The 144,179-nt window shown below is 40.5% G+C and overlaps 2 protein-coding genes across 13 annotated transcripts; one reads left to right on the top strand and one right to left on the bottom strand.

Moving 5' to 3' along the window:
• Nucleotides 1–46,312: 46,312 nt before the first annotated feature.
• ets1 (ETS proto-oncogene 1, transcription factor) lies at nucleotides 46,313–90,385 on the bottom strand. Of its 3 annotated transcripts, XM_011482903.4 has the most exons (11): nucleotides 90,323–90,385; nucleotides 83,293–83,376; nucleotides 82,138–82,214; nucleotides 75,999–76,146; nucleotides 57,478–57,597; nucleotides 56,759–56,959; nucleotides 56,395–56,472; nucleotides 55,889–56,134; nucleotides 53,015–53,275; nucleotides 49,543–49,661; nucleotides 46,313–49,335 (listed from the first exon to the last, which is right to left on the bottom strand). In XM_011482903.4, exons 3-11 carry the CDS (start codon nucleotides 82,204–82,206, stop codon nucleotides 49,120–49,122), a joined length of 1,458 nt encoding a protein of 485 aa, XP_011481205.1. In that variant the 5' UTR covers nucleotides 82,207–82,214; nucleotides 83,293–83,376; nucleotides 90,323–90,385; the 3' UTR covers nucleotides 46,313–49,119. The 3 variants fall into 3 exon arrangements, with proteins under 3 accessions (XP_011481205.1, XP_004075911.2, XP_078785871.1); XM_004075863.5 differs by lacking the exons at nucleotides 75,999–76,146; nucleotides 82,138–82,214; nucleotides 83,293–83,376; nucleotides 90,323–90,385 and adding an exon at nucleotides 67,484–67,914; XM_078929745.1 differs by lacking the exons at nucleotides 75,999–76,146; nucleotides 82,138–82,214; nucleotides 83,293–83,376; nucleotides 90,323–90,385 and adding an exon at nucleotides 67,484–67,914 and having other exon boundaries at nucleotides 55,889–56,086.
• A 10,778-nt stretch (nucleotides 90,386–101,163) lies between these two features.
• fli1 (Fli-1 proto-oncogene, ETS transcription factor) lies at nucleotides 101,164–135,974 on the top strand. 10 transcript variants are annotated; one of them, XM_011482907.4, is made up of 10 exons: nucleotides 101,164–102,293; nucleotides 103,789–103,858; nucleotides 112,123–112,334; nucleotides 112,570–112,724; nucleotides 113,832–114,035; nucleotides 123,789–123,857; nucleotides 130,121–130,180; nucleotides 130,514–130,573; nucleotides 132,287–132,334; nucleotides 132,446–135,974. In XM_011482907.4, exons 2-10 carry the CDS (start codon nucleotides 103,820–103,822, stop codon nucleotides 132,973–132,975), a joined length of 1,377 nt encoding a protein of 458 aa, XP_011481209.1. In that variant the 5' UTR covers nucleotides 101,164–102,293; nucleotides 103,789–103,819; the 3' UTR covers nucleotides 132,976–135,974. The 10 variants fall into 10 exon arrangements, with proteins under 10 accessions (XP_011481209.1, XP_020564115.1, XP_004075912.1 ...); XM_020708456.3 differs by having other exon boundaries at nucleotides 102,104–102,293; nucleotides 112,573–112,724; XM_078929739.1 differs by lacking the exons at nucleotides 101,164–102,293; nucleotides 103,789–103,858 and adding exons at nucleotides 108,069–108,239; nucleotides 108,357–108,412 and having other exon boundaries at nucleotides 112,573–112,724.
• The last annotated feature ends 8,205 nt before the right edge of the window (nucleotides 135,975–144,179 follow it).

Here is a 144,179-nt window from a genome sequence, read left to right as displayed (position 1 = left end):
AGGATCAGATCTTGTCAGATTTGACAGTTTGCTTCATTTAATTTATTGATAAGAAAAAATTAATCCATTACCAATGGAATTGCAAACTAAGTGGAATGTTTTATGGCAAACAAAGTTCCTTATGAAGATGGATTTTGTTCTGTCTATTGAGTAAGACAAAGGGAGGGTAGGACATTAAAATATTTAGAGTTGACTTTATGCATCCCCCCAGCCCCTTTGGACCTGTGCTCACTTATCTGCATAAACAGAGGTTACTTTGGCACAAATGGAGAGGAGAGGGGGGGCGGGGGGTGGGTTCCTGTGAGGGTTCATGCACTTGAGCTTGGCATTTTTTCTATTTACTTGCTTTATAGCTCACAAGATGTGTTTATGATATTTACCCTGCAACTGCTTGTTTGTAGTTCTTTGTTCCAATTTGAGGCTGTCTTCCCCTCATCTCCTCCCCTCTTAGCGTTTCATCTTTCCTCTGCCAGTGTCAGAGGGATGTGTACGTTTTATACATTACAAAACTACATTTCACTTCTCCAAACATCATGATGACCAGTAAGGCAGATTATCCATTTGTTTGAACAGCTATTCAATCATTCAACAAGTCCTATTTTAGCAGTTTTGATGACATGATGTGGGACAAAAAACAAACTGTTTGCAGTTTGTGTCAAGAAACCAAAAGTTTAAAAAAGCAAAATAAAGAATTGTGAGGTAAAACTATTATTTGCGCTTAGTTTACGTTTAACTGTTTCAGGATGTCTGTCCCACACCTGGTTGTGGAGCGTGGCACTGAACAGAGCGTGCTCTGTTCAGTGCCCACAAAAATCTGCAGACACACACGGAAAATAAATCAACTCCATATTCATTAAACAAAAAAGCTGTGGGCAGATTTATTTCATTATTGAGACTCTTTCATTTTCTCCCCCATCCCCCCTTTTCTTCAAATGATGCACAACAATTAATCTCTGTTGCCAAATCGCTTTTTTAAGACTTTATCACTTTGGAAATTGGTCCACTTCTTAAAAGGAAGCCATTACTTATTTTGTTATTTTGTTTCTCCACTTCTCTGCCATCCCTCAGATGAAATTCTGGGCTTTTTTTAGAACCTAGAAGATTTAAAATCCCAGAAACAGACCTGCAGAAATGTGTTGACCTGTTTATAAAGTCTTCATGGAAATAAGCTGTTTGCCATGTTCAGAGATTTTCAAGGATGCTCTCTATTTCTCTTTTTACTCTTGATGTTTTTTCTCCCTTCAGTTGTGTCTCTTTTTGTTTCTCTCTCTCCTGCTGAAGCACATGAAGATAAAAGTGTTGATTTGTTATCGTTCTGTCGTTGCAATGTCGGTGCACGCTGAGGCCACAGAGCCGGGAAACTGTGAAACCACAGCGCCAAAATCTGACATCTTTGCAAAAATAAACATCAATGTTTTGTTAGTTTCACTTAAGGTAAAAAGAGGTGAAGTTGTTTTTGATTTTTTGATTTCAGTTTATGGCAAAATTAAAATAACAATGAAAAAAACTGTCACATTTCACTCAACAAGCATCTTTGCTGTTTGTTTTAGTGTTCTTGTAGGACACTTTACTACTTTAGCTGTGCTTCACCTTTTCTAGATCCTCGGTAAAAGGAAGTTGTCAGATTGCGTTCTCATCCTAAAAGCCTTGTGCCATCATCTCCCGCTGGTTATTTTTTGACTGAAGGCAGATACCATTACAACTGCAAGAAATGCCTTTACTTTGAAACTCATCCGGCAAACCACCGACAGACTCATGAATGTTGGCCCTTAGCCCAGACAAACGAATGCTGATAGTGCTACAAGACCAAGTGATATCAATAGAACTGTGTATATTTTAAACACTCGTTCGCATATAAATGAGTAATAATGACAGAAATTTCAAAAATAAAATTCATCCTTCTTCCCCTTGATCCCTTTCAAGGTCACGATGCTGCTGGAGCCTATCCTGGCTATTGCTGTAAAAGATGGAGTACACCCTGGACAGGGTGCAATTCACAGGTAAACTATGCAAACCTTTTAAATGTGTAAAATGAATTAATTCGATGAGAAAATGAGACCAACTTGGAGGAGCACCCAGCATGTGAAAGCCTTTAGAGCAGCCTAAAAAGCAGAATTTAATGTGGTTACCGTGTGTTTGTCTGTTGTTCAGAAAACAGATTTTATTTAAAAGCGAATAGTTAAGGTGAGGACCAAAACTTCTGGTGAGGTCTTCGCTTCTGGAACAGCCTGCCGCATACTCTAAGAGCCGCAGAGGCCGTAGAGGTTTGTAACCCTTGTGCTATCTTAAGTAACCCCACCCTTACATTGACGTGTTCTCCCTACAATGACAAAGGTGGATAAAGGTGGAAAGATTTCATGTAATCCATGGACACCAGTGAAGATCACAAATCATTAAAGAAAAAAGGTCCAGAGCACTGTCTAGTGGGTCTAGATGACCCAACTCCCAATGTTAAAGTGCCTAGGATAGCACAAGGGTTAAAAGAGGCTCAAGACCCACCTTTTTAATTTCACTTTTAGATAATCTTATTTGCCTGTTTATCCATTTTTATTAGTTAAAATATTTATTATTTTCTGTATTTAATTTTAGTGTCACCCTGGTGATATCTTAGGCAACTTGAATAGATCCCAAGTATACTGTCACCTTAAAGCAGAGCCAAGCCTTCCATATCTAAGTGACTTTTGTAACTATTCATGCCCCTATCTGCTCTTCCTTAATTTCATGCAAATCAGTAGTTACTACATGTTGCAGTTCCTTTTTTTTATCACTGATGGCAATTGGAGCAATTTCTTACTAATTTTGTCTCTAAAAAGGTTTGATTTTACTAGAAAATGATCAAAATATACATGGTTTTGTTTAAATCATCCTTTTAATATAGTTTTTTTTTTCTACATTATTTAGAATTTTGGGAGTGAAGTGTTTATTTTTGTTTTGTATTTTTTAAGGCATAGTCTTTGTTAATGGGTGGCACTTCTCAATTATCTCTGTGCAGGTCTAAATAAATGTGGAAATCAGACTTAAATATTACAAATGAAGACAAATTTTGGTCAGTTGTCTATTACAAATTATTGCTTTTAATTCATCAGCTTTATTAAATGCCAAAAAAAATCTATGTCCTATTTGTCTGATCCTTTCTGATGGCTAATTCTTGTTTTTTTTTGTCTACACGGTACCTGGTCATGTATGAAGGTGGGAGATTTTTTGTTTAAACATTTAGGAAGCAGTTTTTAAGAAAAAGGAAAGTTGTCTATCCTTTATTTGAGGAAGTAGTTATGAGATTCTTCGTGGACTGGTAGACAGTTCTACAGTCGAGGAGCAAAATGGCAGAAAAGTTTGATTCTGGGGAGTGAAAGGAGATTGATTGTGGTGAACGAGATGGATTCAAATATAGTTTGCAGGCTGATCCTTTAGTTAAATGGGATCATTTTCATAAATGCAATGGGCAAAGATGGAGACTCTAATTTAATTCTTAGAGAGCAGGATGGATATGATGGGCTAGAACCTAGGAACTGGCAATGCTGTTCAGGCTGTTTTGTAGTTCCTGCGGATTCCCATGACAAGATGATTTCAGTTGTCCATTCTGGAGAACTCAAAAGTCTAATTCAGCTTTTCTGCATCAGGTAAGCTGAACGAGAGTTAGAGCTTGGAGATATTTTTGAGATGTAGGAATGTGACTTTGTAGAGATGTTTGATATGTGCTACAAAAGTGATCCATGGATCAAATTTTGCAACAAGATTGTTGAAAACGGAGGAGAATGGGATGTTGTGGCCGAAAATAAGAGCAATTGTGGTTATGGAAGATCATCTGATTGTATAAATAGGTTGTATTGACCCTTGTGCTATCTTAGGCACTTTAATGTTGGGAGTTGGGTCATCTAGACCCACTAGACAGTGCTCTGAACCTTTTTTCTTCAATGATTTGTGATCTTCACTGGTGTCCATGGATTACATGAAATCTTTCCACCTTTATCCACCTTTGTCATGGTAGGGAGAACACGTCAATGTAAGGGTGGGGTCCTCTAAGATAGCACAAGGGTTAAATCTGTAATTTCTCAAGTCCTTTAAGCTGAGGGTGTTTCTGTGTGTGTGGGTGTGTGTGCAGTGGTCTAAGGTTGTAAGTACAGTGTGGATTAGGAACAATACCTGATTGCAGAGGGGTTTGTTATAAGAATGATCAAAGAGCTGATGACATAAACATTCTATATAAGAAGGGCTTTTAGGGAATGGTTCTGAAGGGCAGGGGTACATACATATTTCTGATTCCAAGCCCTTGATTCCTGTCCACAGAGACGAGCGGTGATGGAGAAGGCGAGGTGAATTGGATTGTCTTAATCTGTTAAAACAGGTCATGAACTGGTTGTGGTTGTTTCTGGAGGCTTTGGGTTTGATGGTTGCGGTGAGGAGGAACACTGGAAAACAGTTGCCTTGAGTGTTTTAAATGATGTTGCAGTGAATTTTTGGTCCTGGAGGGACTTGGTCTTCTGGTGGTCACATTATACAAACTAGTTAGCAGTGAGGCCTGAAGTTCAGTGATGCCTTTTAAGGACACATCCAGCGGTCACCATTTTCCAGAAGTCTTGCAGAACCAGTGAGATAAGAGACACAGGTTATAATTCAAGTTGTAGCGGTAGGGTGGTCGACCTCTGATTGGAAGATTGCAGGCTCGGTTCCTGCCTTCCTCGCCCATGTGTCGAAGTGCCCTTGGGTAGGACTCTGAACATTGCTAAATCGATGTCAGACACTGTAATTTCCCCAGCCGAACTTTGTGGAACTTAGTAATAAAACGGCATTGACTTGGTTGACAATTGGAGCACTTTTGGGGGAAGCCCGGTCTCATGCGGAGAGATGGCATCTATCCCACTTTGGACGGAGCCGCTCTTCCTTCCAGGAATGACAAGCTCAGAGCAACAGTTTTACAACTCTCCTCTTTAGCATTGGTGCAAAACCCATGCAGGGAAGGGTAGGCTACATGTTTCAACAGCTCCCTTTTATTTCAGGCTGTTTATAGAAATTATCAAGCATTGACAAAAAATGAAATATTTTGTCATTTTTACAGACCTACTTATTTTATACATTCACCAGACTTCTTGTTCCACATTTGCTGCCATAAATGTCAATTGGTGTTTATTGGATATAGAGCTTTTTTCTACCCGTTTTAAGCCTCACCGTGCTTTACAGTCACAACCTCATTCACGCACACAGCAGCTCTGCTGTTATACATGACACCAATCTGTAACCACCAGGACCAATGTGGGGTTAATGTCTTGCCCAAGAACACTGACAGACAGTATGGTACGGTGGGAAGCGAGTCTGCAATCTTCAGAACAGAACACTACAGCTGGCCCATAATATGAGCCTCTCTATCTCTCCACTAAGGCTAGTGAGGCGACACATGTACTCCATGGCCTCTCTCTGTTTGAGTGAGGTATCCCACCCTCAGTTAAACACATCCTGCAGGAAACCCCCTGAAATCTTTACTGTATTTTAAAAATAGCACACTGTGTCAGAGATGTGATTAGTTAGGAACAATTTAGATGCAAGCACCGTCATTATTTCAGTTTTTTATGTCAATTTGAAACTTTAGACGTAGATTTTTCTTTGTGAGAGCGGTTGTGTGCCAATGCCTGGTTTACTGGTGTTCACATAAGAATGACCTTTGGGGTGGAAAAGGCTGTTTCTTCACCGTTACTTCATCAGCTCAGGTTACACAGCACCCATCCACCATCACAAGGACCAAAATGGAGGTGACCACTGTGTGAAACAGTCCTGCCCTCTCACCTTCAAACTGAGGGTTTGGGGAAAACAGCCACAACACTTCACAACATTTGGCATCCATTATGGGTCGTGATTTATGGACAAATGAAAGTATGCATGGAACCCAAAAGTACCTATTACTATTCTTCACATACACAAGTAAAAATAGATATCAGAAATTCATCTTTGTCATTACACATTAAGCCCCTACTTTAGCATGGAAAAGTGAGCAAAAGCACAGAACAACTGAATGTAACAAATTCTATTCTGTGTGTCCTTGTAAGTATTTCTGTACATGAGGATGTGACCTTTTTAAAGTGTCATTAATCTTATGTTTGAACAATTCAACCTTCTTTCTGACACATTGGACTTAATCCTCAAAACGCAGCGGCAAAAAGTGCTTGGTGCAAAAAACACAACAAATGGATTTCAGGTGAATTCACATGATTTAAGAACAGTACATTCCTACGATGGAAGGGACAGAGAGTAAAAAGGAGAGAACTGTTTTCCTCGTCTCCCCCCCACCCATCATTTCCCCACTCCCTCCACTGCTGCTGCCCCAAAACCCACCTTCATTAAAACTCACTGGAGGGTTATGAATGGGCCTGTCTGGCCCATTGCACGGCCTTGAAAACCCAGCTGGTTCCTATTACAGGCTCTTGCAATGACTGTGGGTGAGTTTGTGTGCTTGTGGGGGTGTGTGATGGTGAGACACAGAGCAGTCATCTGACACTGAGGGGTAACAGGTTTTGGTTAATCCCTGGCAGGTAGCTCTGACGAGAGCCAGCATCCAGGTGCTGCCAGAGCGGAACGTGGTTTAAAAGAATGGGAGGGGAAAGTCTTCGTGTTAATATAAGCGGTTATGGTGGGTGGGGGGTGGGGGGGCGTGTATTAGGGTTTCATGTAAATCCCAAAGACCTTCATTTTTCTCGCCCATTCATCACATCCTCGTTTTCCACTTCTGTCTCTGCTCAGATCTTGTTTCTGCTTTCACTCTCCGTGTTCACATCAGCTGTTTCACCACTGCTTTGCTCTTTTCTTTCATTTGCTTGACCTTTGTGATTTATGCTGCTTTCCTCTTTTTACAGGTTCCTCTCTTTTTTCTGTCTTTTTCACATTGTATACTCGAGACGCTGTGAATTGCTTTTGGGCAGCATGCCAGCTGTTCTAGACCCTTTTTTTTTTATTACGCAAGTGGAAAAATCTCAGTGAGCCACATGTAAGCTCAGCCCCATGGTCTTCTGTTCTACTATTGTTCTCTGTAGTTTGGCGTTGAGTAATGTGGGGGTGTTAAAGACAAAAAAAGAAAAACATCTTTAGTGCAAAGTGCACTTGATTCAGTTGTCTTCCAGACAATTTGCAGTTCAAACAAGCGTAAAGTGAAAAATGGGAAGTTCACCACAAGTCCATTAGTAACCTTAGTTATTGCATAAATATTGTTACATAATTTGAATTATTCTTCAACAACTATATTAATGCTGCTAAGAAAAGTGAAAGAAAGCGATAATATGACAGCGTGAGTGATGTAAGGCTGCAAGGGGAACAACTATTCATCTGTGTGCAGTCATGTTTCAGACTGTTCTGAGTGACAGTTCAATGCAAAATTGAGTTTTTGTGGTTAAAAAAGGAATATAAAGACAAGCAATAAAAACTTGTAACTTTAGTAATAACACTTCTGCGGACAATATGGTTTAAATTGAGCAAACTCTCACACACACCCACCTTAACCCCCACAATGAATTCTCATGCTAGAGCAACTCACCCCACTTACTCTGAGGTTTACATTCTCATGCCCTTGCAACCGCCAGACCCTCCAGCCCCCTCAAACACTTTTTTCCTGCCTGCTTTCTTTCTTTTTCCTCATTAGAAACACCCTCATTCACAAAAAAAAAAAAAAAAAGACACTCCTTTAAAGGTTCCGGTTTGCAACACAGAGTATAACATGTTCTTTCGGTCAGGTTTTGTTTTAATCAACATATTATACCACTCTCCCCTAACACATTTTGTGCACATGTGTGCACACTGCTGCTTCACCACAGTGCAGAGTTAAGCAGTCTGATGACTAACCCCAACCCTACTGTTTTTTGCTTTGTTTTTTGTGAGTTCCTTTAGCATTTAGGACATGTTAAAAGTGTCTAGCACAAGTAAGAACACTTCATTAGCAAAACCTTGCACAAAACTAACAAAGGCAATTCATGCTGGCCTTTTTAAACTTAATTCTTTTTATATATGTGCTTCATCTTGGGAAAAATGTAACAAGAACATGTTAAAAACACCAAAAACATGTTTTTTGTTAGAGTGTGTCTTTAAAAACAAAAACACTCCTCTTAAGGTGCATTTTGCACCAAGTTCCTAATTTAGTAAGATCTTGACCTCTCTCCTCTGCAAGCATGCCCGGATCATAGAAAGACTTGCCTGTAGCAATTACAAATGTGTCTCCAAACACAGGCTAATGTTACTAAAATACCAGTAAAGACGTTAGAGACCAATGAGTGCTGAGAAGTTTAGGCCTTTACCACTAGAGGAGTCCCTTTGACACAATAACACTGCAGCCCACTCATCACCATTCAAACCAGCTGCTCCTACATATATAAATGCTCTCAAATGGGAAACAAAAACAACCTTTAAACCACTTATCAACTTTAGTGAACATATTTCTTTTACATCAAAATAAATTATAGTCATAGTTTCCAATTATGCATTGTTCAACACCAACTTTAATGGAAATATTTATAAAATCCTTGTTTGCTTTAGCTTCATTGTTTCAGCAAGGCTGTTTTTGAGGGCACCGTAACTGCTTGGGATTGAAATTAGCGTTGCTAAGGAAATGTTCTAATTTGGCTTCATTGTGGTTCAAGCAACAGGTGCCTGTTATATTTTTGGCTGATCAGTTGCAAGGCTCTGTGTGTTTAAGTGCCTTCATGTGTGTGTGTGGGTGTGTTTCTGTGAAGCGGGTATGCACAAATTTGTGTGTGTGTGTGCTGATGTGTAGCATGCTACCTTTACATCTTAAAAAGACACAGAAATACACAGCCGCAAGCCGAGACAAGCAGGAGCAAATAAGGCTCTGCGGTTCGCCGAGCCCCACACCCATGGGATGCTCAGCATTTGTTTACCAACCCTCGTGAAGGTGTTACATTTGGAGAAAAAAAAAGCACAAAAAATACAAAGAAGTTGTTCAAACCTTTCACTTTTTCACACAAGAAAATCAGGTATGAGAAGAAAAAAAGATCTGGTTAGTAAGGTTTTGAGTGCACTGAATCAACCGCACTGCAACTTGACCTTTCAGATTTTCCATTCTACTGCTGAAACCAGAAGGTGAGGCATGAGACTTTCATAGGACTTTCAAGCAACATGGTTAATTACAGCCAAACAGTAAACTGAAAGCGGGCCATGCTATTGCTTTGCATGTCCAGTGCCCTAGCAAAACCAAGTTTGACATTCATATTTTGCAGATAATATCAGATATAGGTTTCGAAGTACCGCTGGTTTTGTTTTAATTTTATGGTTAAGCCTGTGCACATTTTTCACTCATTTGATCTCTGACACATTGCACAAGACCTAGAAAAGACTCATCTGACCTCAAGACACAAGTGTGTGTAGTTTTGACAAGTTACTCTTTGTAAATTAATGCATTCACAAAAGGTGAAAAGATAGAAGTTTTTTTTTTATTTGTATTCTTAACTTGATCAAAAATCAAAAAATGTGAGGTAGGGAAGTTTAAAGAAACCAAGCTATTTGCATGCAGCATGCAATTCTTGTTTTGCTTTGAGAGTCTGCACTGCGAGTACTTCTTGAAAGCCCTTTAGGATCATCTGTAAAGTTAAACCTATTCAATATGATGCATTTTTACAATTGTAAAAATACATTTCCCCCAATCTCTCACAACACCTCTTCCCAGTTAAGCCAGATGTTGAATTCTGAATGAAGCTTGTACACACAAACCATCCTCAACTCCTAACTATTCAGCATGGTCAGTGCATTTGGTGATTAATGTCCTAAGGTGGGGATGGTGGGTGGTGGGGTTGGTGGGGTTTTCTGACCTCAGCCACTGTGTCCACCATAGGCCCTTGGGAGCCCACCTCCCTCTGACCTCTCTTTTGGCTGATCTATGTTTTAGAAAGAAACGAGGAGTGAAAAGAATAGAGTGAGCAAGACAGAAAATAGAGGATTAAAAAAGATCTGTTCCCCTGTGACCTTTCTACAGGCCCAGAGCAGGGAGTGGTGAGCTGAGCCCACAATACTGCATGAGGCTCCACAGCATGGCCCTTTCCCCAACTGTTATTTCAAGTCTCTTGTTACAGTCCAAAACCCAAGGGGGTCTTTAATTGGGGTCATGGGATCACAGGCCTCACTGTTAACGGCTCTAAGGTGAAAGGCCTTGGACATTGCCCCTAAACTCTCCATGTTGCAAACCCCCTTAGTTCAGCCAAGTCCTTGGAGACATCAGCTCTGTCCTGGGTTGCCTTGTTGGCATGGAAAAAGTCAGCTTTGAGATTTCAGTTAGCATGGAGTTTTATGAGTGTTTGTGCACATTGTAAAACAACGCTGGAGAAGGATGTGTTTGGATCCAAAAATACCTCCACCAAGGCTCACCTTTCACCTGTATACCTGAAAGAGCCCATGTCATTACTGACATTGCCTCCTAGCTAAGTCAATCAAACATCACCAGCAGCATTTCCTTCAACAAAATGATGGATTACCATGGCAAAATTGGTTCTCTTATAATTCAAATGTATGCATGTTTGTCGGCTAAATACTTCGCTTTAGCCTAAACTCTCCTCTTGACCTGACAATTTATCTTTCTGACAGCATTCAGCTCAGTCAAATTTCCATTATCTCTCAACCCATTATCTGCTTATGTACCAGAGTTAGTCTTGTCAAAATCAATCCAAATGTGCTAATTGATGCGTGATCCATTGCAGGCGTGAAGACCCTGTGCTCTTTTAGCCAAAATTACACTTGTCATATCCTATTGGTTGACTTGCCTCTCAGAGTAACAGTTGTTCATCTCCTACAGGTGGGATTTGTCTTCCTTGTCAGTTTTATTCTAACCCTTGCCAACCTCAGTGAGATAATTACATTTGTTCTAAAGATCTGTTTTAGATACAATGTACAGGACAGGGAAAATGTTGGCGCAGTGTGACTGAGGTTTGTTGCGTTTAAAATTTCTGATGCGTGTAATATTTTGTAATTTGTTTATTTGAAAGTATCCTAGTTCATACTTTCACATCAAATTTTTTTTTGTACATTTCGGACCTAGTCTTAATTGGTCCATAGTTAATACTATGTCCAATCAGATTTTAAATTATATATAAATAAAACTTTATTGCAATGTTTTAACTTTATTTTGGCTTTATTGTGACACTCAAGACCAAATAAGTAAATCAGTGTGCTTCCATTGTCTCCTTAGCTGACCAAATCTTTGGTAAGCAAAGGTACATCTGCTTTTACGGGTACAGTACAGACATTTTTGTTTCTTTTTTAACTCCATCACTCACTTTTTCCTAAATCCTGACTCACTCTGTGCAAAAAGCCCGAGCAGATGGTATGCTGTGATAATAATTACGTTGTTGTGTCTGGCTGGCAAAGGATTTCCTCTGGGAAGTGTCTGGCTGCAGCTTTGATGACAGAAATTGGGTGGAGGTCCACTGCTTAACAGCTTTACAAGCTGTTTCTGTGAGGGGCAGGATGACCCTTTTTTGCTTTAAAACACATATATGCAGCACTCATACACTCACACATAAAGTGAATACCCCACTGTCTGAGTGGAATGTTTTTTTTTTGGTTGTTTTTTTACTTTTATTTGAATGCAAGATAAAATTGGCATGATGTAATATGTCCTGCACTAATTTATGTCTTTATGAAAACTCTAATGAATCATCATATTGTTTTATTTGTAGACTGGTGTCATCTTATGCTGATAAGCCTTCTTCTAGCCATTGACTAATTGTTCCAGCGATTGGGATTCTTGAATTATCAAATGTTTTGGTCATGTTTTGTCTATGCTTGCTTGCGTCTCCCATGACCCTTGACATGACCACTATCTCATTCAGGCCAGACACATCAAAGCTACACTGGTCACCCAACGTCCTTGTTCACCTATTGTCTTTTATCCCTCTTGTCATGACCCCAAACACTGTGCTGCAGGGGTTTATTCCTATTTATAAAAATGGGGGGTGGGAGGACTTCCTCCACTTGTATTGTTGCTGCTTGCAAGCACTTCCTCCTTTCATTGACTGACCTCTTCTCCACTTCCTGTGTGTGAAGTATATCAGCAGCCATTCTTAGGCCAGCTGGATAAATGCTCTTGTTACTTTGGTAAGAATGATTTGTTGGGTAAACAGTGTGGATTAAAAAATCCGAACATTACCTTGTAAATAATCAAAGTTTGACACGGATTAAGGGACAAAGTTAGAAAGCAGCCAGTATTACAAATACACAAAAACAGCTATCAATTCACCTACAGCTGCTGCTATTGGAATGCAACCCAGACATCTCTGAAGAACTCTGGTGGCACTTCAAACGTACTTGTGTGACAAAAATTATAAATTGTTAATCAAGCATATTGTGTTGACGTTAATACTATTTAATTGCATGATATCCCTAGTAAGAATCCCATAACATGACCAAAAAATAGATAGAGTTTAAAAATGAACAAAGTCTGAAGCTAATTATGATACAAAATATTTCAACTTTAGTAAGATATTCTGTAGTGTTTTCTCATCTGTTACATTAGTTCATGTTGGATATTGCATGACTCTTTGCTCAGTGTTTCTAGGGCAGATGTTGTTCTAGGTAATTTAGAAAAGGTTAAACCTAAACCTGTCCTAAAACCTTGACAATATTAATGTACCTAGCTGCTTCTATTGCAAACTGGCCAAAGTTAAATGTAAAAATTATCTCCCCTTTGTTTCTATGTAAATTTAGTACATTTCTGCAATAAAGCATTTGCAAAATGTGCACAGTGTAACTAAAGTGCAGAGGAACAATAACATAAATAAAACATTCTTACATTTATTTTATTGATACATTTTTATTCAAATGTACTTGTTCAATTATGTAAAATCAGCTTGTGCAGAACAATTTACTTCTTTTAGGGTAAGGACTTATGAGTAAATGAAAACCTGACCAATAATTGTTAATTTATTAAAAAATATTGAAGGAAGTCCCACAGCAACTAATTTACAAATGAAATGTTATTGCTGTCTTCTCTTTCTCCTTCTGAACTGTAGTCTGTAGACTTAGCAGGTAAATTAGTGACATGCTCATGAGGACATACAAATTAGCCGACTTTAGAAATCATGTAAACATACCAGTCCTAAGCTTAATTGCATACATTAGTTTACTTTTAACCCTTGTGCTATCTTAGATGACCCCACCCTTACATTGACGTGTTCTCCCTACCATGACAAAAGTGGATAAAGGTGGAAAGATTTCATGTAATCCATGGACACCAGTGAAGATCACAAATCATTGAAGAAAAAAGGTTCAGCGCACTGTCTAGTGGGTCTAGATGACCCAACTCCCAATGTTTAACAAGGGTTAAACCAATAGTTTTCTTAAGCCTTTCCGAGTAAATTACATCCATTTATATATAATAATATATTAGCATTGGCAAAATGAAGATTTTTTTTTTGGATAAAATATAAGTTATTTTCGCTACTCAAAATCAAGTAAGGCGACTCGATCTCTGAGGCACCGACTTTGGCTCCTTGTGTGTGCCGCCCATTTCATGACGTCAACCTAGAGTCAGTCTAGGCAGTGTGTCTGTGTTTCCTCCACAAAAACAAACATCAAAACGTTTGCAAAGATAGATGTGCAGATTGTGCATATAAAATGAAAGTGGGTGTGTGTGTTAGCCTGGGGGCGGTGCTGGCAGCACAGACTCTTCCTGGAAGGGGCGGTTCTCACTTTGTGACGTCACAATCTCGTTTTTGTGGGTTGGGAGGGGCTGGTGCTCAGAGCGCAGGATCTTAGAGGAATACTCAAAAAGCCGCTTTGGGGTCACTCTTTGTGAAGAATTAGCACCTAAAAGCTCAAAAAGTTGATTTTGCATGATATTTGCTCTTTAAACTTTCTTCTTAAAATTCCCTTTCAGAGTAACTTTGTATAACTTTTCCACACCAACAAGGACTCAATATTTATCTCTTTATAAAGATATAGGCTGATGGCGCGCAGTTGCCTCTGATTGCAGAACAATCTGTGAGTTCCACTTCAGATCTCAGGTCCCAAGAGGAACCTTTTTATAGTTAAACAGGAACCAGCAGCCCTCCCTTGTGACTTCTACTCATCTGTGCGAATGGCATAGTTTTCTTCATTATTTATGTCTGCCTTTTTTTGTGTGCTTTTTTTTTGTGTTCTTTGTACAAAGTAATAAGCAGCTACAAGAAAGTAGAAAATGTGATATACTGTCCACTTATACCAAAAGAATGTAAACTGGAACACTTTGAATGACTCCATCCTTTTTGACATTTATTCCATACAAAGGTGTGTCAACATTTTGGTTTTACAACCGGTGCCCCTTGAAAAGAGTCTAAAAAATACATTGCTGTAAATGTGAAACAACATTTGTGGACATTACACACTGGATAACCATTCATGAACTCACTTTGTTACTCAGGCGATGGTAAAACTATGGCAGGAAATGATGCAAATGGTGACCTGGAGAGGCAAAAACATTGTATAAAGGGGGGGTCTCATGAGAGTCTGGCTGACAATGGATCAAAATGAGACAGGGAACAATGGGAAACCAGTTATTGACAACATTCAAAGTCTCCAGATGCTAGTGTGTGAAGTAAAAAAAAGAAAAAGAAAACTTGCAGCTTGATTATTTGGACCTTTGAGCTCTTAGAGCTATGGTTACAGCCCACCTGGATTTTACAGAGTCTCATCATACAGAGATGGGGGGGTGAACTCTAATTCATTGGCTGTTATCTCATTCCGACATCTGTTTGCTCTGGGTCTTCCAGATGTTTCCTGCTTGGCTTCTGCTGATTCTTTGCAGGACTATGGTCTTGCACACTAGCTTTTGCTCCCAGTGTAGTGCTGGTGCTAGACCTTTGGGTCCAATCTAATGTGTTTACCTAAAGCCCCATGCTGATAGTAACTCGGCGACAAGGCTAAATCATTCTCCAAATGTCATCATCTGCTTGTGGGAGAGGCAAGATATTTTTGATACGAGGCAAGTGCTTTGGCCTTCAGAAAGTGCAAATGGGGGGGATTTTCTGAGAACTCCCTTATCCAATAGACATTATGTCTTTGTACTTTATTTATTCTCCCTGTTGCACAAAGGAACAGCTAAAATAGTTAATCAAATGTGATAATCAGCTCACTCCACTTGAGTTATTCATGTCTACGTGACTGCACTCATCTATTGGCTCAGTGTTTTTATTGTGTCCTTTTATTGTATTTAAATGCTAAGGTGGGAACCCAAATCACAATTCCCGAAACCACAGATTAGATCACAAATATTGCATCGTTAGAAACATATTTTTGAAAAAAAAGCTGTAACTTATGTGCATTTTTTCTCTTACGTAGCTGCATCATATGCAGAATCTCGTTTAGGATGACAGAAACTTGTGAAGTCTCTAGTATAGAATCATTGTTGCCTGTGTTGCCATCAGCAAAGGAAAAAAACGTCTTTGCCATTTCTGTCTTTTACGATATTTGAGAATTTTACCAAATTTAATACTTCTTTTCTCATACTTACTTACATGTTCAAATATCTATTCACCTCCCAGGAAAAAAGAGTCTTATTGGAGCTGTTCCAAAGTATGTGTTGTGTTATGTGTGGATGTTTGTTTCTCGGTATAACACATGCATTGCAAAATAAAGTGCTACATAAACATGCAAAACAGTGTGAATGAAGTGTTTTTTTTTATTACTCTTGAGTAAAATGTTTAAAGTCCTACTCTGATCATATTCTGATCTCTTGTAAAAGTGTTTCCAGTGGGTCTTTTTTTCAGGTGTCAGGGTCGCCCTCGCACACCTTGCCTGAGATTCGGGTCACACCCACCTGTTTTGTATCCAATCAGACAACCTTTGTTAGTCTATATCGTCCTCCAGCCACTGTCGGTTCGTCTGCTTCTCTATGAAATAAGTCACTGATCGCTGCTGAAGCCAAGCTAAGCTAAGCTAAGCCAAGCCACGCCACATTAAGCCAAGCCTCGCCAAGCCAAGCCACAGTGAGCTAAACAAAGCCAAGCCACTTTACGCCAAGTCACTTCTACCCAAGCCAAATCAACTCTAGTGTCATCAAGTCAAGCCAAGCCACATAATATACTTCTGGATTTATCCCCTCTAAGCCATCTACGAACTTCTCTGGTCCAACCACCCATCTGCCATTTGCCTCTTCACCGGATCAGCCATCCTCATTTCTACGCTCAATAAACTGCACAACATCTCAAACTCAAACTTTATTTATTTATATAGCGCCTTTGATTTCAGTTAAAAACACAAAGCACTTAGCATAAAAGCACATACAACAGTTATAAAAAAATGAAAATTGTTAAATCTAACCTATCCCCTGTCTGCTTTTGGCTCCCATTTATTCAAAACCTGACACTGTACATTAAAATTATTGGACAGTTTTAAGCCAGATGCCTGCTCGGACGTGAAAAAGAAAAGAAGTAGGATCTATTCATATGCAAGCAGTGGCATTGCAACGGAGCAGAGCAAGGAGCTTATGGCCTGCCAATTTAGGTTTGTGGATAACAACTGCAAGCTTTTTTTAATTGCATTTTTTGCCTGCTCCTGATTCACCATAACTTGAATAAAGAAAAACTCAGAAATGCAATTTAATATTTATATGTCCTCCATCATGGGAAAAATGCTGCTAGAACATGGTAAAAATACAATTTTCATTGGAGTGGGCCTTTAATACCTATGGCATTGTCTATTCATGTCCACTGACAATAGGATTTTCATTCTTAAATGGTAAATGGTAAATGGCGTATACTTATATAGCGCTTTCTACCTTCTTACGAAAGCCCAAAGCGCTTTACAGTCCCAGTCCCATTCACCCATGCACACACACATTCACACACATTCACACACTGATGGCGGCTCCGCTGCCGAACACTGGCGCCAACCTCCCACCAGAGGCAAGGTGGGGTTCAGTGTCTTGCCCAAGAACACTTCGACACATGGGCGTGCAAGGCGGGGATCGAACCTGCAATCTTATGATCATGGGTCGACCGCCCAGGTTGGAAGTCTTCCATATTATGTGTTAAATTTAAGTTTCACAGTATAACAGATACATACAATAGCAAGGTAAACTTGCAAATTACCAGCGACTATAAAAGAAGGTGTTTTCAATGAAAATTCAATGAATAGTATTATGTTTTTCAAATATGAAAAACCTTTTGTAAAGCTCTAAAAAAACTGCAGGAAATACAAAAGTTACATAAAAGAGAAGAAAAAAATCTTGTAGTTGAGTCAAACAGTATGCTGTAAATAATGTATTTGCCCATGTTGAATGTGCAACTAAATCTCAACAAAAAGTTACATAATGTCTTTTTTCTTATTGTTTCAACCTGTTTAATCTAGGAGGAAAAATAACCAGGTGTTTCAATTTGTTTGAATAAATCTTTTGTGCAGGTGGTTATGAACCCATCTCTGCTTCAGCTTCACTTTCATTTCTGAAGCATCTGTTGAGGAGGATTTACTTGAAAGTGTGAGTCTATTCACCTTGGATTAGATTTGCTAGCATAAAGAAAAAAGGTGGGGGCGGGTGCTTCCGGGACGTGGGGGATAAATAGCTTATTGAAGGCAGAGACAAAACTTCCAAACATTAAAATACTCTGTCTTTCCAGACAGGCGAGGATACTGCTTGCCTATCTTTTGTCTCACCCTCTTCCTCCTGATACATTTTTCTTCACCCCTCTCCATTAGGCAAACCTAAATCCTTAATCCTCCTCCTAATCGCTTTCCCTTAGGATTTTATTACTTCTGTTATGCCCCGTCTTTTTTTCGTTTTCTTTCCCAACTTCCTGCTACTTGCAGTTGTCTATGATCAGATGATGCATGATAACTAATTCAAAATATCCACACTGTTGCATCATTGCAGTTTCACGACAAGTTATCTAATCGTGCCACCCTCTGCATGCTGCACAGAGCCGTGCACAGCATGGTGTTTCTCCCACACGCAGACTGGGGCACGGCAATGTAGGACAAGGTCTGTAGATACGATGCACACACTACACAATGAGATTGGTGTTTGAAGTCTGCAAACAGGTTGCAGAGAGGCTGATGGTTTTGTGTAAGTGCAAGTGCCCCTTCTCTCTACCCACCCACGCAGGCATAAACTAACCCAGAATGAACAGGGATAGTGATTTGTGTTTTCCCTCCTCATTGTGGGTTATGAATATTTCAAGGTAAAAATTTCTTCTTTTTTTTTTTTATTGATGTAAGGTTGAATAAAATCTGGACTCGAAGGGAGTTTCACATGTTGCACAGAAGTGATGCAGCGCCGCTTGAAATCTTGCTAGTTCCATGTAAACGATTTCAGTGACGCCACAATTAAAAGGCTTTTGATGACTGCTGAGCTTTGCGGTTTTTCTTACGTGCATAGCTGTTATGTGTGGTGTTATGTCGGTTCTTCCACCGAGTTATAGCAACTTCAAAAGAAAAAAAATTGAAACAAGAGAAATTCCCTACATGTAGCTAAAAGGTTTTTCTGTGAATTTTCCCAAAGTCTAAATTTCTCAAGAACAACCAGTGAAACCATTCCAGTTTTAGTAAAACGTAAAGGGTATCTTACTTTTACTTTTATTTCTCCTTTGCACCACTTCTTGATTTGGGAACATCCATCATCTGCTCGAGCTACATTGACTTAAAGGGATAATCCTTAAAGTCCATCTAGTTATTCTTTAGTACCATGGATCAGAGTTTATTTAAATGATGAACTGTCAAGATGTGAGATTCTTTCCAGATCATTTGCCAAAGGACTGTGCAGCATGCAGATGGTTCTTTTATTTACCATAGTTGGCTTTTTTTTAAAGTATTTTCTTTCTTTAAAAGGATGGCTCAGTCTTTTTTGTGGAAAGAAAGAGGAAATTCATCTGATCTGCAGTGGTGCGCCGTACCTCTGGGCTCATAAATTGTGCATTCCTCAAAGCAACAGGAAGTAGAGGCCTAATAGGGTGTATCCTCCAGGTTTCCTGTTAGGTTAACCCACAGGGTCTAGGGTATTCTACCCTGTCACCAGATCATCAGACATGACCCCTGTTGCTTTTACGTTTACAATGGTTGAGCCAGTGATTAAATAGAGCCGCGGATCCACCATGACTGCTACTGATTTCTAATGAGTCGCATCATTTTTTAGAAATTGTTCTACAATGTGATTCGTCAAATCCCAAATTTCCAAAAGATTTTTAGAAAAGGACCCCTTCATACTATTGGGGCTGCAAAGAAACCGAAGATTACCATGATTTTATTAACTTCATTTCCAATCAAAGTCTTGTGAATTTTTCGTCGCCTGACTAGAATTTCCAAAGGATGTCGTTAGACAGAGAAGTCAGACTGAGTGCAAAGAAAAAGGGGGTGGTCAGGTGCTCCATCTGGATCCAATCCCACCTGGGCCCAGACAAAAATAGATACAAAGTGATGGGCTGTGGGCTGAGCACTCCTCCTTCTTCGAAAGGGGAGGGATGACATGTGCATCTATGTATGGCCTTGATACAGATTCACATCCTTGTTTTATTGCAATACATCTCATCTCATTATTGGATGGGTTGCAGGTGTTGTTAGACCAGGTTTTAGGTTGACCACATTCTCATTTCAATGCATCTGTTTCTCCTTTTTGAGTCACCAAGGAGCTGGCCACTGGTTAGACCTTGGCCATTGAACTACTTGTGTCTCTTTAACAGATAACATGCACAGATAGGACATGTTAAAAGGTTCCATTTCCAATATCTCTGTCGTCCCCCTCTCTCCATCACTTTTTTCCCCTCCTTCTGTCCACCTCTCTGTCTCATTCACTTTATCCGTTGAATTGTTAATTCTTCAGATAAAAGAAAAGAGGTGAAAGTGAGGAACACAAGGGGCACATTTGTAAATCATCCCATTTATTTGTGCACATTTAAATAAATAAAAACGTGACTGTATGCAGAAAGACATAATCTCCTCCAAACTTATATCTGAACTGCATTAACATATCCTTGGCCTCTGTGTAACAACAATTGATTGACTTCTTCTACATGCCCTCCCCAGAGATGACACCTACCTCGGTCATAACTGCATGTGGACTTTTCTGTCTGGCTGTTTTCCCTGTGTAACTGTTCAGTTATATGTTTTTCTTTTAAATAATCTTCGTAACTGGTCCAACAACTTGGCCCGTGTCTGGATCCCCCTGTGCTGGTCTTGAGCCTGGATAAAATAGGCTGTGTCAGGAAAGGGATCTGATGTAAAAATCTGATTTTCTATGGTGACCCGTTGAGGGATACATATATAAATCTTTGGACTTTGAAAATATTTATCGAAATAAATAGAAAACATAAATGTGTAATCTATTTTTTTCATGTTAGAATCTCACTTTTTAATCAATCTATTTGAAAATGTACGACAGAGTTTTAGGGCCAGTTTGTTTTTATTACAACTTTTAAATCGCAAATTTATGAGAAAGAAGGTCTCATACATTCATGTATTTTCCAAACTAGCTTTTTCCTGGTTGGGGTCCCAGGAATTTACCCAGCTGTGATTGGTGAAACGAGGGTACACCCTGGACCCTTGGCCAGTCCATCACAGGGCCACACTCACACCAAAGGGGCAATCAACCTGTTAACATGTTTCTTTTGTGTTGGAGCTAGCTGGAGTACATGGAGAAATACTCGTGCATGGAGAGAACAGGGAAACACCACAGAAAGAATCCACAGAGGGACTAGAACCTCTTGCTGAGGTGCTAACCACCACACATCTGTGCCCCCCCCCCCCCGCACGGTGCTGTAAATAACTGGACTAGTTGTGACCGCAATAACTGCATGTGTTGAACCCTTTTTGTTATTTATGTATTTTCTAGAAACAGCAAATCATGAAAAAAGCATATATCTGCAACTTTTTTTTTGTCATGGTCCCTGTCAGACTCCTCCCCCTCCAGCTCTGCCTGCTGCTCCTCCTGATTACCACCAGCTGACTCCACTCTCATCATCTACTCTGCTGCTTAATAGGAGACCCATCGCCACATTTCAACGCCAGTTCGTTGCCCCTTATGGTGACTAGCTGTGGTCCAAGTTATGCTCAGTAACCTCATGCTTTGCTTCGTTCGCGCTCTAACCTTATGTTCCTTGTCCCATGATCATCAACCTACCATGAGTGAAGTCAGCGTGGATCATCCACTCAGCCACCCAGGAACCTGGAAGACACCACGGCAAACGCTAACCGCATTAAGCCCTCCAGCCACACCTCAGTCACGTCCACGTCCGGATCGCTTCCTGCCTTGATCAACCTCATATCTGGAGAAACAAACTCTTACCTCAAAACTCACCTGTCCTCGTTCTGGGTTACAGCATCTGGGTTCCACCCACCTGCAGTATCATGACAGTTTTATTTTATTGCTTTGCTGTTAAAAGAAATTCAAAAGGCTTTTTGATTTAACAATGTTTAAATGTTCACTGACATGCAAGACATTCCAACTAGTTTCTGCCTGAAAACATTTTTTTTAAGCAAAACCAATGTTAGTAGTTATCAGTACACCTGAACCAATTCAGCTTCTGTACATGCTAAAAACCTTTCAGAATAAATGTTCTGTCAGACATTTTCACTTGTTTATAGTTCACTTTTTATAGTTCAGTCGCTAAAAATTTAGCTTTGCACAAAGTTTATGCTACAACCTGACTTGTACTTTTTTGGTATGCAAATCTTAGAGACCAAACTGGGTCACTAAAGCCTTTGTCAAAACTGCCCTTACAGGTGGATTTGAGGTGTCTGCGGGCACAAATGGGCAAACCCTTTGCGGGGTATGCATGTGGCCCGCAGAAAGTGGCAAGGTCATGACCCAATCAGTGAGCCCCATAGATCAAAAATGTTCCTGCAGAATTTTTTCTTTTTGTGGGCGTGGTGCAGGCGACATGTTGTCGTGAACACGTAGGAGTGAAGATAAAGTAGCTGAGACGCTGGAACATTGTACAGATATCTTGTTTTTCAACCCCCCCAATCCTGCACTCATTAGTGCTATTCAACTGAAAGTGCTTCTCATGCACTCCTTAGAGACAGACAACCTGGCTGCTCGACATTAGGAAATGAAACACTCACAGAGTAGCTCAGTTTGTGTGGACATACGAGCATTGTTACCTTCATACCACATGCATGCAACATTTTACATTGCCAGTAAGGAGCCACTACTTGCACCTTACTAATGACTAAAAGTGTCGGGTAAGGACAGCATACAACAGCATCACCTGTACATCATAAGTGTGAAACTTTGCAGTATCCATTTACCACATGCACAACAATGGCATGTATCATGAGGTGGCCACAATAGCCTGAAGGGCACAGCAGGACACAGATACACTCCCCGTACGATGCGGCTGCCGCTGTCTGTGCCCCTCCCACTGCATCCGCACGGGTGAACCCCACATATGGCTGCATATGACTAAGGCTTTGAGCAGTGATTGATGTTAGACTTCTGCTAAAGTTATATTTGCTGATACAACATGCTGAAACCCTGCGACAGACTGGCGACCTGTCCAGGATGTCCCCCGCCTTCGCCCAGAAGTGGCCGGGATAGTCTCCGTTACCCCAAAAGGGACAAAACGGGTTTAGAAGATGAATGATTGGACCTGCTATAACTGAAATTAATGTAAATAAGGCAAATACATAAAAAATAGTACTAACAAGAGATCTTTGCACTGTCTGCAAGTGTTAGGTTTTTATTTCCACCTCTGTCATTGAAGGGAGCTGCAGAGTTAAAAGTAAGAAGATATTATTTTGGACAGATGGCAGTTATTGTTTAAGAGTAGAACACAACTAAGAACATCCTGTTGCTTAGTTAATGTCATTTTTTTTTTCTACAAGGCATATGGCAGTTACAAGATTATATTTGTTCACATAAAAAATTCAACCAAAAAAAGAGTTGTTTACTTCAACAGTGTGTTGCTGGTGTGTCGCGGTCCCATCTCATTATGAGATATTTAAAGGAATTAAACGTTGTTGGTGTGCCACAAAAAGCTTTACACGGGTGGAGTTTTAGATAAGACTGGTTTCCTGTGCGTGCTTTTTTGATGTGTCGTTATTTGTGTAAATGTGATTGAGAGACGTAATGAAGACAGCAGCCACAGGTAAACAGATAGTGGAGATAAATGTCAACTCGGCAGAATATCGTGTATCTCCTTGATCCTGTCTGTGTGTGCACATGTGTTTATGTGTCTGTCTGTGCGTGCTGATATATGTCTCAGCATGCACGTGTTCCACTCCACTTGTAATGCACTGTGTTTACAAGTGTGCAGCAGGTTGCTAATAGTTACCTGGTCAATGACCCTCTAAACAAACCACTTCCCTCCATCTTCTCCTGCTCACCCAGCTAGCTTTGTTGCTGCTGCCACCCACTCATTCTCATTTACTACCAGGGTGGGACAATGTGACGACGAAGGCTGCATACATTTAAAGTGAGACAGCCTGGACACTTTTTTTCTGTGTGTAAAAACTGAACATTTAGTTTTGAATCATCTGTACCCACGCAGTGGTGTTGTCTTTGTTCACTATTGTCTTGACTTCCTTTTTGCATTATATATTTTTATATATCAATAAAAGTATGCGCTTAATTATCCAAACTTTAATCAGAATCCGATGTAATTTAGATTTGCCTCAGCCACAGGATGTAAACATTTAATTTTCATAAATGGCAAGTGTTTTTTCTGGAAACAGCATAAGCACCCATATTCAGTAATACATATCCATATGCAGGCTGCATGGTGGTGCAGTGGTTAGCACTCTTACCTCACAGCAAGAAGGCCCCTGGTTCAAGTCCTGGCTGGGGGACCTGAAAACAGTAGATTGTAAGTCCATATTTTACTCAAATAAAACATGTACTGTAAATAATAAAATAAATGTACGATGCATTTAAAACAGGGGACTGCAACCTTTAAGAGAAAATGTTTCTTATGGATTAAATCAAGAGCCACAAAATCTTAATTCACCCTTTTGGAAAATTTAATATCACTTTGACTTTGTTACACTGTTTATATTTTATTTTATTTTTTTCAAAAATGTGTGTATTAAATGTCTATTTTGGCATGAATAAAAACTGAAATACAAAGTAAAGTTAGTATTATCATAAAATATCAAGTTGTTTTTATTATTTATTTTTAATGAAAGCTCGTATGACTTCCTTTCAAAATATAATATTTCCAGTGCCAAACAGGATCATCCCAGTTTATATCGTGTTCTACAACAAAAGGTTTTTAACAACTTAGGACAAAAATTATAGGTTAGGTCGACTTAGATCATCATCCTTTTTCCTACTCATTATTACTGTAAACATGATTTTATGGGTTTGTGATCCAGTAATTATTGTCATGACGTCGTAGACGTGGCAGACCCAGTTGCTGAAACCCGGAAGTAAACTCTCGACCAGAAATAGTTTGCGAAGAGGTTTTAATTCTCCAGAAGGTTTACAGAGTCTCCAAGAGAGCGTGGCTTGAATAATCTTCGGATGAAGATCTGACGTCCCAGGAGCCCGGCGGACCGTGGAACCTGATGAGCGTAGCGTGGGGGGAGCCGAGGACGGCGGAACCAACTTGAGGTTGAGCAGGACGCCGAGAACGGCGGAGCGACTTGAGGCGAAGCGTGGGCGCCGAGGACGGCGGGACCAGCGTGGAACGTGGAGAGGAGCTCTGCCCCGGGAAACAGCGTGACCAGTGGGAGATGAACCTGAAGGTGAGCACAAGCGAGGTAAGTAACGTGACTTGACTTGGTTTAGAGGATACTAAAAGGCCAGACATAAGCACAAGTGGCAAGGATAGGCTCCGGCAACCCCGTGACCCCCGAAAGAGACAAAACGGAATAGAAGATGAATGAATGAGTCCTCTTTAGTGTATTGGATATGAAAGTGAATGGTTTTGTATCAGACTGGAATTCGCCTTTTTTCTCATTTTTTTATTTTTATTTTAAAAACATACATAAATACAATGGTGAGAGCAATGCTATTTTGTTATTAAAACCATTGCTGTCCAGGTATTATGCTATATAAACAAACATATGCAGTGCTCTAGAGTCCAACCAATAGTGCACCTAAAAAAACACCAACCTGAGCAGAGGTGTCAGGTCCCCTGGAAAAAAGAAATGGGATAAGTGGGTGGTATGGGACATCAATGATTAAATGATGACGTTTGTCCATCATTTTGAAAGTTATTAGACACATACATGTAACCTAAGTGGATGCAGAGCATCTGATAACTGGCAGTGCGTAGCTGTTTATTGCCCGGGTCTTATTTTTGCCATTGAGCTGGCTTCTCAGGACTTGCCTTATTCGTTGGAGGTATTTAGCTGTTGCAGCTTTCCTTGTTGCCTGCTCCAGGCTGCCATTTGCCTGCGGAATTCCAAGGTACTTGCAACTGTCCTTAATGTCTGCTATTGTTCCTTCTGGGAGTGAGACCCCTCCTGTGTGGACTATCTGGCCTCTTGTCACCATCCGGCTGCATTTCTCGAGCCCAAATGACATCCCAATGTCAGTACTGTAGATCCTGGTGGTGTGGATCAGGGAGTCAATGTCACACTCTTAGAATACAGTATGGCTTGATGTCTTCTATGTAGAGGAGTTGACTGACAGTGGGCCCATTTCTGAGTGGGTATCCACTTTTTTTTAATTATTGTAAATAAAAAAAAGCTCAGCTCTATTCTGATGCATCCACTTGCAAATAAGGTTCATGTGGGTCTTGGTTTTCCTCATTTGAGCAGGTATGTGGCTCAAAACAGTACGGCTGGATAGTTCCAACATTGCTTGCCAAGGAGCTGTAGGAGCTGTAAGCTAGCGGCAACGGTCCTGAACTCTGAGGTGAATTTCTGTTTTCTGCTCTGCAGAAACTATGTCCTAGATAATGACTCTTTTTTTGTCCTAAAATGACATAATCATAATTAAAGGCCCCCTAGTATTGCTTTTAAAATAGATCAAAATATGTTTGAAGTGGGACTTAAAGCACCTGTGATAGAAAATCATAAAAATTTAGACATCTGATTTCCTCACAGACGGAGGCATGCGATTGGCTGGTATGCTTATACATTTGCGGCATCTAATGATATTTTAAGCGCAGTATTTTTATTTTATTTTCATTTGCCAATGTTTCAGGATGAGACATGATAAATTAAGATCAGTTTTATGAGAAATCTGGATTAAAAATGTACAAATATTTATTTAAATAAAGAAATTTCAGATTTGAAGCAAAAAGTTTCACCTCATAAATTTTTAGAAACGTTTGACTGCAGATTCTGAAAGAAGGAACAGTTGAAATGTGAGAAATTAAGGTAAGAGTTGTGACATCATATATATTCCCACACATACGCCTGTATAAAAACTATATTTTCTAAAGGCAGACAAGTGACTAACAGCGGGAAAAAAACAAGCAAAAAAGCAGTGGACTCAGTGGTTCCCCAAATGAACAAAAGCGACTGGCTTGGTGAGTGATAAGCACACACAAGTGCTGATGGAGCTTTTTTAAAGAAATGTTGACATGCACAGACTCCATGTTGAGTGGAAACCCTAAAAAACACTGTGCAGCTATCAGCTGACAATGCACATAGCAGAATTCGACTAATTTTCCACTGACAGCATTTATGTAAAAAAAAAAAAAAAAGATAATTATGGTCAAAGTTAATCTCTGTTCTTGTCATGCATTTTTTTTTCTTTATCGCTTTCGTGTGCGACTGTTAGGCAACACTTGTGCTTAAAAGCACGTCTGTGTTGCGTATCAGGATGAGAAGCTATGGAATTATCTGATGAGTCAGAAAAGGATGACCTCAGTTTACATTTGAATTCCGAAATACATACACACAGCTTCTTCCATATATATATTTAACAATAATCATATTTAGCAGCTATCTCTCCGAGCTTACAATAAACATTCACCCCAACGTCATGAGCAGTGACTCTAGTCATTCTCCCCCCTATATCCATCCCTCGACAGCATCTGTGACAACAGGGGGAGATGGTGAGAACAGTGGGTTGCAGCCTTTCCCAGCCACAGCCCAGAAGATTGGATCAAAGAGTCCACCTCTTGACTCTGCTCGCTGTCCCCCCCTCCAGGCCCCAGAGATGTGGGAAAGCCTGGGAGGGTGTCCCCACTGAGCGCGCTCAGGCAGTCGTCCCAGCCTCCAAAACTATCGCCATGGCTCCGTCGGCCACCGCATCAGCCAGGCCAGTGTGGTGATAGCGGTGTGGTGTTTGTGTGCGTTTCCTGTAATGTTGTTTCACCTTTCCACAGAGCAAAACAGAAAGTGCCACAGAAGTTGGAGTGGGAGCCAGTGAGGCTGAAAAAGCACCAGTGTGACAGAAATTCTTACAATTTCAATAGTGTTGTGTGTTCACCATCTGTTTGGCTTGTGTGTCACAACTCACGGGAGAGCTGTGAACTGGCATGTTTTTGTCAGTTGTTTTCCATGCTGCATTGTGCCGTTTCTGTGACTCATCATGGTTTGTTCTTTTGTACAAAGCACACGACTCGTCTTACTTACTTGAAGCATTGTGACTCTTTTCTAGCTGGATCCTTACTCGTCAAAATGTGACAGTATTCACAGGAACCAAGAGGGACTAGTGGTATAGAAAAAAAAAAAACGTCTACTATTTCTGTTGGGTTTTTGATGAAAGCCAGTATAGGGTCTGTGTAGCATCAGATCCGACAGCAATTGTGCTCACGCTCTCAGATAATACAACTATCCATCACCACAGAAGTCTGTAAGAATGAGAGAAATATGAAAGGAAGACAGATTAGTGACCCCTTATCAAGTTGTAAATGTCTCCAAAACGGGTTCTCAAGATGTTGTTTCATAGCTCACACCTCCTCTATCATACTATGCTTGTGTGACAGCTAGAGATTAAGTACTGCAAGCTATATTTAAACAAATGCACACACACACACACGCACACAAGTTCTGACTGCAATACATTTACATAGACTTGGATGTCACTTTTCCAGCCAATCTATTGCTCTAATTCAGCTTCCATATGTGAGGGGCAGACCTTTCTATGGGAAACTCTGTGACCTTAGGAGTGTTGGTCTCCTGCTGCGTGTGAACAGCCACCATCCTCTCTCTGTTTCCCCACGCTCCCGTTTCTACAGCTTCTCCTGCTCCATTCTCAACTGGACATTACATTTTTGTCTCATGATTATCGTATTTCTGCGTCTCCGTTGACGAGTGACCAGCTGGCAATGAAAGACCCCATGATGCTTTGCTTAAGTGCATGACTGCGAGTGTAGGGACATTGTTTCTCTTATATGGGCAAAGGTGTTACAAGAACTCTGACACATAACTTTGGCCTGTCTTGCACAGTAAAAAAAATGAAAGGCAAAAGAAAAAGAAAAAAAAAACTGTACCATTACAGAGAGCAAGAAATACATTGTGTCCAAGACATGCACTGAACAAGAATTTAAAATGCATGAGAAAGAACTAAATCCAGCTGACATTCATTAAACTTTTCTAAGCAAATATTGCTTGTTTTTAATAAAAGTTCAAATCAATAATTGCATTTAATTTCCAAAACACAGCTGATGAGAAGATTAACAACCAAAAACTGAAATTTCTCTGAGCTCAAACCACCATTTGTACAGAATTGTCATCATCGCGGTAAATTTACTCTGAACTAATTGGTTGATTACTATGATTGTTCCAGATTGTTCAGCAGAATTCAGTGTACTTTAACATTATCAGCTTGGGAAAGTTTCTTTTCATGGTTGAGAATTAAAGCAAACGACCAAAAGTCTCACAGTGATTACTCCTCTATTCCATTCGGGCCCACACACAAAAACATTAAACAATATTTAGCAAAAAGCGTGAAGAGTGAATGCTCCTATGACTGTTTTGCAAAGCAGCACTCTGAGATAACCCCTGACATTAGCATGCAACATGCTCACTCACTCTGGCTTTTACCACATTTGATTGCACAATACTTTGGCAGTGACTGTGATGTTCTGCTCGTCAATGCTCTAATCAACAGTTCCCATCTGTACAAGTGTTATATTTTAATACCAAAGTTGTAACTTTTATGTCTGGCATTTAACGCACTGTCTATTAAACACAAAAACTATTACTGAGCGAATTTGCAAGTTCTTTCTGATGTGATGCAACCAGTTTTGGTCAGAATGTTTCACCAAAGGTGTAGAATTTGAAAGAACACCGAATGAAGTTATTTTTGAACAGTCAGTCTGTTCCTGATATTCTGGATGTAAATTTTGCATTTTGACTTGAAACAGTTAAAACTATACATTTAGCTGAGAATGTATTCAAAGATATATTTTAGACACTGCAACATGGACCAATTATCTAAGCTTAATGACTAATCAGTTGACAGACAGCTATTTTGTTCTGCTGAGAACAACCTTTACAATTTTTTAACAACAAATCGGTCTGACTGTATCTATTTTGTTGTCCATTTCAAAAATCTTATCATGTAATATAACCAAGTATTTTATATCATAAGGATGTAGACATTAATCAAAGGTTTTGTTTTGTTTTTATAGGAACAAACTTTACCAAAATAACTGCCTCACAGTGTTAATGCAAAATTAGGAAAATCAACTATCTGATTATTTCTGTTTGTTGGCTTATTTGTATATTTGTATAATATATGGCCTATTAGGTTTTGCCTATTTATGGTGAGGATAGGCTGCATCATTCAGTGTATTGATCTAGAGTCCAGGGAACAGTTGTGATCCAGATCTGTGCAAGGTGGCCAGGTTTTTATAATATAATATATAATATATAATATAACCAATTTGCTAAAGTTTTGTTTTAAAGCGTGTGCAGTGAAAAAGCCCTTAATATGTACAAATGTTATTGAAAAGCTGAGGTAAAATAGTTAACACAAAACACCAACATGTGCAGTTACTACCCAAAAGAAACTGTTTTCTTTATTATGTTTGTGTTGTTTACACAAACTCTGTCTTGATTTTTGCTTTATTTTCTTCAGTTGTTGTGTTTTTGTGTGTATTTTGTGTTGAAAAACGTGGGTATTTACCTAATTGGCAGCTCAGTCAGCTATTGTTTTCATTTTTATATAAGTTGCTGTATTTTTGGCTCGACTGGCTTTAGATCCATTTTGATAGAAAATGTTTTTCATCAGCCTCTCAGCTGCCTTGTTGTAGGTATCAAGGGAGCTACTTTTTTTTTTTCCTTCTTACCGCCTACTCTTCTCCCACCTAAGAGGCTGTAAGAGGGCAAAGACAGTAACATTATTTCTATATCAAAAGTTCATTTGTGCTTTTACATAAATACAGTTAAATGTTTTGTTCCATAAAACTATGACAGCCAAAGGTCAAACCATTACCCTATTGCCTTTGCAACATAAACAGGCATGAACTTCTTTTAAAAACTATATATAAAAATGCCCCTCTCACACTCCGCGGGTGGTTTCTCCTCCAAGCTTGGGTCCTCTACCAGAGGCCTGGGAGCTTGAGGGTCCTGCAGTATCTTAGCTGTTCCTAGCACTGCGCTCTTCTGGACTGAGAGGTCTGAGGTCTTTCCAGGTATCTGTTGTAGCCACTCCTCCAGCTTGGGGGTTACTGCCCCAAGTGCCCCAATTACCACAGGCACCACTGTCACCTTCACTTTCCAGGCTTTCTCCAGTTCTTCTCTGAGTCCCTGGTATTTCTCCAGTTTCTCATGTTCCTTCTTCCTGATGTTCCCATCAATTGGCACTGCCATATTCACCACAACGGCTTTCCTCTGTTCTTTATCCACCACTACAATGTCTGGTTGGTTTGCCATTACCATCCTTTCAGTCTGGATCTGGAAGTCCCACAGGATCTTTGCCCTCTCATTCTCTACCACCTTCAGAGGTGTTTCCCATTTTGACCTTGGGGTTTCCAGTTCATATTCTGCACACATGTTCCTGTATATTATTCCAGCCACTTGATTGTGGCGCTCCATGTATGCTTTCCCTGCCAGCATCTTACACCCTGCAGTTATGTGCTGGATTGTTTCAGGGGCCCTCCTTGCACAGCCTACACCTTGGGTCTTGTCTGGTGTGGTAGATCTGAGCCTCTATCGCTCTGGTGCTCAGGGCTTGTTCCTGAGCTGCCAGGATGAGCGCTTCAATGCTGTCCTGTAGGCCAGCCCTTTCTAGCCATTGGCAGGAATTTTTGTTATTAGCCACTTCAGTTATGGTCCAGTGGAACATCCCATGCAGGGGTTTGTCCTTCCATGAGGATCTGTCCTCCAGCACTGTATCCTCTGTTCTCCATTGCCTGAGACATTCACTGAGCACACTGTCATTTGGGGCCTTGAGCTTGATGTACTCATGCATCTTGGATGTTTCATCCTGGATAGTGGCTTCCAAGCTCACTAGTCCTCGGCCTCCTTCCTTGCGGCTAGCATTCAGTAGGGTATCTGATAACTGCCAGTGCATAGCTGTTTATTGCCCGGGTCTTGTTCTTGCCATTGAGCTGGCTTCTCAGGACTTGCCTTACTCGTTGGAGGTATTTAGCTGTTGCAGCTTTCCTTGTTGCCTGCTCCAGGTTGCCATTTGCCTGCGGAATTCCAAGGTACTTGTAACTGTCCTCAATGTCTGCTATTGTTCCTTCTGGGAGTGAAACCCCTCATGTGTAGACAATGTCAGTACTGTAGATCCTGGTGGTGTGGATCACGGCGTCAATGTCACGCTCGCGATATATATATACAGTAAACCCTTGTTTTTCGCGGGGGTTACGTTCCAAAAAGACCCCGTGAAAGGCAAAATCCGTGAAGTAGAAACCTTTATTTTTTTAAACTATTATTATACAATTAAATACTCTATTATACATTGAAAAGAAAGAACAAACCAATTTACAGGCTCAAGCATTTATTTCACAAATAAAAATACTTTAGAAACCTTTTTTTCAACAAATAACTCTGTACTGTACTGTCAAATAATAATTTCAATGAATGTGAACAGAAGGCTTCAAATCGCGGAGGATAGCCCCGCCCACCGCGACCCGAGTATTGGATTAAACGGAAGAAAATTTAAAATGATTATGGAAAAAATACAAAGTACAGTTTGACAAATAGTGACTCAGGTGTATTTCACTGCTCTTCAGTCTGAGCCGCTGCATCCTGACTCCACTCTGCAGTGTTTTCTTCTTTTGAAGCCCGCGGTGAAGCTGTGTTTGTTCAGGAGAAGAACATAGTGATAGGCAGTGTTGTCGCTCTTTTTTCTGCTTTGCAAAAAGATCCTTATACACCGACATGCCACCATCAAGAGAATTTGCACGTAGTAATGAAAATTTGGCAAGCTGATTTACGTACGTGTACATATTAAACTGCAACGTTATTGACGCACAGGTAGAGAAGAAGCGGAGTGACTTTTTAGCCAATCAGAATGCAGAACACAATGCACGATGCAAATCCGTGAAGTAGCGAAACCGTGAAAAGTAAACCGCGTTATAGCAAGGGATCACTGTATATATACATATATATATATATATATATATATATATATATATATATATATATATATATATATATATATATATATATATATATATATATATATATATATATATATATATATATATATATATACATACATATCATAACAAGCATAACAATAATAAGAGCACGTTCAGAAGAAAATCTTGTATATTACCGAGCAGCCAAATATATGCATGTGGCAGCTCGGCTTGTTTACAGCGAAACTCATTTCCTCTTCCGGTATTTTAGAGAGTACTGCGCATGCCCAAACGATTTATTCCGACAGAAAGTGTGGCGCATGTAAACGTTTGTTATAATCGGAAAAAGTTTTTTTGTGCCAATGTACACGGTTGAATTCTGATCCGAACAAAACATTTTGCTCATGTAACCGCGGCTAATGTGTTCTTCAAAAAAGGGTGGTGTTGAGACAGATTGGTGACCTGCCCAGGTTGTACCCCACCTTTGCCCAACAGTAGCCGTTATCCACTTCCTCATTTAGCATTGCCCCACTTCGTTTTCAGTTTTTTTGTTTTTTTTATCATTTTTCGCCCAATTGCAAATTTCTCTACTCGTTGAAATCATTGAAACATTGCAAACAAAGCAAAAACTGTTAAAACTTGGCTGTTTGTGATGCATAACAGAGAGTAGTGAATGATTTGTAATATCGTCATTTTTTGTAGTCACACAAAGTCATGTAAAAAATGTTTTACATCTTTTAAAAAGTTATCTTTTTTAGAAATTGATTGTGCCAAATTTTTTTAGAGACTGAATAAAATATTTTTTTCAAATTAGCTTCAAATATTAAGTCCAAAAAATAGCTACATGTATGACGTTGACAGGACTGTCTGTGAAGGGGTATGTTTGTGTGGCAGGATGAGTTAATTGGGCTCCCAGGTGTAGGCACTCCCATCCTGGTGCTGCTAATGAGCACCAGGCCACTTATAAAATGGGAATGAGCTGGCTTCCCTGGCTGGTTTCCTGCAACTGTCAGTGCAGTGCATGATATCACCACCCCATGTCTCACAGCGGGTCGGCTTGTGACTAGAGTGGAGGTGAAATGGGCTCCATGTTCCACGCCGTGATATCCCGCACTGACTGGGTGTATAGGTGGAACCCACTGCTGCTGGGATGGTTTTTGGCCTTCATTTGGGAGTGTTTAACAGTTTTTTTACACGGGTCCCTCTCATCCACTCCACTGGTCCAACGGGTTAGCCGCTGACACCTCTCTTGCGGCCGACCACGTGACTGCACAGGTGCTTCTAGGACCTGGAGGCCTGTTGGTACTCGTGACCACCTACTCCTCTCTGGCCACCTGCAATAGTGACTCTAGTACACAAGTGGGAATTCACTTGTTTGTTGTTTACTTTTCTTTGCTTTAATTTTTTACAATGTATACCTGCATGTGAATGGGGTGTTTTGTTCTGTTTTGGTTCTTGTTGTGTGCCAGCTCTGCTTGCATGTGGGCTTGAGGCCCCTCATGTTTTTTATTGTTTTAATTTTGTCTTTTATTCTATTTATAATACATATTTTTAAAAGTTGGAACAACGCCTCCACTTGGTTGAATCCCCTTTGACTAGTGTGCCTGAACCCCTCGTGTTGCCACATTTGTATCACTTAAGTATGTGTGTGGACAAACCCCACCACTTCTGACTAACATATACACCAGATAGTAATGATGATAATCACCTCTGTAATCATCCACCAGATTTCTGTAACCCCCCCCTTTCGTCTGTGCCCTTTGTCTCTAACATCCCTCCCTTCTTCTTCTTTTCCATCCGGTCCAACAACAAAAATAAAGGCTATAAATGTAATGAATATAGCTAAAGTTTAGCCTAGATTACAAAATACACATCTTGTTTGTCAGAAGATCCACAACCCCCTGTTCTAACAGTAAAATATGTCCAACACAAGAGGCATTTAGCTCCTTTCTGTCTGCTCAGCATTGGACAGGACGAGTAAAAAAAAAAAAAAGACAGACACTGGATTTATTAAGTGGACCTGACCCAGGATTACTTTTGTAGATCAGGTAGCTATAGTGTGTTATAAATTAGGACTTGCCCAGCAGGAGCCTGACCAGTAAGTCAACAGGGTTTAGAGTCAAAGGTCAACAGGGGGGAACATAAAATCCAGGCAGCTATTCTCTGAATTCTGCAGTTTTTGCATAAATATTTTCACTGCATTGTTTTTGAAAAGCCCAACACTAAAAATATTTATTCTAAAAATCTATCTGCACAATATCATCAGCTGGAGGCAGTCTCCGCTGTTGGTGGAAATTGTTGAGCCTTGTAGAAAGCTAGCCTATTACCCATCTGTAGCAGAGGACCAACTGTAATAACTCCTAAATTTCACTTGACCAGCCTCATAACCTCCAAGTTATTTCTCCCATGATTGTTTAGCGGTGGGGGCCAAAGCCTATTAAGCAGTTTTCTGGCAGAAACAAAACAGCCGGCCTTACTAATAGCAAGCTATTGCTAAGAGCTGCGGGGAACAGTTGCTTACATGGTGTGTTTGTCTTTTTAGCACAGTGAATCACCATGCTTATTTCTGAATATCTGTGGAAAGTACCTGCTAAAATAAGCAGGATTGGCTTTATTTGTTAATCTTGTATCTGAAAGTCATAAAATCGAAACAACTGTCATGACCACACAAGACGGCTGAGCTGTGAAAAACTGAAAAAGGAGTCGGAGGCGGTGGCAAAAACTAGCCCTTGTGGTCAGAGAAGTTTACCTTTTGAGGCAAACTCTCGTGAAAATAGTGGGTTAAAGAGATGATGGCAGCAGCAACAGGGATATTTAGTGTTTAGCTGAGTTTTCAACCTACAATTTTGTCACCATCCACTTCAGCTAAATTTGATTCACTAACCACATAATGATATTGCATATTTGTGTCCAAACGTCCTCCTTTATCTCCTTAATCTTGCCATCTATAGTACAGTATGTGTGTATGGGTGTGTTGAAGCCTGTGTACAGCCTACGGGCCAAAGAAAGAATGAAAAAGCAGCCTTTTCTCGAGCATTGATTGGAAGCAGATGTTGAGCCAAGCAAAGTCAGAGAATAAAATGTTTCGGAAAATTCTCAGGGCTCTCCCTTCCCTTTCTGGGCTCTGGCCCGGGGAGCCAATAGTTACGCAGCATCTACCGGTCTTTGGGGTGAAAGAAGCACTTCAATTGGATAGTGACACAAACGTGGGTGTTGGGAGCAGATGTCCTGGGAAAGTTGCTGAAATCCCACTCGACTCACAGCAAATGCAGAGCAAAAACATTTACTTGTTGAACTGGACAGAGACTGAAAGCTTGTGTTCATCCAGCGGAACTTTTTATCCTTTAAACTCATCAAAACGTGAGGTTTTGGAACGACTCAGTTTCACCTTTATTTAAGGTGTGGCATATCAAGCAGTCGTACAAATAAAAATGTGGAATAATCATTTGAAGTTGACTTTATAGCGGCTTTCTGTTGTGTTTGCTTATGGATGAGTTTTGAGCTAAAGGCAACTGAGCCTCTCCACACCGTTGAGATCTCTCATCACTCATCTTCCTGTTCTTTCACCCCTCTGCTACTCCATTACTCCTTTCCACCTCCTAACCTTTAACCCGCCTTCATTCAGCATTCGATTCCATCTCTCACCTCGCTCCGTCTCCTTTGCCTTACTGCCCCCCCCACACACCTTCTCACCCGTCATCAGCAGCCCTGACTCAGTCACACTCTGGTTTGCATCTGCACACAAAGCCCCATCTCTTTCTTTTATTGTGCCAGTCCATCGCCTATTCACAGAAACGGTACAACACAAATCAATCATCTTTCCCTAATGGAAAGTCCACATTAACATGAGAGGACACTCCATTTCCGTCCCAGAATGCCAGGTCGACAGGTACCTGAGCGTCAGCCAATCTCCATCCAGGGGCCAGCAGGCACTTTCATTTCGGGAGGTATAGTAAGGTGATTCCGTCGAGCCCAGAGGTGGCTCGAGGTGTCAGTGGTGTATTAACTGAGAATGTGACAATGGCAATAAAAATGCAAATTACCAGCCAAACAGGGGATGGCCTGGACCTGCCCTTCATAAGCCTTGATAATACATTCACTGCACCTGCCAAGACATGTGCTTCAACACATCTCAGACACAACAAAACAGCAAACCAGAGAAAGGGAAGGCAGGTGAAGAGGTTCAGAGTGTGTGTTCAACCTTGAGACCATTAGAGCTTTGGCAGAAGAAGATGTTTTTGTTTTGCTGACAGTCATTTCTGATTTGTCGAATAGCTCTTATTCTACTCAGTTAACCTTTGTCTTTTGTTAAGTTAATTAAGGAAATGTGTGGTTGAAAAGCAGTAAAATGACTGTCACATAAAATGATTTTGGATTCTCAATAAAAAACTTATTTTGAGACTGTTGATGACCACAGATTTTTTTAAGAACTTCTTTACAATCCTTATGGAATTGCAAATTTTTTATGAGTTTTAGATACTTTCAAAAGTGTGATAAACAAAATGCAATTGCCGTGACTTTACTCCATTCAAACATTGCCCTTATGCTTGAAGTTTAGTTGCCCCCCTGCATTGAACTGATCATCTGTGTACTTTAGTTAACAATTATGATAGATAATGTTTGTTAATGTCTTAATACCATTATAGCTGACATTGGCCCCAGGAACCATGTATTCAGTTGAGCAAAAAAGAGCCTCCTGGGAGAGATTGACCATATTTTGTAACTTTGCTGCGTAATGGAACCAGTGACTTGGTCTCTGGTGTGTCATGAAGATTCTCGCTTGATGGAGACCACATTATTTCAATGCTGCGAGAAGAAATACAGTTATGTTAGAACATGAGTTATTTTAGGCCTTATACACATTCAGGCTATGCTGCAACTTAAGTAAATAAAACAAGTAAATGAATTTCAGTAAATCAAAACAAACAGAACATTCTTTGTTTTAGCTTAAGAATTCAAATTGTTCCAACATTGCTTTTTCATATAACGGTCAGTTATTGTAAATGTAGATTGAACCCCTTTTAACCCTTGTGCTATCTTAGATGACCCCACCCTTACATTGACGTGTTCTCCCTACCATGACAAAGGTGGATAAAGGTGGAAAGATTTCATGTAATCCATGGACACCAGTGAAGATCACAAATCATCGAAGAAAAAAGGTTCAGAGCACTGTCTAGTGGGTCTAGATGACAACTCCCAATGTTAAAGTGCCTAAGATAGCACAAGGGTTACAAGAAACTGCACACAACTTAATGGTATGGTGGTTTGGCCATAAATATATATATATATATATATATATATATATGCGCATGTAGAGTGTCTTGACAATCTCTGGTGTCACCTGTATGTGGTCCCCAGCCAACAGGCCACAGACAAAGACCGGTCTCTGGAGCAGATGGTAACATGCCGCAGAAAAATAAAAACATAACTTGTGTTTTTTTCTGTTTTATTTATTATCTGATTCTAAAGGAAGTTTTATTTTGGAAAATTTCTGGATTCTCCCCACCACATCTTGACGCATGTCAAGTTGCTCGGTCACGTTTCGAAAAAACATCTCTTACTTTCTTAAAGCGGCTGCGCCGATTGCTAAATGACAGACCTCAAGCTAGCAAAATTGACAAAAAACAAACTTTTGGAAGGTTTATTCCTGCAGAAAAGATCCAGAGAGGAAACAGAAGAAGAACCGTTGACTTAAAAAAAAAGAAAGCTGCTTTTAAAGGCCACAAAATCAAATATGGATTTATTGTGACACACCAAACACGCTCTGTATAATATTCAGCAACCAGCTGTCTAATATTGCAAAGATGCTGCTAATAAAGGTGGATTCACACGAAATACTAGCTATTTTTCTAAAATGCCAATTCTAGCGACCATTTTTTTTTTTTTTTTAGTCGCACCTTAAAACTCTGATGAGGTTGAAGAAGGTGTCCAATTTATTTAGCTTTCACTTTGACAGTTATGGGTTGAGGGATATGTTTCATTTCAATAGTTCCTGCACAAATTCTAGAGTAAAAAAAAAAGAGTTTAAACCAACTGTAGGTATTTAACAGAGGATGAAGATAAACTTCACCCAAGTTAAAGGAAACTGGAAGCTAAAAAAAAAAAAAAATCAAACGCCCACTTTAGCCTTGTACAGGCCGGTCCATGAAAACATTGTCTGACATTGGACCGGTCTGAAAAAGGTTGGAGACCTCTGACCTAAGGGGAGCCTTAGCCCTGAAGTAGGATGAGCATCTTGACTGTAGTTTACTCCATCTGAAAAGTGGAGTTATAAAATGAGTTGTGTTGACTAAATTAAGACAGTGCAGGCAACCCTGCTGACATTGGTGGCTTAAGGAGTTTGTTATGTGGTTTATGGTAGTAGTCATTGTACGTTAGCACTCATTTTTTCAAGTAAAAAACAGGTCAATGAGATCTACATACTGTACCTTCTCAAAAGTTTGCATGGCAACAACATTAATCAGGCAGGCATATTTTCCTCTTCTCCGCACACTTGCTTTTAATCTTTCTCAATCTCTCCGGCTCTTATAAAAACTGCATGCATGAAATAGATGTCTTTCTGTGAAACCCCTAGAATAAATATTTAAGTTAGAATCTGACAACGAGCTCCACTCTGCTGTCAAAAGAGCTGCAAACTGCTGACATCAGGAGGTGATGCATTTTGTCAGGGGTGGTGAAAATTATGTCTTATCTCTTCATGACTAGGTGTCACTGTTTTTGACTTGCATACTCATCTTTTCCATTAAACAATGTTGCTTAGCACCACATATCAGAATTTGAATTAGTGGACGATGTCTCTGAATAAAGATGGCTGTTGTTCACCAGGTAAACTGATAGATTGTGTGAGTTAAAATATGTAGACTACTTCCAGTCAAAAGTAGGTGACAATTAATTTTAAAACAGGGAAAGGGAGCTCTGTGTTTAGCTGTTGAGTAGTCTGTTATGAGTGATATCACAATGACTTGGATTTTGTTCAAAGTCTGTTGAGCATGCGGTGTCTGGGGATGTATTTTAAAACCTGCCCGTGATCACGTCTGGTCTGGATCATCAGCTCAGACAGAGTGAAGGAGGTGGAACACGAGCAGAACCACCTGGGTAACTTCAGTCTGTCCTCTGCCAAGAACACATGCAGCAGGGATTATCTGAAGGGGAGCCATCTTTACATGTTTTAGGTTACATCAGTAGAACCATTGCATTTCTGTGTTTTTTTTTAAATTTATTTTTCAGTTTTACACTACTTTTGACAATCACACTTTTCCGGCTTGCAGGTAACAGTTTCAATGCTCAATTTTATATTGAGCATTGAGCACTGACTCCACCAGCTGGGACCAATTCACCTCATCTCCATTTCCGGGTGAGCTATTCCCAGTGCTAGCTGTGTGACTGCTGTCCTCTTGTTTGGCATTAGCCTTACTACTATTGCTTACTCTAAGGGTTATCTGGGTTAATATTCACATCTAGTACCTTTTATTAGCGAATTCACCACTGTTAAACCGCTTGCTGTTCACTTTTCTCATTTTGCTAAATAAACCACTTCTCTTTACTTAAACACCACTAGCCTTAGCTTAGAACCTAGTATGGCCACCACCACTCCTTCCGCCTCTCCTCCTCTCTCCTGCCCCATGTGCCATATGTTTAGTGATGATCCTGCCTCCTTTAGTGAAGATAGGGGTAGGTGTGTTAAGTGTAGTCTTGTGTTAGACTTGGAGGCCAGGCTGGAGCAGTTAGAAGCGCGGCTCCGCACAGTGGAAGCTAAGCCGGCTAGTCAGGTCGTTACTCGTAGCGCGGGCCGCGCTACCAGGGCTAACTTAGCTAGCACCCCAGCGCCCTCCCAACAGCCGGGAGACAGTCAGGGGTTTGTACCGGTTGGGAGGAAACATAGTGCTAAACGCAAAAACTTAGAGCACCCGAGACTCCACGTTAGTAATAGGTTCTCCCCCCTCAGCGACACACCCGCTGAACACTCAACTCTGGTTATAGGCTCTTCTGAAGTTAGAAACGTGGAGCTCCCAGCGGCTACTGTCAGGTGTTATCCGGGGGCCAGAGTTGGTGACATCGAGGGGAACCTTAGGATGTTAGCTCAGAGTAAGTCCAGGTTCCGTCGAGTCGTGATTCACGCAGGCGGTAATGATGCCCGACGGAGACAGTCAGAGGTGGTTAAGTTAAACGTAACTTCGGTGTGTAAACTGGCTAAGACGATGTCCGACACTGTAATTTTCTCTGGTCCCCTGCCGAACTTAGTCAATGATGAAATGTACAGCCGCTTTTCATCATTTAACCGCTGGCTTTCTAGATGGTGCCCAGAAAACGGCGTTGGTTTTGTGGATAACTGGAGCGCGTTTTGGGGGAAGCCCGGTCTCATGCGGAGAGACGGCGTCCATCCCACTCGGGACGGTGCCGCTCTTCTTTCTAGAAACATTTCTGCTAGCCTTAGTCTGTTAACCTGACAATCCAGAGACGAGACCCGGGCGCAGAGCAGCAGTGTAAAACGCTCCTCTGAGCCTCCCTTAGGGTTAGTGCCGGTGCAAAACCCATGCAGGGAAAGTCAAGCAGGTCCGAGCTTTAGCTTATGTGCTGAAAGACAAATGAAAGGAGCGCGTCATAGAAACCTTAAAGTGACAGACAGCAGTTCTCACAAGCAGAATTATGATGTCATTAAATGCGGTTTATTAAACATTCGATCCATTTCCTCCAAGTCCCTCTTAGTCAACGAGTTAATTACTGATAACAATCTTAGTCTTTTAGCCTTAACAGAAACTTGGCTCCATCAGGATGACTATGTTAGATTGAATGAAGCAACCCCCCCCACTTATGCTAACTATCAGAAATCCAGGATTTCAGGGAAAGGAGGTGGTTTGGCAGTAATATCACAGTCTAGCTTACTTCTCAGCCCTAAAGTTAAAAATGCTTATAATTCATTTGAAAGCATCATATTGTCTTTAAGTCACCCAAACAGGAAAACTCGAAAACCTGTTTTACTCATAATTATTTATCGCCCCCCCGGCCCATATTCAGAATTTTTAACTGAGTTTTCCGACTTCCTATCGACTATTGTCTTAGATTCTGATCAAATTATAATATTAGGGGATTTTAATATTCATGTTGATGACCCCAGTGACTGCCTAGGAAAGGCTTTTGCAGCTTTATTAGATGATGTTGGTTTCACCCAAAGTGTGAATGAACCCACTCACTGTCATAAGCACACCCTGGACCTTGTTCTAACCCATGGGATAGAGATCAGCCAGCTGAGTGTCCTTCCTCTTAACCCCATCATTTCTGATCATTTTCTGATTACCTTCCAGCTTACACTGGAACATCCTTCTGCCCCAGTGAATAAGAAACAGCTTAGAAGAATCTTAACTGACCGTTCTGTGTCTGAGTTTAAACACACAGTTCAGCCAGTACTTAGTGATATTCTGAGAAAATACTCTGAGACCAGCTCCCATAGTATCAGTCCTAGTATAAATGACCACTTTGTTAATGATGCCTTACAAGCCCTCAGGAGTACACTCGATGTTGTTGCCCCCTTGAAACCTAAGTTCGTCAGACAAAACCGAGTAGCACCGTGGTTTAACGCTGAAACTCGTTCTCTTAAACGAGAAACCCGTAAGTTGGAAAGAGAATGGCGCCGCTCCGGTTCAGAGCAGTCTCTGGATATCTGGAAACATAGCCTATTAAATTATAAAAAAGCTCTGCGTAGAGCTAGAAGCCAGTACTATTCAACCTTAATATCAGAGAATGGAAACAATCCAAGATTTCTTTTTAGCACTATAGCTAAATTAACTCGCAGTCAGAGCTCAGTAGAACCACATGTTCCTGTTTCTCTCAGCTCTGATGATTTTCTTACATTTTTCGATAGTAAAATCTCAAATATTAGACATAAGTTAAATCAAGTTATTCCTACTATCAGCCCAGAACAGGCTGAAGCGGTAGAAATGGAGGCATCCATAGAAACCTCTGTAACATTAGACTGCTTCACTGCTGTGGATCAAGCGGAAATAACATCAATTATTACGTCCTCCAAATCCTCAACGTGTCTGTTAGACCCAATTCCCACTAGACTTTTTAAAGAAACTTTTCCCCTAATTAATGATCCCATATTAACAATGATAAATGCCTCTCTGGAAACGGGTTACGTGCCACAGTCTTTTAAATATGCAGTTGTTAAACCTCTTCTGAAAAAGCCCAGTTTGGATCCTAGCATCTTGGCCAACTATAGACCGATATCAAACCTGCCCTTTATTTCTAAAATCCTAGAAAGAGTTGTAGTTAAGCAGCTTTACTGCCACCTACAGGACAACAGCCACTTTGAAGACTTTCAGTCGGGGTTTAGACCCCACCACAGTACGGAAACTGCACTAGTTAGAGTCTCTAATGACTTGTTATTGGCCTCAGAAAAGGGACTACTTTCTATTCTGGTCCTGTTGGACCTCAGTGCTGCCTTTGACACTATCGACCACGGTATTTTACTCCATAGATTAGAGCAGGACATAGGGATCAGAGGATCTGCTCTCCAGTGGTTTAAATCCTATCTGTCTGATAGGTATCAGTTCGTTAATGTAAATGGCCATTCCTCTCAGTGCACTCGAGTCAACTATGGAGTCCCACAGGGCTCAGTCTTGGGACCGATCCTGTTTACGCTTTATATGTTACCCCTAGGAAACATAATCAGGAAACACAGCATTAATTTTCATTGTTATGCCGACGATACGCAGTTGTATTTATCCATGAAGCCTGACCAGAATGACCAGATAGAGAAACTGAACGCCTGCATCAGTGACATCAAGACCTGGATGACAATTAATTACCTCCTCTTGAACCCAGAAAAAACTGAGGTCATTATACTTGGTCCTAAAAACCTCAGAGATGCTCTGTCTGCTCAGATAGTCTCCCTGGATGGTATAAGTATAGCCCCCAATTCCACAGTTAGAAACCTTGGGGTTTTACTTGACCAGGATTTATCATTTAAGGCTCATATATCTCAGGCGTGTAGAACTGCCTTTTTTCACCTGCGGAATATTGCTAAGATCAGAAATATACTTTCTAAGAGTGATGCTGAAAAACTCATCCATGCATTTGTTACGTCGAGGCTGGATTACTGTAACTCCTTGTTAGCAGCGTGTCCTAAGAGTTCCTTAAGAAGTCTCCAGCTTGTTCAGAACGCAGCTGCTAGATTGTTAGCTGGAACCAGCAGAAGAGATCACATCACTCCTGTGTTAGTTTCGCTCCATTGGCTCCCAGTTGATTCTAGAATTAAGTTCAAGATCCTCCTGTTAACCTATAAGGCCTTACATGGAATGGCCCCGTCCTATATTAAGGACCTCATAGTCCCTTACCAACCAATCAGAACACTTCGCTCGCAAAATGCAGGACTGCTTGTGGTTCCTAGAATTGGTAAAAGTACGGTTGGAGGTAGAGCGTTTAGCCACCAAGCCCCTGTCTTATGGAATAAACTCCCAGCTCATATAAGAGAGGCCGACTCAGTTTCTACATTCAAAGCTAGACTGAAAACATTCCTCTTTGGACAGGCTTATTGTCAGACTAGTTAGTATTCAGAGATTATTTAACTTAATGTTAGTTTGTTTAAATTAAACTTAATAATAACTATTTCTTTTAAAAGGCTGCTAGAAGTTGAAGCTGGGGTAACTATGGTACACTGGGGTTCTGTCCTCTTTCCTTTTTTACTTCTACCCTTCCTCTCCTCTATTCTTGATCATAATTTATCATTTAGTTCTCCATGCCTCTGTTTGGTGCAGTGCGATTCATGTATTGTCCCTCTTTTCCTCTCCCCTCCTGGGGAGTGGGAGTGCTTCCAGACTCCAGTTGGCTCATCCGTGCTCCAGTTCCTGACCGTTTACCTCGCCTTTGCTCCTGCTCCTACACCTGGCTGTGGATCCTGCCTCTGGCTCATCTCTGGCTCGTCTCTGCTTTGTACCTGACCGAGTACCTCGTCTCTGCTCCTGCTCCTACACCTGGCTGTGGTTCCTGTCTCCGGCTCGACTCGCGCCTTTGACTGTCCCGATAACCACGGCTGGATGAAGCTCGTCTGCTGGACTTTTATATATGTAGTTGTAGATTTAGATAAGTTAATTCTTCTCTAAGATTTCTGGTAAATCGCCTGTCCGTCCTGGGGGAGGATCCCTCCTTCATGTGGGCACCCCTGAGGTTTCTTCGTTTTTTCCGGAATCCGGTTTTTTTGGGAGTTTTTCCTTACCGCGAAGGGGGGTCTAAGGGCAGGGATGCCAGTATAGCTTAGTCAGTTTGTTAGTTCATTTTAGTATTTTTCTATTGAACTCTTTGTATTCGTGATCCTTTTGATTTCATGTTTTACTTCGAAGCCCATCGAGACGACTGTTGTTGTGATTTTGGGCTATACAAATAAAATTGAAAATTGAAATATGGACCATATTTAAAACACAGCCTTAAATTGTTTTCTGTTTTTGATGAACTCTCATCTCATTTATTCCTTCAGACTTAGCCAACTGAAACACTCAGGGATCTTGACCTGGATTTCTCTGTTTAACAGCAGCACCGCTGAAGCTGGCCCAAACAGCTGTGCAGTTCTGGCCAACAGGCCCTAGAGCTGCATGTTTTCTGTCTGTAACAGATTTTATGTGAGGGGTTAAAAGCACATGAATGGGCCCCTCTGTGTTGGTTCCAATTTAACTTCACCTCATCTGTGCACAAGTGCTAGTCAAAACTGAGGAGCCAGCGGCCAGCAAGTAAGTGAATCTACAGTCAAAACATTCAAGCCAGAGTTAGAGGAAGCCAAACGTGTTCCCATTGTAGTGTGCATTGTTCTTCTTGAGCCCCAAAATGTTGCAGGATTATTAGATGACAGACCAGTGCTCCTGCACTTGGCCGTGGACCTCGCCTCTGGCTCGTCTCGCACCCCCAGGCGACCCCATTTCAATCTGGATGAAGCCCTGCTGCTGCACTTTTCAAACATGTACAGTAGTTGTAGAGTGAGATAACCTAATTCTTCTCTAAGATTTCTGGTACATCGCCTGTCCGTCCTGGGAGAGGACCCCACCTTTATATGGACATCCCTGAGGTTATTCTTTTTTTCTGGAATCCGTTTTTTTTAAAGAGTTTTTTTTCACAGAGAAGGAGGGCAGGGATGTCCAGTTTAGCTTAGTCTGTTTAGTTTAGTTTAGCAGTTACCTACTGTATTTTATGACAGATTTCATGTTCTTATACAATTACCGGCATGAAGCCTTTTGAGACAAGTGTTATAATATTGGGCTATATCAATACAATTGAATTAAGTCTAAAAATATTCCGAAGTTTTACAATTAAACTTGGCAAAGCAAGTTCTGTTTTGCAGGATACAAACTGAACAAGGTGTTGTCCTTGGGTGATGTACAAAATTATTATATCCTTGGTTAAAATATTCTTAAACATGTTACATTCCCAAATGGAGCAAGTCATCACCGCATATATTTCTTATTTATGTTTTGAACAATAAAGCAAAATCATTCTTACATATGTACTTTTAAAATTGGCCTACAGCGACACATAGTTGGGGCAAAAGAAAGGTCCCAAGGCATTGGGGGGGATCAAACTATCAATATTTCAGTTCAAACTTTATTCCTTTGTGGAAACTTTTTTGTTGCCAATTTTGATAATTTATGCGTTAAATAGATTAAGAAAAATGTATTTTACGCATGGGTCGCTCCACTAATGTTGAGATGATGCTCGTTTTGTTTCATTCTTACCCATCCCTGTTTGCTGAAACAGCTTAAGATTTACGAACCTAGCATGTCGATGAGTAAAAGCAAGAAAAACTTGCGACTACAAGTCTTTTTACATTAGTTTGCTTAAAAAGTGATATTTAATTAGTTATGTTGCTGACTAGAAAACAACTGAAATGTGTTTTAATGACGTAAATGATGCAAGAAATATTGTAATTTTGAAGAAAATTAAACATAATGGTGATTTTTATTGTATCCATATGAGAAAGAAATGAAAGAAGACACCACACAGAGTTATAAAATCTGTCTTCACATATATTTTATACCATTTGGAAGTACATTAAGTACATTTTAGAAATAGAAGCTACAGTTTATAAAACCTTTCCAGCAGAATCATTGATGGGCCAGCATCAGCCTTTTTTTTCCTAGCAGACAGGTCAATTTTGTTTTAAGAGAAAAAAGAAAAAAAAATACAAAAACAAAAAAAAAACAGATCGCTACATTGCTTTGTCCTGCGCTACCTTTAAGTTCCCATGAAAGCACCAGCTATCTGTGTCTTTTGTCTCTTATAAAATATAAATTATTGAAAAATATTCAAATGCTTGTGAACTAAATATAATAAAAATGATCTCATAACAAAAATACAGACACAATATAAAAAATATACACAAAGAAAATACATCCAAGACAATAAGGCTTTTCCTTCTAGTATAGTTCTGAGATATGCATATGTCACAAAATATTGGTTTAAATACACTCGTCTGACAAAGAGACACACATAAACAAGTCCTGCAGTAGATTGGAGTCTCCCATATGAAAAAAAGTATATTTTCCTAACAAAACATTAAAAAAAAAAACATTTAAGGTAAGAAACTGTTTTCTCCACTTGTGCAGCCATACTAATATTCGGATTTTGTTTTTGTCAAAGGATTTTATCTTTACAAAGGGGTTAAATTGTAGGAAAAAAATGTGATAATGACTAAAAAAAAAACAGTGTTTTGAAAAGCAATATGTATTTACCCCCAAATACTTTAAGATCGGATTTATGTTGAAAAGGTCACAAGTTTAAAACTTCCTTATAATGAAAAAGCGAAAAAGATCTCAAACATTTACTGCACCTCTGTTCTGCATTCAGTTAGAAACAAAGACTTTGTCCTATATGTGTGTGTTCTTGAAAAAAAAAAGAAAAAAAAAAAAGACAACACTTTCCATATACATGAGAAATTTTTGGTCCCTGTCCTCTAACGCTGTGGATACCCCAATGCACCGTGGCCAAAGACCTCACATGGGCTTTGGTTATTATTCCTGCTTTGTCTGTTGCTTATTTGTGTAATCTGGGTCTCAATAAAGCATTATGAAATACAATCTGTACAAATAGACATCTCAAAAGCTATTTTCATCCATATAGTAACATTCAGTCACTGTAAACAATAACATTGTATTCTAAGATAATATTCAACTTTGGCATTTCCCAGTGTAGAGCCACTGTTCCCACTGTGGGGAGGAAACTGCTGCCCGTTTGTATGAATGCAACCAGTGAATTGTGAGGAAACTCCAAAAAAGAACCCTTGTGTGTTTTTCATACAGTTTGAAATCAAACGCTCTGCCATTCAGCCAACAGGTCTCAAGTGAACTAACTTGCTTTATCTCTGTCTATTGCTTTCGATGATCGCCTGCGTTATCCGCAGATTCCTTTCTGGCACCTTCATCTCTCTCCCCCCCTTGGAAAAAAACAACAACTTCACATTCTGTACATTTCCTATCTGCTATCCTTACGATGTACCTCCTCACTGCACTGGAGCTGCACTCAGACGGCCACAGCAAGCTGTGTGACAGAAAAAAATTGAGGAACATTTGACATTCTTAGGGCTTTCAAAATAAGAAATAAAATAATAAAAAACAAACAAATCTCTTCCTCAGATAAGTAATGCCTTTTTCACAGAACAGACAGGACTACTGGGACAACGCAATCCTAACATAAACAATGACCCGACAAGTTATTCACTTAATCCGCACATCAAACAGTTCTTCTTAGCAAAGGCTCCTGAATTTCCCCGCATAGATTGTCTACATTTTGCTAATACTGGTGGTAAATGCAAAAATGCACAAGTTTCAGTCACAATATGTGTCCTTTGACAAAATGGCAAACATATACATAAAGGTGAGTCAGTTTCTAAAGCAACGGTTACTTTCATTCGTCTTTCAGACACTATGGAAATGAGTCATCTCTACCAAGGCTTTACCAGGCACAAAGCTCAGGGCCAGTGTTTCTAGTGTTGTGTGATCCTAAATCAGCACATTTCAGTTAACGGTCCTTGAGATAAGAGAAGTTTAACTTGAGTCTTCACAAGCAAAACTCTCAATAATTTAATTGGCCTGGCTGGTTTACCTCGGTCCTTTCTAGCAGTATAATACTGGCACAAACTCCTGAAACATCAAATTATGAACAACAATTTGATTTTTTCTTTTTTTTTTTTGGTCCTGCCGAAAAAGTGTCTCCTCTCGAGATAGAAATCATGTCTTTAAATACGGTACAATGCCTTTCTCGGTTCAGATTTGACTTTTTGGGAGCGAAAAGGGAAGTTTTCGCTCCCCTTCTGTTTAACTGAGCTCTGAAATGCATCACTATAGTCAACTCCTCCCCGCTTGTGGTTCACCCTTTGTCTCTTGCTGCTCCTGCCTCCCCCACTTTTATAACCTAAACACAAGAAAACCAGCAGTCTACCGGTAAAGCTAAGGTATATATACAGACATATATATATACAGACATATATATATATATATATATATATATATATATATATGAAATAAAATGTAAAAAAATGACACAACTGCACATTCGCTCGCTCACACCTCTCCAATGCAGGGAACGAATACAGGGGTTTTTGGCTTCTGCCTTCCTTTAAAACATGGTCTGAGAATCAGGAGCTCAGAGCTGAAAAAGACCACAGTTGGTCATTAAAAACATTCGGGTCCCCCCCCCAAAATGCTTTACCAACTAAATCAAACAGTTAAGACTATTTTAAAAGCCTCAGTCCGTGTGGCTCCTAAACTTTGTCCTCACTTCCTTCATTTTTTTTGTCCCCCTCCCATCTCTGCTTTCACTCGTCCGTATCAGGCTTTACGTCCAACATGGCGTGGAGCTCCTCGGGAGTGTAGCCCAACAAGCTTTTCAAGTCACAGACAAAGCGGTAGACGTAGCGCTTCCCAGACGTCTTGTGGATGATGTTCTTGTCGTAGTAGTAACGAAGGCCACGGCTCAGTTTCTCATAATTCATCTTGGGCTTGTTTTTTCTCTTCCCCCACCTCCGGGCAACCTGGAGCAGCACAGATAAACAACGACAGGCCCCAAACATTAGCATGTATTTATTAAAAATCCCTCTGCATATAAAAAAATACTACTATGATGAGCTGGAATCATTTTCTGCCACTGTATTTAGAAAGGAGCCATTTCGTTCATATGGCTAACTACTCAGGACCTCCCATCTCGTGTGCTGGTGACCATCAGGGTCATGACCTCTCACCTCATCTGGATCAGAAAGCTTGAACTCCCAGCCGTCGCCTGTCCAGCTGATGAAAGACTGGCAAGACTTGTCGGTCAGGAGCTCCAGAAGAAACTGCCACAGCTGGATGGGGCCACTACCTGCAGAGCAGACGGCGGAAGAAAAGGAGGTGTTCATTTGAGCCGCTTCAACTGGGAGGAAGCTCTTGTTGGGACGATTGATCACTGTGATGGTTAACCCTTGTGCTATCCTAGGCACCTTAACATTGGGAGTGGGGTCATCTAGACCCACTAGACAGTGCTCTGAACCCTTTTTCTTCAATGATTTGTGATCTTCACTGGTGTCCATGGATTACATGAAATCTTTACACCTTTGTCCACCTTTGTCATGGTAGGGAGAACACGTCAAAGTAAGGTTGGGGTCATCTAAGATAGCACAAGGGTTAAATCACACTAAAGCGTCAATGCATTCAGTTTCTACATTTCAAATAATTACCAGTCAGACGTCTTTCTCTGCCAACTTGAGCCCAAAGGACTCAAAAATTCATATCGGCACAACAAGATTACAAGCAGACATTGTAGGACCATAAATAATCCTTTTTATTGCACCACTGTGGAAAATGTTGCGCCTTTTTTCTTTTACAAAAAAAGAAAGAATTTGAGGTCTAAAGGAGTCAGATTCTTTTCCTTTTGCATGTGAAACTGCTAAATATTCATGCCAATTATTCACTTAGCTCTGAATAGAAACAAAGTAAACATTCTAATCTGGGTCAGGGAGAAAAACTGAATTGGAACCAAATGTCCGACTAAATACAACAGTCTCATTCATATTCCCTGTCTGCCAGTTGTTCTGTACAGTATGTGAATTTAGAGACTGTGTCTATATGAGTTCCAAACTGATGAAATCACCGTTTGTGAAAAAAAAAAAAAAAAGTGTTGTTGCCTTTGGGCCTCAGCAGCAAATCTATGGGAATTGCGTGCTTGAGCACAACAGCTTTCCTATGATACAATGCAACATATTTTCGAAAGAATCAAAACAAAGATAATTAGTTGCACAATAATTTAAAAAGCTGATGCTTTTTTTTAAGCAGTTGACAGAAAAAGACGCAAAAGCGGAACAAAGAGGCCCTAAAACAAAAAAAAAGGCCGGTTCTCTCTCTGAACTAGATTCACTGTGCGGCACTTTAATCGTGTGGTTTTCTCTGCATACACAAGAACCCACCCACTTTTGAGGCTCACACGTTCAAAATCACACCTGCCGGTGCAACATGCCGCCTCAGCAAAACTGGAGCTGAGCAAAAGTCACCTCTTTTAGAAAACCAAAGGTACCTCTGCACGATGCAAACAAAAGCTTCCTTGGAAACAGACATGTGGGTTGAAGCACTGAAATGGTACTTCAAAGCCGTTCTGTTTTTTTTTTTTTTGGAAGGATTGAAGGTGGTGCGCGACAAAAGGCCCCTCCGAGTTTGGAAAATGGGCGCCTGTGCAACACTGCGTCTCTTTCACACCGAAAAGTGCGGCTCACATTCCAAAAGTCTGCCTCTGCGGCACCCGGCCCACATAAGGATGATACCAGCCCCCCCTTGCAATCTCACGCCAGCGACCCTTTTTACACACACACTCAACTTTCCAAAAATACACGACAATTTTTTAGGCACAATGGGACAGAAGCACACTGTGCAGCAAAAGGGCAGCAGCCTCCAGTCCCAGCAGTGTTCAACAGGAATTCAATGCTGTTGAAGTTTTTCTATGTGCAGCCAAGGTTTAGGAAAAAAGAAAAGGAAAAAAAAAAAGAAAAGGCCTATTTCAACATGACTTTATTGTTGTTCAACCTGACTGCTATTAACAGCAATGCCAGTCATAGACTGATGCAGGCATTTTTCCATATCGCAGTCAAAGAGACCGAAGAGAAAAAACAACGACTGAAAGTTCATCAGGTTGCAGGGCTTTCTGAAGTTGCTGCAGGTAGGTTGTAAATGCTGAATTATCACCGGAAAACCACAAAGATGACAACTGGAGCTTGAGCTATCTAACTGCAGGCTTATCTCCCTCCATGAGTGTCACCTGTCACCTCGTCACTGGAACGAGAGGCCACGCAGAGCAGCCTGCCTGTCGAGCTGCAGCAGTTTTGAATTCAAAAAAAGTAGCTCTTTCAATTTAGATTCATTTTCTTCCCTTTTATTTTGTTTTATCGCTGCTGACATTTTTGCTTCTTTATTTGGTCTTATGCATCCCTAAAAAAAGAAAAAGGAAACACGCTTGATGTTCCCTGACAGATAGCTGTTTAGAAAATATTAGCATGATTATATTCTTCCATTTTAGTCTAATGGTTTGGTAAAATGGGGTGGGGGGGGGGGGGGGGTGTAACTCCAGCTCTAATGGTTCAAAGGGAGTTCGAGATTGCATTTTACTCTTCATTATTTGATTATATCGATATTATGGCATTCTCCAACATCATTAAAAATGAATGACTCATTGTTCTTCAAGAGGCTTTTTGAACTAACATTCACAAATATAACCAATTACTAGTGCATACTGACTTTAGGCCCATCCAATCAAATCTGTAAGGCATTGTTGATCAATAGAAAGAGGAAAAATCCTTCTTAGACTTCGCCATGTTTAACACAGATTTGATCACAACTAATATAGCCCCAAAATTTGAAGCTATCCAAGGGCTTCATTTAAAAAAACAAAGATCCTTTCCTTTCGGCCCAACATGATCTTGCAGGATAATAATGACCACATATATAATAATAGCTGTACTTATGACTCACAGTTCAAATATAAATCCACATAACCAGTTAAAAGTAGCAGGAACTGCAACTTTCAAGCTGAAAACCAATAACACATTTGCTTCAGAGGCTGCAAATATCTCCACATCTTTGTGAACTAGAAGAACAGATACAAGCGGCTTCTTCAAAATGTGTTAAGTGTGAAGATGCCTCATCAGATGAAGAGATAACTGTGCTCTGGTGCAGAAGCAGGCATGATTTCTGTGTTTCACTCTCGTTGTTAGGGACAAGCTGTTAAAAAAAAAAAAAATGGGTTGAGATGCGGGCTGCAGATAAAAAAAACAGGTATACGAGAGATGTAGATAGAGCGAGAGAGTGAAAAAGAACAAGTTATGAGCAGAATCTATTTTGTTTCCTGCCAACTTTCAGGGCTCTAGGTAGAGGGGGGGGGGATTTTTTCCCCCTCTCTAAAAAGGACACATTACAATCCTCCCACATCTGGAGCTTTTGCAGAGCATCGACAAATGTGTAACAGCTGTATACCCAAGTGATGAAAATTGTATATAAAGCACGAATGATCAGAGCTAAAGGGTTTAAACAGGTTGTTTTACTTCAAACTACTGACTCAAACTAGTGTGGAAACTGTAATTACAGACACAAATGGAATTTTTCCAAGACACCCTTCACGATGTTGCGTTCGGCCTTGAGGATTAAAAAAAAACGTAATGAATTCAAGTCTGACCCTTGGACATGTGACAGTACCTGTGTATCCTGCCAGCGCCGCTGCTGGGATGACGGGTTTATCCTTGCTGAGGTCTGAGCGCTCCCTCACGTAGTCTTTGAAGGTGCCCTTGGGTTTGTGGCCATGCAGAGCAGTGGAGTAATCTTCCGAGTCAAAGCTGTCGTATGACGGTACCCGCTGAAGACTGTTGAATGAGGACTGGCTGCTCCATGACTGGGTCAGTCGGTCACAGCTTTCAAAGCTATCAATGCTCTCAAAGGAGTCTTGACCTCCGAGTTTGCCTGATTGGAGAAAAAAGAAAAGAAAAAGGGGGAGAAGACGAGCGGTTATTGGTGAAGAGGTGTTTTTCCATCAACAGGTACTGTAGTAATTAAAGGCAGAAATTGAATGAGTTTAAGTAATTATTAAGTTCCATCATCTTTTGATCTATTGTAAAAGTGTTCCCAATGGTCTTTTAATTATGATTATGCTGTTTTTAGCCAAAATAAAAAACATAATTTCAGCAGAGAGGCAGTAGTTCAATAAATGTTTGCCTGCAGGTTATGGGCTGTTGGTGCTGAGCAACTCCGCCCCCACTTCCCATTTGTTTACACTCTCTCCTGCTAGCTTGCAACCTCTCACAACCGCAGTGTAACATTAATGGCAAGAAATATCAAAACTATCCAGCCGTACAATTTTGAGCCAGAGGTCTGCTCAGACGTGCATGGATCTATTTGTCTGCAGGTGGACACTGGAGCAGGGAAGGGGGTTTATGGGCCGCTGATAGTAACTTCTATGCAACATCTATAAGCTTTTTCCAGCTGCACCTTTTCATCTACTTCTAATTCACAGCAATTTTAACAAAGAAAGACTCGGAAATACAGTTTGAAGGACTTATATCTTGTAAAATCTTTTAAGTGGATTAGAATGTTAATTTCTCACAAAGAAACATCCCCAAAGTGGTATTTTGAGTATTTCTCAAAAGAACTCACACCCCGAGGACCAGCTCCTCCCAATCCACGAAAACAAGTGGGTTCTAACAGTGTGACATGGATAAGGGAGGAACAGCCCCTTCCGTCTGGGCTATCAGCACCGCCGCCAGGCTAACACACACACACACACACTTTCTCTGCAGAGCTAGTGATGTTTGGCAAAAACACTTTAATGTTATATGCACAATCTGCACATCCATCTTAACAAAGGTTTGGATGCTGCCAACGCAGGCTTTAAGTTGACGTCATGAAATGGGCGGCGGTGCCTCAGAGATCGAGTAGTCTTATTTCCAGGTAGGAAAATGAGCTGTGAAAAAAAACTAATATTTGATTAAAAAATGTTCTTTAGAATGCCAAAGGTCATATATGATCATATATATTCATTCATTCATCTTCTTCCGTTTTATCCCTTTCGGGGTCGCGGGGCTTCCGGAGTCTATCCCGGCCACTTATGGGTGAAGGCAGGGGACGCCCTGGACAGGTCGCCAGTCTGTCGCAGGGTCACACATATCACACACCCATGCACACTCACACTCACACCTATGGACAATTTGGGTTGACCAATTAACCTATGAAGCATGTTTTTGGACAGTGGGAGGAAGCCGGAGTCCCAGAGAGAACCCACAAATGCACATATATAAAGACATAGTTTATTCTGAAAGGCTTAAAAAAAGCATGATATGGGCCCTTGAATTTTCTTTTTACATGACCTCCATCATCAGAAAAATGCTACAAGAACTGTTAGAAACACAGGAAAAACTCCATTTGTCATCTGAGTGTTTTGGTTTTTTTTTAACACAGGAGAAAATTTAAATACACTGACAAAGACAAGAATTTGTTACGTAACATTTCCTTTGTCAGCTAGAGCTCTGAGATGTGTCAATCTGTTTCTAACTTCATTTCCCTTTCAAAACAACCATTTGGGTTTGTTTTTTCCTAAAAGAAAAGACAATCACACAAATGATCTTGCTATTTTTGGCCTTGTCAAAGACAAGCAGAGTGTTTGAGTCCTGAACAAATGACAGATAATGCAGTGCCTTCTTACACTGATGCTACAACCTCAGCAACTGAAATTGAAGCCACATGTGGATTGTCGGTGGTGCTACAAAGTACTTTCCCACGTCAGGGAAAGCACAACACAATGCTTAGAAGCTTGGCATGCATGTTGCATTGATGATTGGGCTTCAAATCTTACAGGGAAATGCTTGGAGACCTAGAAGGGTTCTTGAATGACTTATATAGATCACGCTATTCATTTATACAGCTGGGGGATTTGTGAGAAAATAGACCTAGGCTTCATAGCTACAAATGTAAACTATGCTGCTAATTCCACTTTAAACTATCAGTGGGAGAAAAAACAAGCTTGCACGTTGAAAAAAACAAAAAAAAAGCAAACAGTTTCATGAGAAAACCCCTATGCTTGCTGACTGAAGATGACACCTCCATCTCCTTACCCAGAATGTAGAGGCTGAGCCGAAGAAAGGAGGCCAACATCAACAAGAAAAAAAAAAAAAAAGTCTTTAAGGTTACAGCGCTTGAACTGCTTTACATAAGGACAGGCGGTAAGAGAAGAACGAATTGCGGCTTTGGTTTGTGTATCAGTCTGACAAAAACAATAGAGCTCTCTTTTTTTCCCAACTCAGTCTAAAGTGTGTGAGGCGGGTTTGTTTGAACCACAAACCAACCAGAGTGCCTGCTTTCCTTCTCTTCTAATACATGCACACTGATGTGGCATGACAAGATTCTGGTCGCTTCAGCACAATCATGTGAAGAAAACACCCACAGACACCTTTAAACATTGTACGTGCAGTAACACAATTGCATGCATGCACAGGCTCACACATTCGTAAGGAGACGAATGTAGGTACGACGTTACCGAATTTCAGTTATAGTCTTAATCATGCGGTTTATAAACTCCCTCACCTCTGCTGAGGCGTCCCACACACATGTTGTCAGGGGAGACCACCTCCTGCTTGACAGAGAAGTAGTCCCCTGGCATGGAGTTCAGGGCCGTGTCGCGCAGGATGACAGCGGGGTATTCGCTTTCATACTTGAGGGTGAGCAGCTCCTCTGAGCTGATGGGATGCAGGGTCTGGTAGGACTCTGTGATGAAGCCGGGCTCTGAGTATTCAGAAGGAGGGACACACTGAGCATGCTCAACACCATAGCCTGGAGATACATAAACCGATATTAGTATAGAAAAGAAATAAAACAAAATAAAATAAAAACAGGAAAGGACCAAACAAAACAAAAAGGAATAATTAAAAAAAATATATATATTTTGCACTGAATTTGGGCTTGAAATAAACGCAAGATAGCTCATTTCTAATAATGTACAAGTGATAAACATAAACAAAACAAAACTAAATGATCCACGACATTAACCGCTATTAGAAAGTGTGACAGACGAGAAAGTAATGAGTACTTACTGAAAAAACAGTCTGAGGTATAACGGGATTCCTGGAAGTTGGAGGTCAGTCCATTGATGGGGTAATGCTTTGTATCCTCTTCATGAAAAATGGATGAGAGTGAACGTCATTGACCTCATTATTGATTTTTTTTTTTTTTTTTTGTATCATGTAACTGCATCAGAGTTATCAAAAATTAATGACCTAATAGCCAAACTGTGTTTTCTAGTTAGGATCCTGTTACTAAAGTGAAAACCATCTGAGTCCTTCATTTGAATGAACAGTAATTATATTTTGCATTGAGAGTTTTTTTTTAATTGTTTTATAATGAAAAGAATTCTCAGCGAATATGTGGAATATTTCAATTTCAGTGTAGTCATTTTACCTTTTTGAAGCATTTCTAAATGTTCCCAAAGGATGTCGCCTACAAAGTCAGGAGCTAAGTCCAAGAAGCGCTCTTTCCCCATTGCACACAGGCTGGCTCCATTCATGACAAACTTATCAAAGTCCACATTCTTCAGGCTGAACTCATTCACTGTCCATGTTAGCCACTCAGCCACGTGGTTTTCTGTCCACTGTCTGGGATCTGAAAATGATTTGTTTGCTTATTTAATTTCCAGTAAAAACTAGAGTTCAAACACAACTGGTACACATTTGTGCAGCAAATTCGTCTAAAATTGAGATTGACAAAGAGTGTGAACAGTTCCTGCTAGGATCTCTATATAACAGAATTTGCAAAATGTCACTTCAGCTATCACTAAAGAGCAGGAGGGAAGAAAAGAGAAACTGTGGCCATCAATTAAACTATTGCGCAACTGCAAGTTGACGCATAAAAGTCATGTTTTAGAAAAGCTTACGTCCAATTTTAATATTAGAAGACTGCTTGTGAGTCAAATCTAGAAGTTTGGAAGTCACTAACTGAGTGCATCCTCCATTTTTCTTTGCTGACTGCTCTGATTCAGCTGTGATGTGAAAGCATGTGCTTTCCTGCCATGTGAAACACTGAGCTTGTCTTTCAGGCTCACGCTTAATCGACGACTTTTGATTTCCTCAATGGAAATGTTAACATGGACTAATGAGAACACATGCAGCTAAGAGTTTTACCTTTGGGAATTCCCAGTCGCTGTTGTTCCTTTGTGAAGCCGCTGAAGGTGGCCTTCAGAGCCTGAGACATCATCTCTTTACTTCCTGGAGTCAGCAAGGGCACATCGCCGCACTCTGGATCTGCAAAACACGAATTGCAATTGTTAACTTTCAAATTTATTTCTGTGGATTATCAACAAATGATTTGTTTTCCTAAGATATGAATAATTGATTTGCTAACTCAACAGACTGCGCAAATGCACCCAACAAACAAGCCCAGAAAACTGGAATGTATTTCATGCCAATGAACCAGACAGAATGGAAACTTAGCTGAGAGGATATGAAACAGAGGGGCTTGTGGATGTAATTCAAATAGACATTCACACCAGTACACTCATGCAAACAAACCTACTGATGCACACACACAGACACACAAAAATCAACGGGGTTAGATATTCCGTGATCGACGACATGAAACAACAATTACAGTTCGTCTAGACAGAAACCCCTCCGTATCAAAAGCAATCCATTTCAAAAGGGCGAGCCCACAGCTTTGGATTAGATCTATTCAAAAACAATGGATGCAAACACATTTTTCAACCGAAAACAATGTTCAAACCCTACTGCAGGTAATTGAAATATTTGAAGAAGCGGTCATTTAAACATAGTTTCGTAATACACCGTACATTTTGAAAAGGGTTTCAGTGTCTGAAACTACAAGGATCATTCAGCATATCCTCCCCATCTGACATGCAGGTGTATTTACAAAACGTTTGTCTCAGCTAGACTTCCATCCTGGGTGGGGGACCGAGGCCGCCTGCCCATCGGTGAAACTGTGACCCCTGCTATCCCTCCTACTATGCTGCCCCAACACAGTGATCCCACTGTCACAAGACCAAGCACTGGGTCAAACATGCTGACAGGTCAAGGGGCAAGGAATGGGGTGATGATGTCGCATCGGCTGCTGGCGGGTGGCTTAAGGAGTTAGGGGGTGGGCTGTCTCAAGGGTTTCAATCGCACACTGGGGTTACTGTTCTCTGCTCATTGCCAGTGGGCACCCAGTGGGGAACAAAGCCCCCTTTGATGGCCTTAAACACTGCCTGATGACTCGCACTCATCTAATTAGATCCAACAGACTGCAAATGTGTGGGATAAGAGGGCAAAGGAGGTGAGACAATGGAGGGAGAGGGGGAAAGACCCTCAAGCAATGGAGATCAGAATGGATAACTGATAAACAAACTTCACAAAAAATACTTGTAAAGAAATGAGAAGAAGCTCTGTAAAGTGAGGATCATTTGACACTTTTTTCATACTTTACATGACAAGATGTGTTTGAGTAGCACACACAAATGTTCGTGAGGCCTTAAACTATCAAAAGTATCTTTAGGTTTGTCTGGATGATTCAGGAAAGTCCCAACAAGGCTGCTGGGAAAGCAGCTAGACGGGACCCACAACCTAAAGTACCATCATCCCCATCCCTAAAACTCATGTCCTGGCGTCTCAAGTAGCTGGAGGTTTTATCAGAGGAGTACACTGAGACAGAATTCAGTCCGCGCTCGTTCTTACCACTCACTAATGTCATGACCTTGTCTGGAATGCACAGCAGCTGTCCCAGCTTCGCCCAAGTAGCCCATGTCTGTCTGGCTAAGAAATTGGGTCTTTTTATGTGCATGTCTCAGACGAAAGAAGCCGCTCTACAGACTGACTTGTTACAGACGAAGTACAAAAGAGCACTGCTTCTTCATGCAATTCAATTTGCCCAGTAGTAACGTCGCTCTTCTGTACACTTGTGAACATAAATTCAACCAATCTTAGCAAGGCAATGATTGATGGTAAACATTAATATAAAGTTATGCAAAGCATCTGGCTATGGATTAGTTCAGTATTATTGAGATGACTCAAAATTAAGAACTTGGAATACACGAAAAGTAGCACCCAAACTGAACATTTATCTTCATTTCAACCTAAAAAACCTTAGTCTTGTCATCTAGCAATTGCACTTTTCTATTAAGTAGCACTGGCAGTTCAGCAACATTCGTGTAGCACAAGAGCTGCAAGCTGAGATGAAACTGGGGCTCAGTCTGCACTTTGATGTAAAGGCAGGGGCAAAAAGGTGGCAGTTTATTTAAGCTAGATGGAGTGGAGTTTGTCTGCACTTTCGAAGCATTTACCCCCCTCCCTCACCACAGCTTTCATCAGCCCGGCCCCAGCATAGTTGCCCACACAGACTTGAACCCACTTGAGCACTAAATCCTCCATCAAAGACACTCAACACTATACAGTATGAGAACAAACAATAAGCACTTTTAACAGAAAATTGTGAAAAATGGTTTGAAGTGGGGTTGTTGTTTTTTTTTTAACCCCCATTATATTTTAGCAAATCAAAGCAAATTTCTGAAACGGTTAGGTGACAGAAAAATTCTTCCCCTCCAAAATATGTAGACTCTTCAGCTAGATGAATATGCATGGCTTTCTTGCATCTTAAAACAGTGGGCACAACATTACAGAGAGGCACTCCCTAAATGTAACAGCAAAGTGATAATAGAGAAGTCTCCATGGTGAATGATCTATATGAAAGTTATCTGTGGCAGTGCTAATGTACAATGTGCATCCATTAGTGGGAGGGAAGCGAGCATGGATCTCTGGTAAATGATGAAGTCCTGATACGATTTCAATGCCTGTGAGTCCCATTAGATGCAGAATGGTCAGTGTGCACCGAGAGTTAAAGCATCAACAAGTCATCACTTTCCACATTAGACGGTGCGGGTCTGTCCGGAAAAAGAGTCCCATCCACTTAGCTCACAAAATACAGGAGAGAGTGTAAATCGCAGACAAGATTATGGCGTTCACATTTCACCAGCGAGACACAGTCTAAAGATTGTTTGTCTGGAAGCTGCAAGATGCAAACCTATCCTAATAATACAGAAAGAATAAAATAGTCTTTTCTAAGAGTCACTGATTAAGTGCGATTCATGTTTAGTCTACATGTGAGGTGAAAGTAGCCACTCAGCCTTGCTATAGCAAACAGGCATGAGACTTTTGTTTCTCCATCCACTGATGTTTAAATCATTGCTCTGCTGTCATAATCACATGGTATTTTCTCTTTAGGGCATACTTGACACCTTACAATTTTTATTTAAAAAACAGAAAACATTAACCATGCAAAAGTGCAAGTGGGAAATCTGGAGTCTGGTAGCTGGGGAAAATGCCCATTGGTCTGAAACAGGCACAGCTGAGCAAGGTAGGCTTGGGAAGATAGCAAGGGAGCATCTTCGGTGGGTGAGGGGTGACTGAAGAGGTTGGTGAGTCACCGACTTGAAATATGAGCCCATCACAGGACGCAGCAACCAGGGCTGGGCACAAAGATTGTGAGACAGAAGCAGCAGAAGCAGACAAATGAATGGAGGGGGGGGGGGGGGGGGTCATAAAGCTCCCTCTCTTCTTTTCGTCTCTGGAGTGACATCACAATGGGATCAGTGCCATCTCCCAGCCTCTGCCGAAGGCTCAGTTCATTCATAAAGCCTGGACTGCTGCCTCTCCTCAGAATGATGCAATGTAAAATGCAGAGCAGGCAACCAGACCGAACAAATAAGGAACAATATGCTTTCTATCATGAACAAGCTATAAATAGCTTTGCAGAGTTAACAAATGGGTGTGTTGAGAAAAATAACAAGTAGACTTTGACCAAACTTAGGACTAAATCTATTTGGTTGTTAAAAAAGAATATACCCAAATATAAACGAGTGACACTTTTTACTCTTAAAGCACTTCTTTAGTTTCAGTGTGGGTTTAAAGTGTAAGAGTGTCCATTTTTGTGGCTTGATTGCAACTTCCTGCTGGAAGTGAGGTGAACTGTGGGTTCAGGCGAGGGTCATTTAATAGAAATCACTGAGGCCTTTATAACTACCCTTACATTCACAGAGGTATATATCAACATTATCCCTGCAAGCAGCTGGGAAAAAGACGGGAGGTCTGTGGCAGCCCTAAGCTGGGTTTTTAAAGACAGGCCAGTCTACCCACATCAGACAAGAGCTCACAGTGGTAGCTGAGACAGCCTTTGATGGAGATCTATATCTGGACCCCTGTTCAGGGAAGGCAAGTTCATAAACCCAACTTGCATAAAGGGGGCTCTATTCAGTGCCACTGGGCGATAAAGTGGCTACTGAGTGCTGCAGTGCAACAAGGAAAGGATAGATTGGCAGTCTGGTTTTAAGAGGTCTAAGAATATTTAGGTTTCCATCTCAATGCCAAGAATCACCAACACAATTGTAGACAACATGATGCAGCTATGTCAAACCTCAACCAAACCATTCATCAAAGCAGGACAATGTAGGGCTTAGGTGATCCAGTGGAACGCCAAAATAAAATACAATAAAAAACTCCCACCATTACCCAGAACATTGCTGATTCACTCCTTTTTATTCTAAGATCCCAACCACGGTATACTGGCCAGAAACACGAGCCTGTGGTGGTGTTTGGCAGCTGTATGGGACAAGGCCAGTAGTGCTGACATCTGTCGCTGGCAGTGAAAATAGAGATGTCCAGGACCAACAGCACTACAGACATATTGCCTACTGAAGCAGACAATAAGTCAGCCTGATACCCAATAGCTGCCTTTTCTGTCTTCCTAGCCCTCAGTCTCTCAAATCGTATTAGCTTATGATGTGAAAGTGCATTAACTCCAATGTTCGTGCCAAAGTCTCAGCATTTGATAGGACATTGTGTTGCCAATGGTCCATGCCAGAAACAGAAGCTAAAAAAAACTTTATAAAAAGCTTTTTTTTTCCTTTTCTTTTTTCTCTAGAATTGTCAGTGAAAAACAATTAAGTTCCCTCTGGGTCCTTGGTCAATGTTTAACAGCCTTCAAGGTTGACTGCTCTGTTATCATGAGCAATGTAAAAAAATGTCTGACATTTAAGGAGGCTTCAAGTATTCCAGATTGAGCAACATCAATGTGCAATAGCAGTTTTAGCTATAAGGGTCTCTATTACCTCGAGACAAGTAGGGATTGAAAACTGACAAATTTTGAGTGATTTCCATGGTTTCCCTATCGGACCTTAGAATAGTGGGACGGAGAGGGTAAGTAACAGGCAAGCGAAATACTACAGAGTGTAGGTGGTGCTAGCAGCCCCACCCCCAACAGCCCCCACCCATTGCCTCCATCACTGTTATAAACAGACATGGGATGCTTTGGGGGGACTGTTTAGGCATTAAACCAAACACAAGACATATCTGACAAACAGTTTACTCTCCACGTTGCATTTTTTCCACAAAACATGGTGCCTGCCACATTTTCAGTCCAAACGGATACATTCCACAACAAGGTTGCTGATACAAGTGTGAACTGTGTGGGACAAAATAGAGAAACCCATTCACTCACACTCATGCCCCCCAACCAGTCTCTGGTTTGACGTGTATGCATGTAAGTCATGTAATGGCTGGGTCTAATTATATATCATGCATACACAAAAGAGGGTTGCTTGTTTGAAGGCAAGCTATGTTCCACAGATGGATACTTGATAAATAAATTCCCTGCAGACCACACTGTTTTCATGTTGCATGCCTCACATTCCACCTCTGTTTTACAATCACTAATGTGCTTCTCACAGCTTTCTTGTTTTCCTCTAATGTGACCAAAAATGACTTGCGGTCTAAGTGGCAAGATGGTTTCAGCTCTGGATGATGAATTGGATTTCTATTTTAGGCTTAGTGTCGCCTCTGTAGCTAATTGGAGTAAAAATGAAGTCCAATACCTGACCACATCTCTCTTCCATTATCCTAATTTGATATGTGGACTTTTCTTCAAAACACACACAATCAAGAGCAGACAAGTTGTGACTCATATCATCAAAGCATGACTGGACTTCAGGGGATAGCATGCAGCTTCTTTAGACAATGTGACTGGTCATGATGAACATAATGACCGTATCTTGTAAAATTCCACTCCATGACTCATGGTTTACCCAGTACCTTGTTGCCACATGAAGCAATCACACACTTCATGGGAGTATACTGTGTGTCTCTAGTAAGGTATGAAAGGTAGGAAAGTTTAAAAAATAAACACAATGAGAGGTTTCGTTTATTCCCTTTTCCCCAAATAAAGTATAACTGCCTGCTATCCCATCATTTTACCCATGGTTGATTCGATAAACATCTAACTAGTACAGCCCAGTAAAAGACGAAAATTTGAAGAAAAATTCATAAGCAATTGCTCATTGTGCATGAAATGCTTATGAAAGAACTTTTTGGAGAAGTGTAGGAGATCTTTAGGATGGAAAAAAAGAGAAAAAAACACTGATTTAAAGATTAGACCTTTTGTGGAACACAACAAGGTTCATGTGAATGTAGCCTCACTCAGTACAGCCTTGATACTGTTGGTCTGATCCACATTTAGTCAGCAGCTTTGCCCCATTTATTCATCTGATTACAAAACCAGCATGCATTGCATACAGACTCAAGAACAGGTGGCGTACAACAAGACAGGGAAAAAAAAAAGAAGAAGATCTGGAGCAAACCCTCAAACAACGTGTGTTGTATGGCCTCAATTTGGACAGCTAGATATCAGTGTTGACACAAATCTTCCAGGAGGCTTGATGTATCTCACAGAAGTCGAGTTTCTGTAGCAGCCTAGCTTTCTTATCATTCACAGGAAGCGCTGCTCTTGAATGTAAGGTCATAGCACAAGAGCAGAAAAAAAAAATAAGTAGAGCAAAATCTTAAAAAAAAAAAAAAATTTGAAAGTAAGTAAATGTGTGGGTAACAACTTCAGGTAGGGTCGAGCAAGTTAGTTAACTATTAAGAGCAGGATCCAGTAAGCTGAAACACATTTGGACAGCCAGTGGTGTGTGGTGCAGCAGGAGTCTAGTGGCATGACTCAGGGATTACAAGCTGACTGGTGATGGGACAATGTGGAATCACCAGAAACCCACCAAATACCACATCAAGGAGGCGTGAGAAGTCTCCATGTGGCCAACTAAAAGCCATGGAAACAGAGGGAAAAAAAGGGGAATAGGGAGTGGAGATTTATTGTGAATTCTGCTCGAGGGTGGGTGAATGACTAAAACACTGGCTCTTACCAAAAAAATAATAATATATGTGAGCGTTCTATTTCCCCCAGAGTAAAATATCTAGGCGTGTTAATCTGAGTGCTATTAACTGTAGAAGAACAATTGCTAAAACCAGATGCTACATTTTGAATGCCACTTTCTAAGTTGTTACACTGTCATCGTATTGACCAAACGTGGTGATTCCTCAGCTCATCTCTCAACAGATGTTTGTTATTAAGCAAACTCTTGTATATGCTGCTGGCGCGCCTTAGTTTATGACTCAGCTTTATACGCAAAAAATAGGGCGTGCCACTGGGAAAGGTTTGATAAAAGATTCACATCATATTATGTTTTTTTTCTTTCTTTCATGAGCGGCAAAGTAGATGATGGTTCAGAATAGTACCAATAAAAGGGAACATCAATAACAGAAAAAGTTTCCTTGAGACAAAGTGCATTGCATTGCAAAAAAATAAAAGAAACAGGGTTGTTGTTGTTGAGTCACGCAGACCATCAATTCATTGACACCTACACAATCGTCTGTCAAGCCAATGCAGTGAGGTCTATTGAAGAAGCTGGCAAATTGTTTGCCCTGTAGGCCCAGACAACTGAACACAATTACAGCAGCATAATGGACCGAACTACTTTGTCCACTGATGTTTTGATTTTGATAACCACACTGGCTTCGGTTTGGCGTGACAAACCTCTGACAAAAAACTGACGCGTCGGATCCATTTGGCCTGGACTCAGTGACGGAACACATCGAGAGAAACCCAGTTCCCCAACAGTGTTTGTACAGCTGCCAGCCAGTCATGCACTCTCAAACATCAGCATTTATTGCACCGTGCTACCAGAGTAGTGCTGACACAAAAAGACTACAGCTAAAACTTTACGATTATGTAACTCCTTCTCCAAAGCTCCATTCTGGAAGCACTGACTTTGGGACACTCTTCAAAGTCTCCAAGTTTGCCTAAAAGCGCTTTGTGCAATATGGCTTGTGTGGAAGGGGATGCTATTTAAGACCCCCTTTACAGAAACCCAAAATCTATCAGTTGCAAAACACTGCAGTATTTTGACAAGATAAAGGTCAGACTCCCCCGAAGCTGTTTCTTTTGCTTCAATGCATGCCACCCAGCAGGGCATGCTCACAAACATTCCTGCCAGGCACTGAACCCCGACTTTCAAGCCTGACAAAACAAAAGTAAAGTGAAATTGGGACAACACAGTCATAAAAAAAAACAGACTTGTAAATGATCGACACACCTTGTCTCCTTAGGATTACATCTTCAACTGCATGAAAGTTTGCTTTGATTGCTTGGTAAGACACTCTTGAAAGAGGCCTACATGTTTCAGCTCACTGTAAAGCTGAAGAACTGGGTTTTGTTATGGCTATGTGATGCATTCACTAACAAACCATGAAGGTCAGGGTTACCATGAATTAACTGCTGTGCCAGCAATGGCCTACTGTAACAGAGAAACAACAGCTTGAAGGAACATTAGAAGCTCTGTTTGGTTGCACCTTCGACCCTGACGGTGTGTGAGCGCTCTGAAAGGAATTACTTCATCTGCAGAGCGAGGACAGGCCCTGAGTAAGCCGACACTGGCTACACTTCTGTCCCAAAACGAAAACAAACAGTACAGTAAGGTGGGCTGGAACCATTTAAGCCTGTTAGTTGGGTATGCATGGAAGTACAGTAGGCTATTTAGATGCAGGTGTTCCAAAGAGAGTGGGGGGGGGGGGGGGGAGTGACAGCTGTACTTCCCACGGTGCCATGAAAAGCAGAGCGGCCACGTCTGCTGGGAGAGTTGTTCCTTCCAGCAGATACACAGCTGCATAGCAGCAAATATACTTCTGTTCTTTGGCCTTTGTCAGTGCAGGGTACAGCTCTTCACATACCTGCAAGGCTGTCATGTCTTTAAAAGGTTAGGATAAGAAAAAAAGCTCTAAACTTTTGGCAGCACAACCGTGTGTGCACATAAGAGACCATAAAGACGAGGTTGTGAACTACTCGTTGATGCCCAAGTGCACCTAAGTGAGTGTTAGAATGCTAAATGTTTGTGCAAGACAGAGCAGCACTTTCGTGACTTTGTAGTAGCTGTCAGCAGAATTACAGGATTTCCAAAGATATGAACGTATGACGTTGTATTCTGCAGCTATTGACAGCAGGTAGACAGACAGTGGCTAATGTGGTGACTCACAGCCCGTTAGTTGGGTCAAGGCGAGCAATTAGTATCAGATTTCCATGATGTGTCAGCGCTGCTAAGAGGTTCAAAGCCACCTGATCTGCAAAAGCCTACAGTAGGTGAATGGGTGACATATAAAAAGAAGCTGCAAAATGCAAATCTTTGTGCCATTGCTGTGGATATGAGAAACTACAAAAAAAAAAACAGAAAAAGAGAAGTGAAACCATGCAAAAGCTTTAGAGCTCTGAAGGTGCAGCTTTTACTTGTCACTGCCCCTGAAGCAAGCCAAGGGTTCCGGGCAGCATGAGATGGAAAGGCAAGCCTCAGCAGTGCAGATTCATCACCTCAACCTCTGAAAGAGTCCGTTTCACCCTCTGGAGGAGGTAAAGCATGCTGGTAAACTACAGGCAGTGCAAAGAAAAAGTGTCAAACAAACACTGTTTTGTTTGTTTGTTTGTGGCATGATGATCTCCTCCATAAAAAGTAATATCTTCATCATCACCACTCACTAACTGCAGGTTATTGTGTGACTGGAATGAAAAGCCTCCGGCACATCAGCATTTCTTTCCTCTCTTGCGTGCTGTCCGATATTGAGCAACCGACACCTTTACTGGCACAGAGACGTGATCAGGACGTCATGTCCCTCGCCTCACATCTAATTGACGACAATTAACGGCGTGACCGACTGTGTCAGCAACGTGCCTGCCGCGCGCCTCAGAGCGGGGATGCTCGCGCCTCCTGATATCTATATCTGTCTGTCAAGTCAAGCCCTCGCTGTAAGAGTCAGTGGGATTACTCACCGTCCATCTTCTCAGCCTTTATGATTGTTAACGTCGGTTTCATATCGACCGCTGCCGTCATGACCATCAGATCAGCGTGGCTCAAAAAATATAAAAAAAATAAAATTAAAAAAAAGACTTGGAGGGGAAGAAAAAAAAAAGAAAACACCGCGTGCCTTTTTTTTTTAAATTGTAACAGCTCTAAAAACTCAAAACGAGCGAAAAAAATCTTCACTTATTTAAGGCGTTCCGGTTAAACTCTCTACTTTGGTAATTGTTTTCCCTTCTAGTTGCTCCTAAAACTAACTCTGACAACTTCTATCTCTCTTTTTCAGCTGTACACACACTCTGCTTTTCCTTGTTCTTTCTTACACACTCACTCACTCCTCCGTGTCTTTGCTTATGGGCGTGGCTATCGCGTGACGTCGGGGAGTAGAGGCGGGGTTTGTGGAGCAGACTTGTCAGTTGATTCACAATTCAATCGTAAAGACCCCCCTCCTCCCTCCCTCCCTCCCTCTTTCCCTCCCTTGCCCCATCCCCATGCCGACCCCACCCACCCTCAAAGGGGGAAGAAGAAAAAAGATTTTAAAGAAGGGATGCGGTAATCCTGAAAAGATGTTGGAGTTTTTGAAGGAGTGCAATTACATTTGTCAGCCTATTTGAGTCATTCCATCATATAATCCCTCAAACAAATCAACATTACACACGGAAGCACCCTAAAAATGTTGAAAGCATCCCAAATATAGGAAAAAGACAGGAGAGACTGCCTCACTCTATTGACTGAAAAGCAGGACAAACAGTATTTTCAAATGTTTCCCCCAAAACGTTTGGTTTCTCTGACACTAGAGTCCAGACTGACCATATGCAGACCCAGCCTTCCTCATAACTTGTAACTCATCCTCATAAACACTTCAGAGTATTTCCTGTTCACCTCTCACTGATCAATAAAGCCTGCCACGTCTAGTTTTTTTTTTTTTTTTTTTTTGTTTTCCTGCTGCGGTGTCAGTTGAGAGTGCAAAAGTGCAGCTTCTAATGCAACAGAATGTAGGGATGCAACGATTCACTTATTTCCTATGATTTGGTTCAAAACTCGATTTTTGGTCAGGATTTTGTTTTGATTCAATATGTGTTAACAAAAAACAATTCAGAAAATCCTCATTTTAATTTGCTAATAAGCAAATATGACAGAGAAAGAAACCTTTAAGCGGACTTAGAATAAGCCTGGTGTAAAAATAATAAACCATTTCTTACGAACATGTTAGACAATTTCTAAGTAAACATACTGTTATGCAATAGGGATTCAGCGATTCACTTTTTCCATGATTTGGTTTAATGGTGTGACAAACAGTTTGGTTTTAATCCAAGAATTGTCATAGATTGCACAAAAATGCAATGTATACTTTAGAATATATTTTAAAAAGTCTGGCTAAGACCCTTTTGGGACTCAGACAATCAATGAAAGTCTGAACAAAGTAAAACTTTTACAGAATTTCTTTTTTTTTTTTTTAAATCAGTAATAAGAAAAGCAATCAAGTTTAGCTAGAAACCAAAAGAAGTCTTTGTTTTTCCAAAGAAAAATAAAGATGAGAGAAATTTTTGGTCTCTAAGGCATCAGGAAACATTTCCCATAGCAACAGAAAAACGTAAAAACAGATTTTTAGGTTTTGCTTTTTACAAATGCAAAAAAAAAAAAAATGAATTAGTGTTTACTTCCAAGTTATATTTATCCAGCACTTAAACAAAGGGTTTGATTCATTTCATATATGATTTGCTGTCTGTTAACTATAAGCAACATCACTGTCGCCCAAAAATGCACATGATCCTTCTGAATTTCCTACATACATGCATATCTGAATGTGCGGATCAGGGAGAAGACAGGGGAGCCAGGAATATTGATCACACATGGATTTTTAAACCAGCAGTACTTCACTGGCTCCATTAGCAGCCCCAGATCAGGTTTCATTGCCTTGATATGAGCCTCATCTGGGAGGAGTGATGGTGGGTTTTGTGGTGAGAAGAGCCACCCCACCAGGGGCAAAGCGGAGGGGCTGATGGAGGAGAAGAAGGGAAGGATGAACAGAACCTTTCTGTCCGCTGTCTCGGACTGACCCTCTTTGTTTTCTGGTAATTAACTCCCTGGTATCTGTTCTTGAAAGGACAGCCATGGTCCTTCAGTGCCTTGAGGCAGTCATTTAGGGTTTAACAGTGTTACTAATACCCATGATGGCACCAATTTATCGAGTTTCCTTTTTTGTGCATTAAAAACCAAGTTTTTCTTTTTTTTGGGGGGGCAAGCATATTTTGATGTTAAAACTCAATTTCCATTCATCCTTAATCTTTAACCCAAAGTCATCCTGTTCAAGGCTGCAACTAAAGTCTGTTTTCTCACAGGCTTTCTGGCTGAATGATTCAAGCAGAAATCTTAAAGACTTAACTAAACCTCCAGATTGTTTTAACCCTTTGCCGCCTGAATTTATTTCCAGCGATGAAAAAAAAATAATCACTCGTGTTTTTGCTTTCAAGTAGATGCTAAATTAAGGTCATTTTGGAGCCGAAGGGGTTTGATGCATATTTCCATCAATGGGCATCAAGGGGTTAAAGACCAACTGCTTTTTTTAAGGGTATTTTTTTTTTTGGTTTTTTGCACATAACCACTTATCTCTTTTGACATTGCTGCAAACACTTTTTTTTTTTAGAATCACGGAAAGTTCAAAATAAGGAAACACTGATGAGAAAGTTGAAATCAAAAACGTTTTTGCACAAGACTAGCAAATATAAGCATAAGAATGTTGAAACTCTTGCATCATTTGCTCTTTAGACAAAGCGACCGTTAATTGTCTCACAGAAAGGCCATTCCGTGTCAGCGACATATGTGCAAGAGTTCACTTGTTTCACTTCAAATAAGTCAGGTTTCTGTCTTTTTTTTTCCATCTGTTTCTATGGTTTTGACAGTTAGCAGCCTTCTTTCATTTGAGTATGGCAGCCAGTGCTGAAGCAGCCCTCTCCCATCTCTGCTGGCTGCTGAGCTTCTTTCGCTGGCACATCTGCGCTGCCTGCTTCTCTACAATTCTAAGATGTAACCGTTGCACCTGCCACTTTTCACAGAGTTAACTGAAAGGTTATTCGATTTGGAGCAATCTATGCAGCTGTCAAGAGACATTCATGTTTGATGTTGGTGCCCTCGCAGCACGTTGCGAGAGTTTGGACTGCTCCAAATCTTCAGAATTTAGTTGTTTTGTTTTTTACCGCACATTTTGTGAAACGACGACCAAAATTAGAGTGTCATTCAGCTCAAAGACTAAAAAACAAAAAAAAAAACAAAGACTATGATGAGATGGATTTGGCATGTTTTGTGAATAGGCAGCCTTTAGCATATCATCACTCGTTTACCATAAAGGACAAGCACGAACACAGACACGCAAAGAAAAAGGCGAGGCAGACAGAGGAACAGTAAAACAGTGGGTCCTTGTGGCTGCTGTCTGCCAGCTCAGTCATTTCTCTCTGAGCTGGATGCTTCTTTGTGAAGGTGCCACAGGCTGGACGCCCCCCTGCTGAGATCAGACGCTGACTTGGGACTGGATTCCTGCATGTGTGTGAGTGTTTGGGCTTATGTGAGTCTCTTCCGTGTGCCTCACATTCCAAAGTGCCTCCCGAGAGCGTGTGTCTGCGGGCACGCCGCTCTGAATCGTGCACACGTGTAAGTGCACTGGGAAAGTAGCAGGGCCTCCCTGAACAAAGGCTCAGCTCTTTTCTGAACAATTAGCTTCGCTAAAAAGGACATCTCTTCCTCCATTAGCGGCACCACGTGCCCCCCATCACTCTATTGTGGAGATAATTCAATTATCCCCACCCCCCTCCGAGGCTCTTTGCCTCCCAGACCTCCCTCTCTTCATCTCAGCTTCTCTCTTTACTATTGGCAGAGCGCTCTCCAAAAAAAAAAAGGTTGCAGCCTCACAGCTGAGAGGGGCAATGCAACAAGCTGCTGTTCACATTTATTTCTCATTAAATACATAAGCGCTGTGCTTTATGGGCGGCGGGGATTCTCAAAGGAAAGTGGCTCTAAGTGGACTCAGTTATCTGTCTGCAAATACACACAAAATGGCTGTGTGCTTTTTTTTTAGTTGCTTCAAAGCACTTTATATGGATATATTCTCATTTTTACTGTGGGCCTTGAATACCACAGGATAGAACAAGGCTGAGTACAGAACCCAGCCATTCCATAAATAGATAAATGGTAATTGTGCATATTTATTACAGCTGACAATCAGAAAAAAAAAGAAAACCTTGAAACAATAAAAGGTCCCTCTTGAGGTTTAATAAAGAGTTGCCTTTCCCAATGAGCTGGCACGGCTTGCATCATCACAGGTCACCGGTTGCATGCCTTTCAGAACAGCATGTACTCCTACTGGAGTTTCTCATTAGTCACTGCACACACCAAGAGGAACATCGCATAACGCAACACAGACAAGAACAAAACCTTGTTATACTTGAAGAAGAGGAAGTTTAAAGAATTGACTGGTTGATTGGATGGAATTTTTTTATGTTTGGAAAAGGGAGAACAGTTTTCCACCTAAAGACTTTTAGCTGTTTGCAAAGGCAAGTCTTCTAGAGTTGTTACCTCAAAAAACAAAAATGCCTGGTCTATGTTATTTTTCTCTTTTATCCTTTTACATATTACCTCTAAGAGGCTCTTGGTTGACAATCTCCACATCTAAACTATAGTATTTTATTTTTTAAACAAATATTAGGCCTTTGGCTAGTAGAGAATGAGTCCAGTTGGTAAAACAAACGTTTTAGTCAACATGTGTTGACTAAAGGTGACAGAGAAGTTATTTCCTCTGTCTATTGACTAACGCCCTTGTCTCAGCGCTATCATCATATTGTGCAGCTTCAAACCATGGCAGTTGCATGGTCTATTCCTTCTCTGTTGTCTGTGGCTTTTCCGTGTTTTAACTCTTGTTTTGTTATATTGTTAGAGGGGGAAGTGTGCACTGGCCTGATTAGCATCACTGTTTCCTCCTTTCCCATAACCCCCCAGACCCCAGCAGGCTGCCTGTTTACTTTAAGAAATAAAAAATGGGCCTGCGCCCGTGAGGACGTGCCCCTCATCAGAGGCGAAGCCCCCCCCCTCCTTCTTCTCTCTCTTGGACCAACTCGAGACTCCACTTCTCAGATCCTCCTCCTTTCCTCTCCACTCCTCTCCTCCCACTAATGCAGTTCTGTGACTTTCCTGATCCATCCTCTCTCCTTCAACTGTATTCCACCAGCTTCCTCCCACTGTCCAGCTGTCAAATCACATCAAATAAAACACAGGCCAATGGTCCCCGAGTGCCAGATCACAGCTGCGTCTGTGTGTCCTAAATGGGAGTGCACGTTTGAATCTGCAGTGAACTCACAACGGTGTGTGTGTGTGTTTGCTTCAGTGAATGGAAGGATGCTGTAATACAATACACACCAGAGAGCAGGGTGTGAATTTAATGAATGAATACGTGGGGTGTGCATCTCTGCAGGATGTTGGTGGAGTGTGCACGAATGTGTGCGATGTCTGCTCACGGATTTCGGTGAGACTGCGCAGACGTACACATTTTCCCATGCACACACGTATGGAAGAATTTCCATCAAGGGGGTTTACAACATGTCTTTTTTGGTGTGAGTGCTGGCAAGTGACTAGTAAAGCCGGGCTAGAGTAAACACCGCTGTGGCATGGCTGCTGTCAGGAAGCACAGTGTGTGACATTAGGCTCAGAGCCAAGCATGCAGTCCCTTTTTTTCTTTTTTACATCCAACATCTCCATCTGCTATGTACTTCATGTTTCTCTCATAGACACATTTAAATACCACTGATAAGTTGCATTTACAGAAAAAACACTAACTTTAACAGAAAAGTTAAGCAAAAGATTCTTTAAACTGACTTTAAAAAAATGAATTTTATGAATGGAGTTACTGTACATGAATACCAGAAGGAGAGAAACCCCTAGAAATGCTAAATCATTCCATTCCATTGTGCAATTGATTATTTTCCTTTAAGGGAATCTAATCAGGTTTCAGAACAACACTAAATGAACATTTATTATTTAGTTTCTAAATCTTTTAAAAGTTTTAAAAACAGCTGTTTTCGTACAAAACTTTTAAATTTTTCATAAAAGGTTTGGCTTTAGGAAACTCTTGGTTCTGTCTGGGTTAAAGAGAGACATCATGCTGCCTATCAATGTGGAATAAAAGCTGTTTCACTGAAGTGGTTTAAAATCACTCATACGTCCATTTTACTCATATGCAAATTGAGAAAGAATATTGACATATTTCAAGACTAACGCATTTCTGCTGATGTCTGTCTGTTTTCAGAGAAATGAGTCAAAGCTACAGCTCTAGAGTGTGGAGACTGTCAGAGGTTCCTCTGCTGTTTCTGAGGTTAACTGAAACTCATAACGACTTAACATGGGAGCGCAGAAACCCCAGTAGCTCCATCCAATACCAATGTCAGGATCTAAATGACTCTAACAGCATCTCCAGGTGTCTGAAACCCTCTTCGACCTGCAAACGGCATGAATTTAGGAGACAAACGAGGGAAAAAAGGTCAACGCTCGGTCATTTTTTTCCACTCAGCAATGTTTACGTCAACAGTTTAGCGCTGGGGAGGAATGAAGTGAGGGCTCCAAAGGAGTGTGTCTCTGGCAACAAACATCAGCAAATCCCATCAAGTTCTGACTCCCTCTTGTGCAGTTGCAAACTTGCATACGCACACAAACGCACTTTCTCACTCAGGCCCCCACTGCCTCTCCAGGGACCAAACTGGAGGCTTGGGAAAAAGATGGCCGCCCTTTGGCCTACTGTCTTGCCCCCAGCATCCAGCTCAGGGAGGTGACGGAACAAGGTTTGTGCCCTCACTCCCCCTGCAACCCTACCCTCCTCCCATGGCGTGTGTCCCAGTCCACCAGCATCAATCACTTTTGAGGACAAGAAAAGGCCAGAGTCAAACACAGGCAAACGCTCTGCAAGGAATGTTCCAGCTTTAAATAGAACTAATCTAAAAACAATGAACGAAAAAGTGGAAACAGAGGGTTGGAAACACGAAAACGCAGCACATGTGGTTGACAAAAAAAGATAGAGAAATCAAGGAGGTGTATCTGGTAGAGGCATTGCCCTCAGGGTCAGCCTAACCAGCATCCCCTCTGCTGCAGATAAAGAACAGCAGGCCAAGTTGAAACCAAATGTTTTTCTGCACGTGTGACATGTGTTGTGGAGACATGAAAAGTATGCCTATTTTCACTGAAGAAACTTTCCTGTTAGGGAGACAAATTTGTAGGCTAAACGACAACCTGTCATCTTTTGTTATTAAAGGGTTAAACTAGAGGTTTGCAGCAGATTTGAAGTTGTAAGACCCTCCCAATTAAGGTCAGTGCTTTTATTTTCTACTATAAATGTGCAGTTTTACTAGCTTTTGTGACTTAGTTTTACATTTCATCCATCCATTTTATTAACCTGTTGTTTTCTTTTTGTGGTCACAGGGTTGCTGGAGCCTGTCCCAGCTACTGTTGGACGAAGGCAGGGTACACCCTAGATAGGTCACCAGTCTGTCGCAGGGCAGACAATCAGTCCCACACACATTCACACATGCTTTGCTCACCTAGGGATACTTAACCCTTGTGCTATCTTAGATGACCCCACCCTTACATTGACGTGTTCTCCCTACCATGACGAAGGTGGATAAAGGTGGAAAGATTTCATGGAATCTATGGACACCAGTGAAGATCATCATTGAAGAAAAAAGGTTCAGAGCACTGTCTAGTGGGTCTAGATGACCCAACTCCCAATGTTAAAGTGCCTAGGATAGCACAAGGGTTACGAGGAACCAATTAACCTATGAAGCATGTTTTTGGACTGTGGGAGAAACGGGGGGAACATGCAAACTCCACGCAGAAATGTCCCAGCCGGGATTTGAACCAGGGCTTTCTAGTGTGAGGCAAGAGTGGTAACCACTGTGTCACTGTGCAGCCCCGGGTTTACAGTTATTATTAAAATAAAAATTGACACTGATTGGTTAACCATAAAAAGATGGCTATGTCCGAATTCCCACCCTAATCCCTAACTACTAAAACACTATATAGCGGGACTATCTAATGCCCTGGATTTTAGAGGAATGCAGACACCATGCTCACTACTTTTTTTTTCCTTTTTAAACTGCGAATATGACGCCAAAGTGAAAATTTCATTGATATGAATGTTTTGCATCAACCATTTATTAATTCATAAAGTTCTGACGATAAAAAATGTGATATTTTACATATTCTTTGCAAAAATTCTTTAAACGCAATGCATTGTGGAAATCTAGTGAGCATACAAACTGGTTTTTCCCAGAGACTTCTGGGAAATTTCTAGGGCACTTGATTTTGGAATTGTAGATTTGGACAGCACTACAAAATGGCAAACGCACTATACAGTGCACTATGTATTTAGTAGTGGAGGAATTGGGACATAGCCAATATTATCAAAGTCCAAATATGGCTGACATGTGAGATACAGCAGTCTGTGTTTCTTACCTGTGGGACAAACATCATGTCCATCAGGAACCTCCTGCAGGGGTATGTCATGTGGAAGAAGTGGCTGTGAAGGGTAAACCTGGTGCTGGGGGTGGACCACGCCTGAAAGCTGGTTCTGAGGGCCCACTGCCACACCGCCATCCTGTCTCTAGAGACAAAAACACATGCGTGTTCATATAACGTGAATAACTGACAAGTGAAGTACATGACATTAAAACTTAAGAGAAGAATATTTTCCTACACGTAGAAAAACTTTTCCCGACGAGTTTCAAACAGATTGTAGCCAGTTTTCAACTTGAGTTCAGTTCGATTTGAGGGTCCGTTTTAGTTATTTTAGTCAAATTTTGGATTTCAGACAAACTTTTAGCCGTTTTCAGCTAGCTTTTCAGCCATCATTTAGCTAGATTTCATCCAGTTTCCTTTATAAATTCTGGCTAAAACTACTTTTCTGTTAAATTCCCACTCTGATCAGCTGTTCCCAGTCCTCTTTTAAATAAGGTTATGCCGTTTTTACCCAATATCCAAAAAACCTGTGTAATTTTCCAGGACGTAGTTCCTTCAGAGCGGCAGTAATTCATTAGAAATGTGCCTGAGTCATGGATGGATCGTTGCCGCAGAGCAGCCATGCCCCCACCTTCCCCTTCCTGTAGTGTTCTGTTCACTCTGTTTAGCTAGACCCCTCAAACCCCCCAACCTAACGTTACCGGTGCAACAAAAATGGCAAGCAATTGGAACTATTCAGTTGTACAGTTTTGATCCAGATTCCAGCTCAAACAAGGAAAACAAAGACGTACATGAATCCATTTGTCTGCAAGTGAATGCACACAAATTGTATTTTCTACGTCACAAATATGCTCTTTTTCAAACTAATTTTTTTTGTCTGCTCCTGATTTACAATTATTTGAATAAAGAAATACTCAGAAATGCTAGTTTAAGCTTAATTTTCTCTATACATATCCTCCATCTTTTGAAAAATGCTACAAGAACATGTTTAAAACACAAAATTTACGACTTTCATCAGAGAGGGTCTTTAAGTTGAAACACACTCATACTAGCTGCATTTTTTGTCTATCATTCTTTGAAGAGTATTTCCTGGACCAGTGGGGTCTTTAAAAACTGTTAAATGTATGTTTACATTTTAAATCCATCAATCCCTATCTATCTTACTCAAATAAACATCAATCAATGAAAAGCATAAATAATAAGCCATACCTTATCATGACACAATAGAAAAGTGGATTACATTCATTAAACAGAAACTGGAATCAATTAATTAATTTATTTTCATTTATTCGAAAGGCATTAAAGTCATCCTAAATGTTCAAACTGTTGCTAAAAAAAATAAGTAAAACACCCCTTACATAATTGGTTACTTTCTTTTATTAAATAAAAACTAAGGTTTTTGTCCGATAAATAGTTTTAAGGAATGACGGTCAAGTAGCTAGGGCTAACTGTATAACCTTAAATTAAAAAATAAACACTTTTTTCCGTTTCCGTTGTTTTTTTTTACATACAGATAAGCCTTGCTGTTAAATTTGGCTCATTCTGTTTATCTTCAGTATGTTTTCCTTTCTGCTTATCACAGAAATTTTCAAGCATTACTCTGAACTAAAGGAGGAGAAGTCTAAAGTCAGCACTTGACTGGGGAGCCAAAGGAGATATACAATTCGGGGTGGGTACCAGAGAGAGTGGGGAGGAAGATAGCCACTTGGCCATTCTTTAGCAAATCAGAACTTTTATTGGAGGTGGATTAAGGCATTTTGTGCCTTAAATCAGTATGCTTCTTATGGGTTCCATAGTGAACTTTGTATACAGTCTTTTCTAGTGACATATTTGTCAGAGGACAAAACTATCATTCATCAAACTGCAACATGATATCTACTGTTTCAAGAGTTTGGCTAATATTTTCCCTGGATTTTCAAAGACACTGCTCTCCCACTGCAATCTGTTATCTGCAATGGAAAAAAGGCCAAGAGCAATCCTTGACTTTCATATGTTATATGTCACGTGTGTATCTGACAGCCTGGCAGACGGAGTAACTGCCAATCTGATAAGCAGACCCTGTTAAGCTGCAGCAGCATTTATCAGAAGCCATCCAGCTTCATGGACTGCAAATGTGACCAGAGGATCCGAGGGGCCGGCTTGCAGGGCTTTTCGTGAGGTTTTCATGGAGTGCTGCTATCTCCTATCAGGTCAGACAGCAAGGGAGGAATGTCAGATAGGCAGAACAGGAGCCACATAGATGATTTATGGATTATGAACCGATAGCAAAAGTGATAGCAACAAAGATAACATCTGCACTTTAACATTACTTTTGATCAGTTTTAGTGTAAGACCATATTAAATAAAGAAACACCAACATTTGTGAAGGTTTTAACTACAAAGTACCCAGAGTACAGCTATACAGGGCTTTTTTTTGTTTGTTTGTTAGGTCAACTTTTAACAATAACTTTAATTCAGTGCAAATCATACAAGTGTATTTTAAAATGATAAACTTTAAAACGGCAAAACAAGACTTAAAAACTTTACTTTAAGTCCCACTCTGATCAACTTGTGATGTTTTGTAAAAGTGTCCCCAGTGGATTTTACTTAGGATTATGCCATTTTTAGCAAAAATCCAAAAACTTTTGTTGCTTTCTCTGACATAGTTCATTAGAAATTTGCCTCTAAGTTGTGGGCGGGACTGTTGGTGTGATATGAGCCCCCCTGACTTCCCATCATGCTTTTGTTTACACACTCTCCTGTTAAATCACAGCTCCTCAAAACCCCAACATAACATTAATGGTGAAACAAAAACGGCGAGCAATATTGGAGCCATCCAGACGTGCAGCTTTGATCCAGATTCCAGCTCAGAAGAGGAAAACATAGACGTACATGGATCTATTTGTCTGCAAGTGAATGCATCAGAATGGAGCAGAGCAGGGAGCCCATGGAGTGGGTGTTCCAACTGCTTTTATTTTGTAGCATCTTTGTATGCACTGACAAAGATTGCAGATTAAAACAACTTTGGACGGCTTTAGGAAGCAAAATAATGAAAACAGAAGACAAAGTCTCTGCTAGTACACATTCTAAGAATCTTCATTGGGTTAAACTGCAAACAAAGAAAGAATTTAGAGAGTTTTTACTTACTTTTTTTTTTAGAAATTATTTATCATATTCTTATATATGCTGGTTTAACCTGTTACTGTGTTTTGTCTATGACTGATACTGCAGAGCTTTGAAGATTGTATTGCTTTTTCCTTCTTTAGATGCTTTATAGATATCAATTAAAATTTGAAACAAAGTAATGCTATCAAACAGCTTTTTGAGTGGCAGATATATATGTTGCATCAGAAGTCTTAGGCTGCATGTGGTTTGAAAGGTTGGAGAATACTAATAATGTTCCCACTCTGAAGGCAAACACATAGACTGAAGCTGATCAAGCAGTTTGTGAAATCACACAGTTCTAAAGGTGCTGAAGCCAATATTGCCAGATCAAGATGGGAGAAAAAGTAAGTAAAACTGACTCGCTCCACAAATCTTCGGATTGTCCCGCTTCTTCAGATCTGCGCTGCGGCCTCTATTCTTAGCAGCTCCTAATATGCATGGATTTGTTCCCTTCAATTCACCACCTCTCTTTTGTTCACCCTTTAGTAAACCTGTACCCAAATCGTCAAGCGGACTAACGTTTACTAATGTGGCCCACACTAGAGTTCAAAAGCTTTCACATTTGCAAGATGAAATGCATAAAACAAGAACACAAATTGTGTTATGAATGCACCCCTAAACAACATTTACAATAAAAAAAGGTAAACTCTTCCTTTTTTGAAAAAAGCACATTTGTCCTCATTATTTTAGAACATTTCCACCTTTAATCTATTGCACAACTTTAATCTCAGTTAAGTTATTTTGTGCCATTTAAAAATACAAACCAATAGTCATGTATAAATCAACTTTAAACTGTTATAAGTAGTGGCTGGAGACATTAAGGGGCTCATATCAGTTATTTTCTAGGATTTATTAATTGAAACAATCCTTCTAATTATTCATATCAATGTGTGTTAATTGTAACACGACTTTCAACTCCAGTGTGACCATTCTCCTGTCACCACCACCATCATCGATCCAAAACAACAACATCCTTTTCTTGATAATATTTTGTAAAAAGCAGAAATAGATTAACAAGTTATTTATCACCAAAATGGCTTAAAGTCACTGTTATTTTGCTTCCATTTGTTTTAACTTGTAGTTTAAGGTTCACATACATGCCTGAATTATCTTTTATCAACTCAAAAACATTTAAACACTTTTTTAATCAAAAATCATTTTCTAGTCTGGAAGTTTAATGACTTGTTTCGTTTTCACTGCCCGTTACTTAATTTGCAGTAATTCTAACATCTCACAAAGTGGTTGTAAACATGCATAGAACTATAAAATCTCAAAGCTCAACATCACCACTTGCTGTACGGAGATATACATCTTATGAACGAACGTCTTTTTTTCTTATTGTGTCATCATCAGACATTTTTTCACACATTCCAAGACTTGTTCCGACATCCTCACCTTTAATTTACTGATGATCAGAATGGTTAAAGAGAAATTTAAGCTCCGTTTGTCATAATTTTTATTTTGCAGCTTGTAATAGAACTTTATGGTGTCAAGCTCTTGCAGTGGCCTGATTTGTTTTCAGCATTTGTATGTATCAGAACACCAATTGATCTTACATACAATAATGCATTCTCTAATTGATGAATAAAGGTGTTTTTTTTTTCGTTCTATACCTAAGGCAGGGACGTTTCATGCTATAATTCCACATTAATTAAAAATTATTATTTGCAATAATGAGTTAAAACCGTTGTAGCAAGACAGCGGCTGTCTCCTTTATCTATGTCACCTCTTTGAGGTGCAGCTATGATCACAAAAACAACAAAAAGGAAAGCACATCGCAGCTCTTGCTCTTTGCAAATTATCCATGTAATTTCAGAGCTACAGAGGTGACATACAGTAGATTCACCTTTTGAACCAGCAGTCCTGGTTTACAGTGTTCTCTATTTCAAAGGCAAGCCCTGCCACCTGAGCCAATTAGGGATCAGGAAGCTGTTTCCTTCTGTGTTGTCTGTCGGGCCAGGAAGAGGTTGCCATTTGCATGTAACCTCAGTCTATTATCCTAATGTGCTGGTGCTATGCATACAAATGGAGGCATTTTTTTTCTGCTCCTTGGCCTTCAAATACTCACTCACCTGACAGGAATCCCAATGTCCCCGACTGGCGACTCAGTATGTGTATTCTGTGCTCTCATTGGTGGGTTTAGAGACCCACTCTGAAGAAAATCGTGTTTTTGGTGTCTTTAGAAGACCTTCATGATGCCAAATCAACTTATCAAGCTTTTAAATGTTTTACAATATACAGTGCGCTGAACCTTTTTTCTTCAATGATTTGTGATCTTCACTGGTGTCCATGGATTACATGAAATCTTTCCACCTTTATCCACCTTTGTCATGGTAGGGAGAACAAGCCAATGTAAGGGTGGGGTCATCTAAGGTAGCACAAGGGTTAACAGCAACAGACTGGTAAAGGGAGGGATGGGGTAGTTTGTAGTTTCGCCCAGAACTCAGAGATTAACTAGTGCCGCTCTGCAAAAAATATGTCCTAGAAAAGGACACATATTTTTGTTTGTTTTTTGGCTAAAAATGTCTTAATCCACTGGGAATGCTTTTAAAATATGTCAAAAGATGATCAGTGTGGAACTTTAAAGAACCTTGTGTCTCTGCAGAGAAAAGTATGAGTTCTGTAAGTGAAACCTTTAAAAGCCTGTTGATCTGATGATTTTGACCAATACAGTATTTGCTAAAGGAAGTGCAAGGTAGTTGTGCAAAGCTGTGCAGAAATTATTGTTCAACCATCCGCACTTATGCTGAAATTCAGAGGAACAGCCCATCCAAACAGATATCTCATTAGCCCAACGTTGGAGGACTAAACAAGAAAATCTGTCATAATCTGCTCCGGTGATGGAATCCATACTTACTAATAAACATCTAGTGCTCCTGTGCACGCTCCTGCAATATTGGTGCAGCCAAACCTCACACTGACAACTCACACGGCAAGCAAGCTGTGTGGTAGGTAGACTTAACACGGATAATTTATGAGTAGGGGGTCTTACCGTTACGCCCAGACGGTCACAGGGGTGAAGGGCTGGGTAGGAAGAAACTGGATCCACGTAGTAACTCATCACGGACACTGCGGACAGGAGACACAGGGCCTGCTAAAGGGATCAAGATGCAGACAGTCCAGGCAGGGTGGACTGACCCATCTATCACTTGTCGTTTACACTCTGTGTGTGCAAAAGTGCTGTATAAACGAAACATTCGTGTGTGTCGAGGTGTGTGAGAGGAGGGAGAAAAGAGTTCTGGAGAGAGACAGGAAATCTAAAAGGTAAAGTTCAGACTTCTGAAGGACAAAGTGTCAATCAATCAGATTTCTTGATTTTTTTTTATTCATTTAAATATATATGTTTTTTTAAGTTATCTATTCTAAATACATCTTGCAAATTTCCTCCTTCCATCTCTTCCCGCATGCCACCTCCTCCTTTCATCTACCTCCCTCCTTCCTCCTCTTCTTCTCCTCTTCCTCTGCTCCTCCCTCTCCCACACACTTCGATATCACTTATCATTGTGTACTACAGGCAGCCCCGACAAAAGAGGCTCCAGCCTGAGATGCAGGATTGCAAGAATTGGGGTAAAAAAAAAAAAAGGTGCATATGGGCAGTCGCGCGCAATGCAGCTCCCATCTTCCTCACATTCATATGTTAAGCACTTTGGCTTTCCTAGGTTGTGGCAGCTGCTGGCAGACGCGGAAGATGCTGGAAGAAGATGCGCTCAATGCTCGCAGATGTTCAGCAGTTCAAAAAGATTCAGATGCTCTTGTTTTAGGAGAAAAAAGAGGAGCCGTGAATCCAGATTCCAGTTCTATTCCTACCCTCACATCACCACCTTGTGCCTTTTAAATTTTAATTTAAAAAGAAAATGAGGGTTTAAAACTCTTTTCTTTTGTCAAATATTGACAAAAACTTTTAACTCATATTTGAGACACCAAAACTAAAATAAATATTTCAGACGCTCTAAAAAAAGTATGTTGTAATTGCAAAGCTGCGAAAAAGAGTGCGTTTGTTGTCAGAATTCCTGTCGGGAAAACTTTAAAAACGCTGCGCTTAAGGCATTCAAAAAGAGGGCGCATGCGTTAGTGCACAAAAAAAAACGCACGTTTGGTCACTCCAATCAAACTTTTGTTTATTTATTTATTTATTTTTTACACTTACCTGCAGCGAGGAAAGTTTGTCGTGAAGTGGAGACGCTGGCCAGCTGAGCGTGACAGCCGACGGTGGACGACAGAGATGCTGTACCTGCTCGCAGCGAGTCCCAAGGAGGAGGAAGAAATGTTATGCACACTTTAGTCCCTCCCTCAATCTCACGATGATCATTCCAAATCCCATTTTTTCTCCCCCTTCTGCATGTTGGCTTTTGGACTTCAGATGTGCATCACATGGAGCTGCTTTACAGGTGGGAAGAGATTTAAGCTGAATATCCAGAAATAAAGTCACATTCCATGCGGCAGGGTGTAACAGAACATGTCTTCAAAATCTACAGAGGAAGTTAAGCGACAAAATATCCTTGTATGACAACAATCTTCCTTTAAAATAAAACAAAAATCAACAATCTTCATTCTTCTCTTTTTATATTTCTAACAGGTTGTTTGTATGACCCACTCTGTAAAAGCGCCAGCGGTCATTATAATGCCTTTAGTCGAAATAAAAAAAAAATAAGCAATTGTTTTCAAGAACATTCTGCAGAGTGGCAGGAGTTCATTAGAAGTTCACCAGAAGCTGTGGTTGGGACCATTGGCACAGGGCAACCCCGCCCCCCCTTCCCTTCCCCGTTAATGAGAGCTCTCTGTTTACACTCTCTCCCGCTAGCTTACAGCCCTTCTGCAACAAAAATACTGGAGCCATCAGATGTGAAGTTTTGAGCCAGATGGCAGCTCAGACAAGAAAAATGAAGATGTTTAGCTTTCTAGCGGTGGATGCATCAGAACGTAACCAAGCAGGAGTTTGTGGCCCGCCCACTGTACTGGCTACATCACAAATAAACCCTTTTACGAAGAAATGTTTTCGTCTGCTCCTGATTCACAACAATTTGAATAAAGAAATTACTCAGAAAAACAGTTTTAATCTTCATTTCTTTTTACATAACCTTTATATTCAGAAAAATGGACAAGAACATGTTAAAAACACCCAAAACACAGATTTCATCAGAGTTAATCTTCAAGGTGGAGATTCTGCTTTTCTGTTTGCCATTATGTTGCATGAAATCACAGCCAGAGACTTTTACTGACAACACAACAAGAAGCTTTACGCCTCCCCCGGCTCTGATAGCTTACTGATAAGAGGACGGCGTTTATCATTTCCTTATTTATCGCTTTATTTGTTTATTTATTTTTTTATCCATCGGGTGCACAAACTTTTAACTGACTATAATAAAAGGAAATGGAACATCTTTTGCCGTCGCTCTTCCCCTCCTATCAGCCCAACACTCACCACTTGTGAGTGATCTGAAACACCTTGTGGCTCCATGATAATTCCCTGACCTTTGTGCAACATTTGTTTGAATTAGAAAGTGCACGGTTTAAACCTCCTGACAGCCACTGCTCTCTCCAGTAAATCTTCAGTCTGGGAGTGAAGAGGTGTGTGTGTGTGTGTGGAGAGAAGGAGAGGGTGGTTCAAGTCCAAGGTGAGAAGCGTGGAGAAGGACCGTGAGGGGCTTAGTGGCCGACAGCCTGCATTTTCTCAAGATCTCATCTGAATCCTCTGTGGGCCCCAGCACCCTGAGCCCCCGGGGGACGCAGATGGGCAACACGTCAAGGGCAAAAGGCGAGGGTATGACTTATTGCCGTGTGGTGAGAGAAAGCATGGGGCCCATTGATGAATCTAAATTGAATAAAAGCCAAACTGAATGTGATCCAGATCACAAGCCAGTGCCCCAGCAATGCTGTTTCAATTAGCTGGCCCCACCAGTTCAAAGGCGAGGCCCCTGGTACCCCCCCCTGCTCTGCTCGAAGACACGACCATCACATTGGCCTTTGCCTTTCACCCCCCTACCCCGAGGTGGTGCCATCCTTCCCCGTTCAGCGCCTCTGTCTGTCTGCTTGATGTGCTCATGCTTTACATTAAACAGATAGTGGAGCCCTGACCATCCCTGCCTGAAGGGGTTGATGACCTGCATTCACCGTTTATGCATCCACACTATTGCTAAAAATAGATCTTTGTTCCTGTGATTATTATAAGATGTGGTTTTGTTTTTTTTATTTTCATGTTGACTCAACTACCTAAAGCCTAGCAGACAGCATGCACTCTTGTGATGCCTCCCTCATTTTACATCTTGTTGAGCAGCTTCTCACAGTCAATTCTCTTTTTTTTCCCCCTCATTTTCTCATTTGGGATCTTCCAAAGATAGCACTGACAGGTGATATTAATGATCTTTTATTAGCATCGCTCTGATTGCTGCAGATTTTTTGGAAACGCAAGACAGAGGGAGAAGGCTGGGGAGAGGCGAAATGAAGGAGAAATAAAACAAGGAATATGGAAGTTGTCCACCCACTGCTTCTCGCTGGAGATCGCCTCTCTCTTTGATAGCTTGCCCGAATCTATTCCCCTCAATGAAACTGCCCCGCAGATGTTGTTGCTGTAAGCAGACTACAAAGAAGGAGCCCTTTATGAGAAGAACTTCTATTTTGGGCCGCACTGTTTCCGAGTCGTGGAGCTCAGTGAGAGAAGAGCAGACCTAATCTCCATGCTGCTGAAAACTTTGTTTTATTCTTTGCCCACGATATATTTAGATTAAAGCCCAGCTCTAATGAATAAAGGGAGGCTGTAATATATTATGACAGTATCAATATGCCATCACTGCAGTGGGCCTGAAACAGCCAATGCTGCTATTGGCATCAGCGAGAAGGAATCGGGGGGAAAGTTTGGGCAGTAACTTCAGGAGTCAGAAGCTTTTGTATCAAACCAGTCTTTATTCATTCAGAAGTTTTTAGACAGAACCATGAATTTGTGGCTGTGTTGACTGTGAGGCAAAAGGTCCATGGGGGCAATATTAGCTCTTAATATTATTTTTAATTAAAGCACCAATCCCTCAGCCAAGTTGTCCAAACAGTTCTAAATAGGCTCAGTAAATCAGACAAACATCCTCAATATTAGATGAGTTGGGAGTTTGCACTATAGCCTCCAGATGGTTTGTGTTTCTCAAGCGTTTTCATGAGGGATGGTGCGGGACAGGGATCTTCTGTTCAAGTGTGCCTCTTGACGGAGAAAGTTCCTCCAAATCACATGCTAACTCGCTGGATCTCTGCCTGGATCTCTGCATTTTTCTTTCTCTTTCTGCGTTTTTATCTCTTGTGAGTGAGTTTACTTGTGGGCCATGCTGAACTGTAGCATTGTCCTTTGTCGGTTTGCACTAACTGATAGCAGGTCCATGAACATTTTTTCAAAGCTTAGATTGTTCCCAACACAAGAGATTTCGGGGTGACGGATCCTGTTTTTTTATATAACTTCACACCATTTTCCATTCTTTTGTCATCCAGTGGAAAAGAAAGTGGTATTAGAAAGAAAACAAAGGGATGATGCAGGCCAGGATTTAGCCAGCCCCACTATGGGGCGCAAACAGAAAATCAAGGTTGGAAGTCTGGATGTGCTGAGAGTTTGGGGTGTCAAATCCCTTCAAGCCCTAAAATGCATTACAAAACATACTAAAATCACATCAATTTATCTTTTAATATATCTTATCTATTTGATACGTCTTATAAGTTTCGTGTTGAATACTCTTCCTGACAGCTTTTACCAGGCTTGAGTCAGGTACAAGCAGGACACAGGTTTGTACCCTGTTCAGACTGCGTTTATCTTTTTTTTTCTTTTCATGCGTGTTTATCTATGTGTCCTTTTGTATGTCCATACATCTTTTTTTGTTCTTTTTATTTCTTTAAGTACATTTGTGGATTTTTGTGGGCTATCAAATGTAGAGGTGGCATCACCCCCTTGTTGCCCTTGCCTAAATCCTATGGAGTTAATTCAGTCTCAATAATCAGAAATGCACACAAACTGTTTTACAAATGCACATGCTCCGATTAACTCCATAAAATCCAGCCTTGCGATGAAGTAAAATGGCGTATATTTGTATAGCGCTTTTCTACCTATAAGGCCCAAAGCGCTTTACAGTCATGACCCATTCACCCAGTCATCCATTCACACACACATTCACACACTGGAGGCCGCTCTGCTGCCAAACACAGGTGCCTACCCACCAACAGAGGCAAGGTGGGGTTCAGTGTCTTGCCCAAGGACACTTTGACTCATGGGCGTGCAAGGCGGGAATCGAACCTGCAACCTTACGATCATGGGTCGACCGCCCTACCGCTGCACCACGGCCGCCCAAAAAAAGTAAGATGACAGGAGAAAGCAGACGCAAGAGAACTGCTGTATAGACTGAGACCAACATGCCCCGGTTGATAAGCTGCAGGCCTGGTGCCAGAATCCTCCCTCCATTCACACAAACACACACTGAAATGCCCTGCCCAGTTGTGAACTTAACCCCCCACCACCAGCACCACTTCAGTGGCGTCTCCAGCTCCCAATCCCTCTTCATTAGTGTCCCAGAACAAAATGCCTGTCTTGTAATTAGCAGAGTTGGCTCTCTGAGTGCCTATGTAACACACTCTCATTAGAGGAGTGCGAGAGGGCTGCGTCCACAGAGGAGAGGTGAAGAGGCAGGGGAGGGAGGAACGAACTGTGGAGGAAACATTTGGGAAGGGAGCTCGTTAGAAAGACATGGAAGACATGGCAGAGAAAAAAAGAGCTCAAAGTGGAGGAAATGAGAATTCCATGCTAAACTTAGTTCTGTTTTTAACAAAAATTTAAAAAATCCACTTAGTCAACTTGTTTTGTGTTCATACATGGAAATTATTAATTAAACAAGTCTTTTTCTTGTAAGCACTGACATTTTGATTGGATTTTAGTCAAAGATATATAGCATAAACATGTCAAAGACCCACAAAAATACTATTTTTGGGTGTTTTAAACATGTTCTTGTGGTATTTTTCTGATGATGGAGAACCTGCATAAAGAAAATTAACTTTAAAATTGCATTTCTGAGTCTTTCTTGTGAACTAAGAGCAGACAAAAAATGCTTAAAAAACAGTTTTATTTGTGACATAAAAACTACCCTGTGGGCAGGCCACAACCTCTCCGCTCCAAGCTCCTTGCAATGGGGAGGGGAAGAGGGTCGGGGGTTGCTCCAGGGTCACAGTGACACCCACAACTCAGTGTTGAACCTTTATTTTATCCAGGTTGGTCTGTAGAGAACAGTTTCTTATTTACAGCAATGAATAAATACACTGGTAATTTTCTTATGAACAACTGCCGTTGTGCAGAACTATGTCCTAGAAAAGGACAGTTCTTTAATTTTTGAGTTTGTCTAAAAACAGCATAATCATAATTAAAAGACCACTGGGAACGCTTTGACAATAGATTAAAAGAAGATCGGAGTGGTACTTTAAAACCGTGTACTCTAAGCTCAGTTACCAATTCACCAAAAACATCATGTAACCAAGATAACATCTATGTGCCAAAACATCACTTCCTCTGTTACCTAAAATATACATCAATCTACTCTGAACCAGACTCAAATCCACAGTAATCAATGAGGAATCATCAAAATCATTAGATCCTCTTCATTTCTTTTCACACTGATAACAGTGCTGTTTGTAGAAGTTGTTGGCTTCATTCACTTCACTCAGCGTGTGATAAGGTGTGCTTCACAGTGCAGATGGGGACTTATCAAGGGGATGACAGTGAAGACGAAGTAGCTGTGGGAAGCTAGATTTCTATTGAGTTTGTAGCTGTACCACTTCGGGAAATGCTAAGGAAAAGTTCCATTTGTGTCTATTAAGTTATTCTGATGATCGAAAAACAAAAATATTTGGAGAACAGTTTTGTGGACAGAAAATGTTCATATGATCACAGCAAAAAACAAACAAACAATGGTTTCAAGTCACAATCTTAAATATTCCAGCAGCAGTTGAAATTTCAAGCTTGACCGTCTATTTAAAATAACACAATTGTTCACTTCATGTTTGCTTTCCAACACTGCGGTGCACATTAGAGAGGAAAATACCTCCCATTCTGAGATGTTTTCCAAATTAAAGTTGCCAAATTAATAAAAAGTGATGATGCCTGCAGTCAGAGACAAAGAGCCAGCATGGAGAGGAACACAGAGGACAGTTGGGTACAGGAGTTTGAGTTATTTACCAGCCATCTATTTTCTTAACTTCCTGTATTCCTTTCGGGGTCACGCGGTTGGAGGAGCTTGTCCCGGCTACTGTTGGTCAAAGGCGGGAGACACCCTGGACAGGTCACCAGTCTGTCATTGGGCCACACAATCCCTCCAACACACACTCACACCTAGAGACACTTTTTGGAGCAATCAATTAACCTACGAATGCATGTTTTTGGACTCTGGGAGGAAGTTGGACTGCCTAGAGAAAACTCACACATATTGGGGAGAACATGCAAACTCTACACAGAAAGGTCCCAGCTGGGATTCAAACCGGAGCCTTCTTGGTGTGAGGTGCGGGTGCTAGCCACTTCACCACAGTGCAGCCCCTGAGTTATTTACCAAATTCAGTTCTTTCACTGTGCAAATTGTATTGTTTCTTGTTGTACAATGTAGGTATTTGCAAGTGCATCTGTTATCTTGTCATTGCCCTTGAAGCCAGATATTTTGCACGCTCAAGTGATGAAGAGAAGGTGGTCGGCTGAACAACACCTGGTGGGGAGTTGGATCAAAGAGCAAGACAAGAAGACGGATAGGCCCCAGATATTATTAATATTCTAAAAACAAATGGCATCAGAATGGTTCTAGTTCACAGCTCTGCACTACCATCATGCTAATTGTGGTGTTATGCCATTGTTTAAATAGAAATCTGTTAAAGAACTACAGGGTCCCATTTATATGACATCACGGCTGTGTGAGGGCAGCGGGGAAGCGTGGCTAGACCGAGAGACACATGTTGAAGGCTGATGGCAGCATACCCTGCCACACCCACAACAAAATGGCGGTAACCTCCCCCCAGCATTGCACACTTTCTTTTTAATTTTATTATTAAAGATTCATTAGTCTTAAATAAATGCACACATTTCTTTGAGTTAAAATATACATTTTTTTTATCTGTTTTTAATAATCTGTAGCACATGTACATTTGTTTAGTTTACTTATTTTGGTTTGTTTAATTAATGTCACCTGTTTTTTGAGTTGCCAGTGCTGAGGGTGCTACTGGTCGCTACGGGTGTGGCTGAGGTTCTGCTCCTGGAGCTGTGAGGCCTGGCAAAGGGGGAGGTCAAGTCTTCACAGCCTTTAAATACTCCAGTCAGGCAATTGGGCAGGCGCCATCGACAGAAGCCTCTAGGGGAGAAACCAATGGACTTATTTAATGTTTATTTGCTTTGCTTCTGTTGGTCATTATTCATTTTGTTACACTTTTGATGATTTTTCTTTTCCACTAAGAGACCAAGTTTGTGTTTAGTCTTGTCTTTATAGTATTTGTTAAATGTCTGTAGTTATGTTAGTTCCCCCCCCCAATGTTTCTTAAGTGGTCTGATCAGCCACTATATATGTTCCCCTGTTGTGTCTTTGGTTGGGTCAGTTTGTTTCTGTTACTTGTTCTGTTCAGTTGGTTAAGTTAAAGTTAAGTCAAAGTTAAGTTTGTTGCCTGAGTTGATTTTGTTTCTGTTGACCTCTTTTAAGGGCCCAGTTTGTTGATCTTTTTTACATTTCATCTTTTGATAAACTTCTGTTGTCCTCTTTGGCCACTCAATCCCTCACAAAGGCTGTCTAAGAAATGTTTGAATAAAGCGCCCTGACAAGCAAACAGTTGGACCCTTATTTGTTTTTCTCAATTTAAATAACACAACACTAATAATCACAAACTATGTGATGATACCTGAGTAAATTGTAAGGGTTCATCATTAAAGTTTTCGGGGTGGATGGACTGCAACTGGGGATACTGTACCGAAACTGTTGGGATCTGCATCTTCTATGATCTTTTATATAGAAATAAAAAGCAAGGGGCACTTTCTATAACTTTTACTTCCCCAAAAAAACACTTTCTTTAGCGGATGACTCTGTCCCATTGTCCTAATTGACCTCCAGCAGGTACCAAGAAGATTTAAAGTTTCCTGCAAGATCATGGTCCTCAACTGGAAAACTGGAAAGAGCTCAAAATTGAGAATTAATTACTCTTTGAGTGAAAGACTTGGATAACCTTTGTGTCTTGTTTTCTGTGGAAAGCTCTAAAAGAAGGACTCTGTCAGGATCCCCCATGAACCCATTTACATGCATATCTAATATCCAGTCCTTATCTAGTTTCTATAGTAATCAGATTGTAGTCAGAATAGTCTTTTTTTGAAATGAGGTGCTAAGGTCTGCCTGTACCTAATGTTTTTCTTTAACTATCTCAACCAGCAAAAAGAATCCCAAAATCTTACTTGATACAATTAACTCTTTAGCCTCACCTGTTGTCCCTCAATTTTTGCACTTAGAAGCAGACCATTTTTTTATTTCTTTGTTGGAAAAGTTAAAGCAAACATCTCTCCACTATCTTATTTTTTTCATTCTGTTGCTGCAGCATCCTTGTCAGATATGTGACCATGTTTCACAACAGGTTTCATCATATCAGCTCTTTTATTGTTAACCTGTTAAATGCATGACTTACATCTGGTGGCCCCAGCATCCTTAGCCCTTGTGCTATCCTAGGCACTTCAACATTGGGAGTTGGGTCATCTAGACCCACTAGACAGTGCTCTGAACCTTTTTCTTCAATGATTTGTGATCTTCACTGGTGTCCATGGATTACATGAAATCTTTCCACCTTTATCCACCTTTGTCATGGTAGGGAGAACACGTCAATGTAAGGGTGGGGTCATCTAAGATAGCCCAAGGGTTAAACATGTGTTTGTTGAACAAGTACTCTGTTCAACAACCATTCTCAACCCAAAAAACTACAAGCTCATTTCCAAACATCCAGTTTTTTAAAACATTTTTGAAAAAGTTGTTGCAGATCAACTCATAATGTAGAAGCAGAATACATTTAGCAGAAATCTTTCAACTAAAGCAGAGTTTAAAATGACCTTATGATAGCTGTTGACTGTAGAAAATGCTCAATCATGGTTTTATTAGACCTTTTCTCGGCATTCAGTGCTGTTCATCATAGTTTAGTGATAAGGAGACTTGTCGATCTAGTAGAATTGTCTGGTTCTGTCTTGAAATGGTTTTTGGCCAACCTCACAAATAGAAGTTTCACTGTTTTTGCTAATATTTTTTATTTTAAGATAGAGCACTTTTCATGTGGGTTGCCCCAAGGCTTATAGGATCAAATCTGTCATTTCCAGTTACTTCTATACTGACGATCTCCATCTGTACTGCTCATTTAATTATTCTGACTCACATTTTCCTGTTTAACTAACTGTTTGACTTGTATCTTTAAGTGCCAGTTGTCTTCATTAGAATTAAGGTAAAAAATAGACATTAATTATTGCTCTTAAGAAGAAGATTCCTCTGAATAAACACCAGCATGGTTCCCTTGGCCTGTCTTTACTGGCCTTCAAAATGTTGGTGTGATGTTTGCTGCTTTTAGGTAAATGTGGTTTTCTGTTTGCAAAATATTGTAATCTTGTGTTAATTTGTCTTTAATGCATTTTGTTTCTTGCTTTAACCTGTGCTGTGATTCATTTTGTGATTCTTTCAGGAGAAAATACTAAATAAATCAACTTTACTTACCAATTTCCTCCATCCATGGCAGATTTCTGAATTGTAATATCATACAGTGATTTCTCTCTAAAAGCCATTGATCTCGGGAATTTAAGCATTTTTTCAACTTGTTGAATAGGACGTACAGCAGCAATGAGGTTGTCTTTTTAAATAACATTTGTTTTTATATTAGAAGAATGAGGTATTAGGATGATTTATAGGAAGTAATTTTATAACCATCACTGCCAGGTTTACAGAGAACAAACCCAAAAGGGAGAACAGAAGCTTAGGAGTGCTATCCAAGGTACGTTAATTTGGGATCATCTGGACCCCACAAGCTAAACCTTTTTTTTCCAATGATTCTTGATCTTCACTGGTGTCCATGGATTACATGAAATCCTCTCCACCTTTATCCACCTTTGTCATGGTAGGGATAACATGTCAATGTAAGGGTGGGGTCATCTGGACCCCATAAGATAGAACAAGGCTTAAACCAACATGTAGGAATGTTTGCAGTAACAATTCAGACAATGGACTGAAATGTGTAAACTGGGATTTTCTTAAGACGTTATTGCAAAGTCATTTTGGAAATATCTGATTACTCTCACTGGCTCACATGCCCACTGAAAGACATGCGGAAAAATCTTTATGATGGGCAAAAAATTCCAAGCTGTTTTGCTTTTGGTTTTCCAATATCTGACCAGTAAGACCATGAATAAAAATGTTTATATTCTTCTTTTCTTCTTGCTCCCTCCCAAGGATGACTGTTTTACTTATTGGGATGGGCTATGGAGCTTCTCTGGGATGTACTGCAAGTGGAGTTGGAGGTCCGCCATATTAAAAGACGAATGAGCCAGTTAAAGAGGAAAGATTCCCTCTAGACACGTTCCAGGGAAAATAGCTTTATGTTGTAAATGGTAAATAGGGCCTATTTACTTTGCGCTTCACACTCACAATCCCATTTGCCCATGCACACATATGTGGCAGCTCTGCTGCCAAACACTGGCGCCAAACTATAACCACCAGGAGCAATGTGAGGTTCAGTGTCTTGCCCAAGGACACTTCAACACATGGGCTGACAAGACGAGAACCAAACCTGTGATCTTCCGATAACCCAAACTCCTGTACCCAACTGTGTTCCTCTCCAATGCTGGCTTTGTGTCTTTGACTGCAGACATTAGGGCTGCACAATAAATCGCAAATGTATCATTTATCGCGATTTCAAGCTGTGCAATGTCCACATCGCAAAAGTCGGTGAAAATCGCAATAAAAGGTAAACCTTATATATGCTAAAACAACCTTATTGCAACTTGAACTATTTAAATAATTGAATAAATCCCTTTATGCATTAGACCAATCAGATGGAGCCCTTTACATGGTTGACCAATCGGATGGAGCTTTTATGTTAGATGTTGCCCTCCTAATTAGACGAGGCTCCTTTGGAGAATAATTTAAGGTATTTTGACTCTTATTTAAATAAAACGTTTGCAGTGAAATGGAAAGGTTTTTGTTGTTTTTGCTATTTGTTCAATTATTGCAAGTTATATCGTCATCGCAATATTGATCACTAATATCGCACATCGCGAGTTTTCCTCATATCATGCATCTCTAGCAGACACAATCACCTGTTATTATGGATGCAACTTTAATTAGGATTTTTAAAGACAGCATCAATTTGTGTCACATACAACAATCTCTGTACTCACAAATTTAAGTTTAAAACATGATGCATAAAAAAAGGGTAAGAGACCTGGATAGATTTTTTTAACATCTAATCTTAATCATAAGAACTGATCAAATATTTTAAATTTTATTGTTTTTGTGATGTTCCTCAAGGAAAGTATTGTTTTAAAATGCTTGATTTGGTAAAATTCTAAAAAGTGTCACTTGATTGTACAAGTTACTAACAACTGTCCACAAATACAGCTAAACAGAAACTCCAGGTATGCTGTTATTGCTATTTTAAAAGCTTTCCCAGTGGTATTGCTATATTACAGAGTTGCAGCATGTGGAGATCTGCAGCATCATTAAAAAAAAAAGTGTTTTTAAATTGAGGTAAATTTGGAGCGGAAGTGGTTTGATGTGTATTTGCATCAATAGGCGTTAGAGGGCTAAATGCTCAAAGTCCACCCTTAAAGTTGGGGTCACTTAATGAACCATTGATAATAATTACTCATAATGGAAGAGATTTTTCATGATGTCCTTCCTGAAACAACCCTGTATTTTACCCAGGCTGGGGACCGGCACAGGGAGACCCAGACTTGGGCCCCCTTGTGGCCACATAGTTAGGCAGTAGCATGAAGGCCCAAGTACTCACACTGGATGAAGCTCATCGATCTCCCTGGGAAATTAACCATGGTTACCCATGCACCAGTCCGACACACAGCCAACTGAGTCATCAAGCCACTTGTGTAAGTCAAAGACATGCTGGTCCAATAACTTTAGTTTGTTGTAACCCTTGTGCTATCCTAGGCACTTAACCATTGGGAGTTGGGTCATCTAGACCCACTAAACAGTGCTCTGAACCTTTTTTCTTCAATGATTTTTCTTCAATGAAAAAAGTAAAGGTTTCGCTACCAAAGTTGACTGTAACAAAAAGCACCAAACGAATGTCTCCATAAAACCAAATTTATTTACACATAAATAAACCACCAATAACAACTAAAAGTGAAGCTAAAAGGCTTCAGGGTGAACCAAGGCCAAAATAACAAACAAAACCCCAACTAACTGAAACACGTATTCTTACCTGCAAATGAAAGAAAAGGGAAATCAAAGACAAAACTCTAACCTCCCTAACCTAACAAAAACAGGAGAAAACATGTACTAAAGAAAATGGCAGTTCACCCCTACAGCAACACTTAAACAAAATGATAAACCAAAAGACTAATCAGAGTGGGCACAGACAAAACTACAAAGAACTACAAAGAACTACGAATACAAAATACAAAAGTGCAACACACAACTAAACAAGAGGTGAAATCAAAAATAAAATGGAGAAGCGGTCCAAGCTGCAGTGGAGACTGTTGCAGCAAGACTCCCTTCCCAAGGTGTGGAGGTCAAAGTGGTGGCTTTAAAGGCTGCCTCCTCCAGCTCTGGTCCAATGGAGGCCACACCCTTGCCACCACACCTGAAAATAATCAGACAAAGACATGCAAACCCAAAGATCCACAAAACACAGAAGTCCCACTCTGATACAAAAATACACAAAACTCAGAACAAACAAACAAAGCAAAATAAAATACGGCCACAGCCGTAACAGTGTTGCAGAAACAACTGTGGCTTATTCCTCAACCAAAAAAAATGTGAAATAAAATGAAAGATTGATCAAAGGAAAAGTCAGTGAAGGGTGAGTTTTTTACAGCCTTTATAAGGTCTTTATTTTAACGCTCAGACTCCTGCTTTTCATCTGTCTGAAAATCACCGACCCATCTGTTCGCACTTCTTTCTGAAGTTCGGGTTTCTCTGTTCCTCTCCATCCCCTCTTTTAGTTGCATGATCTGAATCCCATTCAGAACTGGCTCCTGCCCACACATCACCCAGGCCATACTCCCACTCATGGCTCTCACTGAGCAGACAAGCAGGTTATTTTTAGAGTTCCGCTGATGGTTTTAAGGATGTTAAGCCCAGATTGTGCCCTGGCTTTTCAGTGAGGAAACAGTCTGTTTCTCTTTTTGCCCCCTCACTTCCATTCATTTCCTTTCATCCTCTCTCTCCGATTCCCTCTCATGCAGCCCTGTCTTGCACTTTCACTTTCTCTCCAACCTGCCTCGCTTTCTTGTCAACTGTCACTAAAAAAAAAAAAAACACCACACCTACTTGCTCACACCTACACTCTTCTCTTGTTGCCCTCTTCTCTCAGAGTTCTCTCAGTATTTGTCTGCACTCTTTTATGCAAAGTGTGTGTGTTTTCTCCCTGCAAGCAATCTGGGGGTATCATCTTTCAAACCCCTGTGCCACTTGGCTGCCTGTCTTCCTGATAAGTGCAAAGTAACGTTTAATTTTTACTTACCTGCAGATCATTATGCAAAGTCGTAGAATTTCCATGGAAACACGGTGGCACAAATTCACAAAAGATTAGTTCTAACATGCTTTGGAAGCATGTGCGGCTAACATGAAAACAGTGTTGAAGTTAGGATTTATTTAGCAGATCTGAAAGTTTATGCAGACTTGTAATTTGAAAGCTCTAAGACATTACAGTTATCATAAATTCACACAATGCTGCTTCTCTTGCACAGCTCAACTCTGCCCTCTGTAGGTGGGTCTCTGAAATGCAGACACAGTGTTGGAGTATTGAACCTAAAAGTTAAAAGCCTTTGTTAGTAGCAGCAATATTCACATGGAAAATGAAAATGTGGCGAATTGTTTTGGGTTAAAGGCGCATGTGTAAAAGCAAACTGGTCACCTAGTTAGTTTGAGCTGGTATAGAATACCACCAGAGGCTTGCTGGAGGGACCTACTGGCTTCTGTGGATCTCGCCAGCTGTGTGAAATAGCCTTCTCCATATGTTAACACTTTACTCCCCAGATATCCACAGTGACAGCGTCACCCTGTCTCTTTAAGAGCCAGTGTGGAATGCTGCGGTTAGGCTAGGCGTTAGGGGTAGTGCCCTCACAACACATAAACACAACCCTTAAAGTGTCTCTGACTCATTCTCACTCTTTCTCCTGTTTCACTCTTTAATGCTGCCCTAGCTTGGCCATTTTGCCTGTAGAGGTTTCTTTTTCTGCTTTGCAGCCGTTGGCACATTTTTATTTTCTTAATGTTATGCCCTCATCGGGCCGGTGCTACAAAATGTTCTTGACTAAATCTTCCTTGTTTCTTTATTCCACATGTGAGAGGGTGAGGATGCTTCACTTCTATTTGAAAAAAAATGCTTTTATAAAAAGTAAAGTTTGTTTTAGATGCCAACATTTTCAACTTTTTTTAATATTTGTGATATTTCCCAATAGTGCATTATTGACCTGCAAAGTATGAAAGAATAAACAAATGTAAATTCCCCATCCAGCTTTTAAACAGCTCAGCAGTTTGAAAGAAAAGAAAATCCTTGCTTGAACTGGGGCGCCCTCATGTGGTCAAGGTTGGCACTACTTCTCCCTATGCATGGGATCAATAGGCAGGCCTCCTTTATTAGATCCAGATTTGACCGTCTGAAGGCACAGATGAATGATTTTTGTAGTCTGGTGAGCAGCCCACATCGAGTTCAGCCTGTCAGACATGTCTGGAGGGACATGGGGGAGGAAAGGGAGACTCTAGCCTCAAAGTGAATGCCTTGAGAAAGCAGGACAGAGGTAAACCCTAAACCTGAGCTGAGCTCAAACTAGCAGGCTTCCAGGGAACAACACTTTTCTTATTGAGCTGGTGAGCTCGACTCAAATGAGAGGTGACAGCATATTCATTTCATGCCATATATTTCTTTAAGGACTTTGTAAAATGCTGCTGAATGATGAGCGGTCAGCGGATTTATAGTTCAGGCGATGATTTAGGCTTTTTAAACGGCCCTACCTTCCTCCTGGTCTGGCCTTTTAATTTCCCCCCCCTCCTTTTCCACAGAAAAATGACATTTTTAGAGGTTTTCTTTCAGCCTGGTGTTACAGGGATGACTTCCTTTTGGAAAGTGTGGTATAAAATATTAATAACCACATACTCTGGACTACAAGGAGGGTGTATAAAGAGATAAAAGGATGCAGGCCGACCTACGCAACACTGTCAGAAATGCAATCATTTGTGGTGATTACGGATGTAAACCAAAAATTCCACCTGAATAAATTGCTTTCTGGAGTTTCTACGACTTTTCATAAAGGTTTTTTTTCATAAAGTGAATACCTTGCTATAACTTTATGGTTCTATCATCCTAATTGTCAATGCACACACGAGCAGGAAGGGTGGACCAGAGCATTTAATACGTTGCTTTGACTGTGGTTGTTTTCATTTTAGCTTTTCTTAGAACAAAGCTCTTGCAGCAAAAGTCAGCTTTGATGCTTCGCTCAGTGAGACTGCGCAAGATAACTGGACAAGTGTCCCATTTTATTGACCAAACCTCTGTCAATTGCTTCACATGGACATTTCAGTACGTGAAAACGTTCGAACTCCAACTCTAATGAACACGAGTCGTGTGCTTACACTGTAAGTAATGCCCTGTCTGGGTATAAGTGCCTGAAAGCGTGCATGAAAAGATTTGATATTCGGCCCTGCCTTCCCTGGTGCCACGCTCCCATTTTCCCCTCTCCCCGAGGAGCAAAGAAAAAGGGCTGGAATGGAATGGGACCAATCTTCATCTCCATATCATCTCTTGGTAGCCCCTTCAACTAAATAAATAACTCATTACAGTTCAGAGTGAGGGGCTTCATTTACTCTTGGCGATGTAATCACAAATGTCTGCAGGTTGCCCGCATCATCTTAAGCACAAGTGCTTTTGGTCGAATCCCAAGAGGCGGCTCTGTGGGAACTTGGAATATCAGTGAGGGGAGACTGTTGCAGCTTTTTTTTTTTTGTGGTAAACTGCTAATCGGGATCACAACTTATAAGGGAACAAAACAAAAAGAAATCACCTAAATTACAGAATGAAAGATTCTTTGAAGTCTCTCTCTGATCATCCTTTGAGCTGTTTTAAAAGCCTTCCCAGTGGTCTTTTAGTTAGGATTATGCCGTTTTGAGAAAAAGAAATTGAAAAACAACAACAACAACAAAAAACAGTGTCATTTTCTAGGACATAGAGCGGCAGTAGTTCATCAAAAATGTACCTTTGAGTTGTGGGCAGGACCACAAGCTCACCCCCACTTCCCATTGTCCATCTTTTTACACCCTCTACTATTTGCTTACAGCCCTTACAGGACTCAGAGAGAAATACTTGCAATACTGAACAGTGCAGGTGAAGTTTTCCAGATGTCTTGTATTTCTTGTAAGATAATCAAGTGTTAAAAAAAACAACAACAATTAACGGCAAATACATTTTAGTCTCCTAAAGTTCAGCCCTCTGTGTAGTTTTTCCAAATCAAAATAATCCAAAAGGAACATTATTAGAAAATTCTATCACTACACTTAAAGTGTTTCCACACATTGGACTGGAAAACATGATCAATGTGTTGAAGAACTTCTGCAGTATCCTGAGGAAGGCAACACAGCAGGCACATGAATGATCAATTTACTTCATTTTAAAACAGTTTTATAGGCCAATTCGATTGGATTAAAAACTTTACTTGGGTAGATTGATCTAATTGTATCATGTGATTGAATTAATTCATCAATGAAGTTGGTGAAAACACCCCTACCCCCAGTCTAACATTACAGATGCACCAAAAATGGCATTAGAGCTACTGGCTAAGCCAGTTACCAGTAAAACCAAGACATACATGGATCTATTTGTCTCCAAGTGGATGCATCAGAATGAAGCGGAGCAGGGAGCTTTGGGCCCACTGATTCTACGTCACAACAAGGTTTTTAAACAGCATTTTGTCATCGATTCACAACGACTTGAATAAAGAAAGCTAAATTTTTAAAGCTAAAAGGTCTATATGTGTACACATCATGAGAATAATGTAACATGAACCAAAAACACGTTTCTTTAACCCTTTGTGCTATCCTAGGCACTTTACCATTGGGAGTTGGGTCATCTAGACCCACTAGACAGTGCGCTGAACCTTTTTTCTTCAATGATTTGTGATCTTCACTGGTGTCCATGGATTACATGAAATCTTTCCCCCTTTATCCACCTTTGTCATGGTAGGAATAACACGTCAAAGTAAGGGTGGGGTCATAGGATAGCACCAGGGTTAAAGGGGGTTAACAGCAGTGAATCGGTGTAAGACGCTAAAGGATCACAGCACTATTTTGACTTCAGTTTTTTTTCAAGACAGTGAATAAAAACACTTCTTTTTTGGGAGTTTATAGGTAATTCTTTGATTCAAGACTTTTTTTTCAACTGGGCTGTTTTAAGTCTAAAAAGTTTGCCAATTGAATTTATGGCTGAAAGAAACTTAGTTTAGAAAATGACTCTTTAGAAGAAGAGAAAAAAAAGAAAAGAAAAGATGGAGCTTTCTTTTTCTGATCATACTGGTGTCAACAGGAGCTCCTGGGCTGTACTTTTTCATGTGTTGCTTTTTGAGGTTTTCATTAGCTGCTGCTTGAATGTGTTGGAGAACTTCTCCTGCAGTATCCTGAGGAAGGCAACACAGCAGGCACATGAATGCCATTTTTTTCAGCCAAACGGATGCTGGGATTTCCGTCCATTGTTTCTTGCTGGGAACATTATTATCAGTGTTGTTGCTTCTAATCATTGCATTAGGAAATGGTGCAACAAACAGAAGGTCTGGTCAGTGTTGAGAGAAGATGTTTCAGTCAGATGTGGACTGTTCTTATGGGAACAATGACATTTCTGATCATTTCTTTCAACTCTTTTTTTTTAGCTTTGTGTTTAGAAACAGTTTTATTAAGTCAACAGATGTTCCTGAAATGTTTTTGAAATTCATTTTCGGATGAACAAATGCCATAGACGGTGTAGAAAAGGGTTTCAGGAGAACGTAGTCATCTCCCCCTCATGTTTTCCAGAAAGCAATGGTTGCAATCGGTTTACAAGCGACCTCGTAGTTTCACTTTGGTCGCCCTGCGTGAAATAGCGACCTTGATGAGGCTGTAAAATGGCATGGCTGGGCAACTTTCCTCACCGTGAATTGCCCCAGTTCATTTGGGGGGGACTCCAGGTCAAAGATGAGGGGGAGGAAATGAAGTTAGTGAAGTGAGTGAGGTCAACTGAGCGGGAAACCTGCTGGAGATGATGATGTTGTGTTTCTTTTTGAATGAATTGATTAAGGGGAACAGGCAGTATGACGTAAAATGCTCACAATACGTTATAAATACATGAAATTAGTCTTTCAGCCAATTTTTATGGTAGTTTTGTTTGTTTGCTATTTTAACAAAATTGTTTAATTTTTTGGAAATAAAAAAAATTCTATTTTTAAGACTAGTTGGTGAATGCAGACATTAAGTGCAGGTTTGGAAACATTTTTAAATGAATTCAATCTGGGAAAAATTACAGTATTTTGACCCTTTGTGCCCCGTTTTCTATGCGTTTTTCCTGCCAGAGGCACCACATGTCCCACGGGAAGTTAAAGTTAACATTTAATAAATCCAGAAAATACATGCTGCTCTTTGATTAAGACATTTATGAACAATAGAGTAAATTAAACAGAAGCCCACGTCTCCCCTCACTCTGTTTAGCCCTGGTTTCATGGCTCACTGGCCTCACACTGCAGGCAAAGGGGAGGTTTTCTCTTTGCTGCTCATTGGCCGCGGATCTCCCTTCTCTGCAGCATTTCCATTCATACTCCCCGCTCTCCTTCGCCCCTCTTACAAAAATTACTCACTGTCATCCGTATTGGGAAGACGCCTTTGACTGGACGGGACTAATTAACTGAAATTGGAGGAGGAGTGATCTGCCAACATCGAAAAGTAGATCGGCGCGTAACGACAGGTGAGTCAGAACAAAGTGCGCACGGTCAGGCGGGAGGACAAGTCATTTTCACACATGTCGTGCCTTTGCGTGTCATTTTAGTCTGGTCAAAATACGATTGAATTATCCTAATATATAATTTAAATACAGGTTCTTGGTGCATTCAAAAAAATAAAATGTAAAGAATGATTGAGTTTGCAGCTGAAGGTTTAGGTTGTTTGCGCTTTAGAGGAAGAGAAAAAAAAATGCAGTGCGCATTTGCTACAAATCAGTCGGTTTTCCTTCATGATGGATAACAGCAAGGAAAGATGCTTAAATTGTAACACTAGAGGGGTCCTGGCCCACGGGGCTGTCTCAGAGGAAGGTTCACGCCGTTTTTCACCAGTCCTTCTCCGCCTAATTGCCCACAGATGCTGAGTCCTATCCTTTTTCTTTAATGTGACGCGCATTCGCGTTTGCGCCAACAATCAAAAATATTAGAACACATAAAAACGTTTAAGATGTGTAAAAAATCATTTTCGTTTATACTCTTCACTGCTTACATTTTTTGCCACCATAGAAATGTTCAATTTAACCAAAATTTTTATCAGCTTTTTTTTTATCTTCTATTTCTTGCATTGTTTTTCGTTTCCACCTGCATTTTCTCACCAGGTGTTGGCTTAAGATCACACAAGCTGTTGCTCTGATCTCACCACATGCAGAACAAGGGAAAACAGCTGGAATCGAGGGACATGATTGTATATTTGTAATCCTGACATGCCAGAGAATTTTCGCTACTGAACTGGACAAAGATGTCCCACGGGAGCTGTAAAGATCCATCCAACGCACTGCACTGCTGTGTCCTGAATGTCCTGACACGCGCATATTCAGCTCATTGGATTTTATATTTTGGAGCAAGTTGCAACGTCTCCTTTCTATTAATGATTGCAGGGGTGGGGGAGTGGGGGGCTGAAAACACCGTCCTCTAAGTGCCCTTTCACCCTAGACTTTGTAAGCTGCACTTATTAAAGCGAAAAGTGTTTCAATATGTGGTAAGCTTTAGGGGAAAACGTGATGGGGGTTGGGATGGGGCCCTCTCTCTCTCTCTTTTTTTTTCCTCTTTTGCAGCCTAGCTCTGATTGGGCCACTCAGAGCAATTCATTGCTGTTAGCAGTGGGTAAGTGGTGGAGTTTTCATCTATTGGTGCAGGTTAATGTACGGGCAGGGGCAATTAAAACCTACCCGTATCTAAAACTGCATAAAGACAAAAAGGGAAGGAAAAAAAAGCCGGGGTTTATGAATGAATGTAGGCTCGATTTGACGTACAGCGTCAGTGGGTGGGGTGGAGGAACGTAGATCAAAAATGAACTTTCCCTTTTTTGGTGGTAGTGGAAACCCATGCGTAACCAGCAGAAGAGTTCACAAAACGACTTGATCTGATAGTTTGAAAAAACACAAGTGACAAATTAAAATAAAGATAATCATAATAAGAAATATTGATTTTTTTTTTTTTTTTTTGCTTTTTATATTTTTGCAGGGGCTCACTGGACACTGCGCTCTCAGAAGACATGTTCCAAACTGTCCCTGACACGTCGTCTTACGTAAAGGTAAGACAGCGCCGTCTCTTGGATCAGGTAATGTTGCAGGGGCACATTAAAAGCGCTTCTTTTCCAGACCTTTGGCCTCATTTCTCCATTTTTCCCGATTTTCCATCTCAAAGAAACGTTTTGACTATAACAATCTGCACCATTAAACTGGTTTGTGCATTTCAAAGCTGGAGGCATGCTTGTGCGCAGCTTGTGCACAAGCATGCACTCTGATATGCCATGGATCAAAACGAAACTGATGACTTTAAATTCCTCCAATAAGCAAAATAAACGAAAAAACGAGAGGTAAAACGCGCTGGGTTCGCCCAGTTTTGTGCCTGACGTCACGAATTCTGCTCCATCTCCGCGCCACGGCTCCGTGAACGTAAATAAAGCCAACAGCTCACATCTGGTTTTCACATAAAACCCGCATGGCGTCACATGTGGCGCAGCGGGGATACCTGCGACAGCTCTGCGCGCGACAGCAGAATCTGACAAACGCATTCTTTCATAAAAATACAAAATAAAAAAAGGGCGGCACTATCGAATCTTAATAAATGCGCAAACTTTGGCCACGTCCACCACAATAATCTGCCGAAGCTGACTGCTGGGATTGTGCTCCAATAAAATGAGTCATTGTACAGAGACGAGCTTATGGTCATATCTTCATAATCAAGGTATTTTTCCAAGGGCGACTTGCTAATGTTTTGAAGACTTATTCCCCTTTTGAATAAGGGCCCCTTTCATCCAGCCACAGCGTTTGTGCCACCGCGGAGAGACTTTGCGTTTCAGGGCCCCGAACAATTCCTGATGTGTTGTGGGAGAGTTGAATAGCAGGGAATGTTTAAGGAGAAAATAGTCGCCCAAATGACCCTTTCTGCTGCCTTTCACTGTTTAATCTCCACCTTAAAGGGCTTCCATCTCATATTTTGGAAATGTGGAAATGCAAACTCAATTATTTCTGTTTGCTCTGATTAAAGCACACTTGAGTTTCTTCTCCTTTTTCTGTCTGGATTTTGTGTGTCTTTTCTTTGACCTGCTCTGACTTGCGCACTCACAGTCATTGAAATGTTGGTCAACATGTGGCACGCCTCAATTCAGAACTCAAAAAGAAATATTTCTCATTCAAGTTTATGCACTGCCCAGCATTTGGTTTTGTTTGGTTAAGGCCTGGCGAGACTGGAACTCTCCAATAAAAATAAATCTCAAATTAATTATGGCCTGGAGCGAGGGGCCAGACAGTTCGTGCTCATATGTGCTGCAGACTCCACTTTTTGCCCTCAGTATTTTGACTGGGACTGTCTTTTAGCCTGAGAGGAGGAATGATTTGAATACAAGTCTGCAGTTTAATAAAAAGGAAAGTTTGCACATGAAAACATATCTCTTTTTTGGTTTCTTCTTTTGGAACAAAAACAACGTGGGAACAACTGTGCATTCTAAATAAAGCACACGGTGCTTCTATTCTCTGTTGGTTTTAAAAACACTTTCAGAAATGTGCAAATAGGATGTGACAGGAGGTGAATGCAACCCAGCAGAGAGAGCCAGGAGGAGTTTTTCTTTTTGCCTTGTAAAACCTGCAGCCATATCCTGTAACTGTGATTCTCCATGCCTCAAACTTTCATATAAGCCTTGATGAGAAAAAAAAAAAAAAGATAGCCACAAACAATTGAAAAGCTGCAGCACAGAAACTCACCAAAGTGTCCGCCCACATTTGGCTTCTTGCCACAACGGCAGACAGTAGAGCTACTGGCTCGTGGTGTAAGAAGAAATGTCTGGCTGTCTAGATCCAGTGTCAAGCCAGATGTTCTGTGGTTCACTGTGTAAACCAACTTGCATCTGTTTATAGATCGTCCAAAGTGTTTGTTACCACTGTATTCATGATGATCTTCCTGCCCACACAATCTCCCTGATAAGCTGCATGGCAGTTATGGCAGGTATTCTGAGATACAGGGAGTGGACTTTTTGCTGAACTTTGTACTGATTTGGCTTAATAAAACAAAGCTTATTTATATTATTTAACACCAATCATGTAAAATAATATCAAATTATAGAAACGGTTTCTGAAATATTGGCACAACTATGCTTCTGCATGTGGGCTTGAAATGAAGATAAATGCATGAATGGAAGCTGTTGTCATGAATCCAAACAAGTGGATTAGGAAACGTATTTCAGTTCCTACTTTCAGATCCCTGCATGATGGATCTACTATTTCAGAATTTGCCTCTTTAGTCACATTGCAACAAAAAGGGATGTGAAGGACGCTGGAATGCAAAGGAAAACAAAAAAGAATCCAAGTCAGTCACTGAAGAGTTAAACAAGGTGTCTCCCTTAATTACACCAGTCTGAAATGGCCTCAGGCAGGAGAAGCCTTGACCCTTAGCAGGATCCAGATGTGGTAGTCCCAAGGGTGGGGGCCCACAGCTCCACCAGACCCCCAAGTGGAGAACAGACAGGCCGGCCCTGCCGTCAGTGGCAGCAGCAGCGCAGGTTTGGTGACTGAGAGGCCGCTAAAGGCAGAACCCCCAACAATGATGGAAACAAAATACAAAGCAAAACACGACATTCTGACCGAAGAGGAAGAATAAATGCAGATTTTTGCATAATCCTAAAAAAATTTTCTTCATGCCCGTTCGGACTGCCATCCTCGGCTGGTGGAATGACCCTCATACTTTTTTCTTTTTTAATATAATGTACCTAGCCTTCTTAAAACGCTTAAAACAAAAGAAACAATGTCAAAAATTCTTATTTAAATAAACACTTCCAACTAAAGCTGACCTGGTAGAATTTCTTTTTGACGGTCTGCTCACGTTCAGACCTGCCTGGCTCCTTTTCCTCCTTTTCCAGCATCTGCGTTGGAATTGCGCTTTAATTGATGAGGGTAATTTCATAGAGCAGACGAGGGAGGGGGGAGACCTAGACTGGGGGGTGGGGATTGACAAATCCTTTTCGGAGATCTGAGTGGATGTGGAGAAACTTAGCATTGATTAAAAAACATAATAATAATAATAATAATAATATGTTTTGCTGCAGTTTTATGTTTGTGAAGTAGCAGTTGGATACGTGTCGCACACCCTGAAGTAATGGTGCCCCCTTTTTATTGGTTCTGCAGGAAAGCAGCAGACTTTAAATACAATAAAATAAAGTACTAAAATAGAAGGAAAAGCAACAAAATTCTCGCTATAGGTATTGGGTTTCTACATTTTGATTTTATGCATCTCTGGCTTTAAGCCTGAAAAACAAAACGTATCCTTATTCAAGCTTGAGGTTTACCCCCTTCCAATAGATGGAAGCTGCGCTTAGTCGGATTTACAGAGGGATGGAGGGAGGCATGGCCAGATGTGAGTATAGGATGTAGACGCGTGAATCCAAAGCCTGAAAAAATGGCACAAGAGGCTGGAAGGACTGTAAAAGTCCTTCCAGAAAGCCTCAGTCCAATGTGTGAGGACACAATTCATAAGCGAGGCAAACGGCAAACCCCTCCACACCACATGCTGCGACATTCATTGCTGTGAAAGAATCCACACGACAACACGCACACAGCAATGGCCGCGCACGGCGCGAGCAGCCATCCTGTAAATATTTCCGAGCAGAAAAACATAACAGCGCAGCGAACACTCAATTGTTTTCCCTGCTTATCTCTCTGGGACAGTATCCTGCTGTTTTTTTGAAGGCAGGGCTTTCGGTGACACACAGCTTCCTCCTCAACCTTCTCAACAGTGGTGACTTCACTTCCCAAATTTAGAGGAAAGAAAAAACTCAATCCGGTAAAAGTGTCTCTTTCTCTCCGCCACATACCGGCCACTGGAATTAATTCAGGAGCGTGTCATGTTTGGAATATCGTCGGGGTCCGCGAAAATTTGCGCAAAATGGACGGAACTATTAAGGTAAGGGTGGAGATCGGGGAGTAGGAGTTTGTGGGAGACCGTTTTTTCGGAGTTGCGCCTCCTTTTTCAAGCAATGGGTTGAAATCCTGCCCTGTGTGTCGGTCTGTGAGTTGGGACCTCCAGTCTGCGGACGATGAGCGCGTTTTTTGCCTCGGTCTGAAAGCGGTAACAGACTTTCGCTATTTTTTCTTCCTTCTCTGTGTAAACTTTTGTTTTTCTTTCGCAAGAAACCGCCGGGTTTGAGGAGACTCGGAAGGACTGGCTCATAAATCAGATCGGACTGTCGGGTCCAGGCGCACCGTTACGCGCGTCTGGAAAGGCACAAAGGATTTGTTCACACGAAACACCTAGAGGTTTTTTTGCTGTTGTAATTTTTATTTTTATTTTTTTTCTTGCCAAAGTTGAATGAACCCGTTGGCTCTGCGGTTTTTTTTTTTTTGAGTGCGGGCAGCGGGAATTGGGCAGTAACCTGGATTGGATGCACCGCTGGATACGAAGCGTTGAGCTGCGCAACAGCGGTGTGGCACATCGCCCGGCTCATTACAGAGATCTTGTCATGGGTCAAGAAATATGGCTTTTTAATGTTGTCTGACAAATAAAAACACATTATTTGTTACTTCCTTTCATGATCTCAGAACCTCCTCCGCCGCCGGACAGTTTTGTACAACAGCAGAGGGAAAGCTGTCATTTGGTAACTCCACAGTTTGCAATACGTTGAACCGCAAAACTTCACAATGATACCTCGGCTTGCTCCTTGTGATGTTGCTCAACTATTTTGAAACGAGGTGAAACTGTCAGAGAGCTGGTCCACATTAGCCGTGGATACTTGGTCCTTACACCCTAAATCCAGATGCGTTCTGGCCATTGGCTCCAGATGTTGAATAGCAAGTTAGTTACTCCTGCGATGCGTTCAAGGAGTCTTCTGGTTAAAAAAAAGTGCAGGTTCTTTAGGATTGCTTCTGCTGTGAAAGATTTGAATTTGTTTGTTGGGGGGGGGGTCTCCTTTTTGCCCTTTTTGGTAGTTTTAACGCAGCTTGTTTGTAGAAGTTGGGTGTGGTGTGCATTTTTGGAAGAGTGTTAAAGTGAAAAACAAACAAACAAAAACAAATGTCAGCTTGCCTATATTGTCTGCGCCTTTAGGCTTTACAATCATCGCCCACGGATTTTGTTTGGTCGTGCCTTTGCCACGCTACAGGATGATGTGCATTTCCCTGCAGTTTTTATTTTTTTCCACAGCAGGCAGTCGTGACAGTCAGAGTCCTAATCGAGTACCTGGGTGTAAATGAACGGCTGCTGGAGCTGCATTCATGCCCTCTGAAAGAAAGGAAGGACTCTCTAACCATGAGAGCTTCCTGCTCTATACACTATCTTTTCCTGACAGGTTTCCTCTTTCTCCTTAAAACAAAAGACAGGAATGCCCCCCCCCACCCCCCGTGCGGCTCCTGTTGGATTGGCTGTGTGTGAACGCCAAACAGATGCACGTGCAGTCTGGATGTGAAGCTTTTGCGTGCATGTCCAAGTCTGCTCCAGACGCGTCGTGACGCATTTGAGGAGACTGGCTTAGCTGATGTAAACAGCGCGACGATGGTGGCTCCCAGCAGGTGTCACACTCACACAAAGCTTGTGATGGCACTCGCAAACGCGAACATGGTTTATTTGCTGCCTTTCCCTCCTTTGTCTGGAGTACCCAAAAGGCTCAGAAATAGATTTTCGTTTACGTTTGGTACTGAAATGCACCGCGCATTTATCATTTGGACCTTTATTTTATTTTTTATCAAATCTGGTATGGATCTTTTTGGAAATTTGTTACTTCCGACATTGCTCCATGTTGAGCAACTTATCTCTGGTAGATGTAGCAAAACGTAACTGCCTGTTGCCCTCTCTGGTGGTGCACGTGTTCTCAAAAGATATAAAGAAAACAGCAAACTGGCAGCCTTTCATCCTCTCTCCTACAAAGTGCTTATGTTTAAAACCACTGCAATCTTGATACATGTATGCCAATCATTGCTCCAATTGCAGAGGCCGATATGTCACAGTAAATATAGCGTGTAACTGTCTTAATAGTTCCCAAAGTCCTTATCAGGCTGTAATAAGACATTCTCTCACTATTTCACACTTTATCATGAGCAAACTTGCTGCTGTGCTCAGCTAAGATAATGTGTTTCACTGCCAGACTGTGATGGATCCTCTGATGAAATCAGTAGAAAAAACAGACAAAAAAAGACAGATGTGTAAATGCCCTGAATAGGTTCATTTCTTAAATTTGACGTTTGAGACCGAAATAGTCCAAAAAGTTGACATTTATTTTCCTAATTTCCCATATACACCCCTAAATAGTCGTTTAAAGGAAAATTAAAAAAAGTTTAATTCATCAACTGGGCCATGCCTTTAAAAATGTCTCATCCATCCTAATTCTCCCTGAATTTGAGTAATATATTTGACCATCAGTGATGTTCCTGATCACCAACTTGCGTATTTTTACGCAAGAGATTTTGATCTGCTTCGTAAGAATTACGTGACAAATTAAGCTAGAGTTAAGGATGGATTTAATGTCTCTTTCTGAACATCGCAGAAGAGCTGCCTTGTGTATTTGTTATATTTGAATCATAATGTCGGACACTTTTTTGTTAACATGAAACATTTATCTTTGCATGATGTGTCTACCAAAAGGCTTATATTGTGAAGCTGAAAATTGCATTTTCACTTCTGAGAATGGAGCAGCTGTATGTTGGAAATATTGATGCATCCAGTAGTTGCTGCCCTGTGGCATACTGGAATGAAATAAGTCAGTCTTTGGGATTAGACATGTCTCAGTCTCAGCTGTGCCATCAGATCCCGCAGCAGATCCAGATGTACTTCAGAACCCATTCTAATCCTCTCAGGCCTGCAGTGGCCTGGTTTCATTTCATACTTAGCCTTTTTCTTTAAATGAACAGAGGCATTAAGGCAAGCGCTGACTCATAAGTAATTTGGATTTCAGTTGAAAATTATGTCTGTCTGAATTTTTCATTGCTAAGTACAAAAAGTGGCATCTAAATGGTAGATTTTAGACAAAAAAAAAACGTGTTTTACTATTGATATCACACAAGGAGCATGTTGAAACCACACAATATCAAGGCCAGCTCCACAAGTTTCAGAGTTTGTTTTCTTTAATAAACTTACATTGCTCCAGCTGAGCCAAAGTAGAGAGGTCAGTGTGAGCCCCTGCTTCTGTTGAGTCTTCAGCTGCAGAGGGAAGTCCAGCAATCAGACAAGATGAACCCTGCAGGGCCAGAAAGGGGATCGCAGAGTCCACTGAAATTATGAAAATAGGCTGTTATTCAGAAAAGGAAATAGTTCAACTTCAAGAATCATGGAAAGTTAGATTTGCAATCTGATACATTGGCTTTTTCTGCTGCTTTGGAGACTTTTTGTTGTTATTATGTATTTAAATTGAAAGTAAATATAATTTTTGTGGTTAGTGTCTGTGTTAATGTGTAAACCAGGATGCCTGGATCATCTTATCTTACGGCTTTGTCATACACCCTTGTGGGTATGATGGTAGTCATCTTGACATCAACAGGAAGCTATCGTTGCTACATGAACTGTATACACAAACTACTGAGGATGCCAGACTGTGATATGACCTATAACTGCACATAATTACAGTAAACAAAATCACACACAAGAGATTGAAAGGTGGATTTCACAATTTTCTGCATGATCTTAAAAAACCACTTGAGCTTTGATTGCTGGTGCCTTTGGTAGCTTGATGATAAAATGGATTCAACTTTTATGCTGTAATGTCAATTCTCACCTATTTGACGTAGACATAGCATGCATCTTTATTTTTAAAGCTCACATTATTTCCTGATTTAATACAATGTGGGTCCTCCTTTACTTAAATGTAGAGGCTATGCCAGCGTTTCATTTTTAACCATATCTTTAAAGCTGTATGTTAGCTGTTATGTTGGAAGTGGGGGAAAAGTGTCTTTCTATATTCTTGTATACTATATATATTTATTTATAATTATGATGAAATACTGAAAATAAGTATAGGGTGTCTGTAGAAGGTGAAATGCAAGTTTACCTGATTCTGAACTGGGGCTGTGATGTCGCACTTCTTTGCAAGTTTGAATAGCTGACTGGATGACTTACTTCTAGACTTTGACCCAGAAACGGTGCCAGATACTTGTCACTTTTTTTGCTTAAAGTTCCATAATATAAACAAATGATTTCATCCCATAATATATGGGAACATTTTAAAGAAATCTGCTTCCATGTTTGTCGATTTTTACCGTTTTCCAATTTAAATCTTAGCAAAAAGTGATATTATTTTCATCGTGTGCAATGATCCGTGTTAGGAATATCTTGGTAAATGGGATTGAAAACATACCAAGTATTTGTGTTCTTCACCCCCAGGAGGCGCTATCAGTGGTGAGTGAAGACCAGTCCTTATTCGAGCCTCCGTACGCTGCTGCTGCCCCTCTTCCCAAAACAGATATGACTGCATCTGGCACACAGGATTATGGCCAGACCCACAAAATAAACCCGCTACCCCCACAGCAGGAGTGGATCAACCAACCTGTGCGGGTCAATGTCAAGAGAGAGTATGAGCACATGAACGGCTCCAGGTATGACATGACAACTACACTCTGTAGTCCAAACCCAACAAAAAGCTATTCCTGTTTTTTAATTTATTTTTCAAAATGTAACTCGTGCCTTTTCTGGTATTTGATATGCTTGGCAAGTCAAGTGTAGGGATTACACATCTTGTGCCAAAGTCAATTGGTAATAAGGCAAATGTAACACAACTCAATTTATCTGCCGATAATGTTTTTAAGGATATGTGTGTGTGTGTTTGTGCAGCAGAGAATCTCCTGTGGACTGCAGCGTGGGTAAATGCAATAAGCTTGTGGGGGGTAATGACACATCTCAGATGACTTATGGAAACTACATGGATGAGAAGAGCGCTCCTCCTCCCAACATGACCACCAATGAAAGGAGGGTCATTGTACCTGCAGGTGAGGATGGGCTTTTGAGCAAGCCACCTGTCGTGTTTGCCAAGTCACTGCATGTAAGGTGGAAAGCAATGATATTAAACCCTTGAATGAAATCGCTTCATTTTTACTGTTGTGAATTTTCTCTATACTCTCTAACTACTACTTTGCCAAAGAAGATTCATAAACCTATTCTCATTTATAAGACATTTTACGAAAAGTACATGTGAATCCATTGTGTTGATGGACGAAAACTTTAATGATTTATAAGAAATACATTAAAATCCTTTTTTTAATAAAAAAAATGGTTCAAACGCAATGCATTGTGGTCTACATTTGCCAGTCTAGTGACCATTGATGCACACTCATTTTTCGCATAGACTTCAGTTTCTAGTGCACTCGATTTTGGAATTAAAGATCTGGATAGCTCTACAAAATGGCAAACACACTATACAGTGCACTATGTAGTAAATAGTGAAGGAATTCAAACCCAACATTTGTATTTTTTTATTTTAAATGCTTTTGCGAAGCGTTTAAAGCAATACTTTGTGTTGCCATGCCTGTTCTATCAAATCTGTCAAATTCATTGCTGGACTAAATTCAGCCTTTTTTGGCATTTCATCTAACGCTTTCCAGAAAAGAAAATATTTTTCTATGCAGTATTTTCAGAATAATTGGTTCCTACGCATAAATGATATAATTAAAGCTGAGGGGAGTATTGGAAAGTTTTCCATTGAATGACGTGAACAGTTACTCATCTATTCACTTAAAACAGGTTTGCTCAATGCCACAAAATGGCCAATGCTGAGTTGGAGGTTGTTTTCTAAATTTGCTTTGCAGTATATCAGGGTGAAAGCTGTTTGGCAAAACTGCATTCACATGTTTGAGCGGACTTTATTGCTGCAATGGCCAAAGTCCAAAAATGGCATAGCATGGTGCTGAAAAAGTACCTGAAAATATATACGAGACATCTGCTTGAATGACATTTACAGAGGAGTAATTATTTAACACAAACTTGAAGTTGACACTTAATTTATCTCTATTTTTACTTGACGTTTCATCTTTGAAGGACAGTTAAACTCATGAAGTGTCCACAATGAACTCACACTGTCTGCTTGTGGGTTTCTGCAGATCCCTCACTGTGGTCTCATGACCATGTACGCCAGTGGCTAGAGTGGGCCATCAAGGAGTATGGCTTGCTAGAGATCGACACAGCAATGTTTCAAAACACAGACGGCAAAGAGCTCTGCAAGATGAGCAAAGAGGACTTCCTCCGGCTTACCACCATGTACAACGCAGAAGTGCTTCTGTCACATCTCAATTACCTCAGGGAAAGTAAGTTCACCATATGTATATCTTTACAGAAATTAATTAAAAATAAGAGTTTCAAAATTGCACTCTGACATTAATCTCAAATGAGTTTGATGAAAGACTGATGAAAGAACACAAAATGGAAAAAGAGTTGCCTATAAAGCCTGCAAAACCATTTTTTGCAAACAGGCTGGAATCTGATTAGGAATAAAAATAATGGATTGGATTTATCTGTGCTTTTAATGTGTCCAATACTCATTCGCTCATCATTCATACTTGGTGATGGTAAGCTACTGATGTGGCCACAGCTGCCTTGGAGCAGAATGACAGAGGCATGGCTGCCAGTTTATGCCTACGGCCCATCTGACCATCACTAAAACATTTATACGCATTCACACAGCAAAGAGCCACACTGGAGGCTGGGAGGGTGACGTGTCTTGCCCAAGGACACAACAGTGGTTGACTGGGGGGAGCAGGGATTGAACCGTAGACATTTCGATCATTGGTAAACCTGCTCAACTTTTTTTCTTGAAGGTATTTTTACATAATAGTTACTCTGCTACGAAAGAAATGTGGACTAAGAGGGCTTCTTTCCCTTCTTGAGATAACCATCAACTGCCGGTACATCTCCCACTACACTTTGCAGTACATTATTCCACATGGTCCAGGGAGAGAGATGAAGCCCAGGTGCATTGCCTCAGGAATTGAACCAGGCCTGTATGTTCTGCACGGCAGAGAAAGCTGATCTGCAATTTGCAATAGCAGCAGCTAAATTTGAGCCTTTTACCTTTGAAGAGACCTCAGAGTGATCCAGCTTCATATGATTTTGGAAGGAATCGAAGCCAGTTTGCAGAGACTGCATGCAAATGACATTTTGACATAAGATGCAACATCTGGTGTGGCTTTAGCTGGAAGACACAGCTGTGCCTGGTTCAGACACGAAGACCTTAGTGTCCACTGTTAACTATAAAAGTGAGAAAATCTTGACTGATGTGATTGTTTCACATGTACAGTATAGTTTGTCCAAAGTGTTGTTATTTTCTTAAGAAGTGGGAGTGACTCTGAGCTTGACTTAATTTAACATTTCTTTAAAACTTGCAAGAAGTCTTGATGTGATGTAATGGTTCTTGCATTTTGTTAATGTCAACAGTTTTCTCCATGCACCAGGTCTGGACTGAGGGAGATGCTTGCCATGAGTATAACGGCCTCATTGTGAAGCTCTACAGCGGGTGGATCTGTCTGACAGCCAATGTGCACACTCTGCAGTGCACTTTTCATTATGGCCGCTGGCTGCAGGACTTAGATGGCTTAGGCTCGCTGCACTATGGATCTGGCCATGGCAGCACTTGTTATGATTTCAACTTCGCGTTCCTTGTAGACAGGAGAGATGTCTTGGGAATCTTCTCAACTCGCCATTTAAAATTGCCTTGGATTTGTTCCCAAAAAGCCAAAAAGATGTAGGCTCTCATGCGTGGGTGTTGTAGCCTGTTTATGGTTTATAGCTAAAGTACATTAGCCCATGTAAAGACTGAAAATAGGACAGCGTGAAAGATATAGCAGTACAACGCAGGCCTTGCAAGGCTTATGATTTGTAGAATAAAGCTGTTCTCCCTTCCCCTTGAGCACAAACAAACACAAGATTAGAACGTGGTTCTACTCAGAAAGAAAGACTTCTGGATTCAGTCATTAGAGCTAATTTTCAGACAAGCCCCCAGAATGCAGACAAATGGAGAAAAAGAGGCAGGGTTGAGCCAAACCTCAGGAAGCATTAGTGAATATAGGTCATGTGATGTCGTCTTACCACCACATTAAGTAGTCCAGAACCCCAAACCTCCCTACAAGAAATGGATGGTCCAATCATCATTTTTCTTCAAACATCTGTGTGCACTATGTGTGTGTTTGGTTCTGTTTATTGAAGCTCTGATTAACATTCCTTTGTGTCATTAAGCCTTGTATGTACACTTGGCAAAGGGCAAGGACACTTCCACGCCCTACAGCCATACCATAACAAAACACTCCTGCCACGTCATGTGCACAACTGTTGCTCAGACACCCACACTGTAGTGCAAGCCCAACATCTGTCTCGCTGCCCAGCTGCTTACAGTAAAAAGGGTAGTTGCATTATTTTAGCTTCGCTGCTGGTCACTTATCCAAAGTTTTATAAGTGATGGCCGCCCACACCCCAATGTGCTTTCAATTTGGGCTGCAATTTGAGAATTTGTTCAAATTAGTCTGTCAGGGAGGGACCACGGACTGTTTGCTTTATCGCACCCATGTAGGTCGGTTTGATACCACATGTGCTGGAAGCAGAGCAGAGCAACAAACCTCAGACTGTGTAGTATTTGCAGTATCTTCCAACAATCATAGATGCAAGGGAAGACTGAGAGAATGAGAAGGCAGAGAGAATGCCAAGAGTAGATCTGCTGCAGATCTAACGAAACAGGGTAGAAAAAGTGAATGAAGCAATACATATTTAGCACAAGAAGTGTACCGTAGTTATTTGAAAAAAGAAAAAGAGCCTTTGAGTGAGAGACAGCTAAAGAGCATTGAAAAAATGTTGTGGGCCAAAGTATTTTTTGAGTATGGAAATGGTTTAAGACAGTTATGACTGAGTGTCATTGGAGAATAGCTATGGTTCTGTTTCCCAGCTGTCGCCAATGCTTGTGTGTCTGGATGGATTTACAGTTCGGGAGACAAGGCTGAGAGGGAAAGGGAGAGTGATAAGTCTCGGCTTCTGCTCTGCTGCTGCTCTCCTCAGAGTGGGGGGACAATCGTGGGCCCTCAATAGTTTATACAGACCATAAACATCTGGGCTTGCAGGCTGAGTAGGGGAAAAAAAAGGTCTTGGGAGCTCTCTCTCTCTCCTATTTCTCCCTTCACAACATTTTTTATTGAGCTCCCTTTGCATTAGTTTGTTCTATTGGCAGATTATCGCTGGTGCAGTGGGGCTCAATGGCCTGGCCCTGCGCCCTGTACTATTAGCTGTCTGCTCTCAGCCACCGTTACGGAGCAGTCTGCGGCTGCTCATATCACAACTGGGGTTCAGACACTCACTACAGCTCAACCAGAATGTATACTCCCATTGGCATAGGTGGATGTGGATCTTATTTATTTAAATTCAGCTCTAATTCATGTTCAGTGCTTAGAGGTTATGTGCTTTTTGAAAAAACAAAACAAAAATGATGATGATGCTTGGCACATTTTTAGAATTTGGAATGAAAAGAACTTCTCACAGAGATGCATGTCAAGTAGAGATGGTGCAACACACAAAAGAAAAACAAGAAAACGAACCCTTCGGTAAGGGAATGTAGAAGGCACTTGACTGTCATTACAATGGCCTTCAAAAAGAAAAGACAAATAAGACTGAACCTGTCCAGAGTGCCAACTTTTGCCCTATGATCCATTCTGACAGGGACATTTTAAGGATGATTCCACCTCGATTTATATGCAAAAAAAAAAAGCACCACTCTATGGCACTTAACAGTGTTCTAATACTGTAAGCCCCAGTACTTTATAGTGATTTGTAATTGCTCGAGTCGCAATCGCTGCAAAATGTAACGTGAGCTGGAGACACCATTCACGTTTGGAATTTTATGCCCATTGCACAACTGCGTGCACATCGCGCCATTCAACCTGAACTCATTTCGAACCAATAGAATACCTAATCCAGAAAACTGCTGTTTCCAATTCCTATGATTTCTAAGACAAGGCTGTTATTGAATTTAGAGTACAGACATAGGCATTTAAAAAGTATAGTTATTTGGTATGTTGAAGCTATAAATTCTGTGTGGAGTTGCATGTTCTCCCCTTGCATGCGTGGGTTTTTTCCTGGGACTCCGGCTTCTTCCCAATGTCCAAAAACATGCTTCATAGGTTAATTGGTTACTCTAAATTGTCCCTAGGTGTAAATGTGAGTGTGCATACGTGTGTGACTTGCCCTGTGACAGACTGGTGACCTGTCCAGGATGTTCCCTGCCTTTGCCCACAAGTGGCCGGGATAGACTCCAGAGGCCCTGTGAGGGAAAAAACTGTTTTTTATATATATATACATAACATAAAAGCTCCATCTGATTGGTCAACAATGTCAAGGGCTCCATCTGATTGGTCTAATGCATAGAGGGATTTATTCAATTCATTTAATAGTTCAAGTAGCCGTAAGGCTGTTTTAGCACATTTAAAGTTTACCATTTATTGCGATTTTCGCTGACTTTGACATTGCACAGCTTGAAATCGAGGCGACGATAAATTTGCAGTTAATTTTGCAGGTCTAATGTCTGGATTAATAAAATAAATTGTTTGTATGATCAAGATCACCGGCTATATGTACAATTCTGATGGCCCGTTTTGGAAGTAAAAAGAGAGGATGTAGTAAACCTTTAGAAAATATTACAGCAAATTTCCATACAGAAGATGAAATATGTTAATATTACGGAGAAGTACAATAATTATCTACAGCTGTATTCTTATGTATATTTCGATTTATTTATGATTGAAATACTTTTTGAAATTTTAGTTTGTATGTGGCTGATGTGCAGCTTCCAACTTAGTTTGTTATCGCTAATAACCGCTACAAATTTGATTTCTGTAAGGATTGAGGTGTTTATTTTAAATATTTTATTCTGATTTCTGTGTTGGCATTGTGATTACCAAAAAAAAGCACTTTGGTTTTGTCTAGGTTCAGATAGTTAATCAAAACATCACTTAGAAGTACATCACAGTTATTGTGGACAGTTGGAAGAAACCGGCCAGCCTTAGTATACATAACGCCTTTTCGTAATACGGTTGATGTGATGGCAGAATGCCATGAAGTATAAATCAGCCTTAAAAAGTGTTGGCTGGACGAAAAAAAAGTCACTTAAGCCAGCTCCACAAGGTTCTGTTCCAGAAAAGTCTTTATTTTCCAAAACCGACAATAGCCAAAGTCAAACTAACTTTATTCAGCTGTTGTTCAGACGTGTGAAGGTGAGAACGGAAGCAGAGTTCAATAAATTCTCATAGTTATTTCTAGCACTGTTTTCACAACTCTAAATGCCTTCTTAGAGCAACTGTAAGTGTTCACCCCGATACAAGAAATGTGTTTTCACTCCAATATGCTTCAAATCAGGCTCAAAGCCCTCTCTTGGAGAACACCCTGGTCTCTGAGGTCAAGGTTAATGAGCTCTAAGTTGCTGCCTTCTTAAAAATCAATGAAAGAGATGGAACGTGATCCTGTTGTCAGGCTCACTCCCCCTTGTCATTCCATCCATCATTTTACGTCCTTCAGTGTAGTTGATGAAGCAAAAACAGCCTTTTGTGTGGTTTTGTGCATAATAACAGGATTTGGAAGGCATTAGTGTGGTGAGATGTCTGACACATGTGTTGTACATTTGATTCTTGTAATTATGCTCAGTCACAGACAAGCATTATACCGCCGCCCCCCTTTCTTTGGGCCTTACCACAATGCTGCATGTAATGCGCAGCATTAAATGATCAGACTGTCATGTGTAACTGGATCATTAAATTAAGCAGAAACAAGAAGTAACTGTCCTAATAATCTACAGTAAACCCTTGTTTTTCGCGGGGGTTACGTTCCAAAAAGACCCCGTGATAGGCAAAATCCGTGAAGTAGAAACCTTTATTTTTTTAAACTATTATTATACAATTAAATATTCTATTATACATTGAAAAGAAAGAACAAACCAATTTACAGGCTCAAGCATTTGTTTCACAAATAAAAATACTTTAGAAACCTTTTTTTTCAACAAATAACTTCTGTACTGTACTGTCAAATAATAATTTTAATGAATGTAAACAAAAGGCTTCAAATCGCGGAGATTAGCCCCGCCCACCGCAACCCGAGTATTGGATTAAACGGGAGAAAATTTAAAATGATTATGAAAAAAATACAAAGTACAGTGGGACAAATAGTGACTCAGGTGTATTTCACTGCTCTTCAGTCTGAGCCGCTGCATCCTGACTCCACTCTGCAGTGTTTTCTTCTTTTGAAGCCCGCGGTGCAGCTGTGTTTGTTCAGGAGAAGAACATAGTGATAGGCAGTGTTGTCGCTTTTTTTTCTGCTTTGCAAAAAGATCCTTATACACCGACATGCCACCATCAAGAGAATTTGCACGTAGTAATGAAAATTTGGCAAGCTGATTTACGTACGTGTACATATTAAACTGCAACGATATTGACGCACAGGTAGAGAAGAAGCGGAGGGACTTTTTAGCCAATCAGAATGCAGAACACAATGCACGATGCAAATCCGTGAAGTAGCGAAACCGTGAAAAGCAAACCGCGTTATAGCAAGGGATCACTGTATATATATATATATATATATATATATATATATATACAATGTATGTAATGTATGTATACAAATGACAAACATGATAACTGTCTGTTTTTCCACATTGTAAGATAAAAAGGAATCAAGTGCGTTTAAAACTTGGTAGCACTGAAGAGAACATATATAAATACATATATAAATGTTGGAATGTGTTTTTTAAATGTTTATTTGTGTTTTTAAATCAGATTTTTTTCCCCCAACATGGAGTTTAGGAAGTTGCTACATTTTACCACTTTCCTCCAGTATTTTTTTTTTTTTTTATGAAACTGCAACATTTGGTTCCTCTTGATTCGCAATGCAATCACATTTACATTAAAGAGTGCAAGGCAGGGCTTGATAACACCACACAACAGCCCAATGTGAAGAGATTGATTCTTGATTGTCAAGAAGAAAAAAGTGTAAACTGTAATTAAACTCTAAATTGAGTATTTATATTGTGTCCTAATGGATGGAGCCTGATAGCTGCACGGTGGCGCAGTGGTTAGCGCTCTTGCCTCACAGCAAGAAGGCCCCCGGTTCAAGTCCCGGCTGGGGGATATGAAAAACACACCAACAATGGGGGACCTTTCTGTGTGGAGTTTGCATGTTCTCCCCGTGCATGCGTGGGTTTTCTCCAGGATCTCTGGCTTCCTTCCACCGTCCAAAAACATGCTACATAGGTTGATTGGCAACTCTAAATTGTCCATAGGTGTGAGTGTGAGAGTGAATGGATGTGTGATTGAGGATGTTCTACCCTGCGACAGACTGGCGACCAGTCGCGGGTATCCCTTGCCTACGCAGCTCCGGCAACCCCGTGTTCCGAAAGGGAATAAACGGTTAAGAAGATGAATGGACCGAGAGTGGATAAGTTAAATGAAACAACATTGATGCCATTTATCAGCCTAAAAATAATACAACCTGAGTCATACCATCATTTTGCAAGAACTTCCCATCTTGATAGTTCTGGTTTGCTGTTTGGGACACAGGATCTGACTGATGAATAAAACCATATTGCATGTTTCTACCACTGACCCCTCGGGTTCTAAAAACCCAACTCCCATAGACTTCTATAGAGAAATAAGCAGAAGAACAATTCTTTCTCTGATACCTTTTTTTTAACATCTTGATAATCACTTTTTTCATGATATCTTTGCTGTGGTGCAAGTTATTCAAGATATAAACTGACCAATCAGATGCCTCATTAAAAAAAAATAATGTCTACTAGCCTCCACATTAAACCTGCTGAATGTTTGAGTGACAGGTTCCGTGTAGCCAAGTAAGAGCCAGCTTTCAGGTGGTAGGGGTGTGGAATAGAAACGTTGACTTAGACCTATTGGACGAATTGCTGCTTATTGATGACTTTTGGCTCCAACTTTGCGTCTTCCATATCACCATATAAATGACAGCTGAATTGACGTCACTTTGTTGGAGCTGGAAGTAAACCATTTTCTATGGGTGACACTTTCTCAGTCCAGTTCTTACGGCTTCTACTCTCACAGCAGCTTTCATTCATATTCATTTAACATAATTTGACCTGTTTCAATGTACGTTTTTCCACTGTTCACGAGTCTATAAAATAAGGAACAGATATGCATACTATTTTTTAAACAGGCTGCAATTCTCTGCTTTGAAATGTGGTATTTCAGGAGACACTTATGTGCTGCTGTTTTCTGGATTTGTTGATTATTAGTCTTTACTTTTAATAGAATGGTTGGTGGCCAGTTGGCACTTTTTCCACCCAAAGATCTTTTCACTGGGATAACCACAGAATTATTCACAAAGGTGACATTTATTTTTTACCAGCACAACATTAAAAAAAAAAAATCTATTAATATCATGGGCATGTCGAACTAGAAAGACTAGACTTTCAAAAGACCCATCAGTCATAGGAAGGAGAGACAAGAAAAATGTTTGCGGATCTTATGTAATCTTACAGACCCTGAGCAGATGTGGGTGGACAAGCAAAGGCAAAGTGAGGGTCCTAAAGGCTGAACATCAACCAGTCCCCCTACTGTGCTGTCAGATTACCAGGACATGTTTGTTTTCTGAGAGAGCAAGAAGCCGTCCAAATAAATAGGCAGCCCAGCCAAGACTTCCCTCTACCAGGCAGTCAGCTGTGGTCTCCCCCCTCTGCCTCAGTCACTCTCACTCTCTGCTTTGCAGCCGTCCTGAATTTCTCTGCGGGATGGTTTGAGGTTTTCTCTGCATTGCTGCCTGTTTGCCTGTCTGGGTCAGCCCACATATGTGGCACGTTTAGAAAAAGGGTTAACAACCCAAACACCCCCCCCCCCCCCCCCGGTTTTCTCCTTGTCTGTTCATCCCTCTACACTTTCTCTCTCATTCCACAGACAGTGCTTCGGTGGCTCATTTGCCCCCTCTGTGCTTACACTCTGCGTGTGGAATTATTTTTGTACGGGGAGCTGCGTTTGATTGCTGTGCAGGGACCCTTCCTCATACAATGGCTCCCCTGTTCCAAGGCCCCCAGCTTTCTAAACGAGACCCAGAGCCTTGGGGGTGCTATGGAATAGGTAAAAGTAGGAGGGGTTAGGAGGTGGGAATACATTTGTGAAGCACCCCGCTCCTTCATCCCCCTGCTACCCCCTAAAAAAACAGACCCCTGGTCTGCCACCATGGGCCCCACTGTCAGCAGCATTGCATGTTGGGTAGGGATTCTGCATCCAGTCTGAGGAAGAAAAAAAGTACCCCAAAGCCAGAGGATTTTTCTTTCCATTTGCACTGGACCTTTTTTTATTTTTTCATTTTTTCCAGTTTCACCATTCAGAAAAGGTATCCTCCCTGCTCTGCTGTCTGAGTGCTAAATCTTCTCTTTGCTCTCCATGTAGTAACTACTCTTGTGTTTTCTCTGTGCATTTTTGGGTCTGTTTTTCCACTCGCTGATTTATGACTGGGGGCAGCCAAAATTAAGAGAGCATTTCGGTGCCGCCCAGGGTGCCTGTGTAAGTGCTGTGCAGAGTTCTGCTCCATAAGGTGGAATGAATAGTCCGCCATATGGGTGCTCTCGCCTCGCAGAAGTGGCACTTTCACTGAAAACTGGAATTAGATTTAAAAAGCTGACTTTGTAAATGTGTCCGTTTATCTATGGCCACAGTTACTTTTATTATTTTTATATATTTTCTATTATTTTTTATTTATATATATATTTCTTTTATGATTTTTATACAAAAGAGAAACACAAATCATCAAGTAAAAGTTTATTTTAACCATTTTAGATCTGAACTTACTGCTGCCACCTGCTGGTAACGGTTTAAATGTTTCTGCACATATAAATACATTTCAGACACTTATCGGGTTTTAATATTATAAACAAGAAATACAGATAGATGATATTATTGTTTATCACTGTGAAAATATCACTTTTTTTCTGTTTTCTCATATTTAATCATTTTCTTTATTGATATTCTTATGAAGATCTCACAATGCTTCTTTTATTTTTTTATTTTTCATTGCAGGTAGTTCATCTTTATCCTACAACACACCATCTCACACAGACCCGTCCCCTCGTCTGGCTGTCAAAGAAGGTAGGACTCGTTTTGCTTTGTGCTTTACTATTTCACTTTATCGTTGGGCACCTGTAATGAGGATGTAAGTGCAAAACAATAACACAAATTAGAGCCAATTGTGGAATCTTCTTAGAAATATTAAGTGCCACTTGTAGTCACAAAAGCTACCAGCTTCTGACATGCAAAAAACAAAAATGCACAGAGAGCAGGCTCACACTTCAGAATACAGACCACTCTCAGAAACACAGACGCTCGCTGATTACTGCTGACAAAGCTCTGGGCAGGTGCATCCTTTGTGCAGCTAAAATGATACAAGCAAAGCTGCTGCAGCAGATTGTGCCATTCAGACCTGCAACGTGGACAACACAGAGGAGCTCAGAGAAGCAGCGCCACAACAGGGGCATATATTATCAAAGCACTCTGATTTTGTGTGGTTAATACAAGACAAAATCAGAGTGCTGATGTGAGTTTTTTTTATAGTGACAGGGGCTTGGACAGACTCATAATGTGGTGATTATGGGAAAGACGACATGTGAAAGAGGCTGTTTATTGGAAGGACAGGCAGGTGCTGAGGAATAAAACAATGCGTATGGTAAACATGGCAGACACGGCTGGCTGCAGCATGGCTGCATGACAGGAAACCAAAGAAAGTCTCTGCTGGTGCCCCTGTTGGCTATGTTGGAGTTTGGTGTGGTTCATGTCAATATTTACAAGTGACATGCTATTGTGAAGTCACTGTGCTGATTTAATACATGTCAAACTGAAAAAAAAGTTTCTTTGTATTTACACTACTGCAAAACATTTTAAAACTTTTTTTTCTTAAAAACTGTTGTTTTTTCTGTCAAATTTAAGTTTATTTTGTATTTATTTTGCTGGATAAATCCTTCCATGAAGGGAAATTTCACATCTAAACTAATTCAGTAGAGAGAGAAAAAAAGACAGAAAGATTTCCATATTTTTAAATAAATAAAAAGAAAATGATAAAAAAAAACTAAAAAAAAACGAAACCAGAGTTGTGTTCTTGAAGGTGCATGCTCAGGTCAGGAAGGTCTGATCTCCTCCTGACACGTTTTCACTCTGAAAAACAAGATGCTGTGCTGACACAAAAGGCAGAAGTCAAAGGGTTAAAAGAAAGCATCCTTTACATCAGCTATAGGGTGTCACCACTAGACGCAGGAGAAAGCACTGGAAAAACAGTGATAGTCTTGCTCACAGGATGAGAGGCCCTATCAAGGCAGCAGCAGAGGAAATATTAGGCCTGATAAGTGAAAGAGAATGCCCTCGGCCTTTGTCTTTATCCGCCACAGTGGTCAGAGTTAACAGGCCATGTTCTTATTCTCGCCAAGCTTCAAACTAGTGGACTGATGGACAGACCACGTACGATTGTGCTCGGTCACCCCCTGACCTTGCTTTTCCTGGTTCTCAGCGGCAGGTATTTGGACTGGCAGGAATAGAGGGTCACTCCCTTCGAGAGCATTTCCCTTTTGAGAGAGGTGAATTCTATAATGGGGTTCTGTAACACTGACTGTACTTGTGTGCTCAGATACCCGCTTGTGCCATGAATGAGCGCCCAGATCCCTGAGATGTGTTGTTTTTTGTTTTTTTTTCTGTTCATTGCATCTCTTTCAGACACGATTGAAATAAAATGACAAAAGACGAAAAGTTCATCTTGTAAAAATCGGAGGTAGGAGTTTGCGAATAAACAAAACGGTAAGAGGTGCTTGGGGATGAGCCAGTTTCTGAGTCTGTGCAGCTCAGTACTGCCAGATGTTCAAGTTCATATTGGTTTTTGAGAGCAGTCAAATACCATACAGGCTCTTTGGGGTAGAGTAAGCACAAGACGGCAGGAGACAACCCCTAATCTGCTCCTGACTCTGTGGTGTAAAATGCAATGTTATGAATAAAAGAGAGCATATAAAACACGGAATGCAGCAGCACTGAAACTCTGTGTGTGTGTGTATGTGTGTGTGTGTGTATGCACTTCTGGTCTCTGCTGTGCTGGGGACTGTGTTTGTGTAAGTGTGTCTGGTTACAACGTTTGCTACAGGATGCATCGACACTTTAGTTTTCCCAATTGGGTTGCTTATGAAGTACAAAAAGTAGATATTTATTTCGTTGTTAATGACTATTTGAAGCACGCATGTCCAAAGTCTGGCCTGTGGGTCAAATGTGGCCCGCATTCCAACTTCCAAGGCTCCTTTCATAAAATCAATGATATGTGGCCCTGAGCATTTCGTAAAAACTGTGTGCACGATTTTTGATTGAGGTTGGCAATATTGTTGTGCAACTGTTCTGTAGCAGTTCATTTCTAAAATGTCAACTGCTGACTAAAAAAAAATTTTTAAAAATGACAGTAAGGCTTCCAGGACAAGTGGAATTTGTCATATTTTTATAGTTAAATATGAAACAACCCTGTCTCCTTAATGTGGCAAGACACTGTGGCTGTATTCAAGGAGTTGAAAATCAAGAGACACTTGACATGCAAAGACATGCTAACTATGGCTAACTAACTTGGAATAGATCAAGATGCCAAAAAGTAACAAATTTTGGTAAAAACGTATTTAGAAGTATTTGTAAAGAAAATAAGAAGTATTCATTTGCAATTAAAATTTTTATTAAAAAGTTTATTTGCATGTAATGTTATTAAAATAGTTCAAAGAATGTCATTTGTTACCTCTCCAAACCTGTCCCTCTTGATTCAAAGAATCTTCCATAAAGAGATTTTGGATCTAGTATCAAATTTATAGCGAGGACAAAATGAACAAATTTAGCTACACAGGCAGCGACAGATCGACTCACATGTGAATTGATCTGAATTGTTTTGAATGTTCTCTGAAAGGGAAGAAGCTGAACTGCACATGTTTTTCAGATGTTCTGTGTTCTGCATGCTCTGTCAAACTTCTGTTCTCTGTTATTCTCCTTCTGTGGCCCCGTGTGCTCACAGATGGCTTTTAAAGCACCTGTATTACGTGTATTAAAAAAAAAAAAAACAACATTTCCCCTGTCTCTGTCTCTCTTCTTGGCCCAGTCTAGAAACAACCTGGACTAACTGCTTCTCCTGTCTTTTCTCTGTGTCACCCCTCTGCTTGGTTGTATTTCCTCCCTTGTCGTTTTCGCTCTCCTGCGCTGCTTGTCTCTCTGGCCCTCTCCTCTCCTCTTCTCTGTCCAGTGCTGGGATCTTGTTTTGACTAGCTGGTCCTCAGGAGCTTGCACCACGCCCCAGACCAGAGTGGAAACTGGCTCAAGTCGCAGTCAAAGCGAGGCCTGGAAAAATGGAGGCTGGAGAAGGGGGTGCAGTGGGGGGAGATGAGGTGGCTCTCTTTGCACATAATCTCTGACTTTCTCTTACTCACCATCTCTGGGCTTCGGGAAGCATGCATCTGCTTTTTCTCCCCAGTTCTGCACTTTCACTTCCATTTAACTCGACTCAGCAAATGAGGTAGATAATGAAAGGACTCAATGTGCTAACAGATGGTGAAATTATTGTGCGCGTGTTATAACTCTTATTTGCTGCCGTCTACGGGAAAATCCTTCTGAATTCCACCTCCAAATGAATGTATCTCACAGGCATGGAATTACCGGCATCTCCTCTTGCCAACACCAAACAGTAGTTGGGTTTGTTGCCTTTGTTTTCTTTTCAAATTCCTTAGTTGTGTTTCGTCTGACTCAGTGTTTTCTTTTTTCGTGACTCATTTTCTTTTTCTCATTCATGGCTTTTCATGTCTTCATGTTCATCTTCATGTGTGTGCTTACCAAATGACCTTTTGTGATGTGTCTCCCTCCTCCTTTCCCTTTCCTTCCACCATCTTCTAACCCCTTTTTGCACATATTGAGGTGTGTGTTTTTTTTGTTTTTTTACTCTTTTTTTAGAGTAGAGTAGGGGGTGGGAAGGGGACTGATCGGTTAGGGTGACTTTTAAGGGGGGGGGTTGCTGGCAGTCAGTAGAAAGGGGAAAAAAAGGGCCAGGAAAACAAAGAGAGGTTGTCTAGAAGCAAAGCAGGCAGGAAACGCAAGTCTCCCAGGACTCTCCCCCAGTCACCGCTCCTTGGCCGTCTTGCTGGCCCACACCAGATTAAACCTGACAGCGCCTCAGAGTGGAGGCAGCCCTCTTCATATTTATGCCGTTTTTGTTGTTTCTCTTTGCTAATAATAAAATATTTCCCTCATTTAGTCACATTCTCATGTAGACCTTTCTTCTTTCATAGCAAGTATATGAGCTGTAGCTTGGTTGATGGTTTGGATTTTCATTCTTTACCAAATATTCTGCAGGATTGTAGTAGGTCCATCACTATGAGGATCTTGGAAAGTCTCTAAGTAGCAGGAAGTTATCCCAACATTTAATGCAAAGAAAAGGGAAAATACTTTAGAATATAAAGCAATAAGAGTTTCACAAGCAAAGACAAAGAGGTTTCACTGCCACAAGAAGAGAAGTTGGGCCAGTTTTTTTTTTTTAAAAAGGCAAATGTGCAAACTCTACCACAAGAGGGCAGTATTGTGCTATATTTGAAAATGTCTGGACGCTACTGATGAATTTACTGTCTCCACTGTCAGCTGTGAAAGTGATGCAGGACAATAAATCCCAAAGATCACAAGTGCTGTTCAACAAAAAATAAAATGTAAAGAGGGGGATGAAATGGACAGGAAAAAACACATTTTCCTTTTTATGCACAATTCTTTTAAAGATGCATATGAAAACATTCCAACGGCATGGAACTGTACATAATCTGCCTCGTGTTTCAAATAAGAAGTACCTGCAGAGTCCAAGAAGCCAAAATCCCATAGACTTATATTTAAAAAAGAAACAACTATTATTACTCATTCTATTCAATTTTTCAATATGATATATATATATATATATATATATATATATATATATATATATATATATATATATATATATTTTCTTTATTGAAAGCTATGTGCATTATAAACTGACCAATTACATACTTAAAAAAAAAATGTGGCACCCGCTAGCCTCCACCTTGAACATGCTAAACGTTTGATTCCCCCAAGTCTTCTTTCAGTGGAAGGGGTGTGAACTTCCAACAAGCTCACTCCTGATTGGTGAGAGTGGTTGCCATAAAACTGGTGATTCAGACCAACTTGGAAATATGGCGACTGAATTGACTTCATTTAGTTGGCAGTAAGGTATTTTCTGTGGGTGACGTTACACTCGCTCAGTCCAGTTATCTTATACAGTCAATGGTCTGAACTCACTGAGAAAGGTTCAGGTGTTTGAGTAATGTTCAATTTAGGATTTCTTCTTTTGTTTCATCTAGAAAAACAAGTGCCCAGAACAAATTTTTCTTTTCATTTGACTTTTACTTGTTTAAAATATTGTATGTGTGGAGGTCTTGCTTTGTGGCACAAAACTGCCCCTGCAGAATCAGAGCTTTCCTGCTCCGATGGGAAATTTAATTGCTTCATGACCTCCTAACACCCTTCGGATCTCATCCGCAACTCCTTTCATCGCCATTTTTTCCCCTGTTTTGTCTGTCTGCTGTCATCTGGTAAAACAGATTGCAGACGGAACAATTTACAGCTCATACTAACACTCTGAACAACATGCTGGGTACAACACAGTATACGATTTTCTGGCTACAGTTCATTCCCAAATCCGCTATCCATTATTTTGGCCTCTAATAATAAAGACCGCCAAGGATGCTGACCAGGTGCACCGTGAGTATGCAAGGGGCTTTTTGAGACACTGCCAGGCGAACGCTGCTCCCTCTGTTGTGCTGCTGGGATTGTTACTGCTTCACACCACAGATACACAGGCGCTTGGAATCATCCAAACGGGGCCTGCTTGGCCTTATGTCAAGGTTTTCTGAAAGCAGCTTGTGTGGGGAAATGGGATGAAAGTGGATATTATGTGCATGCATTGTCTTTGTGTTTGTGCGTGGTTTTTATGCGTTGATTTGCATCATATGTTTTATTTGTAGTCAGGGTGATGCAAGCTGCCGAGCCAACTGTGCTCTTAGACAAAGCCGATGCCATCTGCATTGTAAACAGCACACCAAGACTAACAATACTACATAACCATGCTCGGATATCCTGTGAGGAACACATTTGACCTATTTCTGGTTGAAGAAACTCAACCCAAAAATGGAACTCTGGCCTCCATCAATCTATTTTCTGTGCTAAGCAAATTTATTAAGCCATTTGTGACTATTATCAGACTAAGTGTGGCACTTTTTAAAATCTCTATTTATTTTTAAAGCCACCAAATCAGTATTTCAAATAAATAATAAATAAAATGGTGTTTTTCTTTTTTTCACCAGATCCTTCTTATGATGCCGTACGGCGAACAGGCTGGACCAACAACATGCACAGTGGCAAAGGTAAGGCCGACAAAAAATGACTATTGTTTCTGACTGAACCTGACTGAATTACATAAACAACAAACAGGATTTTACATTTCACCCAGCAGAGTCTGTTCCATTTTTGAGAAATGCAGCTACCCCATGCAGCTCAAACTATTTCTGCAAATATAATTCTTCCAATTCAGCAGTTCCAACATCCACAGTGTCTAGACATGTGGGATAGACTCCTAAAGATTACAACGGCCACTGCCTTGTTTGCTTTGGACGTGCTGACATGCCTACAAGATGTTTGGTTTGGTTATCAGTGACCACCCTGCTGTTTTCTCACTGCTTTTCTCTCTCTGTTTGCAGGCTCGCCAGTAGTTACCCAGAATGTGAGCAAGTCCAATGAGCAGCCCAGAGCTCAGCCAGGTAAATGCTTGTCTGACATCATCTGAATACTAAAAGCACAAGAACAGGCTAGAAGCTTGTTGGTTAGACTGGATATCAACTTTCCTGAGGGTCAGCATCGCGACAGGTTTTTTTTTTTCTTTTTCTTTCTTTTGTTGATAGTTAAGACAGTCAGGCACAATTAACTAGTGTTTACAATAGAATCTTATCTGGATACATTGACTGTGATGGTAATGTACAGTCATTAATCCCTGTATGTCACTAATTTGCAACGTCCAATTTATTCCAGGACTCCACTTCATTTAGCATCACTTTGCACAGAAAACACACTTAAGAATATGTTTCATATACTTAGAAATAATCCAGGCATAAAGGGGTTAGCATTACTTTACATGCAGTAGAAGTAAGACAGGTTGAGAAAATGTCCAGAAATAATAGCAGCTTCTTTTGAAAACTTTTCTCATAAGATTAAAGTATGAATCTACACACAATAAACATGATTAAGCATTTGTTTGAACTCTTATGGGTTTGTAATTCGAGATAATCGGTGAGTAACTAGACTCTCTGAGTTGAAGTAAGCCATGTTCTTAAAACGGATTAAAAAAACAAAGAGTTGACGGCATGAAACTGCAGGCTAAACAATAAATTCCCAGAGTACAGACTGTTCCAACGGCTGCATTGAGTGTTGCTCAGCTGAGATTTCGTAACATGTGAATCTGTGTTTGCACCAGAACCTCTATACTTTCACTCGATTTCTGCTTTCTGCCCCCTGTTTTATCGTTTGTGTCTATTTTTGAGGATGTAGGCTCTTTTCTGACATGCATAAAAACCCTTAAATCAGCAAAGAAATGGGTCCATTTTTGCTGAGTTGTCAGTCATTTTAAGTAGTTAGATTACAATTAGACATTAAATGTTTATTCCAAAAGGTATGCTTATCAAACATGACCTTGTCAACGATGCTTTAGGATTAAAAAAAGATCTCCTTTAGGGTGTTTAAATAAAGAATGAATGCAGTAAAATAAATAATATTAAGATACCCAGGACCAGCAAAGAAAAGAAGTAAATAATAAAATATATTTACATAATCATGTATCACTTCATACTTTAGTTTGACACTTCTGTTTAGACTCAGCGTGTCATTGAAAAAGAAGAACTTGTGGAGTTTTGAGAATATAAAATATTTGAATATCTGATCTTAAAGGCCCACTCCAATCATCTTTTGATCTACTGAAAAAGTGATTGAAGCGTGTCTAGCCACACACACACACACACACACAAAAAAAACAGTTTTTGCAGAGCAGCTTTAGTTTGTTCGAAATTTGCCTCTAAATTATGGGTGGAGAGCAACCCCACCCCAAATATAATCTTTTTCAAAGAACAATTTTTTGTATTTTCCTGATTCCCAAATAATTGTAATTAAATACCCCAAAAGGAAATTTTGAATTTACTTTTGTTTACATCTATGTCCTCCATTATCAGAAAATTGTCAAATGAACATGTTACAAACACCAAAAACACAATTTTCACTGGAATGGGTCTTTAAAAAACAATGCTTTTGTGTTCCTGGTTCCAAATAGGTAAGCTGAATATTTTTGTACAAAATATAGGATTTTCTAGCTCATCTATTACCTTAAAGCTAAGTTATAACATGTGGTCTTCAGGATGAGATTATTTTCATACTGAATTTGTACTGAATACTTCAAACAAATGTATGTTTTGCTTTTCTTTCCACAGATCCGTATCAGATTCTGGGGCCCACCAGTAGTCGCCTAGCCAACCCAGGTTAGCTTATCAATTCAGTTGTGAACTCTATAGTTAATTTTTCTTTCTCTCACTGAGCAGTGACTAATTCATTAACTCTACGGCATTCATTTGTATGTGTGCCACCTTCAGGTTCAGGTCAGATACAGCTGTGGCAGTTCCTCCTGGAGCTGTTGTCTGACAGCGCCAACGCCAGCTGCATCACTTGGGAGGGAACCAACGGCGAGTTTAAGATGACAGATCCAGACGAGGTGGCGCGACGTTGGGGTGAGCGCAAGAGCAAGCCCAACATGAACTATGATAAGCTGAGCCGTGCGCTGCGCTACTACTATGACAAAAACATCATGACCAAGGTGCACGGCAAACGCTACGCCTACAAGTTTGACTTTCACGGCATTGCTCAGGCGCTGCAGCCACACCCAACAGAGTCCTCCATGTATAAGTACCCCTCGGACCTAACCTACGTGCCTTCCTACCACGCCCACCAGCAGAAGGTCAACTTTGTGTCTCCCCACCCGCCATCCATGCCAGTAACATCCTCCAATTTTTTTGGACCCACTGCTCAGTACTGGAGCTCACCCACTGCAGGCATTTACCCCAACCCAAACGTTCCCCGCCACCCTAACACCCACATGCCTTCCCACCTGGGCAGTTATTATTAGCAGCCTTCCCTGAGCAGCCTTGAAATCCTACCTTTTCCTCAATCGCTGAACCTGCACTCCTTATACTGCCAAGCCAGGGACAACGGATGAAGGCATTTTGTACTTTGAAGAAATTTTTCTCCTGCATGAAGGAAGATTAATTTGATTTGTTACTTGTTTAAGATTCTAAACAGCAACTGGATGACGCTATGATCTAAAATGGAATACTACTTACCTTTAAGAGACTAGCAACGTTTTGTTCATGTCTTATGGATGTGTGTTTTATCTTTAATGTGCCTTTCTTCTCCGTTCTCCTTCACCTGCTAGCTGAAAGGTGCCTTTAGACATTTTTTCAAACAGATCTTCACGACAGGAGATGACCCAAAGTTAGTCTGTCTCCTCGTCATACTAACAAAACAGACATGGGCCTGGCACTTCTAGGTCTCAATCTACACCCTTCTCAGCACATCATGTACATTGTGCTTGAAAGCATCTGCCTCTGCCGCTTGTCTACTACCTTAATGGGGTTTCCTCCACTGTCTCTGTCTCCTCGTTTGATTGTGTGTGTGTGTGTGTGTGTGAAGAGTCCTCTGGAATTTGGTGGACAAAGAGGAGCCTGGACTTTTTCTCAGCACTGAATGAAATTTGGCAACTGGAATGTGCCATTCAAAATGCCATTTAATTTATCCTCCAAACTGGAAGGCTAGAAAAGAGTAAGATGCCAAAGAAGGAAGCGCTGTATGTTCTGCTGACCTGGGTCAACTCAGCTGCTTTAAAATGTTTTCTGTGTGTATTGCGCTGATTGAGATGATGGGGGGGGGGGGGGGGGCGTGTGCAGTTGAGTCATATAAATTGTGCTGCGGAAGCAGAGACATAATATAGTTGAGGTAATTTGCTGCAATATTTCTGCCTGGGTCACATGAGCTCAGTGGGGCCACACACTCGGCTGTTTAATGTCTGCCATGTTTTTCTGTCTTGCCTATGCCATTCCAAGATGTTTTGTTGCTCCGCCACGTCAGTGTTAATGTGAATGTTCTCAGATTTGTGAAGCATACATAAAATGAAAAGCCCTCAAAAAAAAAATCTAAACTTGTCAGATGCAGTCTAAAATCTGAACCACAAGAAATACCATTTTGAAGATGTTTTTTTTTTTTTTTCTGAAGTACCTTTGGTTTTATGCATTGTGGCTGCCTGAGCTCCTATACTACGTTCATGCCGGGCTTGTGTCGCAAGTACAAGATTGCGCTGAATGTGGGTTCTTCTTCGCGCCTTTAGCAGATGGTGTTCACACCGGACCAATACTGGCGCATGGACCAATGTTGGAAGAGGATTGGTGTGAAATGTCGAAGGGATGCAATTATCGTGAATCTTCCTCCAGGCTTTTTCTTTCACATCTCTATTCCAATATACTTGGTATCCTAGAATTCCAGCCTGGCACAATCCACAATTTTTAATTTCTCCTTCACGATCAATTTTCAAACGTTTGGTATTTTCATGAGTTGTAAAGGACACCATCCACCTGAAAACTGACTCAAAATCTTGCATAGCGATGTGTGAAGGTGGGAGTTTAAATTCAGATGCGCAAAATGCGCATTTAGGCGTGTTTACACATAATTTTCTTTGGAAGTGGCCGCTTGAACGTGCGTTGCTGAGGCCGGTGTGAACATAGCATCATAAAATGGTTTAATTACTGAATTAGTGATTGTTTTTATATATTTAAGAGGAACAAACAAATATCTGACAAGTTGTGATTTTGATTTAAAAAAAAAGAAAAAAACCTAAAACAACCGCAAAGTTTTGTCTGTCTTTTAAAGCTATTCATGATCACACAGGTCAGAGCACAAAAGTGACATAGCTGCAAGTCATGTCAATGGAGATGGTCAGTTCTTACATTGACCAGGGCTGGATCCGAAGATGAGAGAAGCACAGTTGATTGAATGTCTGTCAGTCTCTCAGTCAGGATCAAATATTCATTGTTATGTAACAGTAAGTCATGTCCATGTCAACGCCTTCAGAGCTGTTCATATCAAAATATTTCCTTTACAGAAATAAAAATGGACTGTTGAGATAAATCATATGGAACCGTATCCGAGAACAAAACCAGTAAAAGTATGACAAGATAAAACAAAGAACTCCTCAGATTCGCAAACGCTGTGCGTTTGTCAGACCTATTTTTTATTATTTTATAAACATCAGTCAACTAGGCATTAGAGCAACTTACTGTATAAATTATGCAGAGTTATTTTCATATGTGACACAGTTAAAAAAGAAAAAGAGAAATCAAGAGATAATACGAGTTGACCTCGGTCAAAAATGCAAATCTTTGAAGTCCATTTCTGCTAAATAGTTTGTCGAGCATTTAAGCGTTTTTATATATCTGTACATTTGGGCAATGCAGTTTTAGATTTTTGTTTTCTTGTTGTTGTTATTATTTCTGTTCATTTGGTTGTAACATCCCGAGTGCTTGTAAGTGTAAAAGATGTGTTGTCGTGTTTGCGAACCCACAAGTGCCTCTGCTCAAATGATGACCCAATAGTCGGGGATTTTTGTTTGTTCCCCCCACTCTGTATGTAACATGTGGCGTTGATGGATCTGCTCATCGCCACACACTTTTCATGTCTGGATTCCAAGCTAGCCCTGTGCTTTATGGTATTTTGGTCTTTTTGCGCTACATAACACAGACAGCATCAATAACTCCTGTTGAAGATGTATAGCTTTAAAAAAATGAAAAGGGAACATGTAATTTGTAGTATAAAGAAATTATTCTTGTGTACCCTCAACATTCATGTTTCATAAGCATTATCAGTGAAAAAGGATCTGTGCTACTTCATATATGCATTGTATTTTGGATATCAAATATATAAATCTATTATAAATATATATTTGTGTGTATAACTTTTACAATTAAGCTTTGAATTATTAATATTGTCATTCCTGCTATGTATGAAGGAAAACCTTTTGAAAAAGGGCTTTTGTATAGGAAAATGTGACAAAAATAAATGTTTTTACCTCTTCCATAATCTTTCATTGCTTTGCTCTTGGGATTAGTATATCTTGATAGGTAAAAATAAGAATAAGCTGCAACATAGATTTTCACACTAATGCATTTTTGCATTATAAGTACGTCCCTGTTGTCTTCGTAGTTAATTTTTGCTGAAATCTGCCAAACAAACCAACCGTTGGGGTAAACATGCAAACAGGGGAAAAAATCCCTAACTATTTTTTATTTTTTTTATCAGATACTGCTCTGAAAGTTCACCACCTTAGAGAAGACATAAGCCACTGAGGAAGAGAAAGTTGAAAGCTCCTTGAGCCAAGTGCCGTAACAAAACTGTGAAACTGAAGCTGTGCCAGCTCAGTATCCAAGAAGGTTGAAAGAGAAGAAGGAGAAATGTTTTAAAGAAACCAAATATTTAAGGAATTACATAGAAGAGATTAAATAGAGGCTTAAAGTAGAACTGTCTCTCACAGATCTATTTTATCTTTAAGGAGCTAATTGAAAAATATCTGGAAAATTCTGATCTCGCCAAAGTCAGACAACTAGAAACATCTCTCAAGGCAGAGGGGACCAAATAAAACAACAACAACAAAAAAGATAGAATCTGTCCTACATGACCATTAGACCATAGACAGCAATGGCAGACAAAACAGTCCTTCCTTTTCCAAGACTATGTCTGTGAAGACTCTCATTCATCCAGGTTGATTCCATCACAGTAGTAGGTTTAAAAGTTGTCATCCCAGTCCAGATGACAACTTTTAAACCTACTACTGTGATTTTCCAAGACTACTTTAAGAGCTTCTGCAGAAAGAGGAGGCCAACAATAAAAGCTCTGATGAGGTCTACATGAAAACTCTTGACCGACTACATCAGTAGATGGGAAGCTAAAAGAAAAACAAGAACATATTTACCTCACCAGCCAAATCCTCAAGTGTGAAACGTGAAACAGGGTAAGGACCACAGCCAAAAGCGTCTTAGCCCAGGAGGTGGAAGAGTCCAATAAGTTAGGATGTGCATTGGTCCAAAGAATGACCTTCAAAGCCAGAAGCAGTGGTGGGGAAAAAGAAGCACAATCCGAAAGCACAATCAAAAGGCATCAGCAAAAATGTCAGATGCTTTAACAGTGACAGAAAGCAGTTGACACCGAACAGACAGAAGAGGCAACAAGAAAACTCCACGCATTTCCAAGAAATTTCTCAACTAAAAGAGCTTATCAAAGAGCAAAATGCAAAAATGAACTTCTTTTCCATGAAGAAGTCTTCATGGAAAAGCTTGACCAACAACAAGAGCAGGTTGACAGGTTAAAAGGAAGTACTAGAAGTTCCTGAGGATTTTTAAAAGATCTGGATATCAAGATAAGATCTTCTAACTGCTGTCTATAACCCTTGTGCTTTCCTAGGCACTTTAACATTGGGAGTAAATAGTGTGTTGAACCTTTTTTCTTCAATGATTTGTGATCTTCACTGGTGTCCATGGATTACCGGTACATGAAATCTTTCCACCTTTTTCCACCTTTGTCATGGTAGGGAGAACACTTCAATGCAAGGGTGGGGTCATCTAAGGTAACAGAAGGGTTAAAACTTGCTCAATAATTCAAAACTTTATTTTTCCATAATTAATTAATTTCTACTTTAGCTCTTATCCAAACTGTAACCCAGTTTTGTCAACACCTATTTGTTGGAGAAGCAATCTTAAACTGGATTTTAAGATCATGGCTGTTCTTGCATAAGTTTTTTATGGAAAAAAAACAACTGAATTTTTTAAATGGGTGATGTGATACTAGTTTCAAGTCGGTTTTTTACTCTACGAAATTGCATTCAAAGTACCTATGGTACAAATCTCCGATCATTTTTTATTTTTATTTTGTTTAATCATTCAATGAGCAATTCAAAGACTTGTCCCTCATCCTTGGCCAAAAGCCTTTTTTTTGGCCGGCAGCAGCAGTCACTGACTCCAAAGACCATATTGTTTTCAATTTTTATAAGATTTTGGTGCCTGTCAGTGAAAATCTGACCCCCGCCGCATACTCGAAAAGTCACCAAAATGTGCACACAGCAAGGATAAATTGAAAATGAATTTTCCACAAAGTCAAAGGCCCCCCCCTCCAAAGACATCACGGCGAGCGATCCCGTAAAAAAAATGAAATGGGAAAACGACACTTTTGTTTGGGCGATTTTTACGAAATTGCACACACTTGCTGCCAGCTCCAGTCTACAAACACAAAGGAAGTGTCGCTGACCTTGAGCTTGGGAAAAGGCCGCCATCTTGCATTTCGAAATAAAAAGTATGTTTAGCACCAGATAAAAACAAAAACTCATCCTAGGGATTTTTAGCAGTCGTCTCGTAACTTCTCAGGCATCCATAACGAGGTATTGTGAACAAAAAGCTTGAATTAGAAGTTGAAGATATCGTACGGCGTGTCCGTGGCAAAATCACAACCATTGCGATCTTAGATACTGGAGCTTGCACATTTTTTATTGGAATATCATGAAAACAAAATATGTGATTCCTTGGCCCACGCTGCACAAAATGATGTAACATACGACAAGATTGATAAAGGAATGTGGGCGTGGTTAGCAAAAAACGGTCGCAAAAAAATGTGCTGTTTCTGCAAAGACAAAAAAAATTCTGATTTTTTTTTTTTTTTTTTGAGAATTTGCTAACGAAACCAATATATCCCCTCATAACTTTTTAGGCATCAATCCCAAGCAACTGTGGAAAAAATGTTGCAATTATAGATTTTGAATGGTGTGCGTGTGGCGAACTAGCAAAAGTTGTGTACTGTTATAACTTGTGTTTTTTAATGGAATATTGTGAAAATTGTATGTATGCCTCCATGTCTGGAAGTAAACATACTGAAACACACTGGATATGGCCATATAAGGAATGAAGGTGTGGTTAGCAAAAAACCTCTGTTGCTAAGGACATCAAAAAGTTTACTTTTCCGATTTGTCTGAAACTGACATTGATCTGTTCGTCCGTGTTGCGCCCAAAACATAAATTGGTTGCAATGGAGATAAATCAACAAAAAAGCCACCATTTCGAAAAAAAGGTGGATTTTTTTATCGACATGTAGCTTTTACCAATGGAGCAATGTGTTTTTCTGAGAAAGTTGATGATGCCCCATTAGCATAACTAGCATAATTAGCATCTTAAGAAAAGTGTTTTAACGAGTGAGTTGGTGATATTGATCACATTAGCATAACTAGCATGTTTAGAATAATTAGCATCTGCAGGTTTGACTAGCTTTGATCAAAGGTGGGTGGTGAGGGAGGCGGTGCTGTGTAGAGTTGGGCAGCGATGGCGCGGCGGTGGTGCGTAGAGGCAGGCGGACAGGGCGGGTAGCGACTGCGGGCCATACAACGCCGCTTGCGGCTTTAATTATGTCCTCAGAGTAATTGTTTACCGAGATTGCCTCTTTCAGCAGAATTTTCTGGAATTAAATAGACTAAAAAGTTCAAGTTAAGCATAAATAAGCAATTTAAGTGTAAAAAAAAAAAAAAGTAAAAAAAACTCAAATGACAATTTGACACAACAAATCAAAACTACTTACTTCCCCGCTTTTGATGAAGTTAGGCCTTTAAATAACAGTCTACCTATGTAAAACAATTATTGAATAGTACCTTGGCTTCCATTGAAGCAATAACCCTTGTGCTTTCTTGCGGGGTCCAGATGACCCCACCCTACATTGATGTGTTATCCCTACCATGTAATCCATAGACACCGGTGAAGATCAAGAATTTAAAAAAAGGGTCGGCACACTATTCTTGTGGGGTCCAGATGACCCCACTCCCAATGATAATGTGCCTTGGTTAGTACAGGGGATAAATATGACAAAGATTAGCAACAAGTCTGAGTTGATGAAGTGCCGCACTGTAAATGCCAAAGTTAGTTCCATGCAATCAGTTTGAGAAAATACTAAATAAAGTAGTTTTATGGCAGAATATAAATGATAAAACTAAAAAAGCTAAAACTGTCATTTCTTTGGCTGCCCTTTCCCTGCAAACATTAGCGCTCAAAATAATACCCATTTGGGAATGTCGCCTACCACAGCTCATCTTCCACCACAATTGCTGTACTGAGCGGACAGAAATGCACTGAACAGTTCATGTACAACTTAAAAAGAGGACAAAGATCCTTGTGTGCTCAACTTAGAGCAGGAGTGCTCCACCTACAGGTGGAAGTAGGGCGTTAAAGGCGTTCCTGAGGAGGAAAGACTCTGTGAGGTCTGTGGACTGCAAGTGGTGGAGAAGGAATTTCAGTTTTTGTTTTACTGTCCTTTGTACGTAGACTGTGTATGAGGTAATAGAAAAGAAATGTCCTGATTTGTTTTTGTTATCTGAAAACAAAATTTTACATTCGCTTTTTGAAAATGAAATTTTTTGTTTGGCAAATTTTGTGTCAAAGGCATGGACAATAAGAATAGACACTTTGTATTCTGTTAGACTCTGACTAGGGGGGTTATATGATTTTTGTGATGGGCATGTTTCTATATTTTTATGTATTTTGTCTTTCAGTGTCATATAGGCCTGTGTGGGCTGGACACATTAGTGTATGACACTTAAATAAATAAAATTAATCAATGTACTGTTCTCGTTGACGAATGCAGACAGAGGTGCTGCTGATGTCTGGCTCTGGTGACTCTTTAGTCTGCAAAGGAAAAAAACAGTGTAGTTTTAAAGAGAGCAAATTGATCGTTTGAGGGAAGAAAACTTTATGAACTACTTTTTACTACCACCTGAAATTGAATGACATTTTAAGAGAAGGTCAGAAATTACACATTAAGAAAATTATCAAATGTGATTTGATTTATTGATTTATTTCAAACATTGTAGTCAAAGCAATAAAGAATTTACACATATTTATCAAACTCATTACAGAAATGATGAAACGCATTGAATAAAAAGACAGAAAATAAAACAGAACAAAAAAGTAACTTAAATCACATTTGCTTAATTAAATCCAGTGATCATTAACTAAAGTCACGTAGAGCTTGATTTATTGCTTGAAAAGGAGCGGAAAGAAGCAAGTTTATATAATCTGAAATGAAATGAGATCAAAATAAGACTATTTGTCAGAGTGCTCATCATTCCATAAGGCAGCCCAAAGAACTGTACACAAAAAAATAAACAAAAACCTTTGTGACATGACGATCTGAAAACAGGATCACATTGATTTACCCGAAACCCCACCCCTCCCTCCACCTAACCTCAGCAACATGACCCTCAGCTTGTGCTAGATTGTCAAAAATTCCATCCGACCCAGCTTCTAACCTAGTATTCACCCTCTGGAAATCTTTCCTGATGTCATGCACTCGTTACTCTCCACCAGGTTGTGTCCTTGTTATTGTTGTTCTCAAACGCGACATCGAAAAGCTCCAAAACAATGACAAGGACACAGCCTGGTGGAAAGACAGAATGTCACCTTCTTGCCAATACAACTTATGTAGAGCAAAGATTAAATAACATTTCATTTATATAGTCCAATATCACAACAATAATTGTGTCCATGGGTTTCTTACTGGCAATTGCATTAGAACATTAATCATTAAATACAATTGGTAATGGCAAAACTAAACAGACTAAACTAAACTGGGCAACCCTGCCCTTAGACCGTCCTCCTGCGTGGGTAATATAACTTAACCAGAAAGTCATGTCAAAACAATGTAATGTGGCAGAGCAGATAGTCTCCCATAAGTTACACTCCATCTTATCTGTGTTCCTGTATATGACCGTGTATCTCACCTCTGGCACATCTTGAGCCCCCAGCCGTCCCCCAAGTCCATTTTGGACGAAGCTCATCTGCTGGACTATTTAAACATGTAGTTTTTGAGTTAGACAAGCTAATTCTCCTCAATGAGTTCTGGTGTATCGTCTGTCCGTCCTGGGGGAGGATCCCTCCTTAATGTAGACATCCCTGAAGTTTCTTCTTTTTTGCCTGAACTTGTTTTTTTTCCTCTTCTTTTTTTAAATGAATTTATCCTTACAGAGGAGGGTCTAAGGGCAGGGAGGCTCAGTTTATTTTAGTTTGTTTAGTTTAGTTTTGCCATTATCTATTGTATTTTATGATTTCATGTTCTACAATTGCCAGTATGAAGCCCATTGAGACGACTATTGTTGTGTTATTGGACAATATAAATAAAATTGAATTGAATCTTGCCAATGAAAAATGAACTATCCTTTGCTCTTCATAAGTTGTATTGGCAAGAAGGTGACATTCTTTCTTTCCACCAGGTTGTGTCCTTGTTATTGTTGTTCTCAAACGCTGCATAGAAAAGCTCCATAACAATGACACAACCTAATGGAAATAAAGAATGTCACATTGCTTTAACCTTTTTTACTTTTTGACAACTTTTGGGTCCTTATGGTGTCACTACTGATCATTCTTATACCAATGTAACAGTGGTGAGGTTCGCGGGGAACCAAACTGCATCTTACCCAGACACAGAGCTGTAAAGGCCTGTACACACCGGGACGAATTTTCGCCAGCCGTTTTTCGCCAGCGTTTTTCAACACATCTTTTGTGTTCACACCCAGGCGATTTTCGCTGACGATGAGCCGAGCGAACATGAAATTTCATTCCCCGACGTTGGATGGCGCTTAATGTAAAACAGAAATACTCCTGTACACAAGGTGGGGCTGCGCAACTTTACGCTTCTTAAACTCGCTTTTCACTCAGAAGGAGAGAGCAAGTATTTACGTGCTTGTCAGAATCATACAAAGAAAACTGTCATGAACTGGTGGTGGAGGACCCAATATGCAGGAGACCAGAATTGGTGACAGGAAATAAAACATTTAATTAGCAAACTGAAACATGACAAAAGTATGAGGAGAAACAAAACTGTGACACAACAGAGCAGATGACCTGACAAGGAAGAACAGAAACCAACACACTTAAATAGGCTGAGGGTAATTAACTGAACTGAAGACAGCTGTGGATCATGAACCTGAAACTGGTGTGACTGACCAGAAGGAAACCAAAAACATGACAAAGAAAACCAAACCACTGAATACTTAGAAAAACATGAATATTTTAAGCACCAGTAGCTCCAGCTCCAGTTCCAGCGATGAAGAAATTATTGTTCTGTTGAAAGACACCGGAAAAGACGCCGCTTTTGGGTACATCCCATATTTATGAGAAGAGAAGAACATGCAGAGTTTTATCGACTGGTACAAGAGCTGAAAATGTATCATGAGCGTTTTCGGGGATATTTTAGAATGTCCGTCATTATTTCTTCGCGGTAGTGTAGATGCTACTTTGCGTCTATCTTCTTCGCTGGTATGTGTGCTCAGAAAGGCAGATTTGTGTTTCAGCGCCCCCAAGTTGTGTTTTACTGTAACTTCAGGAGCTCCAGACACGTGTGCAAAAGCGCCATTCTCATTGGTCGTAGTTTTTGACGCGGCCTGTCAAACCATAAAAACGAACCCGAGGCGTTTTTTAAAAAATGACGCTTTTACGCGTTGCGATTTTCGGTGCCCTTTCTTTAGTCACGAGGCGTTAAACGTCGGCGAATATCGCGCGTGAAATTCGTCCCGGTGTGTACGGGCTTTTAGGTTTCCTTTTTGGCACATGCAGAGATATGCTGTTTCACCTGTTCTGCTTTTCATTTGCCGCCCCCCCCCCCCTGATGGCGGAATTGCACATTTCGGTTATATCTTTAAAACTCTCCACAGGAATGGACTAGAAACGTGTTTTTTTTTTTTTAATCCTTGTAATTTTTTATCTATCTATCTATCTGCCTGTCTGTCTGTCTGTCTGTCTGTCTGTCTGTCTGTCTGTCTGTCTGTCTGTCTGTCTGTCTGTCTGTCTGTCTGTCTATCTATCTATCAATATACTACAGTTTTGCTTTCACAACAGAAATATTACGGTAGGTCACTTCATCATCTGACATGTTGTTTACATGAGTTGTGCTCTTCCTTGCTGAAGACACAGAGAAAGAGGAAGGGCAAATTTAGGGATTTTTGGGCTGCCTACTATGGTCATTGCAAACTATCCACAAAGTTTTGTTGAAGTAATGACTCATCATTTGGGCACATTTGCTCGGAAACACTGTACTTGCAATGTGATTCTGTTTATTGTTGTTGTATTGGAGCAACAACTACCTGTTGCGTGAGAGTTTAGAATGACGTGCTCTGTTTTGCTAAGCTCACCAATACATCATCTGTGGTTAAAGCTCACCTTCACTTCCTCTTTTTTTAAGACAGAAAACGGGAACCTATATGTGCAC

The sequence above is a fragment of the Oryzias latipes genome, chromosome 13 (genome assembly GCF_053564925.1).
Source record: "Oryzias latipes strain Hd-rR chromosome 13, Olatipes_Hd-rR_3.1".
Classification (NCBI taxonomy): Eukaryota; Metazoa; Chordata; class Actinopteri; order Beloniformes; family Adrianichthyidae; genus Oryzias; species Oryzias latipes.
Note: the sequence above shows the minus strand (reverse complement) of the source record. Positions and strands in the feature narration are given on the sequence as shown.

Coding starts and splice junctions, on each gene's coding strand:
- ets1 (XM_011482903.4), bottom strand. CDS start 82,206: ATGAGTTACTACGTGGATCCAGTTTCTTCCTACCCAGCCCTTCACCCC. Junction 56,960..57,477: donor GCGACTGGGAATTCCCAAAG/GTAAAACTCTTA, acceptor AATCATTTTCAG/ATCCCAGACAGTGGACAGAA. Junction 56,135..56,394: donor TACCTCAGACTGTTTTTTCA/GTAAGTACTCAT, acceptor ATGTATCTCCAG/GCTATGGTGTTGAGCATGCT.
- fli1 (XM_078929738.1), top strand. CDS start 108,200: ATGCACCGCTGGATACGAAGCGTTGAGCTGCGCAACAGCG. Junction 112,335..112,569: donor GAGCACATGAACGGCTCCAG/GTATGACATGAC, acceptor GTGTTTGTGCAG/CAGAGAATCTCCTGTGGACT. Junction 112,725..113,831: donor GAGGGTCATTGTACCTGCAG/GTGAGGATGGGC, acceptor GGGTTTCTGCAG/ATCCCTCACTGTGGTCTCAT.